The following is a 131,755-nucleotide window of genomic DNA, read 5'->3' as shown; positions in this document are numbered from 1 at the left end:
CACCTCCCTCCGGGAGCAGGTGGAGGCCGGTGGAGGCCGGTGGAGGCCGGCCTGTCCCCGCAGGCGGCCCGAGAGGCTGGCTGTCAGTCCTTCCTCCAGCTGGGCCTGCAGCCGGGCGTCTCAGCCGGGAATGAGCGGCCTCGGCTGGCCGGCTGGGAGCGGGAACTGCTCCGGGAAAGCGGGTTTTTTGAAAGTTGGCGCCATAGACGGCCGCAGGGCGCGAGGGCTCGGCGGGGCGCGCGTCCCCAACGCCCGCCGGCTCGTCGCCGGGATGAAAAGGTGAGAATAATTCAAACACGGACGGCGCGGCGCGCCCGCCATCCCAGGACGCGGGCGGCTGAGACCGGAGGCTCCGGGTTCGAGGTCAGCCTCGGCAACTCCGCGGGCCCCCGTTCCCAAATTTAAAAACACAGATATCTGTAAATGGCTACGTGTAAATAAAGGGGGGGGGGCGTGTGGCTCGGAGGTAAGAACGGCTCTGGGTTCGATCCCCGGTGCCTACAAAAGTTAAATAAAAAAATTTAAAAGCAGGTGGGGGAAACTGTATACAGTAAGGACGGAAAGCGGACACTTTTAAAATCGCCCCCTTACCAGCGCGGCGCACGGCGAGGAGGGAGACCGAGGCGGAGGGACGCGCCGGGACGCGCGCCCAGCGGCTCCGAGCGCCTGGCGTCCGCCGGTCACGCCCCGGCCACGCCCCGCCGCGCCAGGCCACGCCCCCGGCCGTTGCACTGCCGCTTTCAAAGGCCCCGCCGGCCACGCCCCTCACTACGGCGGCCCGCGGGGGACATGGCGCGCCAGATCGCGGTCCTCCGCCCCGCTTCCCAAGGCCAGGAAGAAAACCGCGGGATGGACTGACTTCAGAGCCACCGTCAGCCCTTCGGAGAAACACATCCCGGAGAAACAGAATACGAATATGGTTTATGCAGTTACCTACCCTTTACGTATATGTATTATATCCAATATGTATACGTGAATGTCTTGGAGTGCAACTCCTAGTACCAAAATAATGTTTTAATATAGTAATCATCCCATTTTCTAAATATCTAAGTGTTTCCAATTGGGGGAAAGTTTCAACCTTCAAAAAAACTTCAATTTATATATGTTCAATATATATCTTACAAGTGTACACCACCACGCTTGGCTATTGACCACCTTTTCTATAAGTGTGTAAGAAAAATGATGCTCTTGCATATATCTTCACATACAATTGGGAATTGCAGTTCTTTAAACATGGGGGGAGTTTTTCTGGGTTGATATCTATCTTCCCCTGGATCTGTCAAGAAGAATGATTGATTATACCATGTTCCCTGTGCTAAACTATTAGAGATTGGTCTGGGAAGAAAGAGGCAGCAAGATACGGAAAAGGAGCCTAACCTTTACACACACACATATACATATATACATAATACATATGCATATATATTGGTGGTACTGGGAATAAAACCCAGAGGCGTTCTACCTCTGAGCTACACCCCAGCCCTCCTTTTTGTTTTGCTTTCTTTTCTTTTTCTTTCTTTTTTTTTTTTTTTTTTTTTTTTAGTGCTGGGGATGGAAGCCAGGGGTATTGTACCTCCGAGCTACATGACCAGCCCTATTTTTTAGTCTTTTTATTTTTTTGAAACAGGGTCTCACTGAGTTGTGAAGGGGCTTGCTAAGTAGCTGAGGATGTCCACCAACCGCGATACTCCTGTCTCAGGTTACTGAGACTGGCTTTGAAATTGCAATCTTAGGTTCTCAGCCTCCCAGATACTAGGATTACAGGCGTGCTCCAGAACGCCTCCTTCAAACCTGCCAGCTACGGCGCTGCTAACTCCCCTAAGAAAAGAACACACACATCATACTCAAGAGATGGGCGTTTCCCCAAGACCAGCACATGTGCTGCTAGATGCTCAAAAGAGGGCAATCTCTTCAAGGTTTTGGGGGAATACACACTCTAGATGTAGGAATAAAGGATTGCTGATCTTCCACGCTTTTATCACATGGTGACATGGTACCTGTTCATGTGCTTGTACACACACACACACACACACACACACACACACACACACTTGATATACTTTTCTGGTGAATTCAATTTTAATAATATTACTATTTTATTTCTAAGCTTCAGGAAGTTTCCCCATTTGGGGGAGCATGTTTTATATAAATATTAACTCTGTGTGTGTGTGTGTGTGTGTGTGTGTGTGTGTGTGTGTTACTGGGGATGAGACCCAGGGGCATTCTACCTCTGAGATATATCCTCACCCTATTTTATTTTTTATTTTGAAACAGGGTCTCACAAAGTTGCAGAGGACCACTCTAAATTACTGAGGCTGGCCGTGAACCTGTGGTCCTCCTGTCCCAGCCTCCTAAGTTCTAAAATTACAAGCGTGTGCCACCATGCTCAGCTATTGACCACCTTTTCAATAAGTGTGTAAGAAAAATGATGCTCTTGCATATATCTTCGTGTACAATTGGGAATTGCAATTCTTTAAACACACGGGGAGTTTTTCTGGGTTGATATCTATCTCCCCCTGGATCTGTCAAGAAGAACGTATGGATTATACCGTGTTCCCTGTGCTAAACTATTAGAGATTGGTCTGGGAAGAAAGAGTCAGCAAGATACGGAAAAGGAAGGTAAGCTGGTATCCGAGGCCGTGAGAGGTGGCGCGTTCTGCCTCCGCATCCACTGCAGCTCTTCAAGACGAGTGGAAGTCGTTCAGACTGCTGCTCAGCTTCCAGCCTGCGATGTCAAGTTCGCCTGCACGTATAGCCTTCCTTAGCCCATCTTCCTAGCCCTTCCTCCTGCCCAGAGTGCCCAATCAGTCCTCGGTGCCCCTGAATCCACCTTTTTCCTTCCATGCAGTATCCAAAACACTCCTCTCTCCCAGCTCATTGCCTTCACCGCTTCTAATGACCCTTTGTCCTCAAAAATCTAACAACGGTAACACTAATAGCAAACATGTATGTCGTATTTATTACGTGTCTGGCCTTATTTCACATGTCTTTCATGTATAACTCAGTCCTCGCAACAACTCTATCATGTAGATTATTGCAATTTGTGTGTGTGTGTGTGTGTGTGTGTGTGTGTGTGTGTGTGTGGTACTGGGGTGGAACCCAGGGGCCTTCTACCTTCGGGCTATACTCCCAGCCCTATTTTGTACTTTATTTGAAACAGGGTCTCACTAAGTTGCTGAGAGCCTCACTAAGGCTGGCTTCGAACCTGTGCGATCCTCCCGTCTCAGCCTCCCACGTGTGGGGATTACAAGCGTGCACCACCACACCCGGCTTGGTTATTGCGATTTTAAGCTTCAGTTTTCAAATAAAGAAATGGCAGCACGGAGGGGTTAAGTCATTTGCCTAAGGTATTAGAGTTCATGCTGGCATAGACTTCCTCTTTAACAAATGTGCTCAAAATATCTTCCATCTTTCTTTAAATATTTGTAATATGCTGGGCATGGGAACATGCACCTATATTCAATCCCAGTACTTGGGAAGTTGGGACAGGAGGATCCTAAGTTTTCAGCCAGCCTAAGAAACTTAGTGAGGCTTTTAGCAACTTAGTAAGACTCTATTTAAAAAAAATACAATAAAAAGGGTTGGGAGTATAGCTCAGAGGTAGAATACTCCTGGGTTCAATCCCCGGTACCATACATTCAAAACAAATATCTGTAATGTTCTATATTTTTATTAAGTCTCACATTTTTACAAGCCCTCTATGTTCTTTCTTACTGGTTAATAAAATCCTGCCTGAAGCCAGAGCCCGAACGCTTCTTAATTAGGCATTGCTTATGAAAAGGAACTCCAGGGAGAGGAGATTATTGACACAGGTGTAAGTGGAGGGCAGACGGATGCGTGAGAATCGAGGCCCTAGCATGAAGCTCACAACCATCCTGTGTCCATCCTGTGACCATCAAAGTACTCCAGAGATCGTCCGCAGCAACATCTGAACCTCACAAGCTGAAAGCTATCATCTGTAAAATGCAACCATTGATCTTAAAATCTTGTCCACTAGTCAGCTGTCAAGGGAAACAGCCTCCAACCCGAATCAGTTATTCTTTTCCCCCGCCCCAGTATATAAAGGTCTGAGTTCTGTGACTTCAGAAAAAGAGCTAGCTTGATATTTGCCTCTTTGCTGATCGGGCCCAAAGGAACATCGGTATCATCACCTTTTTATGGTATAAATTCTTACTGCTGCTCCATCGAGGGCCTCCCTTTCTGGACGACCGAGGCCTTTGTTTTGAAGTTATTGTTGTTTTGTTTTGGGTGGTACTGGGATTCCTGGAAACCCTTCTACCTCCAGGCTACACTCCCAGACCTATTTTTATATTTTTTTATCTGGAAACAGGGTCTCTTAAGCCAGCGCGGCTGGCTTCAAACCTGCGCGATCCTCCTGTCTCCGCCTCCCAAGTGCGGGATTACAAGTGTGCGCCATCATGCCTGGCTTATTTTTCTTTTTAATATACTTTTTTTGTTTGTTTGTTTTTTGCAGTTCTGAGGATGGAAACCCAGGTGCATTCTATCTCCGAGCTACACTCCCAGCACTATTTTTTTTATCCTTTATTTTGAAACAGGGCTCTCACTGAGTTGCAGAGGGTCTCACTAAGTAGTTGAGGCTGTCTACAAACTGCAATCCTCCTGTCTCAGCCTCCCAAATGCTGGGATTACAAGCGTGCGCCACCACGCCTGGCTTAATATACTTTTTCTCTTTTTACTACTATTGCGTTCTCACTGTCTTTGCGGCCATGTGGCTGCTGCTGATTGGCGAGGAGAATGGTGGGAACACTTAGAAAAGAAACAAGAGAATTAAAATTTAATATTTCATCTTGTTACATCTGTATATCCCAAATCAACCTGGCATGTCCCTAGGGGGCTGCTGGCGCATCTCACAGCCCGTGGTCCCCAGGTGAGGGCACCTGAGCCTCCTCGTGATGCTCCTCACCCGGCCACTGTCCTGGTCCAAGTCCTCTACTCCTGAGCTATCCCTAGCACCTCCATCCACGTTCTGACCCCTCTTCCTCCTGTATCCCTAAAGTCCCTTCCTTCCTCTCCATCCCCCTTCCTCCGCCTTGGACCAGACACCCTCATGTCTTACTGTTTATGACTCTAACAGCCGCCTAACTGCTTCTCTGCCCCGCCCCTCCTCAGCTCCTAACAATTTCCACCTTGCTGCTGGTTTGACCTCTCTGTAAATCTCACGATGTCACTCTCCTGCCTGAAATTCTTCAGGGCTTCTCATCAACTTTGGAATAAGATCCACGCCCCTGAGGTCCGGACCCCGAGTGTCTCTAGCCTGATCCACCAGCTGAGACTCTGGTCTAGTTAGACGGGACTGATGGTCGTGCCCAGAGCGCTCACGTTTTTCTTGGGTCTGCAGCGTGGACACATGTTCCCCCTCCTGCCAGGAGAGCCCTCCGCGCACCTTCTTCACTGAACCAGCATCACCCCATCCTGCAGTGCGCAGCTCAGGTGTCCACCCTCCTCCTCCCTGGTCTGAGTGGTTTCTCCTCCATGATCCTGTGGTGCCTTCCAATTCTCCTAGCCCAGCCCACCACCAGGAGTATGGAATTCTCTCTTGGCTTCTGTCTTACCGCTATGGTATCAGTCCTAAATCCTTTTCCCATATCCATATCCCAAGGTGAAGGCTCAGAAATAAATGGGTGAGCCAGGCGTGGTGACGCATGCCTGTAATCCCAGTACCGGGGAGGCTGAAACAGGAAGACCACAAATCCAAGGCCAGCCTCCGCAATAACCTTTCTGGCAGTACACACACAACCTTTGACAAGATAAACACTATAGTGAGAACTCAGTTAAAAATCTTAGGATCCGGGCCTGGTGGTCCACACCTGTAGTCCCAGCCAGTCCTTGGAAGGCTGAGACAGGAGGATTACAGGTTGAGGTCAGCCTCACCAATTTAGCGAAACTCTCAGCCTACTTGGCAAGTGCCTTGTTTCCAAATAAAAACTAAAATGGGTTAGGGGTGTAGCTCAGAAGTAGAATGCTCCAGGGTATTCTAAAATAAAGAAATAAAGTGGGTAAAAATAAAGAAATAAAAAGTGGGTGGATGACAAGATGGATCGACGCTGCCCAATATAAAATCCCATCTAGCCTCCAGTGATCTGGGAACAATCACGGAGCTGGAACTGTAATAATGTCTTAGCGATAGTCCCGGAACCAATGTTTGCTGACTGCTGTGGACTGGATCGTTTCCCCCACCCTCCTAAAGCAATTCAGCCTTCTGATCCCTGACTCCGGCTCCGATGGTATGTGGAGAAGAGGCCTCTGGGAAGTAATTAGGCCTTGGATGAGGTCATGAGGGTGGAGCCCTGGTCTGCTGGGATTAATGTCCTTGCACGAAGAGACGCCAGCCAATTTTCTGACACCAGCTGGGTGTCCTGCAATTCAATTCGATTCTGACATTACCCAGCATTCACACCGACCCCTCAGCCCCACAGTGCTGCCCCTCGCATCCGATGTAATCGCAATGGTCCCAGGTTACCCATAAGCTTAGAAATCTGGACTTTCCCCACGCCCTCCACAGGTTCCATAGTGTGCTAGGTCAGCTCGTAGGACCAGGAAAACAGGAAACTGGCTATGATCGATGTATTATGAAGGATATTTTAGCCAGATGAAGAAGTACACGGGGGAAAGGCTGGAAGGGTTCCAAATGCAGAGATTTCTGTTCCCGGGGAGTTAGGGTACACCGCCCTCTGACATGTAACTGCATCCACCAGCCTGCGTGCTCCCCCACACCCTCACAGAGATTTCTGTGGAAGCGTCCTCACATGGGCATAACCAGTAATTCAGTTCCCAGCCTCTCTCCCCTCCCCAAGGCTGGGAGGTGGGCTGAAAGCTCTGTGCTTCTAGCAGTGACTTGGTCCTTCTGGTGACCAGCTCTTGGGCATGGTGATGCATGCCTCTAATCCCAGGACTTGGGAGGCTGAGACAGGAAGACCGCAGGTTCAAGATCAGCTTCAGCGCTTAGTTAGACCCTGTTTCTAAATAAGAATATAGGACTGGGGGTGGAGCTCAGATAGTACGCCCTGGGTTCAATCTCCGGGAGAGGGAGAGGGAGAGGGAGAGGGAGAGGGAGAGGGAGAGGGAGAGGGAGAGGGAGAGAGAGAGAGAGAGAAAGAGTCTTTTTGAGGTGACCCCTACCAGCAAGCAAGTTCCGAGGGATTAGGAGCGGTGGGTCAGGAACCAGGAATCTGGGCCAGAGGCGCCTTGCAGGCCAGGAGCAAAGCGCCAGAGGGCTGGGGAGCCTGGACCCCACCTTTGCTCACCCTCAGAGGATAAAGGTTTCCACTCACAGATTTCTGATTTTTTTTTTTTCTACCAAAGTGAAATTTGCTGGTTCTGGGACTCTGGGGCTTGAAGAACAAGAAGTGCTTTGGAAAATGGGCTGGGGTCGGAGACTCCTGTAATTGATGAGTTCCTGCCTCTCTCGTGGTCCAGTGAACTGAGATGTGACAGGGAACTCAAACCCTCCCTAAGGGAAAAGACGCCCACCGCATGCCTAACGCAGCCGAGGATTTATACTCTGCGATTGTGTAAGACGCTGGGCTGGCCCCGACATCTGGCCGCACTCGGGACCTTGTGTTTTCTTACTGCACGATTGAGCTTTGCTTCCCAACTCAGCCAGAAAAGAGACTGTCTTCTCAGCCTTGTAGGGTGAGTCAACAGCGTGATTAATAGCAATGAATGTGTGGTGGTTTGCGTTTTAGCCACTCAAGACCCACTTGGAATTTAGAGAGTGGCCGGGGGCGTCCGGGGGAGAAGTCGGCCTGCTTACCGGGTGCAGTGTGCAGTCATCCTCCTACCAAGGCGACATGTCTCCACACATTACACGGAAGGAAGGTAATAACACAGAGGTGCTGTTCAGGCTGCGCACACAGGAACCACTCGTTACAATCCACAAAGCAAAGGCATAAAGAAAAGCCCAAGCCGGGCATGGTGGTGCCCGCTTGTAATCCCAGTACTTGGGAGGCAGAGACAGGAGGATCGCAGGTTCCAGGCCAGCCTCCGCAATTTAGCAAGACCCTCAGCAATTTAGTGAGACCTTGTTTCAAAACAAAAAAAATCCAACTGGGCGTGGTGGCGCACGCTTGTCATCCCCGCGTTTGGGAGGCGGAGACAGGAGGATCGCGCAGGAGGTTCGAAGCCAGCCGCGCTGGTTTAAGAGACCCTGTTTCCAAATAAAATATAAAATAGGTCTGGGAGTGTAGCCCGGAGATAGAAGAGCTTCCAGGAACCCCAGTACCACCACACACACACACACACACACACAAAAATCAAAAGGGTTGGGGGTGTAGCCCTTTTTAGCCCAGAGGTAGAGTGCCACTGGATTCAACCCCCAGTACTCCCCCATCACACACACACACACACACACACACACACACACACGCGCGCGGGATTGTAACCACCAGCCCTCCCTTGACAAGAGATCATTCTCCCCAGCAACAGCCACACCAGCGATGTTGAAATGACGACTCCTCAGGCACTGTGGAAGGCTCTACTGTGGTATGAAATGTCCTCGCCTGAATTTCACACTGACTTTTATTTATTTATTTTTTTGGTGGTACTGGGGTTCCTGGAAGCCCTTCTACTTCTGGGCTACACTCCCAGACCTATTTTTACATTTTTATTTGGAAACAGGGTCTCCTAAGCCAGCGCGCGCGGCTGGCTTCGAACCTGCGCGATCCTCCTGTCTCCGCCTCCCAAGCGCGGGGATGACAAGCGTGCGCCACCACGCCCGGCTTACACTGACATTTAATCCCATGGTGAGTAAGAGTGAACACTTAATCTGACTCTAGTGTCAGAGCGTGGGCCTCCGGGAGGTAATCAGGCTTAAAGCGGAGCTCCCTTTACTAAAGACTGATGGCTTTACAGGAAGAGGGAGAGAGACTAGAACACACACACACACACACACACACACACACACACACACACACACTCACATTTACTCAGTCTGTGGTACTGTTTTTAGAACAGAACGTGCAGCAAGAGAGACGAGGTGCGTAGCAGAAGGGAGAGACTCCCCAAGACCCCATACTTGTGCTTCTTCTTGTCCCTATTAATAATCAGCATAAATTCAGTGAGCCTGACATAGAAGTTGCATGTGTGGCTTATCAAATCATTGCTATAGTGAATAGAATTATGTTTTTGGTGAACCTAGGGATGGAACCCAGGGGCATCCTACCTTCCAGTTACACCCCTAGCCCTATTTCTTATTCTTTATTTCGAAACAGGGTCTCACTAAGTTGCAGAAAGCCTCATTAAGTGGCTGAGGCTGGCCGTGAACCTGCGATCCTCCTGTCTCAGCCTCCCAAGTACTAGGATTATAAGCATGCACCACCATGCCCGGCTTGAAATTCTTTGTTTTACTTTTTTGTTTTTTAGATACTAGGGATTGAACCCAGGGGCATTTTACCTCCAAGATGCACCCCAGCCCCCCCCCCTTTTTAAATTTTGAAACAAGGTCTCACTATGTTGCTGAGGGCCTCAATGAATTGCTGAGGCTGGCCTTGAATTTGTGATCCTCCTGTCTCTGTCTCTCAAATACTGAGGTTTTTGACCTTTGCCACCTCACTGAGCTTTGTTTATTTTTGCTGGGACGTAGCTCAGCGGTAAAGCACTGGGTTCATCCCCAGGACCAAAATTGAAAAGACAAGAAAACAAAACAGAAAGGCAGATTGCAAGCCCAAGTTAGGTGGCCATTGATGAGGCTCTTCGCTGTAGGAAGGAGAAGGGACACCAATTTTGAGAAGTGCCTCTAAAAATTCCCAAAGTGGGGGAACTCGTTTGCCCTTTCTGTCAACTCTTATTCATTCACTTAAGCGTTGAATAAGTGATCCTGAGCCAGATGCTAGAGATTTAGGGCCAAAAAAGGTTAAAAACCCTGCCTTCAGAGAGCGTACTGATTGGCTGCACAGCCTGGTAAGTATATACTGGAGAACTCTTCTTGAGAGTGGGGAAGAGTTCATTAAGTTGGATCTTGAAGGCTGAGAATAAGTTTCATGACTGTCCTGATTGGTGGGCAGAAGGGGTGGGGCAGATGGGAAATTTGCATGAGGATCCTGATTGGTGGATGGGGAGGGCTCATTAGGCAGAGGACCAATCAGCACTGGGAAAGCAGGGTGCGACTTGAGCTGGACTTGTGTAACTCTAGAAGCTTGGATTTTGTTTTGTTGGTCTTAACCAGGCATGGGATTTAAGGAGGAGAGGGACTTGATCAAAAACATGTGTTAGATAGAGAAATCGCCTCAGGATGCTTTGGAGGGAGCAGGTGATGGGAAATTGTGATAATCCAGGTGAGAGCTCTAGAGGGAGTACACACCTGGCTGTGGCCAGGCCGGAAGAGCCGTGTTTATGGGGCAGAATTAACTGCAGGGTCTGTGAAGTCACTCAAGGCCTATCACCACAACAAAAGGAGTTTGATCCCTCAAGAAGAGTTTGGGAACATGGTCAAAATAAAAAAGACCCAAAGAAGCCAGGTGCGGTGGTACAAATCTGTAATCGTAGGGCTGGAGAGGCTGAGATGGGAGGATGGCAGGTTGGAGGCCAGACTCAGCAATTTAGCAAGATCCTGTCTTGAAAAATAAAAAGGGCTGGGGTGTAGCTCAGAGGTAGGCTGTCCCTGGGTTCAATCCCCAGGAACACACACACACACTATGGCTGGGTAGTTTGAGGGTGCCCTCCCCACACTTCATGTGCTAGAGATCTGGTCCCCAGCCTAGTGGGAGGTAGCTAGGTCGTGGGGCACCACCCTCAGAAAGGACTAATGTAGGTCTCTTGGGACTGGGTTATTCTCATGAAAATAGGTTGCCATGAGGGAGCCTTGCAAGCCAGGCTCAGGGGGGCATGGCTGCGATTCCAGGACTTGGGAGGCTGAGCCTGGAGGATCACAGGTTCAAGGTTAGCCTTAACACCTTAGTAAGACCCTCAGAAACTTAGTGAAACCCTGTTTCACAAAGTGAAAGGAGCCAGGCGTGCATGCTTGTAATCTCAGTACTTGAGAGGCTGAGACAGGAGGATCACAGGTTCACAGCCAGGCTCAGCCACTTAGTGAGACCCTCTGCAGCTTGGTGAGACCCCGTTTCAAAATAAAGAATAAAAATAGGGCTGGGTTGTAGCTCAGAGGTAGAATGCCCCTGGGTTCCATCCCCCATACTGCAAAAAAGAAAAGAAAGGGCTGGGGTGCAGCTTGGAAGCAGAATGCCTCTTGGTGTAATTCCCAATAACACAAAGGTGCGTGTGTGTACGTGGGGAACCTTGTACTAGCCACTCTTGCCTGAGCTCCAACATTGTGACACCACCTGTCATGAGGCCTTCCCCAGAACCATGTGCTGTAAGTGCAACAATCCTTTTTTCTTTATAAAGCACCCAGCCACAGGTATTTCATTTTAGCAACCAAAAATGGGCCAACACGAGTCCTTTCTTGTTTATGAACCTTGCTATAGACTGGTCACCAAAACAATGCCCAGAACTCTGATTCCCAGGCACTGTTGGTGGTCAGCTCTAAGCTACAACCAGAAACCTCACAGCTGAGTAAGCCAGAATGTGCTGACTTCTAAGCCAGAGAGCCGGGCCTCCTCAAAGTGGAAGAAAACCTCAGGAGAGGACTGCTCTGAACTGTCCATGGAGCATGAAATACCATCAAACTGGATCTCCTTTTGGCTTGGTGGGATCTGCGCTCCATTCTCTAGAGTCCAGATGAGGAGACTTTGCCAGAGTTATGATTTATCTCTAAACCTTTTAGAGTATAAAAGAAGTTCTAGAAGAGACATCAGCATTATTTGTTTTGGAAGACATTTTGCTCTGCTCCATTGAACCTCATGTTCCATATAATTTGTGGCAAGAGTGGATTACTTGATTCCTTTTGTAAAGAGGGAAAAAGGAAGGGCGAGGAATCTTCAAATCCTCTGGAGGAGCGACATGTGGGAAATCAGGCACCCACTGTAGAGTCCACTCCCCTCCAGCGGGCACCGTGCGGGGGACGCTTTGGCCGCAGGACCTGCAAGTCCTGCAGTGAGGCCGACTTTTCTCAAGTGTGACATATTTTCCACAGAGCTCGATTCTGCTCTTTGCCGTGAGTGCCTGTGGTCACTCGTTACTGGAAGCCTTGCGCACCAGTTCTTCGTAAGTGCTTTGGCAAGGCCTGTGCTCGCGTTTAATCGCTGTGAGAAGGCTCCAGAGGCTTTATTAGTTGTATAAAGAATTATAGAGATTAGCTCGAGTTGGACGAAGTCCAGAGCAGCACAGCTGCTCTTCAGAGAAAAGAATTTCTCAGAGAAATATGATGCTAACGGGAACGTATCCTGGGATTTCAACCTTAAATCATATTCACGATGAACATAGGTGTTCCCTCACGTCCCAGAGAGCAGGACTTCTAAAAACTGCTGGGCAAACCCTACTTTCTCACTTTATATATTATGATTTCAAAAGTGCCTAATCTCTACTTAGAGCTGAGTCTCAGTGGGTATATTCTTACCTTTCAGTTCTACTTCTCCACCTTTCTTTGGCATCTACTTAAATACACAGAATACTAGGATAGCTATCTATCCAAACAAACATTAACTGTTTTGATGAAATGAATATTCACTCAGTGTTTTGATTTTTATGTATTACAGGAATTCACTCTGGGCTTCATCCAAGATGGACAATCTGGTTTATTTAACCTTCCAAAGTGTACTTACCTGTAATTAATATGTACTGCCACGAGGTGGCGGTGCTTGGCCACTGGCTGAGATTAGTATGCTCTGAAAGCATGTATAAAAATGTCAGTCAGTTGTGGTGGCACAGGGCGGTAATCCCTGTACTTGGAAGGCTGAGACGGGAGGATAACAGGTTCGAGGCCAGCCTCAGCAAGTAGTGAGACTCATATATCAGCCTAGTGAGACCCTGTTTCCAAACAAGAAATACAGTTGGGCTGGGGGTGTAGCTTGAAGGTTGAATGCCTCTGGGTTCATTCCTCAGTACCACATATGTAAAAAGTCACTGTTAAAATAGATACAATCATATATTTTATATCAATTGTTAAAATATCATTTTCAACTTAAGCTACACCTCAATTTATTTCAATGTTGGTTTAGCTGACATTACCGTGTGTGTGTGTGTGTGTGTGTGTGTGTGTGTGTGTGTGTTTGCTGGGGACTGAATCTAGTGGTGTTCTACCTCTGAGCCACATCCCCGGCCCTATTTTTATTTTAAAACAGGGTCTCACTTGCTTGCCGAGGCTGCCCTCGAACCTGTGATCCTCCTGTCTTAGCCTCCCACGTACCAGGACTCCAGGCTGGCGCCACCACACCGGGCTACATCGATGTTTCTTAAAGTACATTTTGTAGAGCATCACTTTCCTGCACAATAGTTTCCCACACCACACAACAAATCACCACGATCTTAACAGCTAAGAACAACACACACTTGTATTTCCACTCGCCGAGTGGCAGCCTGGGAGCTCCGAAGTCTCCAGCAAAGCAAGCAAAACTGGTAAAAAGAAAAAAAAAGTCTTTTAAACCTTGGAATTTAAAGTTTCTGGAAAAGTCCTAAGGGTATAGAACAAATTAAGATTCATTCAAGAAACTCTAGTAAAACTTGGTTAGAACATCGAGTCTGCGGGCTCTGAAGCATGAGTCCCTCCATCCCGGCTCCCAGGGGCCAAGCCTGGGCACCAGCTCCAGGCCGCGGTGCCTTCTGGGAGGGACAGGCCATGGCGTTTTTCATTGCCCCGGGCCACATGCTGCAGAAGTTAGATTCCAGGTGAGTACAGCTAGGAGGCCTCACGGTCTCTCCTGGCACTGGGCCTCCACTCTTCCGGCAGAGGCTCTATCACGTTCTGGGCTCCAATGGCCTGTTTGTGGGGCGGAGCCTGTGCAATAGGAGAGCCAATCCGTGAAGGCCCCGCCCCTGGGCCCGCCCCCTGCCCCACTGTCTGTCTCAGGGCAGCAGGCCGCTCTGCCCAGCCCCAGCTCCAGGCTGAGATTTTGTTCCGAGGGAGGACGGATGGCTCCAGCCCCAAAACATTCCTCAAAGGAGATCATTTTACTCAAGAGTAGAGGATGTTAAGGCCTCAAGAGCAACGGAGGTTGTGACCAGCAAGGAGAAGAGTCTGGAGCTTCGTGGGAGTAACAAGCTAAACCATAGTCAGCTAGTTACAGAGAGATGCAGGGAAAGAGACAGCAAAGAAAGGTACATCGGTTGCCAGGACAATTCCTTAAACATTGACATCGAAAATCACCCTTGCAGAGGGCTCACGTGTAGGTGGATGGGGCTGTAGAGTTGTTTATGCCCCAGGGCATTTTATTTTTAAATGAGGTGTCACTAAATTGCTGAGGCTGGCCTCAAACCTGCAGTCCTCCTGACTCAGCTTCCCACGTGGTAGAATTACAGGTGTGTACCACCACACCCAGCTTTTAGCTGGTTTTGTTGCTGTTTGTTTTGTTTAGTACTGGGATGGAACCCAGGGCCATTCTACCTCCAAGCTACACTCCCAGCCCTATTTTTTTATTCTTTATATTTGAAACAGGGTCTCACAAACCTGCAATCCTATCTCAGCCTCCTGAGTACTGGGATTACAAGCGTGGTCCACCACGCCTAGCCTAGATGGTTTTTTAAACAAAGCTAAAATGTTGTTTCACATTACATATTTGACTTTAGGTCTTGGATAATGTTATTTTTTCGCTTTGAACGATCTCCCCAGGCAATCTTATCTTTTTCCAGTGGCTTTAATCCTGTCTGTTAACCGGTAAGGATTAACAGCTTCTATTTCTGTACTTCTAGTTCAAGCCTTGAACATCAGATTTTCATTCTGAACTCTACCTGGATGTCTCAGAAATGACTCAAATTCAACACACCTTAAACTGAGCCTGTGTCTCCCTCACTCCTACCAGAACTTCATCCTAGGAGCCCTCCTGCTCTGACATCTTGCTTCTAGAAGCATCGCCTCCCCTTCCCTCTCCAGCCCTCCAACTCGCCTCCGTTCTATCACCCTGATTTGTCTAGATTTCAGTGTTACTGGCCATCTCCAGTGCCACCTCCTTTATCTAGCTCCATCTCTCCTGTGTAGCTATGATTACTGCCCAACTCAGCAACACATTTATTACATTTTGATATACTGTTAACTTTTCACTTGGTGAATTTTTTGTACTGTGACTTAAGCCAAATTTCGAGCTCTTACTAGGGATAAGATACACCTCCCGACTGTTTGTTTTGACATCCTCCGTGTGTGTGTGTGTGTGTGTGTGTGTGTGTGTGTGTGTGTGTGTATTGGGAACTGAGCCCAGGGACATTCTACCTTCAAGCTACTCTCTAGCCCCATTTTATTCTATTCTGAACCGGCGTCTTGATAAGGTTCTGAGAGCCTCACTAAGTTGCTGAAGCTGACCTTGAACCTACAATCCTCCTTTCTCAGCCTCCCAAATTACAGGATTACAGGCATGCACCACCACACGTGGCTCTTTCTCTAATTCTTAATGCTTTTCTTTGTCTTTTTAAGACTTCTTTGATGAGTTCTTTGGATTTTTAGATGTTCATGGTTGAAATGTGCAATGCCACATGCCGCGGAGGGATGAAATCCACATTCTGCGTATGATACAGCCTTTGAAAAGACAGCATCTGTTTTTTGAGCCAGGCCAGCTGGGCTGGCTGCTCACCGCACAGCTCCCCGCCACCATCTTAGAGGCCGTGACGAGAGGCTGCCCTCTGGACTGCATGACACAAGGCTCCATTGGTGTCTTTTGCTGAAGAAGGCTGAAATGGGTAAGATGACATCGTAGGCAGGTCAGACTTATATTTCTGCTTCAAGAGACGATGAGGTCCTTGACCGGCATGAAGTGGGCCATGAAGAATAACACCCCTGGGCCCACGTGGAAGGTGAGACAGCTTTCAATTTCTGTAGGTCATCTTGTTTGGAGTCCATATTTAAAGAAAAGACAAGAGCTAGGTGTGATGGCGCACGCCTGTAATCCCAGTCCTTGGGAGACAGAGACAAGAGTCTCAGGTTCAAGGAAAGCCTCGGCCACCTGTTTCAAAACAAAAAGCAAGAGAGAGTGGGGGTGTAACTCAGAGGTAGAATACCCTTGGGTTCAATCCCCAGTACCAAACAAAAAAGATAAGATTGTAATTGGAAACATGTCAAGAAAACTGTTCTTAAGCCTTGCCAAATGTGAGGATTTCTAAACTCAGATGATTTTTGTCAGATACTTGTTCACTCGACATGTACAACGTGCTACAGTGCGCCAAATCCCAGGCTCTTGTTGAGAAGGCGGAATGTGCTGGAGGCCCCCACTGAGGAGCAGGAAGGTGACTACGCCCCGCGCCCCCACCTCCTCCAGGAGAACGGAGCCCGTGCAGAGGACCCGGCAGCGGGGCAAGGAGGTCTTGAAGCCTCCTTCTTCTGCAGCACTTGTTAATTTCATTTTAGGCTGGGCAGGTTTTGAAGTCATCAAATTCCAGAGGCTGGAAGGGGACGGAGAGATCATCTAATGCAATTCCTTCACCTCACACATAAAGGGAAATTGAATCCCAGAGGGGCTGAAGCGCTTGCCCAAGGACACACGTCCAGTAAAGCGGCAGATTCAGGGAAAGCTCTTATCTTCTGCTTCCTGCTTCGGAGAATTTTCCACTACCCCGTGCCAGATTATACACACGAGTGTCAATTTCTGCATTTCCACGTTCATATAGCTTAACCCTGTCGTTCAAGGGTGATTTTAATGAATTCCATGAGTCAGTGCTTATTTTCCAGATTCTGCCAATTAATTGTGGTTCGGGGGTAAGCCGTTCCAAATCCCTGGATTAGAAAGTGTGGTGTCAGCTTTTTTTTTTTTTTTTTTAAAGGTAATTCATTCCAAAGCTTGGGCTGATTACATCTCACAGAGTTGAGGGTTAGCTGAATTTGTCTCCAAATGTCCTTGAATTAAATATCAATAGTCCTATTTGTTTTCTCCATAGCACGACTAATGGGAGGAATTGTGTCATTGGGAAGGGACTGTCCCTCGTCCCTACAGGACCTGGGGAAGTAGATACTCTGGGGAGCGGTAACAATCAGGCTTGAAGCCCTTCTCTGTCGCCTGGTGGATGACAGGCTGGACAAGTCTGTTTGGGGATTTGCCTTTTCATTGTTATTGCAGCTGGAGATAATAGTGAGAAGGACTGAAGGTTATTTCTAACCTTGACATCCCCCTCCCCATTCCTGACACAATCCAGGTTGGGCTCCTACCATCTGGGAAAACGAATTTCATTTGGAAACCAGGAGCATCTTCTGCTGCGTTTAGGGCTGGTTACTTACCCCACTAGTATCATGTCAAAGACAGAAGAAAAACACATTTTCCATTGTATAGAATAGCCATTTTCAAGTTCCAGATTTTTGGATATGTGATGAGTGTTTGGTAGCCTCTGCCATCCAACCCAGTCCCTCCAGGAGGCAACACAGGTGTGTACTACTCCGCCCAGCCCCCTCTCCCCAGCAAGAGATGTCACCGTTATTTCCTAGAGCTGGAAAGTACTGGGAGGAAAAGATTGTTATGGTTATAACGGTGCTGTAGGCCTTTCCCCTCAATTCAAAGAAGATAAATTGAATCGGGAAATTAAAACTAATAGCTTGGTTACAGCTTCAAACAAATCTTTATTACAAGTTAGCAGGAAATACAAAGGGAAGAGAAAAACAGCAGCGTGCCTGACAGCCATGCTGGAAAGCCCCCAAATGGAACTCTGCTCCCCTCTCTGTCCCCAGCAGGTGGTGCCTCTTACTAAGATCAGGGGTCAATAATCTTGATTTTACCTCTGTTGTATTGGGCTGTGTTGACTGTCCATCAGCTCTGGGTGCTTTGAAGCAGCGCATGGAGTTTACCTTTCTGGGTCTCAAAGAATAAGAGGGAAATAGAGGCACATATTGCAGGCAGTGTAGCTGTGCATAATCTCTAAGAGCAAGGTATAAGGCTCTTGCTATCTTTATGGCTCTGAATTGCACCAGGAAGAGTCACTGTGTGTTGGGGTCCAGCCCTAGCAGGAGTTGAGGGTCGTGTGTTGGTGGGAGAAGAGTCGAGGCGGAGAGAGAAGACTCTGACATACGAGACCAGATGTAAGCTTCCTTAACTTTATTTAACAGCCATTTTTTAACTCTTTCATTAGTTTAAATGGTAATGGCTCCCACCGAGGGACTTCCCCTGTTCTTTCAGAACTTACAACAGGGAAAGTTAAAGAAAAACCCCCTAATCTGCGTCCTTCCGCTATTACTGCCAAAAAACAAGATCGAAACCTTTCAAGGGCAGCCCCTTTTGACTTCTTTTTTGCCCGAGGATATGGTGGTGCAGAGGTTTTTAAATATAAGGCTGCACTGTCTGACCAATCATCATCATCATTATGATAACACGCAGCAGCCTCTTCTAATTCAGCTTCTTCTGAGGGACTCAACTTATTTCCTTTTTCTGTCTCATCTGCAGAAGATGATGAAGAGGAGTCCTTAACAGAACCATAGGAAGAAGCCTTCCTTGTAAGCAAGGGCTTAGCTTCCACATCTGCTACTTTACATGCCATACAGATAGCCTCATGAGTAGGGTCAAGAGTATCTTTGAAGGCATTCCATAAAGAGAAGGCATCGACAGGTACCTTTTCAGGCCCATGATTGGTATAATATAGCTTCATTTCCTGACCTATCTTATTCCATGTTTCTAGATTTAATGTCCCTTCTTCAGGAAACCAAGGAAAACATTCTTGTAGAAAGGATAGAAACTGCCTAAGTTGCTTAGTAGAAACTGAGATACCTTTGATCCTCCTGTCTTGGTCTCCCGACCACTGGGATTACAGGCATATGCCACCATGCCCAGCTCATTCTATACATTTTTAAGGGTCCTGCCTCCTTTCTCTGTTTCCTTTAAATAAAAGAGGTTGAAAGCTGGGGTGGGGTGGTGCACATCTGTGATTTTAATACTTGGGAGGCTAAGACAGGAGATCACAGGTTCAAGGCCAGGTGGTAACTTAGTGAGACCCTGTTTCAAAAAAAAAAAAAGCTGGAGGTATAGCTCAGAGGTAAAATGCTCCCTGGCTCAATCCCCAGTACCACACGCAGGTACTCACACACGCACAAATGTAGAAGACTGATCAGGGTGACTTCGAGCATCCTTTCCACTCCTGACAGTTGATCCTCGGGAGGAGCAGCCTAGAAGCATCACGTGGAAGCAGAATAGGAACGAGGGTCCTGGGCCACGCTCCAGATCTATGGAATAGACTCTGTGTGCGAACCACATCCCTGGGTGATTCGCATAGACCTTGGAATTGGCTTTAGAAATTGCATGGATTTGGGGCCTTAGGCATTTAGTGTTTCCCCCCTAAAGACTTCAGTTCTTTCTCTCCTTTGCCTGCAGATGTCAGCAGAGAACTGACACTGGTCTTGGTCAAGAGCTGCCCCCTTCACTTGATTCCTTTTTGAAAGTTACCTTTAGCTCGTTGGCCTCATACCCAGTGAAACTGCATAGAAGTGGACTGCCACATCTGTCTCTATGTCCACACTGCAGATACTTCTAAAAAGATACAGATACTCTTTTAGAAAAGAGCTGGACAGCCGGGCATGGTGGTGCACACTTGCCCAGCATTTGGGAGGCGGAGACCAGAGGATTGGTTTGCCCACAGCCTCAGCTACTTAGCAAGGCCCTTTGGAGCTCAGTGAGACTGTTTTAAAAACAAAAAGGCTTTAAAAAAAGGTCTGGGTGTGTAGCTCAGAAGTAGAATGCTCTTGGGTTCCATTACAGAGAGAGAGAGAGAGAGAGAGAGAGAGAGAGAGAGAGAGAGAGAGAGAGAGAAAGAAGAAGAAGGAGGAGGAGGAGGAGGAGGAGGAGGAGGAGGAGGAGGAGGAGGACAGACCTGTAATCTCAGTACTTGGGAGGCTGAGAAAAGGAAGCTCACAAGTTTGAGGCCATCCTCAGCAATTTAGTGAGACCAGTAAGACCAATTTAGTGCTTCAGAATAAAAAGTTTAAAAAAGGGCTGGGGTGCAGCTCAGGAGGTGGAATGTCTCTGGGCTTAACCCCCAGAACCAAATTATAATGATAACACAAAGGCCAAAGTCTTTCATGTTATACAGGCAATATTTGTATAGCACTTTTAAGTTGGCAGACACTTTCAGCTTAACTTTCTTTTAATCCTCATAACACAAGATGTATAGGACACTCCCTCTTATTTTGTATTTTATTTGATATTGGGGATTGAATCCAGGGACATTTTACCTCTGAGCTATACCCCCAGCCCTTTTTATTTTTTATTTTGAGACAGAGTTTCACTAAATTGCTGAGGCTGACCTCAAACTTGCAATCTTCCTGTCTCAGCCTCCCAAATACTGGGGTTACAGGCATATACCACCCCCCGCCCAGCAGATACTCCCATTTATAATGAGGATTCTGAAGCCAGAGAGGTTCAGCCAGCAGGTCTTGGACCTGAGACTTGAATATCATGTTTTTGTTGTTGTTGTTGTTTTACTTTTTGGCACTGGGAATTGACCCAGGAGCATTCTACCTTTGAGCTACACCTCAACCCTATTTTATTTTTTATTTGGAAACAGGGTCTACGTTACGGAAAGCCTCACTAAGTTGCTGAGGCTGGCCAGGAACCTGTAATCTTTCTGTCTCAGCTTTCCAAGTACTGAGATAACAAGGTTGCATCATCACACCTGACTGAACCCAGGCTTTCTACTTCTATATTTCTATCAAATAAAATTTTTGATGCCAGGCGTGGTGGCACACGCTTGTAATCCCCGCGCTTGGGAGGCGGAGACAGGAGGATCGTGCAGGTTCGAAGCCAGCCTCGCTGGTTTAAGAGACCCTGTTTCCAAATAAAAATATAAAGAAACACAGGTGTCTGGGAGTGCAGTCCGGATGTAGAAGGGTTTCCAGGAACCCCCAGTACCACCAAAAAAATAAAAATAAAAATAAATAAATAAAAATTTTGTTGGTGCCATTGATTTGAAATAGACTCATGCACGGAGCCCAACAGAGCAAACCAATATGGCATTTAATCACAACAACTGAGCTTTAGTTAATTGTCGAAGGCTCTGGAACCAATGAACCAATTAAGCTGTAACCAGGAAGCGGTCTCTCTACCTGGCTTCTCTTGCCTATAAAACTGTCTACGCAAAATGGTGGTTGGCAGTCTTGCAACCCGCTCTCATTCTGAAAGCTGTGGGAGATTCTTGGATCATTTTTTGTTGTGTTTTGCTCTGCTCAGATACACTCTACTAAATTAAATTGGCTGAAGGAATTTTCCTTTCACCATTTCATAATCTTTCTATTTTACCCAATGGCCTTCACAAATTATGATACAGTTTCCACTCCCAACCAATTTTTTTTCCCCAGCAGTGCAATTCACCAGTAATAACTGATTAGATAGTGCAATTTCAAAAAAACAAAAAACAAAACAAAAAAAAAACCCCTCTGTCTGTGGTTGGGAAGCTACTTCTGGGAAAATGAAAAGTAATATTCATCCATGGATGGGGATATTTCTCCAGAAGGTAAAGTCCATCTCCAGGGCCCCCACTCCACCACCATAACGTTCAAATTCTCTCTAGTACAGAAAGGAAACAGGCTTATTTTTCCCTTCCTATTTTTCTTCTTTTCTCAGATATTAAATACCTACTGTCACAGTCCATTTGGACTGCTATAACAAACTCCCAGATGCTCGGGGCTTACAAACAACAGAAACGTATTCCTCAGCCGGGCCTGGCGGCACATCCGATCAGCCCAGTACTTGGGAGGCCGAGAAGCTGAGACAGGAAGATTGCGGGTTTGCGGCCAGCCCCAGCTACTTATCAAGCCCCTCAGCAACGTGGGGCTTGGGATTAGCTCAGAGCTAGAATGCCCTGGGTTCAATCCCCATCTCTCTCTCTCTCTCATTCTCTCTCTCTCTCTCTCTCTCTCTCTCTCTCTCTCACACACACACACACACCTTACAGTTTTGGCAGTTGGAAAATCCAAGGCCCAAACCCCTTGCACACTTGGCATTTGATGAGGGCCCTCTTCCTGGCTGATACACTCCATCCTCCCACCATGGGTACGGCATAAGTGGTGAAGGGGATGTCTATGGGCTTCTTCTTCTTCTTCTTCTTCTTCTTCTTCTTCTTCTTCTTCTTCTTCTCCTTCTCCTTCTCCTTCTCCTTCTCCTTCTCCTTCTCCTTCTCCTTCTCCTCCTCCTCCTCCTCCTCCTCCTCCTCCTCCTCCTCCTCCTCCTCCTCCTTCTTCTTCTTCTTCTTCTTCTTCTTCTTCTTCTTCTTCTTCGTACTGGGGATGGAACCCAGGGACATTCTACCTCCAAGTTACAACCCCTTGTCCTATTTTTTATTCTTTATTTTGAAACAGGGTCTCACTGAATTGCGAAGGGCCTCGCTAAGTAGCTGAGGCTGTCCGCGAACCATGATCCTCCTGTCTCAGCCTCCCGAATGCTGGGATGACAAGCGTGCGCCCACGCCCGGCTTTGTGGGCCTCTTTTGCGAGGGCACTAACACCCTCTGTGCGGGTCTTACCTCCTGACCTGCTCACCTCCCGCAGGCCCCAGTTCCCAACAGCATCACCTGGGAAGTCAGAATTTCAACATAGGAATTCGGAGAGGTGGGCAAAGCTTCAGACCACAGCTCCCAGCAGTCATCAGGTGCTGATAGCACAGGGGAGAGAGTAAGACTCAGTTCGTGCCCTCAGGGAGTTGAGAGTCTAGTGAGGAAGTCAGACAAGGGGCAAAAAGGAGTGGTAATATGGAGGGGGAGGGCGTGGTACCATGGCAACCAAGGAGGACGGCCTCACCCTAGTGTGGGGACCAGGGAGTCTCCCCTGATCAAGAGCGCCACGTTGAAGCTTAGACCTGACACAAGTGATGGTAAGGGGATGGGGGAATGAGAGGAAGAACTTCCGGGAAAGGAAGTTCCCTGTGCCAGCAGGTGGCATAGGCACTAAGTGAGCCAGGTAGGATGGGACAGAGCAGCGGAGAGTGGGCCAGGTGAAGCTAGAGAGATGGCCAAGCTCCTCCTGGGCCCACAGTGCTCGCCGCTCCAAAACTGTGGGCGATGCGTTCACCTATTTGGATATTTCAATGGCAGCCTTCTGCTCCTATTTATATCTTTCAAGAAGCCTAAAAATTAGTACTTGGATATGATTTTTTTAAATGTCTGAGTTAAGAGTCCATCTAAAAGTGGGGAGACAGGCACATTTACACCTCAGTTGTTCATCTGTGCATTCAATTCTCATCTGTATTCTTTGAGGGTTTTTGTTGTTTGTTTGTTTGGTACTGAGGATTGAACCCAGAGACATTCTACCTCCAAGCTACACTCTCAGCCCTTTTAATTTTTTTTTTTTTCGATACTGGGGATGGAACCCAGGGATATTCTACCTCCGAGCTATAGCCCTTAATTTTTTTTTCAATACTGGGGATGAAACCCAGAGATATTCCACCTCTGAGCTATAGCCCTTGCCCAATTTTTAAATTCTTTATTTGAAACAGGGTCTCACTGAGTTGCAAAGGGCCTCATTAAGTAGCTGATGCTGTCCGCGAAGTCTCAGCCTCCTGTAATGCTGGGATTACAAGTGTGTGCCGCCACACCTGGCGTTTAATTTTTATTTTGAAACAGAGTCTCCCTAAATTGCTAAGGGTCTTGCTAACTTGCTGAGACTGGTCTTGAACCTGCAATCCTCCTGTTTCAGTCTCCCAAGTGCTGTGAATACCGGTGTGTACCAACCACACCTGGCTCCTGATACATACCCTAATAATTTGTCCAGTGATTATTCTGTGTATATGAGCACACCACCTACAAATACTTTGTGCTCATACTTTTTCTTTCTCTTTTCTTACTGTGCACATCAAGATCTCTGGCTCTTTGCTAAAAGTTACCAGAGATAGCTGGCATTTTGGTCTGTTGTTATATGTACATTGCAATATTTACATTTAAGTCTGTTTGTTTCAAGTTGTTGATGGACACTTTTGTGAGAAGTTCCCTCTTGGCCTGAGTTCACAAAGGGTCTTTTTTTTTATCAATGAATATTGAATTTCTACATCTATTTAGTTAACTATATATTTTTCTCCTTTAATGTGATGACTAACATGAACAGATTTTCTAGTGTTAAACCAAGTTAGGATAAATCCGAGTTGGCACGATGTGTGATTTTTAAAAATATTTTTGCTGGATTCTATTTGGGAATGTGATATTTATGGGTTTTGCTTCTAGGTTGATGGGCAAGATGGGCCTATAATCTTTCCATCTTTGCATGTTTCTGTCTTGTTTTATTATGAAGATGATTCGAGTTTCATGACCTGAAGTGGGTGGAGTGTTTTACTCTTTCCTGTTCTCTGGAATCTTTGCGTAAGATTCGATGTGCTGCTCTTTCTCTGGAATCTTTGCGTAAGATTCGATGTGCTGCTCTTCACACGCTTGTTAGAGCACACCTTTCGAATCACCCACGCCCAGCATTTGCTTTGTAGGAAGATCCTAACTACAGATTTTATTTCCTTCAAGTTTATTGCACTATTCAAAGTGTTTTCTTGATTGTTTCGTTACTCAAAAATAATTTTGTATGCGTGTGGCTCTGTATAGAATATGGGACATACCACTACCTCAGGTACTTAGGCAACTTGTTTGGACATGCCAACGTATGGTCCAGAAAACTTCAGAAACTTGAGACAACTTGTCTGGACTTGGCAGCAACTGGCTCAGACCACCACGCCTGGGCTGCGAGTGATACCAGACCCTGGGATCATAAAGTTCCTTCTTGCATCTGATGGTTTTACATCATCAATGTATTTGTGGCTACTCACAAGTGTCTGGTATGGTTCGACAAGCCTGCCAAAGATACTTGCAGCACCTACGTTATCCTCTGAGAGAGCAACTTTTTCGGTGCGCACAGCATGCTGGGCTATTGCTTACGCCATGAGGAGTCTGCCATGCATCGGCTCTGATCCAGCGACATCGCACTGGTCAGCTGTTTTCACTGATGGAGGATTGGTGTGACTCCAGCTCCCTTGGTGCCCCAACCAACATCCAGAATCTCCTCTTCCATTCCAGGACTTGGTCTGTTATCCCCCCGCCCCCTTGCCTGTTTGTAGCTTATTACTTGCTAAGAATTTGAAGTGCTTGCGTGATGGAATTTGTATATTGTCTAGTATACTTGTTCGACATAAATTGTTAGTCCAGTAAACTTATTAGAATTGTTAGTTAGAAGTGTTAGTGTGACGTGTATCATTTCAAGTCCACTTATAAGTAATTGGTTTTGGCAAAGCAACCGCCCAGCATCCGAAACTTAACTTGGCTTAACTTTGCTTAGAGAATTTCCCAATGATTCCCTGCGTGCTATTTGAGGACCTTTGAGGACTGAATGACTTTGTGGAAAGACACAGATCGTGTGTGAGGTGAGTTACTGAGCTTAGAACCATGCAGTCATCGCTCACTGTAGGCTCTATCTAAATGTCCCACCGAAATACATTGACATAAAGCTATTTAGAATAGTGTCTTATTTTCATTTTATTCTATGCTATATCTCTCCTTTGTCCTCATTTATATTCCTAATACTTACTTGTATCTTCTCTTTCTTCTTGATCAGTTTTGCTTCAGGGTCATCAATATTATCTTTTTTTCCTTTTTGTATTGGAGAGTGAACCTAGGGGTATTCATTCTATCACCAAGCTACACCCTTAGCTTTCTTTATTTTACCTTTCTAAAAATGTTTTGTTTTGAAAAGGGGTCTTGCTAGGTTGCTGACAGTCTCACTAATTGCTGAGGCTAACCCTGAACCTGCAATCCTCCTGTCTCAGCCTCCCAAGTAGTGGGATTATAGGTGTGCACCGCCATACCCAGCTCAATATTGTCTATTTTTTATTTTTATTTTTATTTTTTTGCAGTACTGGGGATGGAAGCCAGGGACATTCTACCTCTGAGCTACACCCTCAGCCCTATTTTTCAGTCTTTATTTTAAAACATGGTCTCATTGAGTCACAAAGGGCCTCACTAAGTACCTGAGGCTGTCCTCGAACTGCAATCCTGTCTCAGCCTCCGAAATGCTGGGATTACAACCGTGCACCAATATATCCGGCCTTAATACTGTCTTTTAAAAGTTCTGGATTTCAGGCCGGGCGTAGTGTTGCACACTTGTGATCCCAGTACTTGGGAGGATGGGACAGGAGGATCGCACAGGTTCAACGTCAGCCTCAGCTACTTAGTGAGAGACCCTGTTTCTAAACAAAAATATAAAAATAGGTCTGGGAGTGTAGCTGGGAGGTAGAAATGGGTTCCATCCCCGGTGCAAAAAAAAAAAAAAAAAAAAAAAAAAGTTCTGGACTTCAGTCGGGCACGGTGGCTGAAGCACTAATCCCAGTACTTGGGAGGCTGACACAAAAGAAACACAGGTTCAAGGCCAGCATTCAGCAACTTAGCAGACCTGTCTCAAAATAAGAACCAAACAGGTCTGGGAATATAGATGTAGAAATAGAATGTCCCTGAGTTAAAAAAAAAAAGTTCTAAATTTCAGCTTTGTTCATCCAAAATTTTGTCCATTATATCGATACACCACAGCTGGTGTAAGCATTCATCTGCGGGTGGATATTTAAGCGGTTCCAATTCTTGTCTGTTACAGACAAAGCTACTCTGCATATTTGCACAAGTCTTTGTGTGAACATGTGCTTTCACTTCCCTTGGGTAAATACCTGGCGTTGGAATGGCAGGGTCCCACAGTAGTCTACGGTTCAGCCTTTTAGAAAACTCTGGAGCGCGGTGGTATCGTTTTACATTCCCAGCAGCAGCGTGTGGAGGTTCCAGTTGCTCCCCGTCCTTTCCAGCACATGACATGGTTACTATTTTTGCTTTGAACAATTCATTATTTCTTCATGGAGGTTTAAGTGCCAAGAAAAATATTGGCTGTATTTACTCCTGTGTCTACTCCTGTAGTGACCATTCCAGGCTGTCGATCTTTGGGGAGCTCCGTGTTCCCAACTAGTATCATGATGCTTCTTCATGGAGGACTTCCTTTAGCATCTCCTGCGGCGCAGTCCTGCTGGCGATGAACTCTTTCCGCTTTTCTATATCTGAAAATAATCTGTAGCTCAACTTTGCATTTGTAAGATACATTCACCGGGTTAAGAATTCTAGTCTAATAGTGTCCTTTTTTTTTTCTTTCAGCACCTGAAAGATGCTGCCCTGCTGTCTTTCAGTGTATATTCTTTTCAAAGAGACATCTGCTTTTATTGTTCTTTTTGTCATGGTTTCCCCATCTCTGGTGCATGTGTGTGCATGCGTGTACGTGTGTGTGTGTGTGTTTCTGGGGATTGAACCTGGGGCCTTGCACATGCTAGGCGAGTGCTCTACCACTGAGCCACACTCACAGGCCCCTGGCTGCTTTGGGGTCAACGGTTTTAAGCTGCTGAATTGAGCACGTGACTCTGGTTTCCCACTGGCCTCTGTAGCCTGCCACAGCCCCTTACACCGGGAAGCAGGCAGCTCACGTGGAGCCCATTGGGTTAGCCAGTTGAGCGAGTCTCTTTTCTGAAATGATCTCAGACTTATCTGAATGGAACAGATTTGGCCTTTTGTGACTGATATTGCTACTGCCTCACACAGTACCTGTTGTAGAAACTGAGAAGTTTAAAGGTAGGTCATCATTTAGTTCTGTAATATAAGTTAGCTTTTACTGGATGTGGTGGCAAACACCCGTAATCCCAGTACTTGGAAGGCGGATGCAGGTTCAAAGCCAACCTCAGCAACTTAGCAAAGCTCTCAAGAACTTAGTGAGACTCTGTTTCCAAATTTTAAAAAATTGAAAAAAATAGGTTTGGGCTTGTAGCTCAGAGGTAGAATATGTTCCTGGGTTCAATCTCTAGCACCATCACACACACACAAAAAGCTTAGCCTTAATAGGCACAATATGTCCTGTTTTGTAGTAAAGAGGAAGATGGAGACAAGGGCAAGACTGAATTTTAACTACATGGAAGAAGGCCGAGGTGGCTCAGTCACCTTGAGATGAGCATTCTAACCCAAAGAGCACGGCGATAGCACCTGAGGTCCCGGCAGTGAAGGGAACCCAGACAACCCGGACCCTGGAGGAAGCCCCTCAGGGTCTCAGCTCAGAACCCAGGCCGCGCTGGCGTCTCTGAGAGGACGTGATGCGGCGGGTGCTACATGGTCAGAAAAAACACAACCTGGATCCAGCTGATGCCACAGGAAGGTCCGCAGCTGCCAGGAGGAGGACGTCTTGCTGGGGTGATGCTCACGAAAACTTCAGGCCAACAGGAAGAGGTCACAGAGGAAAATCCTCCTCCCTCCCTGTGGTGCAGACAGGACCAAGCCTTGCGGTCTGCCTTGGGTGCTGCGCACAGTGCATCCTGCCTGGGTGAATGCTCAGATACCCGCCTGGCCTTGGGCACTGCTCCCAGTACTAAGCTACCCAAGATGGACCTCACGCTACTGCCTTTAAGATGTGTTTCTTCAGCGCTAAGGAGAACTGAGAAAGAGCCTGGGAGCCGAGCTCTGAGGGAGGCTGGGGGAGAGGCACGAGGAGGGCCCAGAGAGAATGCTACTCGCCTGCCTGGAGACTCCAGAGCCCGGCTCTGCCAAGTCCTCCTGTGGCCTTTGAATGACAGTGATTCGCCTGGGCTGGAAACTAGCCTCAAGGAGGGCGGCTACTTTCAGATGTGAGAGAGGGCTCTCCAGAGTTACCCTCCCTCTGACATAGCCAGGAATTTGAAAATTGCACAAACTACTCAAAGCCTGTCATTGCAGACCCTGGCCTACCTGAAACACGAGGCTGTGGTCCCTGAAGAAAGTGGAACGAGTAGGGAGCCCTTCCTTCCTTCCTTCCTTCCTTCCTCCTTCCCTTTTCCTTCCTTCCTTTCTCCCTCCCTTCCTTTCTCCTTCCTTCCTTCCTTCCTTCCTTCCTTCCTTTCCCTTCCTTCCCCTTCCTTCCTCCTTCCCTTTTCCTTCCTTCCTCCTTCCCTTTTCCTTCCTTCCCCTTCCTTCCTTCCTTCCTTCCTTCCTCCTTCCCTTTTCCTTCCTTCCTCCTTCCCTTTCCCTTCCTTCCTTCCTTCCTTTCCCTTCCTTCCTTCCTTCCTTCCTCCTTCCCTTTTCCTTCCTTCCTCCCTTCCTTTCTCCTTCTTCCTTCCTTCCTCCTTCCCTTTTCCTTCCTTCCTTCCTTCCTTCCTCCTTCCCTTTTCCTTCCTTCCTCCTTCCCTTTCCCTTCCTTCCTTCCTTCCTTCCTTTCCCTTCCTTCCTTCCTTCCTCCTTCCCTTTTCCTTCCTTCCTCCCTTCCTTTCTCCTTCTTCCTTCCTTCCTTCCTTCCTTCCTTCCTTCCTTCCTTCCTTCCTCCTTCCCTTCTCCTCCCTCCCTCCCTCCCTCCCTCCCTCCCTTCCTTCCCACAATGTCATTACACACACAGTGAGCTTCAACGCAGTACATGAGTACATGCACACATCCCTTGGCGCCCCTCCCTCCCATCGTGCCCCCCTCTCTCCCTACACATGTTGGTGAGGCTGCTCGTGAAACCGTTTGGACGTAACCTTACTTGAATTTCCCCTTCCTGGATTCTTGATTTTCCCCTCCCCTTTCCCTTCCTTCCACTCGTCCACTGCTCTCCCTCCTCACTTGACTGAGGTCCTTCTTTTTGGTTCCCTGTTTTTTCATTCTAGCTTCCATGTCTGAGAAGACATATGGCTCTTAACCTTCGGAGACTGGCTGGTCTCACTGCATCGATTCTCTAGTCCCTCCGTCGGCCTGCGGATGACATGACTTTGTTCTTTATGGCTGAGTAAAGTTCCAGTGTGTTTACATTCCACTTTTTTGTCACCTGTTCATCAGCGGTGGACACCTAAGTCGGTTCCATATTTTGGTGATGGTGAATTGTGCTGCTAGTATTCTGGATCTACACGTATCGCTATAGTATTTTAACTTCAGTTCTTTTGGAAAGATACCAACGAGTGATACGGCTGGATCCTATGTGGTTCCATCCTAGTCTCTCTCTCTCTTTTTTTTTTTTTGGTGGTACTGGGGTTCCTGGAAGCCCTTCGTCCTCCGGGCTACACTCCCAGACCTATTTTATATTTTTGAAACAGGGTCTCTTACGCCAGTGCGGCTGGCTTCGAACCTGCGCGATCCTCCTGTCTCCGCCTCCCAAGTGCAGGGATTACAAGCGTGCGCCACCACGCCCGGCTTCCATCCTAGTCTCTTAAGGAGCCTCCAGCCCAGTCTCCACAGTGGCGGTACTCATTTACAATCCCACCCACGGTGCAGAAGAGTTCCCGTTTCCCCACATCCTGGCCGGCATTCACTATTGTTTGAATTCTTGGTGATTGCCATTCTATCTCGAGTTAGATGGACTCTCAGGGTAGTTTCAGTTTGCATTCCTCCAATTGCTAATGATGCTGAACGTGTTTTCATGGTCTCATCGCTGACCTAAGCTTTCTGCCTCTTCGCAGCACAGGGAGGGCAACTCCAGCAAGCTCACCGAGGTGAGGCAGGAAAGACTGGAGAGAGGGGAAGCCCGGGTGACAGCCATTTGCAGAATGACTCGGTACCTGAAAGGAAGGAACCAGACAGAGAAGGTTCCAGAAAGGTGCATAGGGGTTCCCTGGAGCCTTGGAACACGTGTGTGAACCTCATGGTGTTGGAGAATGACTTCTGAGGTGGGAACCCGGACCAGAACCCACATCACTCATTCAAGGGGGTGTTGATTCTGTTTCCTCCCATCAGCGTGGAAGAGCTGCCTGGGCGATGGGAACTCCTTCCTGGAAGTTCCGTAACTTGCTCCAGTGTGGAGTGGGTGGGGAGAGGAGCAGGTGGAGGGGGATGAACAGCAAGGCCCAGGCAGGCAGAACCCCCGCCCCAGCTCCAAAATGCCAGGGGCAGAGCAGGGCGCCGTGAGTGGCGTGTCTCTGGGAGGTGGAGGGCAAGGCTATTCCGAGAACAGGTGCTGAGTGGCTTGCACATCTGGTCTTTATTCATAGAGATGCCGAACTTTTCTTTTTGTCATCCAAGTCACTGAAGAAACTATGGAGCGCCTGCGGTAGAAAGAGTCGACACTCCTTCCGCGGGTACCTTGTCCACCGGAAGCGGCTGTTAGTGATGGCAGCTGTTCTGCAAAGCAAAGGCTCTCGGGGCCTCGGCGTGAGGGCAGTCACGGCGCCTTTGAGACAAGAATAGAGAACTGGAATCTGCATGGGGAGCTGTACTGTAGTAGGCCTTTCAGAGAAAGGGGGAAGGGGCACTTTCTTTGTAAATTGTCAGAAAACCTACCTTTCTGTTGACTCTTAGTAAACTGTCAGGACCCACAGAAAACTCAAGGCATGAGAGGTTCCCAAACATGCTGGCTTTGAGCCTGGTCTTGTGCTTGGAATTGGAACTGAGATTTAGGTACTTGTCCCAGTTTGCCAAATTGAATAAGTGGGACCCTTGGGAAGAGGGGAGTCTTTTTTATTGATGAGATAGCAGACCAATCGGTGAACATATGTGTAAGAGAAAAAACAAACACCCTGATTCTCCCCAAATCTAGGAAACCCGTCCATTTTAAAAGCTAGCCCTTCAGGGTCATGCAGGTGTGTGCTGACGAGAAAGACACAATTCACGTCCCTGTAGCGCTTGTGTTGACCCTTTTTCAGGCTCCTGGGCCCCGGTTCTTCATTTCTTCAGCCAGTAAACTGGTATGAGCATGTTATTTGTTATGGGGGGGGGACCAAAAGAAGGGAGGAGGGAAAATGTTGGATTTGAAACAGGCCATTTGTTAGCTGCCATAAATGGGCCCCCATCATAGAATTCCTGCTTCTCATAGATGAGGGGATCATCACTTCACAGACCCGGCACCTGCTCTGGGTAACCTGCTTATGTGTGGATGGAACTCTGGAGACGGGAGGAACGAGGTGTTCTTTCCTTTGCTGAATCCAAAGGCGATTCTCTCATGCTATGGGCCCTGAGGACTGTTCTGCCACCAGGGCCCGTTTCCTTTGGCTGCCAAATAAGAGTTGAGACCCTATGTTCTGCTATGGTGTGAGAGTGACCACCCTACCCCAAAGTTCCCGTGTCTGGACCTTAGTTCCTCAATGTGGCAGTACTGAGAGGAGTTCGGGTCGTGGGCAGAGCCCTTATGAATGGATTAGTGCATTTCTCCTGGGAATCCTCCCTCTGGAAGGGCTGGTTTAGTGACCGTGAGGCTAGTTAGTTGTATAGCAAGCCCCCCCATGTTCTGCTTCTTTTGCACGTACCTGCTTCCCTGTTCTCTCTCCACCGTGAATTGAAGCACAAGTCTTCACCAGATGTGGCTGCCCAATCTCCGACTCCCCACTCCCCCAGAACTGTGAGCCAGAATCAACCTTTTTTTTTTTTAAATATTCTGCTACAGCAACAGAAAATAGACAAATAGATGTTTCATCATGTTCTTGGCCTAAATCATGTTGAACAACCCCTGATGCAGTAAGCTGGCTTTTCATAAACAATCCCCACTGGATCTCACCAGTTGTCCACACGCTCCTTAGGTTTTCATAAGAAAGCACCGTATGAACCGCTGTTAGCAACATTTTTTTTTTTTTGCTTTATTGAAATTCTTTCTTACAAAAGGTCGGATGTATTTTAGGCCAGGCCTAATTTCCTGTAGTCCCTGAAATACAGGCCCATGGTCACTTCCATGTCCTCTTAGGTAGGTGTGTAAACTAGTCGACTTTTATTTTTTAAGATTCAAACACTTTTCAACATTCGTTTTATTCGATATAAAACAAGACTTGTGTTTTCCCAAATGAAAAGACCAAGTAAAAAAAGTTATACGGGTTTTCGTTGGAGGGGTAACTGGATTCTATGCCAGAACCGAGTTGGGAAGTTTTTCAAAGTGATATATTTTCACTTTTGTTTTCTTTTCTTAACACAAACTTGGCAATGTGCTGAGCTATGTAGTACAGAGCTATGCTTCTATATGCATACATATATTGGCTCCGGGCAAAGTTGCATGAGTACGTGCATGGTATGTAAACATAGCCACTGGTCAGGAGAGCCTCTGACCACTGGGACATTAGTGAGTAACAAGCATACTGAAGGCAGAGAATGACTGAGAGCACGTGTTGATTGGTTGTCAGCCGGGACCTTCCCTGGACCTCTGCCTATAGGGGCCCAGGTCTCACTTTCCCAAGGCAAGACAGCGCTCACCTGGTAGGACAGGTGATTGCATATCCAAGCCTGACTGTGAGTTTGTGATTTCCCCAAAGGGAGATGGGGAAAGCTATGGCCCCTGAACAGGCATCGGGCCCAGTCCAATCTCTTACTCATGTGACAGCAGAGAATGACCTCTCTATCACTAGGAGGGGCTGCAGATCACAGACCTGCAGAGGTCCACGGCTCCTCATTCCCCCAGAAGTTATACATCCTCGCTTCTTTCCACCCCTATGGGACCCATCAGGACTCGTGTCCCCCTGACCAGGATCACACCTGAAGAGGCGTGGAAGGTGCAGTGTCTCCACCTCCCATCAGCTCTGAGACGGTCAACTTGCCTTGAACCCCGACTCCCCAGAGACTGCGCCTTGGACTCAGGGTAACCCGGGGAGCCCCTGTGTCACCCCCGGCCCCAGCTTCTAGCTCAAGCTGGACAAAGATACCCTAAGGTATAGTCTCAGTCATTCTCAGACTTCCGACTTGGAGACCGGGCGAGTGGTACCTGGAGGTAGGGCCTTATCTGGACTGACATGACTTGTACCGATGTAGTAACATGGATACATGCATTTATTTAGCACCCAGTACTGTTGAGCATACCACGGTAGTCCTTTAGTAAATGCTGGGTTTGCGCCCTCCCCGCTTCTCCAACTCCAGCTGGGTTTCTACAGGTATTCTGCATTTCCCTCTCGCTCCCACAACTGGCTTCCCCTCTATGCCCCCTCCCCGAACTAACATATAGGTGCAGAGGCAAAGGAAAGAGGGGGAACCAAGCCGTCCAGGGTTCCCGCTCGCTGGGGGAGGCCGACGTTGAAAGTCTTGGCCTATGTGAGGTTTGGGAAGGATACGGAGTGTAAATGATCTGAAAGCTGCTGCACTGGATTCCCATCTCTTCTCAGAATCCTGCGTAACCAAGAGACGGAGGGGAACATGGATGCTGCGGACTGGTGGACGGTGCCCAGACGGTCCGCCCCGTCCACAGGGACAGGCAGGTCCCGCAGAGCACCCTGGAAGGAGAGTGACAACTGGCCACCATGGTCCTGGGAGAGGAATATGGGGGCTGGGGATGCTGGAGTGGGTGGGGCAGGGGCGTGGCCAGCGAAGCCCCACACGAAGCCCTTGCCCCAGAAATGCAGGAAGGAGGCTCTGCGAGGGGCCTGACCTCCCGCTGTGCCTGTTTTTAGTGTCGATAACACGTCACCCCAGCATCCTCAGCGTGCCCACAGTTTGTCACCCCCCATTTGGAGAAGCTGCAGCGGAAGATGGTGTCCTCTGTGCCCTTGCAGGCGATGTCGTCCATCCAAATCCTCCCTGTGCCTGCGGAGACAGGTTCACGTAGCTTCTTAGCAGGGTTGCGGGGAGAAGGAAGAGGGAGCATGATCCAGCTGCCCTTGACCAGGCTGCCCCGGCCCCGCAGGCACCTCACAAACCCGGGACCTGCACCCACCCTCTCCACCCCACCAAGGACTCACACTTATTTCTAGGCTCAATTTTTTTTTTGTGAACAGAATAATATGCCGGGCGTGGTTGCGCACACTTGTAGTCCCAGCATTCGGGAGGCTGAGACAGGAGGATCACGGTTTGTAGCCAGCCTCAGCTACTTAGTGAAGCCCTTTGCAACTCATGAGACCCTGTTTCAAAATAAAGAATAAAAAATAGTCTGCGGGTGTAGCTCGGAGGTAGAATGCCCCTGGCTTCCATCCCCAGTACCACACACACACACACACACACACACACACACACACACACACACACACAAAGAATAATAATAGTTGATGGTAATAGACGCTATTCAGGTGTGTTCCTCTGTCCTATTCCGGTGCTCTGAGGGAAAGATTAATAAAGTTTATTTTTCCCCCAAGTACTGGGGATGGAAGCCAGGACCTCAAACATGCAAGGCAGACATGCTGTGACTGTGTTACACCCCAGCTTTTTTAAATGTTATTTCATTATTTATTTATTATATGGTACTGGGGCTTAATTTTATTTTGTTTTATTTTAGACAGGATCTCGCTACCTTACTCAGGTTGGCCTCGAACTTCTCACCTTCCTGTCTCAGCCACCAACGATGCTGGGATTACAGAAGTTAGAAACTCGTTTTATAGGGGAAGAGCTTAAAACTCATTGTATACACCCAGGTTGGGAGAGCCTTTGGTGCAAGGATGCTCAGCTCATAAGAGACAGACTCTGAACCCAGACTCGAGCCTTGCTGCCTCCCAGGCTTACACTTCATCAGAGACACTGCCTGGCTTTGGGGAAATGGTATCTTGAAGCCGTTGCTGACGACTACTGAGGCAGGGCCTAGAGGGAGAACGGGAGATGGAACCCGGGTTGTCCCGGTCCCCAGAGCTGAGTTTGTCTGTACCAACATCACTGGTCACAGACTGGGGTCCAGCATTACTGACTGTCACCCTGAGCTGCGGAAAGGGCTTCAGGGTCTAGGAAAGCCTATAAAAAAGGTAGCTCAGGACCGGTGCAGTGGTGCACACTTGGAATCTCAACTACTCATGAGGCTGAAGCAGGAGGATTGCACGTTGAAGGCCAGCCTGGGGAACTTGGCAAGATCCCATCTCAAAATAAAATAAAAAGGCAGCCAAGAGTGTGGCATACAACTGTAATCCTGGTACTTGGGAGGCAGAGACAGCAAAACCTCAGGTTCAAGGCCACCCTCAGCAATTTAGCGAGAACTTCAGCAACTTAGCAAGACCCTATTTCAAAATTAAAAAACAATACAATACAATACAATACAATATAAAGGGCTGGGGATGTAGCTCAGGGTTAGCACATTTGCACAGTAGGTGTGAAATTCTGGGTTCAATCTCCAGTACTGCGAAAAAATGCAAAAAAAAAAAAAAAAAACAACAAAGAAAGAAAGAAAGAAAAAAAGGAAATAATTTGGGGATTACTGCTCACAATGTCACCTCCCCATTTGGTCTCCAGGGGCCAGAAAACCTCTCTCTCCTTTTTAGTGGGATTGTCAGGGCTGACTATTAAAAGACAAATGTCCTTCATTCCCTTGTGAGCTGCCTGGTAAAATCCCACATGGCTGCTCACCGAATCTACCACGCGAACTAAAGGCTTAGACATATTTTTGTTACTCGGGATTTTCAGCATCTGCTGTCATGGGGATCCCAGCTCAGTGAGTGGGGGTATAGAACTGGGAGGGGCGGCCTCCTTCCACAGGCCTCCTGGACCCCGCCTCTTCACCAGAGCCTCCTCCCAGCCGGGAGAGCCTCTGTGGCGCTTACACAATACGCCCTGGGAGGCACAGCAATAACTCACGGATTAAACATCTCCGGGAAAACACAGCAGTTTACAAATTACCCAGGAGAAGGCCGCAGGCCCAGAGTTCTCTGGGATTAGTCACACCCAAAGCAAATAAAGGAGACTAACAAATAAAGAACAGGCCCAAGGTTACCGGGCCCAGATGCCTATTGGATCAAGATTCCAAACCCTTGCTGGGGTTTAGCCAGGGAGTTGTGGCCAGGGCCCAGATAAAAGGCCAATAAAATGTGAAGAGGGTCGTTACAGGAGCGGATCTCAGTATCTTCGGTTTGGACAACTCTGCGGGGCCTCACTGTAAAGAAGCAGCACACCACGTCTGGTCCTGACGCCACGGCACAGAAGCGAGCACCGGGACGTCCTCGGTGCCCATCGGTCCCTGCCTCAGCTGTCACCCCGACACGGATCCCGCAGGTGTCGCCCGGCCTGTTAGGAGTCACGGGGCTTCCTAAACTCAATCTGGACTGGACCCAGAGCCCCGCCTAGGCCAGGCTGCGCCTCCACCCTGGCTAGCTCTGTTAAGCTGCGCAATAGGTTCCCACCAGGTAAGTCGATTAGGGTACTATGATTCCCATTTTACAGATAAAAAAACAGAGCAACAAGCCGGGCGTGGTGGCGCACGCTTGTAATCCCTGCACTTGGGAGGCTGAGACAGGAGGATCGCGTACTTTCGAAGCCAGCCTCAGCTACTTAGTGATGCTCTCAGCAACTTAGTGCGACCCTGTTTCCAAATTTAAAAAATATATTAAAAAAATGGGTCTGGGAGTATATCCTGGAAGTAGAAAGCCTCTGGGTTCCACCCCCAGTACCACCACCAAAAAAAAAGAAAACAGAGCAACTGAGGCCTCCTTTTTAGAAATAAATTATACCTGATCTTACAGACTTCTATCTGAGCCTCATACACAGAGGTAAGCAGGATGGCTATCTGACAGGTACTGAAGGGACCTGTCCATGGTCCGTAGCAGTTAAGGGATGTGAGTCAGCCTCTGACGCTCAGCCAGTCCAGGCCTTGCTCCTTCCCACAGAACCGTAATACCGAACCAGGGGTGGCGGCCGGCGGCCGAATGCGCCCCACTGCCTGTTTTTATAAATAAAGTTTTATTGGAACACGCCCCACCTGTTTGATTACACATGGCTTATGGTGTTTTCCTACTGCCACTGCAGGACTGAGTAGTTGTGACAAAGACCATCTGGCCCACAAAGCTTAAGACATGTACTATGCATCTCTGTAGAAAAACAGTGGGCTGACTCTCGCACTAAACGATGTCCCCGGTATTCACACCTCATCTTAGAAAAAAAGGGCAAAAAGTGGTAAGAAGGCTATAATTAGAAGCAAACACTCCCCACTGCACCCACCCACTCTACCCACAGACCTGTCCCCTTGGTGCCCGACCTCACCTCCCTGCCTGTCTCCCGGGCCATGTTCCCCGCTGCTCCGTGGCCATTCCCAGCTGTGCTCCGTCCCGTCCCCCCCACCGCCCCCAGACCTCCCTCCCCAAGGCCGCCTGGGAAAATTTAAAATAACACCTCACCTGGGTCTTTCTATGCTTTTTCTCAGGGAAACAGATAATATGATTACTAAGCCCTGCCTGGAAAAAAAATTTATGATGCTGGACCACTGGGAGAACTGCCAGGGATTGGAAATGTTGCATATTACACTAGAGAGGGTTCAGGCTGGAAGGACACTCAGCCAGCCTGCCTGCCTGCCTGCCTGCCTGCCTTTCACCCCGTTTCCTTTCTTCATTCTTCCCTCCTACATCCTGTACTGATTACGTCCCAATTCTGGGGTCTGGGGACTCTAAAGGTAAGGCTCAAGATGTTCATATTTCTCTCCTAGGGGAGCATGTGAGATGCAGTGCCAGAGACCTGCACACAAACACCGCGGGCAGAGCAGGGCTATTTCCACCATGCACTGAAGGATGAAAGGAGCCAGAAAAGCTTCCCTCAGGAGCCCACGACTGAGCTCACTTTAAAAGCCAAGAAAGGATTCGCTAGTGGAAGGTGGAAGGGCTTGCAGACAGGAGAAACAGCACATTTGCCACCACCCTTCAAAAGTTGAAAGAGAGAGCGGGCGTGGTGGCGCACACTTGTAATTCCAGCATTTGGGAGGCTGAGACAGGACAGAGCAGGTGCGAAGACAGCCTCAGCTACTTAGTGAGGCCCTTTGCAACTCAGTGAGACCCTGTTTCAAAATAAAGAATAAAAAATAGGGCTGGGGTATAGCTCGGAGGTAGAATGCCCCTGGGTTCCATCCCTAGTACTGAAAAAAAAAAAAAAAACAAAATAAAGAAAGAAAGAAAGAAGGAAGGAAGGAAGGAAGGAAGAAAGAAAGGAAAAAAAAGGAAAGAAAATAAACTCCCACTGCCCCATCTATGGTATTTGCTACCGCAGCCCTGGCAGAGGGGCACAGCGTCAGCCGGGAAGACACATGACAGAAGGATGGAGACGAGCTGGGTTGTGGCCTCCTCCTCTCAGCAGGCCAGGGACGGGTGGTCAAAACCAGCCGTCCACCTGGGAGCGGCTGTACCCTTGCCTCCCAGTCTCTCGGGCCATCTGTAAGGAGGTAGACATGCTCGGGCTGGCCAAAGGAGAGCGACCATAATAGCATAGGCTTTCAAGGTTTCGCCATAGGAGGACAAGATGGAACATCTGGGGCTATTCATCTGGGATAGGAAAGACTTGGAGAGGCAGAGACAGCCCAGCAGCGTGGGTAAGGACACGGGTCTGAACAGGCTCGGCCATTTGCTAGCTGTGGGACCTGGGGCAAGTTCCCCATCCTCTCTGCCTCTGTTCTTTCGCTTGCAAAAGGGGACGCTATCTGTGTTGACTTCACAAACAGGATGTGCACTATTAAACACGGGACTATTTGCAAAGTGTTCAGAACACACCTGGTCCACAGTGAGGGCTATATAGGTGGCAATAACAAAAGGTATTGGAAATCAGTGGAAGCAGGGGACCAAATCGCCAAGACCTGGTGAGCGAGAAGGACTAATTATGTGCCTGAGCCACAGGACTGAGACTGAGGGCCAGCAGTGGACCCTGGCAGTAGACCAGAGGAGCGTTCTGACAATCAGAACTGCCTAAAGACAGCCAGCTTGCCTGGGGGACAGTGGGTTTCTGCTGCAGGTGTCCAGACACTCGGCAGTCAAGGGATAAGGGCCTTGAAACAGAGACCAGTCCCAGAATCTGCAGGCCTTCCCTCCAGTCCCCTCCACCTACAGGCCTTACCTTGCCCAAAGCGAGCCGTCCGGTACACCTCCTCGGCGCCACGGAAGCCCAGCATGCGGCACACCACATCCCCGTCCTTCTTGTCCCAGCCGTCGTCACACACCGTTCCCCAGCGCCGGTCGTGGTACACCTCCACGCGACCCTCGTGTGGGCCCGAGCCGTTCACCAGCCGGATCATTGTGAAATCCACGCCACCTGCCGGGAGCAGCACCATCACCATCACCACTGGGCTCTGGACCCTGGGCCTCCATCCAGGCATCTTGGACTCTCCTCCCTCCAGGCAGCAGGTTGGAGAGGGCTGGGGCTGCAGCCACGGAATCCGGGCATGCCACCTCCGCCCTCGGTCAGCCTCCGTCCCGCTTTAATTATGGTGGTCCTGGGGATGGAACCCAGAAGCATTCTACCTCTATGCTGCACCCTCAGCCCTATGTTATTTTTGTTTTGAAACAGCGTCTTGCTAGGTTGCTGAAATGCCAAGTCTTGCTACTTGCTGAGGCTGTCCTCCAACCTGCCACCCTCCTGTAATCCCAGCCTTCTAGTACTAGAAGTATCCCAGTACTAGAAGGCTGGGATTACAGGAGTGCGTCACCACACCCAGCTCAGATTTATTTGCTAGGTTTTATTTCACAGCAAAATTGACCGGCAGGTACAAAGATGAACATCCCCCACAAGAACGAGGCACCGGTTGCAATGTGTCATCGACACATCGTTATCCTCTAACGCCCAACGTTCCCAAGAGGTTCATTCTTGGTTTGGTACATTCTGTGCATTTGAAGAAATATCTAATGACAGGCGCCCACCACTGCAGCGTCATACAGGTGGTCTCACTGCCCTAAAGCCTGCTGTGCCCACTTACTTACCCTTCTCCCCCTGTGCCCTCATTCACTGCTCTTACCAACCCCATAATTTTGCCTTTTCAAGAACATCGTATATTGGAGTGAATCATACAGTGTGGAGCCTTTTGAGCCTGGCTTCTTTCACTTAGCAATATGCAGTCCATGTCTTTCCTGTCTCCTCACAGCTGTACCCCCCTCCCCACCTCCCAACCTCTCTCTCTCCTGCCACAATGCCCTGAACCCTGCAGCTACAACCTGGCCTAACATGGACTGAAATCTCCAGAACTGTGAGCAAATACAATCCTTCTCCCTCTAAGTTGTTCGTGTCAAGTGTTTGGGCCACAGCAGTAAAAATGCTGACGGAAACCAGCACCGCCTGACACTCTGTGGGTTCTTCTTTGGAAGTCTACGCTCTCTAAGCGCAATTCCCCAAGTGTGAGTTGGGGACAACCCCTGCTTCACAGGACTGCTGTGCAGACCACTGACATGTGCACTCACAACTTGGAGCACAGTGCTCGCATGTGGTGGACATCCCTAGTGCTGGCTGGTGGGCATTCCCATATTTTGGTCTAATGGCTGATAGACATCCTGGAGCCTTCATCTCTAAACTTAGTGTTCAGCATAGAACCCAGCTGGAAGAAATAAAAGGTCAATGTTTGCTGAATGAAAAATTCATTTTTTTGCATTATAAAGCATTGCCTTCATCTTCCAAGGGGACATTTTGGGGACTCCAAGAACACAGAAGCAACTGGAAGACGCCATCTCACCATCTCACAGCCAGGATTTGGCTGGGAGGCATAGTCTCAGAGAGACACAGTTGGTGCCAGGGCTGGGATTGCAACTCGGGTGTCTGAATATGTCTTCTGACATCTTTGTTACACTCCTGCCTGTCTTACGACTTATGGGGGGGCTACTCACCTTAGGGGACCTGAACCTCCTCACTCGATAACACACTGGAGTGACCAGTGAGTCTTGAGTCTGACTGTAGGTCAAACACCTGTTAAGATGCAGATCCCTGCATCAAACCAGACCTACCCATCAAAATCTTAGTGGCAGGAGTGAGAGGTCTGTATTTTTCCCAAGTATCCTAAATGATTCAGCGGTTCTTGGTGACAGGCTGAGATGATCGGTAAGGTTCCTACCAGCTCTAATCTTCAGCAATTCCAAGGCCAGGAAAGAAGTCAAAGCCATCCTTTTTGCAGTCAGAAACCACCTGGGACATGTAGAGGAGGGCCAGGGGAGCTTTGACAGGGTGGCAGGAAGGTAACAAAACACAGGAAAACTCTACATAAAATGCTGGAGAAAACGGCAACTGTTCTCAGTAAGTACTGCTCCCTTGAGCTTTCCCATTCTTATTCTTATTCTATTCTTATTCTTCTCCTCCCCCTTCCTTCCTCCTCCTCCTCCTCCTCTTCCTTCTCCTCCTCCTCCTCCTCAACATGCAGGCAGGGGGAAATCCCTTTTCTCATGCCTGCACCATGGGAAAGACCTTCTCAGGCTCCGAAAGGTGGTAGTGGAGAGGACAAATGGTACTTGTGTGCCACAGGAGAAAAAAAAGGAACTCGGCATTGGCCATATCTCAGTTATACGCTGCCCAGACTGGGGACACCCAAAGGTTCCCTATCCTGCACAGAGGAACCACAGAAGCCACCAGAAAAGCACAGCATCCCCGAGGTGTCAGAAGATCACAGTGGGACCACTTCAAAAGGCGCCCCTCCATCCTCAGTGCTGTGCCATGCATCCTTCATCCCTGACCAGGCGACCACCCACCCCCAAAGGAGTTACAGAAGCCCATCTCTTGCGGCTGCTCCAAGAGAGGCTGAGGAGCAGCAAGAGAACACAGAAGCCTGGGCAAGGACACTGTGGACGGAGGCTGGGGTCCAGAGGCCAGGAGGGACACAGACTCCCCTGGGGCCATAGTGAGGATCTAGCCTGGAGCCAGCTGCAGCCAAGGAGGCCTCCAGGCTTGGGGACTCGGCCTCTGGCTGGTGCATGGGGAGGTGTCGGCCCTGCTTTCTCACAGACCTGTCTCACCTCGGTCAGCACCGGTCACATGGCAGTGCGCCTCACCACAGCAGGACGCTGAGGGTAGAAACCTGAGTGTGGGGTCAGTAAGTAGGGTGAGGGGTGGCAGGAGGATGCAGGTCAGGGAGCTTGCAGGGTGCCGGGTCCCAGGAAGAGAGAGGCGGAATGTGACATAGGCAGCCAGGGTTGACGTCCAGAGAGTCCCTGACGTCCTTCTGCTCTGGCCAGCCTGACCTCACTCTATCCTCTAGCTCAGCCAAGTAAGTGACGAGAGTGTGCTAGGAAGGGGCGGACACGTCCCTGCATGAAGACCCCTCTCCTGGAGTCAGCGCTCTAGTGGGGAGACTGGCAAAAAAGCCAATAAACTAGTAGTGATGTGTGCATAGGAGGAACATGGGATGTGAAGAGTGATGGGCCGCGCCACGGTGCCATCTTGGAAGTGTGGACGGCGCCATCTTGGAAGTGTAGATAAGGAGAAGAATGGCTAATGGGGAGAGGTGAGGTAGGACAAGGATTCCCTCACCTTAGAAAAAGCCCATTCTCTACGCTGGCCTAAACTTTTCTTTTAAATCTCAGGTTAGATGTCCTTTTTCCCAGAAAGCCTTCCCTGGTCCCCACACCTGGCCAGAGCCCGTTCTCTGGACATCCTTATTCCTAAAATATCAGAATTGCCTTTTACCCTTAGAGCACCAGGAGCGTTCTGAGGACTGTGGGGTCTGGTACTGTGCCTGGCACACTGAAATGCCCACTCTGTGTAGAATGCAGACCTGCAGGAGTGGAGGGAGTCGCTCGAGGAGACAGAACCAGGCGGGAGGTGCTGTCTGGTGGACACAGCCCTGGTGGAGAGCACACACCCTGCAGCCCCAGCACCCTCTTCATTACCTCCCGGCCCCTTCTGGTTGCTCATGGCTTCTCTTCATGAGAGGGTTCTGGGCTCTAGACCCAGCGCCCAGGTATTGGTACCGCTACTCTTCATTCCAAATGAGAAAACAGGGATGTGGTCTACCGTATGATTTTGTTGGGGAGTGGAGGAGGCCTGGAAAACATCATTCGGATGTTGAAATACCGAAATTCCCCAGAGGTTTCAATGTATATAGAAGTGGCAGGAGAACGTTTGGAAGCTGGACAACTTTGAAAAAACAGGAAACATGTGGCAGCCATAGTCCTTTCAGAAACTAGATGAAGAAGAAAAACTAGAAATACTAGATGAAGGAAAACTAGATGAAGAAGGAGAAACCATAGATGAGCAGATAAGGCAACCTCACTGAGGGGGACGGGAAGGGAGAAGAGGGAACTTCCCTAATACATGCTGTACATTCACACACATATCAAAGCCAATCACGAAGCCAAACATGAGAAGAAGGGAGGGGGAGGGAGGGGAACTGGGGAAGGGCTACATGGGTGATGTGCGCACGTACGCCTCTTCCACCTTGTACCCCATTAAGATGTCTGACTACAATGCACCAATAAATAAATAAATAAACAAATAAATAAATAAAGGATTTCCCAGCCCTACCTGCCCCGAAGGCTGAAGATGATTCTGAAAGCCCGTTACCTCCCTAGCACTCATCCAAACCAGATAGCGTATTTTATTCTTGCTTCATCTTACAGAATATAGCCCTCAGCTAAGCTTGCTTTCTCTCTCTCCTTCCTTCCTTCCTTCCTTCCTTCCTTCCTTCCTTCCTTCCTTCCTTCCCTTTTCCCCTAACAGAATCTCAGCTCTGTCACCCTGGGAAACCATAGGCTGAGGTCTGATTTGCTTATGTTGCAGACTGCCCCTATCCAGGGACTTGGGAGAGTCCACGGGACCAGAGATACTGGACAATGTCTCTAGCTCCTTGGCCCCTAAGAAGGTGTAGGGAGGCCAGTGTGCAGAAGGGCGGTGCCTTTGCCAGCCCTGAGTTGCCAGGCCACCTCCAGCCGTGCACTTGGGCAGTCACCAAACGCCAGCGGTGACCCCCGCTCCAGCCTGAGGAGCCCATCATGACTTGCTAAGAGCTTTGGGTTTCTGTGGGCAGAGGGCCGCAACTCTGGCTTATTCCCAGCAGTTCCTGCCCCAGGACACAGTTTCCCCACTAAGCAACCCACTACAGCCCGGAAATGCTCTCACCCCACACGTAATGCGTCAGCCCCCACTTAACGAGCCGTGGAGCCCGAGCGGCGGCTTCAGCCCGCTGCGCGCCCTCCCAGGACAGTTCTTGTTAGTCCCGCGAGCTTCTTCCTCAGGTCCTGGTCCCTGCAGGGCTACTTGCAGGGTTCTTTGGGGTCAAGGAGGTGCCTCTGTGTGCACATGTCAGTGGAGGAGAACAGAAGCCAGACCAGGAAAAGTGCTTCCCCAGACTTGGGGTGGGGACAGTTCATTGGGTTGGAAGAGTCTCTGTTGTCGTTCATGTTTGGGGTGACGAACAGCTCCTGGCACATCCAGGAGCTTGGGTTTTCCAATCAAGGGTGCAAAGTTGACAGTGTTATTCCTACAGAGAGCTGGAATATCTGATGGTTTGAAACCCAGGCGGGGTGGTCCAGTTGGAAGGGGACAAAGGGCAACAATGTCCCCGATGACCAGCGGGGTTCCCGGCTCTGAAGACTCCAGACACTTCCCTCAATAACCGCTCCCCACGCACTGAGAGCCCCCTTACCTCCTCCTGGGTGTTCCTCCCCAGTGAGCTCCGGAAAATACTTCCTGAACAAAACGAGAATCGGCAACCCCAAGCCCTGTCCCACCATCCTTATGGAGATTTCTTTTCTTTTTATTTTTTTCTTTGGGCACTAAAGAGTAAACTTACGGGCATTCTACCTCCAAGCTGCACCCCCAATCCTATTTATTTATTTTGGTACTAGGGATGGAACTCAGGAGCTTCCTACCTCTAAGCTACACCCCCTGCCCTATTTTATTTATTTCTTTTATTTTGAAATAGGGTCTCAGTAAGTTGCTGCGGGTCTTCCTAAGTTGTTGAGGCTGGCCTCAAATCTGCGATCCTGTCTCAGCCTCCCAAGTACTGGGATTGCGAGTGTGTGTCCCCACACCTGGCTTCCTATGTGGCTATCTGATCTGGATTCATGGAGTGAGCTTCCTGGGTAAGGAGATTATCACACGCTTCTTCTTGCTCTGGCAAGAAGCTTAGAGATCACCTCTCCATCTGTTTACAGCCTGCAGTGGACAGTACTGACCACAAGGCTAGGCCTCCTGTCCAGCTCTGTGCAGGAAGAACACTGTCAACCTTTCATCCTTGGCTGTTCTTCACCCAAACATGGAGGGCAACAGAGACTGTTCCAACCTGTGGACTGTCTCAATCCCCAGACCCCAAGTCTTGGGAAGAGCTTTACCTTGTCAGCTCTACTCCACCCTACCCCATCCTTAGCAGAGATGCTCATGTCCACAGGGCCGGTCTCTGCTATTCTTTCCCTGATGCCCTGTGTTGGAGACCAGGGCACCTCCACCCTGGGGCAGAGGCTCCCCACTATATTGGAGCAGACAGAGATTCAGAGGCTCCCCACCATATTGGAGCAGACAGAGAAGCACGGTCTCACATCAAAGCTCAGCCCAGAAGCATCATTGCTTGGACCTGCTGTGCAACTCTAGAAGAGAGAACCCATGAGGGAGGAGAAGCAGGCCAGGGGCCGGGCCCTTCCAGCTGGTCAGCCTCCTCATCTTCAGAGCCAAGAGCTCACCGTCCCCTTACCCCCACACACAAGTTTTCAGGAGTATCGCTGGTCATACTCTTTGCCTGGGGCTTTCTGCCTCTCTGTAGCTCCAGTCCATAAAACCAGCCTCCTGTTCCCCAGCCTGATAAACTGACTCTACCCATTTCCCAGGCTGCTCCTGGGACCAACTCTGAGGCCCTCACCCACCTCCTGCAGCCAGACTCAGGCCTCCGATCTCCCACAAACTGCCCTGGCTCCCCAGTAAAGAGAGGGTGAGAGAGGATGAGACACATGGGGTCAGATTATGAGAAGAACAGGTCCGTACAAGGGAGGCGTGGCTGGTAGTGACTTGTGGGAGCTCAGCTGTAGTCACAGAGGCCCCGCTGGGAGGGCCTGGAGCCACTGTCCTTCCTCGTGATACAACCTTTGGGCTTTTCCCGTCATCACAAATGACAAAGGAACACAGAATATGCCAGGTAGCAGAGTGTTGGAGATGACGTGGTCCAAAGTCTTCCTGTGGCAGAGGAGGAGCCAGAGGCCCAGAGAGGCGATGTGCTTACCACGGTCACCCTGCAGCGAGCAGACAAGCCGGGGCCTGAACTTCCTAGACCACCCTCCTTTCATGGCCATCCTACCAAGGGGAGTGAGCCCAGGGCAGACTCCCCAGACCAGCGGGCTCTGCCGGGAGCCCCACCGAAGCTCTCCCCTTTGAGGGCTGTGCCCCCGTATCCTGCTTGCCCTCGGGAGGAGTCAACATCTTATTAGTCCACAGCCCTCAGTACTTATCATGGCGCCTGGCTGGGGAAGCTTGGACAGGCTTGATGGCCAGGTGGGCTGAGGCAGCTGGGCGGAGGGCTGCCTGCCTTTGTTGCGGCCTCCATCAGATTGCCCTTCTGAGGGCTCTCCTTCCTGCCCCTCCCTGTTCCGGTCTTAACCTTCAGTGCCTGGCTGAGCTGGCTATGGGAACACGGGAACTATGAGCCTGACTTTTCTCTGGGCATGGAACGCTGGCGGGCCACCCTGCTCAGCACTGCAGGTGTGCATCCGAGGTGGAGAGGCGCCATGGCACGCAGGCTTTCGTCACTGTGATCCCCTGTTCCCACTGGCCAGCAGGCCGCCTAGCAGTGCATGGGTCAGCTCTGAGGAGTCTCCCTGCACGCTGAGAACAGTCTGGAAACCAGTGGCCCAGATGGGATGGGGATCGGATCCCTGGCAGCCTCTGTGCAGAGCAGCAGTGCTCCTCCTCCAACTGGACCGGGCTCCTCCCCACTTCCCCTCATCTCCCAGGACGCAGGTCCTGGCTCCTCCGCATACCCGGGGAGGGAAGGGGGACAAGGGCATCCGGCAGAAGCCTGGCTCCTGCTGTCAGCAACTTTCTGCACACTAATGCAAACTGGATGTGATTCGTTAAGCAAGGCAGCTCGGGAATGGCCCAGGAATTCCGCACGAGGCCTGGGCTACCCTTGAGCTCCCAGCACAGACCGTAGGAGTCTCCTACCATGTGGGATTCCGCCTCAACGTAAGCTCTTCATTGCTCTTGCTGCTTTGTGAATACATAGGAAAAGCGGGGTCCTGGACATGCAGGTCCTAGCCCAGACCCTCCTGCCCCATATCCCTGAGAGCCAGAGCGGGAAGGGGCCTTGGGTGTTGGCCCCGAGCCCCTTCCCCGCTTTCATCACAGGCACCCTCTCCTCTGTATGCCCATGCCTGCCAGCTGCTCCTCCTGCCTCTGGGAATGGAAGGGGGCTCGTGGTATCTCTAGGGAACCCATTTCGGGATTTTAAAACACGCATCTGGTTCCACTTACTGGGCCCTGGCATCTCTGAATGTCTCCGGTGTTTCCTCATCCACTTACTCGTACCTTATTTACACTCCATGCAGCTACTCTTGGGGGCTGAGACTACAATGTAGAATATCTTTCTCTTTTGGCACAACCGAGCAAGTGGCTTCAGTACCCAGCCCTCTGCGGATCCAGGGTGACCAGTTAGTAGCTCGCAGCTCTCAGATCTGGCTGGGCAAGCCTTGGAACTACCGACTGGCAGCAGATCTTGACCAGGCTTGTCCCTGAGCTGTCCCAAGCCCAACTACAGCAAAGCCAAGCCCTAGGCGCTCCCAGGAGAGGTTGCTAGTCCAACGTGGACGGGGAAGGGAATTAGTCTGTCTGCTGGCTGCTCTCGCCTGGCAAGCTCTGCGCAAAGTGCGTATAAGTTAATTACTATGGCTCTCATTTTATAGAAGAGAAAAAGGGCCTGGAAGAGTCTAGTGATGTCCGGAGGGCCCCACAGCTGCTACAGGGTTGAGTCTGAGCAGAGCAGAGGCTTCTCATTTTCCAGCTTCAGTGACAGCTCCCTGGCTGCCCACTTCAGGCGAATACAAGCACTTCTCTCCTATCTCGCAAAGGCCCGACAGTCCACAGTATTTCCTGTCCTTGGGCTCACGGAGCGAATCCTGAACTTGAAGCTGTGATTCTCAGCCCTGACTGCAGAGGAGAGTCACGGGGGTGAGGGGGTTTGAAAACTACCAGGGTTGGGGACGGTTCTTAAGAGTCGGGGTACTGTGGGACAGTTGCAGGTGGTCTTCAGGCACAGACAGGGCACTGTCTGAGAGGAGGGATCTGGGGTCAAGCTGGGGCCCTATGACTCAGCGGTTGTCCACACGGGCGTCGCCTCCTCTGGAAAGGCCATCAGAACGGTTACAGTGCCGCTCCTGTCCTGTGCTTCTATGCACTTCTGATGTCACCTTCCATATGCCAGGGTGACAGCCACTGTGCACCCAGTCCTGTCTCCACTTGCACACAGGTGCCCGCACACGGCAGATGGTGCTGAGTGAATGAACTAGTGGGTGAATGAATGGGGCTCACGCTCCGTGAGAGGGTAACGGGTCACCGAGTAGCCTGGAACCTTGAGAGAGTAACGGGTCTCTGAGTGGCGTGACTGTGCACTCGAAGGCCCCAGAGCCCAGGAGTAGAGCGAAGCCCACGCCGGCCTGGACCTGGACGTGTAGGGCTCCTTGAAGTTTGTTATTCTGCCTTCCAATCCCCCTGCCAAAGCAAAACAAGACCAAAGAAAGGAGGTTGTGGAGAATAGAAATAAACATAGGGTTGGGAAAACAGGCTCTGCGTTTCTGCAGCTGCGGAGCAGGGCCCCAGGGATAATTTGGACCATCTGCCCATTAAGGAAGTTGAACTTTCATTCTCTTATAAAGAAAGAACTCCCCATGCCCCCAGCCGCCTGCAGCACAGGGCGCTGCAGCCCCACCTCCCCGGGCTGGGGTGACACTTCTCAACAGGAAATGTGATCCATATGGGCGGACAGGAGCCATCCCCAAAGTAAAAAGAAGGCTTTTCTGGTCATTTCTGCTCTCCTGGAGGGTACTGCTTTCAAAATGTGGCCTGGGCTGTGGGTGTGCATTATAACATGCCATTTCCTGGGGTAAGCCGCGCTGAACTCAGCGTGGGACTTGGGGACCCTTCAACGCATTTTTATTAGGCATCTTGTCTAAGATGGGTGGTATTTTCCCCTTTTACAGGTGAGAAAGGTGAGGCTCAGAGAAGGGGACTTTCTCCAAATCCTGGTACTAGTGACCACATCACTGCGCTGACCACCCTGGACCTTCTCACCTGTGTGTCCCCAACCCTATGACGTGTTATTTGGAAACTGGGAGCTTCTCTCTTGGAGGTTGCGATTTCCCGCTGCCTAGCTTCTGGTGGGTGTTCAAAATGCCTCTGATCAAATAATAAACAGAGAGCCAGCCCAGCCCAGAACCAGGGACTTATCCAACGGCAGTGGGAGGGCGTCATCTGGGCCTGGCGACACTGGATTTGTGGGGCTTTCCTGGGCAGGTGAGATCTCTGGCTGGGATGTTTCTAACTCCTTATTGCAAACCCTCAAAGGCAGGGGCACTTGGAGAGGCAGGCCTTCCAGTGCCGTGCCCCCGGGCAAGGGTGCTACTGCTCCGGAGGAGGTGAGGCTGGCCACCCAGTTATCCTGAGGCTGGCAGGAGCTCAGGGCCTGGGGGGTCGGATCTCAGCAGTGCTGAGCTCAACCTAAGTCTGCCGGAGGACGGTGGTGGGGATGGGGGACGGTGGTGGGGAGGAAGGCGTTGTGGCCAGCGGCCCTCTCAGCCCGAGTCAGCCAGGAAGCCAGCCGGGAACCCCTCCTACCACGGTGCCCACAAGACCTCCCCAGGAGGGCCACAGCCTCGCCTGTCTCTCATTTCTCTTTCTCCCATCACAATTCCACAAACAGCTCCCTGAAGAAAAGAGGCTAAAATCCAGCTCCGGGGGAGGTAATTCCATCTAAAGCGGGTCCCAGGGCCTGTTCTCAGAGTGTTTCTGCGTCAAAGCAGAGGTGGCCGTCCGGGCTCCCAGCAGGCTTCAGTGCCCAACATCACGGCCAGGAAAGCTGGGGGTCATGGGGATTAAGAACGATTCTTAAGTTTGTTTGAAATGTTCTCTAAATAAACCGTTCAACCATTCCTGGGTTTGTGTATATCTTCACCTCACCTCAACTTAAAACTTTCTGCGTACAGAACCCACAAAGACCCAAACTGCAGTCTTTCAGTGGTTTTTGGGCGCTGTTTATGTAGACAATCCCGTGTTCCCCTTCAGTCCCCTTCAGTCTGAGGTCTGTATTATTACTAAAAGAGTTTTCTTGCAGGGCAAATCCCAGAAGCCACTGCCCCTCTGCCAGGAAAGTGGGCTGGTCAACTTGCTAACCACGGAAGGTACAGGGACCCTGTTCGCGGAACTAGCAAGCTGGTTAGCCCTCTTTCCCACTCCCGTAGCCTTCAGAGCACCCGACCCCACTCAGGTCCACTTACACACCTGGCTGCCAAACCCCCCAAAACTCCAAGCATTGCCTTCTGTGTTTACTTATTGTTTGCTTTTGTTCTTTTTTTTGTGTGTGTGGGTCAGGGGTGGAACCCAGGGGCATTTGACCTCCAAGCTATAGCCCCTGCCCTATTTTTTTATTCTTTATTTTCAAACAGGGTCTCACTGAGTTGCCAAGAGCCTCACTGAGTAGCTGAGGCTGTCCGCGAACCCTGATCCTCCGGTCTCAGCCTCCCGAATGCTGGGGTTTCAAGCCTGCGCCACCACCCCCGGCTTTACTTATTGTTTTCCAACTAGCAGTTCTTCCCTGGCCTTGGCCCTTGGCTCCTCCTTTCCTTTCTTTTCTTTTCCATACTGGAGATTGAACCCAGGCACTTTACCTCCAAGCTATACCCCAAACCCAGCCCTATTTTACTTGTTTTGAAATAACATCTCACAAAGTTGCTAAGAGTCTTGCTAAGTTGCTGCGGCTGTCCTCGAACCTGCTATCTTCCTGTCTCAGCCTCCCAAGTACTAGGATTACAGGCGTGTGTCACTGCACCTGGCCTGGTTCCTGCTTTCACTGAGTATGTATGTATGTATGCATTGCAGTACTGGGGATGGAACCCAGGGGCATTCTATCTCCGAGCTATATCCCCCAGCCCTATTTTTTATTATTATTATTATTATTATTCTTTATTCTGAAACAGGGTCTCACTGAGTTGCAAAGGGCCTCACTAAGTGGCGGAGTCTGTCTGCAAACCGTGACCCTCCTGTCTCAGCCTCCCGAATGCTGGGATTACAAGCGTGCTGAGTATGTATTTAGAATACAAACATTAGTGGTCCTGTCAGTGAACTTCTAATGCTACTCCCTTCCCAAGGGCGCATCATCACTCCTGGCCTTGGCCTTTGGTGCCCCAGCTCTGGCCTCTCCCACTCTGCCCAAGGATGCTAAAAATATCACTTATAAGAGATGGATGTAGATGGGTAATATGGGCAGCTCAGGGGTTCCTGCCTCTCAGGCAGCTCCCCTGTATCCCCATGCCCCCCATTGGTTCACCTGGATTTTTTCTTTTCTTTTTTAACTTTTCATTGGTGCATTGTAGTTCACCTGGATTCTTAAAGGAGCCAGGCCTTTAATGCTTCTAGACCTGTGTGTGTGTGTGTGTGTGTGTGTGTGTGTGTGTGATGCTGGTGACTGAACTCAGAGGTATTCTGCCTCCAAGCTACATCCCTTTAGCTTTTGGAAACAGATCTCTAAGTTGCTGAGGAGCCTGGCTAAGTTGCTGAGGCTGGCCTTGAACCTGTGATCCCCCTGTCTTAGCCTCCCGAGTCCTGAGATTACAGGTGTGCACCATCACACCTAGCAGGCCCTCTTGAATTTATAAGGCTACCGAATCAAGTACAGCACAGATTAATTAGGATTACCATCTGAAGCTGTCCTGGAAAGGGGTGCTAGACGCTTTTAGGAAGTCACTGGATTTATTTTGGGAAAGCTTAAGCCAGGATCTTGGCAAACCAGAACAGCTAGAAGGCCGGAGCCCATCTCTGTACAGAATAAGAGGAAAAAAGGAAATTATGGCCAGGGCGTCTAAGGTAAGGCTGCCCGCCCGCCCAGCCAGCGGGTTGGAACAGGTCTCAGAGTTCAGGTTTGCTATTGTGAAATTGTGGTGTAATACGAAACACATATTTGGTCCTCATCCCTGGCTTCTGTTCAGAGGTCCTAAGACTCTTGTGACTCCTAGGTGATATAAGAGATAAGAGCATCTTGCATTATAATAATTAGCTTTTGTCCCTGACTCCTGAAACAGCATCTAAGCAGCTTTCTTATTTTTATTTATTCATTTTCTTAGTACTGGGGATTGAGCCCAGGGATAGTCTACTTCCAAGCTATACCCACAGCCCGATTTTTTTTCTTATTTGGAAATGGGGGTCTCACTAAGTTGCAGAGGGCCTCGCTGAGTTGCCGAGGCTGGATTTGAACCTGTGATCCCCCTGTCTCGGCCTCCCAAGTACCAGGATTACAAGTGTGCACTACCATGCCCAGCTTTCTTATTTATGGTAAGTCCCTTTCAACTGCACCTGAGTGTATTTTAAAATGATGACTTTTGGAAAAACTTCTGAGGATGGGGGGTGTTTTCCAGTAGAACCAGCCATGTAATAGGAACGTTGGCACTTTCAGCCTCCTGCCGCCCCCTCCCCCGGTCCCCTAACCTCCGGGAAGGAAAGAGGCACTAAGGGCTGAGTTCAAGCACCAATGGCCAATGATTTTATCAATGATGCTGATGTAGTGAGCCTCCATAAAGCCCAAAGAACAAGATTCCAAGAGCTTCCGGGTCACAGAACACACGGCGGCGACTTAGGAGAAGGCCCCTCCCACACCGCACCCTGGGTGCTCCTTCCCTCCAGCTGTTCCTCAATTGTACCCTTTATAAGAACCTGGCAAATGCAGCTATTTCCTTGAGTTCTGGGAGCTGTTCTAGCAATTGATTGAGCCCAAGGAGAGGGCTCACAGGGTTAGAGAGCTAGCTAGACATTAGGAGCTGGGGTTGGCTGGATTAAACTGGACATTCACCTGCAACGCCTTCCTCACTTTGACCCCCTCCTGCGTGGGAAGGGGACAGAGAAACATCGCAGGGACACCAAGGTGCAACGGGCAAGGGGCAGTCAACCAGCCCACGTGTACTATGTATAAAGAAGGTGTCCAGAGGGACCGCAAAACCCCTCACATGGAACACTCCATGCCATCCCCTGCCAGACCCGTCTTTGGAGCGCCACCACGTGGCTGGGCTGTGCCTCCATCCCTAGGAGTGGCCCTTCTCCATCCCCTCCGCTTCCCCCTCTCCTCCTGGCTTTTCTCATAGGTGCCTTTGCTTCTCCAAATAAACCTTCTGTAAACCCCATTTATGCTTTCTGCTTGAATACTTTCCAAGCAGATAAGCAAAGCCTGGTGTTGTGCGAAATACTTTAAAAATCTCCCACCAAAATAAAATAAAAAGTAGGGCTGGGGGTATGGCTTGAAGGAAGAATGCCCCCTGGGTTCCATTCCCAGTACCACACACACAGCTGGCTGATCAGGAGTTCCGAGGCTCAGCCTGGCAGCCTGATGGGACCCAGCATTCAACCCGGAGGGCGTGCACGGACTCCAGGTAGACAGTGCCAGGACTTGACTGACTCACAGGACCCCTGGCCGGCAGTGGGCAGCCACACTTGGCACTGGCAGCAGGTGAAGGAGCTCGGGATAAGTGGGCGCTGATCCTCTGCACCCTGTGCTGCTCCCACAGGGCTCCGTGGGGTTTGGGTCTCATCAATTCTGGAAATATGTTTCCAACAAACAGGACTTGCTGGGGCAGGGGGCAGCTGAGCTTGGAGAAGAAGCCGGAGCAGGAGCAACATGGCCCGCAGGAGGGACTGTCTCTGGGGAGGGAAGGCCCATCTTGCAGCGCCCCAGGCCTTGGTGGGCGTTGAGGGCCAGGGGGATGGTGGGGTCCCTGTCTGGCTCTCTCTCGAGTCACCTCCCAGTGTCTGCTCCCTGCCTGCAGCCCGCTGATGGATTCCCGGGGCCCAGAGGGCCAAGCCCAACCCCGTGGGGTCCCCACACACCCCTTGGCCCAGGTCTAGTCTCTTACATCTCAAACACCTGCTATGCCAAACCAGCAGGGATTATCAGAAAACACTTGCTGTTTCCTGCGCAGTTCTCTGTACCTGGGATACTTTCATCTTCCACGTCTGTCGGTTACATACCAGTTTCCCTTCTGGGCTGGGGTCAAAGACCCCTCGCTAACTGTCCTACCTCCCCCATCGCCCTTCCCACACTCCATGGCGATCGCAGACGACCCCCCATACCTCTAGGCTCCGTCCCCAGCTCTTAGTGAGAAGCCCGGGATACAGCACATGCTTGATGAAGCCTGCCAAAGAAACGAGCAAGGCAAACTTTCGCTTCGCATCCACACGTCTAGCTGGCCTTTGTGACAGAAGCACGGAAGGCCGGTGCCCTTCCTCAGCGTCCCCCTCAACTTCTCTTCCTTCTGCTCCTTGCCAAACCAGCCCTGCCTGGCCGGGGGGTCCTGAGCCCCCTCTCTGGGCTCCCTCCTCTCGGTTTTATCACTTCCCAACCTTCCCGCGTCGGAGGCTTCCTGGGCTCCTTTTTCTCTGACATTTCCCTTCCGTTTTAGTGTGTGTGTGTGTGTGTGTGTGTGTGTGTGTGTGTGTGTGTGTTGGAACTGGGGGTGGAACCCAGGGGCTTTTCTACCTCCGGGCTATCCTCCCAGACCTATTTTATACTTTATTTGGAAGCAGGGTCTCCCTGAGTTGCTGAGAGCCTCACTAAGTAGCTGAGGCTGGCTTTGAACCTGCGCGATCCTCCTGACTCAGCCTCCCAGCGCGGGGATCACTAGCGTGCGCCACCACACCCGGCCCGTTTTAGTTTTTAACCTTAACTTTTCTACACGAATTGTACGTCCCCGTGCATTTGCAGTTATTAGACATCAACTCTAAAGAGAAACTATTTGAAGAAAAATAAAAACCGTTTCCATTTCCACAGATACGTTTGTGTTTGCCCTGCTGAGCAACACTCCAAGGATAAGAAGAGGGAAGGAATGATGGGCTGAATGGAGACTGAACGAGTGAATGAGGGAGCGGAGAGACGCACCAGTGCACAGACGCTCCTCGGCAAGGTGCCTCCTACGTAGCCAGGAAGCCGCCCGCCCTGCGAGAATCTCCTTGGGCTGAGCTCAGAGCCGCGGCTGCAGCAGGCTGGGCCAGCCATAGCTCAGTGGAGAAGAGGGAGCTGACCCAGAGAAGGAGCCTTAAAAGTAACTGAGAATGGCTGCGGAAGAAATGAGCACCTTCAGCCGGGCGTGGGGGCGCACGCTTGTAATCCCAGCATTCGGGAGGCTGAGACCTGGAGGATCGCGGTTCGCAGACAGCCTCAGCTACTTACTGAGGCCCTCTGCAACTCAGTGAGACCCGGTTTCAAAATAAAGAATAAAAAGTAGGGCAGGGGGTGTAGCTCGGAGGTCGAATACCCCTGAGTTCCATCCCCAGACCTGCAAAAAAAAAAAAAAAGAAAGAAAGAAAGAAAGAAAAAAACGAGCACCTTCATGCCAAACCCCTCGGACAGAGTGGCCGCCAGGATGCGCAGCTGGACAGTAATCAAAGATGGCGGCAGAGGGTGGACAGCACAGACTCCAGTCAGACAGAGAACGACTGTCCTGGCTCTGTCCCTGATGAACCCGGGGCCCCTGCAGTTTCTCCTGTCCACTCCAGCCTCGTCTCTCCACCGTGGAGGTGGTCGTACCTCCTGCACACTGTGTTACTCTGAGCGCTGGGACATGGCGTGTGCGGAAGCCGGTTCTTATGCAGCAGGTACAAGTGTACATTATTAGTATTGTAGGAGTGGCTAATTTTTCTTTGAAAGCTGGTTCACTCTTTTTTTTTTTTTAATTGAATTCAGGGGCATGCTACCTCCAAGCTATGCTCCCAGCCCTTTTTATTTTGAAACAGAATCTCATAGAGTTGCTGAGAACCTTGCTAAGCTGCTGGGGCTGGCCTCAAGCCCGCAGTCCTCCTGTCTCGGCTTCCCAAATACTGGGGTTACAAGTGTAGTGGTTTATATGCACATGGTTCACCCTTAAATCACATCGTTGCTGGGATATTCAAGTTATTTAAGAAATTAAGGTTGTATGTGTGGTTAATATGAAAATATTATTTGTACATAAAGGGTGTAGCAGCTCTGTCTCTGTAGACCTGAGAAAAGGCCAATGTTTGGTGGGACACCATCCTAAATAGATTCTCCAGGGCTTAGGGATGGGACAAAGGAAGTTCCCAGATTTGAAGGAGTCTCTTTACCTCCCTTCTGCTTCTTCCTCTTCTCCTTCTCTCTCCTCCTCCTCCTCCCTTCTCCCTCCTCTTCCTCTTCCTCCTCCTCCTCCTCCTCCTCCTCCTCCTCTTCCTTCTTCCTCTTCTTCCTCAAGATTGAACCCAGGGGCATTCTACCTCTGAGCTACATACCCAGCCGTTTTTATTTATTGTTTTATTTCAAAACAGGGCCTCACGAAGTTGCTGACAATCTTGCTAAGTTGCCGAGGCTGGCCTCAGATCTGCCCTCTCCTGTCTCAGCCTCCCACGTACTGGGATTACAGGCATGCACCACCATGCCAGGATTTGCCTCTTTTATCCTAAAACAGGGATAGAAATATCTTAGCAGTTATGGGGAAAACTATCTGGAGACACCCCCCGTCACTCATTTTGAACTTAGACTGCATGCTGGGGTGCCCACTGGGATCCTGCCCCCAAAGTTCACTCAGTAGTGAAAACACACAGTGTTAAACGGTCTTCACGTTTTCCAAGCTTCCAGTGATAACTATTAACCAACGCTGGCTCGGATTCACCCCTGCGTCTGGCTGAATTTCTTTTTCCCATGTGAAACCAAATTGAGAAAAGATTTTAAAACAATCCAAACTTATATCCTGCTCTAAATTCATGCCATGGGACTTAAACAAAACTGAAACCTTTACCTACTCCCTCTCTCTCTACAAAAACACGATTTTTCCTGCAAATGGACCATACACAAGGGCAAAACAAATGTTCTCTTTTGAGATGTGTATATGAACTTTATTATTTTCTTTCCTGGCCAAACTTCCAAAAGCCAAACATTGAATGGAATGGCTGATACTGCCATTGCCTAGGAAAAAAATATATTTATTTCTCATCAAGCCACATCAAGAGATCTGGAGGCTAGGTCCAGTCTGGCCATGATCTAAGTGGGTAGCCGTGGGATCCATGCGCCTCTCTGTTCTTGGTCTCTTTTCAGTGAACTGCTGGGGTGGGGTGGGGTTGGGAGAGGACAAGGACATGATCTGAAATAAATCCAAACCCTAGAATTCTATGACTCCAGGTCAAAATGCAAGTAAACAACGGCAAGACTTTTGTCCTAAAAAGTATTTCAGTATTGACTCAAAACACAGCTCCTACAGAACATCCTGGTACGTGCCTGTCATCCCAACAGTTGGGAGGTGGAGACAGGAGAGTCGCAGGTTTGAGTCCAGCCTCAGCGACTTAGCAAGACTCTGCTTCACAATAAGTACCAAAATAGGGCTTGGGGTGTGGCTTGGAGGTAGAATGCCCCTGGGTTCAACCCCAGTAACACACACACACACACAGCACCATTTCCCACCTGGGGCATGGGGGTCTGTCTTGTTTGGGCACCAAAGCCTTTAATATGGTAACATCCCCACCTGCTGGAACTTGAGGTTTCTGCGCTACAGGTAGACAAGAGATAACTGCTGAAGGTTCCCAGCCCGGGAAGGCAGGGGGGGTGGGGGGGCAGGTTTCCAGAGACAGCCAGGGGGCGCTGCGCTGGTCTTTGGAAGAGGAGAGCTGTCTGGCTGAAGAATTCCTCCTTCCCACCCTTACGGTGGGGCTGCCCACGGTTCCAGCCAGCCCGCCGAATGACTAAGAGAGCCGCAGAAGTGGGCACTGTGCTGGTCAGAATTTCCACATTTCTTTGAAAGATGAGCCTGGAGCTGCCTCTCAGAGCTGGGTCTCAGGGATAGAGCTGTCACCTCTGGGAAGGGAGTACCTTGGAAACACAGCAGGGGTGTGAACAGAGTGTGCACAGTGTGGCCGGAGGCAGGCTGGGCAGTGGAGGCGGCCGTGGGAAGGTGACCCAAACTGGTCCAGGCACAGAACAGCTGGCCTCAACAGTCCCCCAGCTTGAGGCCCTTTCCCCCAGGCATCTAGAGCCAGGGGAGCGGGAGGGAGTCACTAGGGGTTTAAAGAGCTCGGCTCTGCTCTCCAAGACCCCACTGTCCAAGGCCGGCCTGAGCTCTCTCTGAGCCTCTGAACACGGGGGATATGGGTGAAGGCCTCCTGGCTCCGTGACTCCTGTGCTTCTCCCAGCTTCCTCCCGGGAGCTGACTGGCTGACCCTCACCTTCTGGTTCCATTGCCCAGGGAGGCCATTTGGGGGACTTGGAGGGGAGCACTGGGGTCCGGTCAGAATGCTGTCTCTTCAGGGCAGGAAAGCGTCCTAGTCCCTTGGGGAGGGGCCCAGAGCTGACATCAGCCCTGGCTGCATAGTTAGCAAGCTCAGGGGCCAAATAGATGGGGCGCCTTCCTCAAGCCCCCACCACCCATCCCAGGCCCCACACCCCTGGACTCTGGCTGTGCCCCACCTCACAGCCCAGCCAGCTCGGCCCACAGAGAATCATGACCAGAGAGAGCATCCTTCGTACCCAGGGTACTCTGACAGCCGCCAGAGAGTCCCTGACTAGACCCTCCGGCATGTGGGCAAGCGTTTCCCATCTCCCTCTCAAAGGTCATCTGTCCGCACCGCTCCTCCCTTCCTGCCCAAGCTGTCAGGGTTGTTTACTTCTCAGAGCTAAAGGCCGCCACCCTGTGAGCCACCTTGGCAGGCTGCTGTCAGAATCAGTCAACTAACAGGGCGGGCGGGAGGGAGCAACACTCCAGAGACCGCAGTCAGTGCCCAGGCCTCCAGGGAGGCCCGGCCAGCCTCCAGCTTGCGAGGCCGCAGGACTTCGCGTCGCTGGGGGTCCGTAGACCAAGAGCACGGGCGCCCTTCCCGGCCCAGGCCCCGGTCAGGCAAGACCACAGATGCCCAGAACGTGACCACTCTCCTGCCAATAGCCCCATTGCTAGTTGTTTTTGCTCTTTTCTTTTTTTAAGGCTTGGCTAGGAGACTCTGCTCACTCTTCTCTGGCAACCCTTCCAAGATTCTACAAAAATACACCCTATAAAAGAGAGTCACAACTAGATAAGCAGGCACCCCTCAAACCCATTCTAAAAAGATCCCCCCCCCCCCCCGTTCCTCTTTCTACCCTGGGTGTAGCTGGATAACCGGGTCTCCAGCCTCATCGCCCACCAGTGGGAAGGAGGAACGCAGGAGAGATTTCCCTTGGCTTCTGCACCCTTCCTCGTGCCACGCCCAGGGAGGGCGTCACTGAATTTTAATGAGCATCTTGGATGATTCGAGGAAGTGTGTCTGAAGTGGCTCATTATGCAGAGTAATCATAATCCATGCATCCCGAGTCCTACCCAGGTGTAGAGTCCCTCTTTCAAGCACGTGCCTGGATCAGCCCCTTTATTTCTCATTCTGACCCTGGAGGTGAGGACTCTATTGTGCCCGTTTTATAGATTAGCAAAATCTGAGGCACTGAGCTTGGACACAGCCAGCTGTGGAGGCCGCTGGGATTGATACCACCTCCAGAATCATAGCCTGTGCCCCTGAGCTCCGTCGGTGCCTCCTGCTGAAAAAGGGAGGAAGGGTCTTTGCCCCTCCAGCCCCTGGACCCTGAGCTTTGTAGAGTGCACAAGTGTCCCCGTGTGAGGACACGGCACCCAGGGGTCCGCAGAACTTCCCTACTTACTGGCCTCTCCCGCTCTGTCTCCTCGCTCCCCTTTCTCCCCTTTCGGGCCTCGGTCACCTAAAGCAAGAAGAAAACTGACATTAGGAACAGAAGCAATCCTAACTGTTCATAAAACGTTATCCGCAAACTTTTTTCTGTGTGTGGTACTGGGGATGGAACCCAGGGGCATTCTACCTCCAAGCTACACCCCAGCCCTATTTTTTATTCTTTATTTTGAAATAGGGTCTCACTGAGTTGCAAAGGGCCACACTAAGTAGTAGCTGGGGCTGTCGGTGAACCACGATCCTCCTGTCTCAGCCTCCCAAATGCTGGGATCTCAAGCGTGCGCCACCACGCCCGGCTATTTGCATACTTTTTAACTCAAGAGCAGAGGAATCCTTAGGAAGGAGCCACCAGCAACCAGAGGACACAGCAGGGAAGACAGGCGCTCAGCCAATTAGGTCATCCCAGGAAGGAGGAAGGGCCCGGCCAAGGAATCTCATCACCTCCTACTTAGAGCACAAACCAGGCGCGGTGGTGCACGCCTGTAATCCCAGTACGCGGGAGGCTGAGATAGGAGAGTTGCAGGTTTGAGGCCAGTCTCAGCAACTTAGCAAGACCTTGTTTCAAAATTAAAATATAGGCCGGGCTTGGTGGCGCACGCTTGTAATCCCAGCGTTTGGGAGGCTGAGACAGGAGGATCAAGGTTCACCGACAGCCTCAGCTACTTAGTGAGGCCCTTTGCAGCTCAGTGAGACCCTGTTTCAAAATAAAGAATTAAAAAATAGGGCTGGGGTGTAGTTCAGAGGCAGCATGTCCCTGGGTTCCATCCGAAGTACCGCAAAAAAAAAAAAAAATTAAAATATGATAAAGCTTGGGGTGCAGCTTGGAAGTAGAGTGCACCTGGGTTGAGGCCCCTGTATCAAAACAAAACACAGAAGAGCAACACCTATAACCTAAACGGAAAGAATACATGGTATTATTAAGCAGGAAGACGGCAAAACAAAGATAGTATTCCTATTAAATGGTCCAGGTTTTAGAAGCCCACATTCAAGTGGTTTTTCTAATGGGCACAGAGGGGAGGTAGAAAGGGGGAACTTGAGTTCTATAGGGAGGAGACAGGTTCCGTGGCAGGCAGATTTTCTGGTGGGGGAGACTATAAAACAGGACCAAGAGTTTCCAGGGAATTGTGAAATTTCCTTCCCAGGATATGGCTGAAAGAGCAGAGCTCTTTTCCCAGCTGGCATCTCACGCTACAAAGAAGTAGAGAAGTCCTGGCACAATTCAACAGGCATTGAAATAGCCAGGATTTCCATCCCAAGGACCTCCAGAAAGACATTTGCAAATGAAAAAAAAAAAGAAAAGCCCATGGCATTGGGTTTTTGCCTGGTGAAAAGAGCAAGTCAGAAAGTTCTAAGACTAGCATAGTCCCAGGTTTGAAAGAAACAAAGGCAGCTACGTATATGCAAATGCTCAGAGAAAGGTCTGGCTGGATGTGTTCCGAAGGGCCTACGTGGTCATCTAAAGGGGAAGGCGTGAAGGGACCACGTGGGTGTGTACTCACTCTGGGTCACATCCAAACTTGTGTCTATTTTTTCCCAGCAAGCATAAGCATATATATATATATATATATATATATATATATATATATATATAGCTTTTATAATCTGTTTTAAATTTAATTTTCTTAAGTGAGGATTATAAAGGAAAAGCCTCAACCTGTTTCATCACCAACCAGAAAGTAGAACAAGACTTCCCAACGACCCAAGATTAAGAAACCTTCCCGGACAGGGTGGAGATGAGTAGCAAGACTTTGTTTTTCCTGGGTTAATATAACAAGTAGGAGGCCTGAGAAAAAGCACTAGATGTCTCATCTTTTGCAGCGATGACAGGAAGTCGACAACTTCTAAATGAAATGGAAAGACAGATACTGACTCTGAAGTAGGTTCCCCTAAAAGTCACAACACCGCTGGCGATGTAAATCTGAGAACTGAATTAAATTTGTAAATGCTGGGGGAAACACGGGCACTGCAAAAGGCGAGGCGTCTGGCTGCAGCCTCCGGTCTCACCCGGACGCCCTCGGCGGTTCCGCTCTCCGCGGCACCTGTAGCACTGCCTCCCCCCCCACCACCACCAGGACGTTGGAGTTTGCGTAGTATTTTTACACATATATATCTGCTCATGTCCCATGATGGAACTGTGGACACAGCAGTAGGAGGAGGTCCAGTTTACAGATGAAAACTGAAGCTTAATGAGATGGAGGCCCTTGCCCAAGGGCGCTCGGCTGAGATGAGACCCTGGTTCACCAGCTCCGGTGCTTGTGCTGCCCGTGGTTATTACCTTTGAACCCGCGCAGGCCCATTGGGCCCGTGGCCCCCAGCTTCCCGTCGTCACCCTTGGGGCCAGGCAGTCCTGGGGTTCCTCTCTCTCCTGGCAGACCTGGGGAGAGAAGAGACAGTGGGGGCTTCAGACTCGGGACTGGAAGGTCCCTTAGAAGTCACGGTCTCCATTAGTGATTGCAAGCACGCGTCCTTCACAGCTGCTGTTTCCTGCGTCTTCTCCAAGATGCGGCGTAAACAGGTCAGCACGGACTTTAACCACCAGCTCGGACCCTCCCCACCAAAAGGCCCCGATCTGTAGTGAAGGCTGCTGCTGCGGACTCCACTCGGAAGCTGGAGGACCTGGAGACATGCTGGAGGCTTAAACTCAGTAAAAGTTTTTGGAACACTTCTGTGTACCAGGCATAAAGTTTCTGGTTTAATTCTCACAACCGGCAGGGAGGTTTTCCTTCACCTGTTCTATGAATGAGTAAACTAAGACCCAGAGAAGTCAAGCTACCACGCAGCAAGGCGTACCGGAGGCAGGCTCTGAGCCCTGCTCTTCCTGAACGGAAAGCTCAAAATTGGACAGCTTCATCGCGGGCTGGATCAGAGGGGTTTCCTGGTACTTAGAGCAGGCACGGGGATGCCTGTTAGTGAGCAGGAGGAAGTGGGGGCCTGTCCCATCCTATTTAAAGAAAGAGCGACAGGCCTTTTCCTTTCCACAAACACAGGAGCTATCTAGCAGAGGGCGCTAGAGGCGACACACTGAAGTGAGGGAGGTCAGGAGTGAGGTGCAGGACCGGCCGCCTGGCCAGGCCCTGGGCTCCCGGCCACGAGGGTCCTCGGCCCCAGCCTGCATCGAGCCAGAATCAACAAACGCCTCCACCGAGCAAGAGCCGGGGGCCCCAGAGGCCTGACCTAAGCCCACAGTTATCTCTGTAAAGCAGAGCACCAATCATTAACTGACTAACTATCCTTTTCTGCTTGGAAGGCTAGTGGGGTTTCTTTGGGCTTTTTTCCCCAGGCGACACGAGAAACCTGTCTCCCAGCAATTACTCCTCCAGTGCTAACGTCAAAGGGCTGGAAAGACCAACGGCCTCCAGGGGGTGGGAGGACCTCGGAGAGGGCGGATGGAATTTCCTTCTTTCCCTTCCTAAGGCGATGTATCTGTTCCCAGAGCCCGGTGGCCACAGACCTTACATCCAGAGCAGGATGTGCCTGAAGCTCCCACCCCATGATTCATTAGGCAGAAAAGGGGCTCCACGGCTCTGAGAGCCCGCAGAGAGGGAAAAGAGAATGGAGGCCGGGCTGGGGCCTCCTCCACTTGTGCCAGCTCTCTGTCCTCTGCCAGCCTGTGCCTCCTCTTTTCTGTTGGCAGCGTGCTTGGATTTGGGAGGTTTCATTCCTGAAATATCTCTGTATCTCTGTATCTCCTTTGCATCAGCGGCTTTGAAGCCTCCACAGGCAGCGCAGGCTCAGGAAGGGGGAGACGCAGGCGCAAAGTTGGCTAAAGAGGCGGCAGGAATCTGAGACTCTGAGTCTAGAAACATAGTTTTTCTGGGGGGCCCCACAGTGCCCTTCCCAGTGGCCACCGCACCTGCAAGGCTGTCGCGGCGTGTAGCAGGATGGGGGACAGGTATTCTGGACTCCTTCTGGGTGCTGGGCCTGGTGGGAACACTGGCAGGGTGCAGCAGGCTCCAGGGTCGGTCTGGATTGTGAAATACCCCCAGCCCTTTGTGGAGGCCCTGCTGTGCGCACCCTGCCTCCTGGGGGTGGGGAGCGGCTTGAGGGGCTCCAGGGCTCTCATGCACCCTCTCCCTTCAGATCTGAGAACAGATGGCTCCATCCTGAGGTGCACCAGCCCCCAGTCTCTTAAGGAACAGAGCCTCTGGGAGCCTCGCTGAGGGGAGCCCCATCATCTACAGCACGGAGAAAGGACAGGGTTGGGTCTGCCGTGCAGGTCTCCCCCAGGTCCCCCTGGGCCCCTGTTACCTCGAAGTCCTGGTAGTCCAGGGATGCCAGGCCTGCCTTCCTTGCCCTCGCTGCCCTGGTCGCCTTTGGGTCCTGGTGGCCCTGAAAGGTGACAAGGCTCTAGGTCAGAGGGTTGCTTTCAGAGGTCAGCAGTGCACACTGGGAGTGCCCAGGATGCCATCAGGGAAGGTTTCCTGGAAACAGTGGCATCCCACGTGAAATCTCAAGGAGCTGGCCAGGTGAAAAGAGGGTGGGGTGTTCAGGACCAAATACTCTGCCCCCCAAACCCATACATTAACGTCCTCCACCATTGCGGTGGTTCTATTTTTTTTCTGTGGTATTGGGGTGGAGAGTCAGTCTACCTCCGAGCTATACCCCAGCCCTATTTTTTATTCTTTAGTTTGAAACAGGGTCTCACTGAGTTGCAAAGGGCCTAAGTAGCTGAGGCTGTCCTGGAACCGTGATTGTCCCGTCTCCACCTCTCAAAAAAAAAAAAAAGCGTGCACACCACCACGCCCAGCTCCCCACTGCAGTGGTTTTAGGAGGGGATTTGGGGAGGGGGTTGGGTTAGATGAGGTCATGAGGGTGGGGCCCCCATGATGGGATTAATGGCTCTATAAGAGAAGACCCCAGAGAGTTTGAACACTAGCAAGCAAAATGCTTTTTTTCTCTCTTCTCTCCTCTTCCTCCCTTTTTTCTTTCCTCCTCCTCCTCCTTCTTTTCTCCCCCTCCCTCTGTCCCTATCTCCTCTCTCTCTCCTCTCTCCCCTCCCACCCACAACCAGGTGAGAGTACAGTGGGAAGCTAGCTGCTTGCAAACCAGGAAGGGAGACCTCACCTAAGCCTACCAGGAAGGGAGACCTCACCTAAGCCTACCAGGAAGGGAGACCTCACCTAAGCCTACCATGCCGGCTCCTGGTCTGTCCTGTCGGGACTGGCAGCCCGGGGTGGAGAGGCAGCTGGGTGAGAGGGTAGAGGGAGCATCTTCCCCTGGGTGCTCAACCCAGAGCAGAAGCACCTCCCATAGTGCTTAACCCATTTTATCCCAGAGACCCAGATATCATATTTGCCCAGTGTCTTATGTATAAGACAGCGTGTATGTTTAAAAAGATACTATACTGTCCCAGTGTCCTGTGAAAGCCCAATCCATTTTCTTTCTTAATGATAATAAAGGATATCTATAGTCTTAATTTTGATTTGCAACCTGCTTTAATGCATCTGTGTCAATTTTGCTCAGACAGTCACAGAAGTGGACATTTGGAACTCAGAAGGAGCTATGCACTGGGACACAGTGGGGTAGAAAAATGGGGGTCTCGAAGGCCTGGCTTAAGGGCTGGACTTGACCCTGCCCCCTGCACCAGAAGCCACAGGAGGGGCCCCAAGAGCAGAACTCATCAGATCTGCACCCAAGAAAGCGGGCTCCACCGCCCATGGGTGGAGGCAGAAGGCAGGAGGTGGAGGTGGAGGCTGAGGCTGGCTGTGCTCCAACCAGGTGAGAGGGATGGAGCCCTGGGGCAGGGAAGAGGGCCTGAGACAGTCTGAGACTGGCAGACCAGTCCAGGCATGGTGGCACAGGCTTGTGATCCCAGTACTTGGGAGGCTGAGACAGGAGGATTGCAGGTTCGTGGCCAGCCTCAGCTAATTAGTGAGGCCCTCCCCAACTTAGTGAGACCCTGTTTCAAAATAAAGAATGAAAAATCGGGCTGGGGGTATAGTTCAGAGATAGAATGCCTCTGGATTCAATCCCCAGCACCACAAAAAAAAAAAAAAAAAAAAAAAAAAGAAGAGACAGACCTTGGCTCAGCGTTGGTACAGTGTACCCCACAACCACGCCCTGTGCTGAAGCCACTCATCTGAGGCCACACAGCCAGCTACTGGGTGAAGGAGCGTGTTTTAATCCAGGTCTGTGGTACTCATCCCTCTGCCGAACCCATGGGGACAGATGGTTCACCCTCCCAGAACGTCCAGGCCACCATCCACACCTGCCATTCCCAGGTCGGCAAGCCCAGGGCCCTCCGGTTGGCCCCTAGGGCTACGGGCCCAGGAGGCTGCTCACTGTCACCTCTTGGTGAAGCTGACCCACCCATCATTCCTGCTGAAGGCGGGCACACCATGTGGACGCAGTGCCGAGTGCCATCCAGCCTTGTCCCCTAGTCATTTGAATACGCTCTCTCCTCCATCCTTCCCTCTTCCTTCCTTCCTTCCTTCCTTCCTTCCTTCCTTCCTTCCATTTTTTCTTTTTCTTGGTACTGGGGATTGAACTCAGGGGCATTCTACCTCTGAGCTACATCCCCAGCCCTATCTTCATTTTGAAACAGGGTCTCACTAGGTTAATGAGAGTCTCACTGCTTGCTGAGGCCATTCTTGAACCTATGATCCTCCTGTCTCAGCTTCCCAAGTACTGGGATTACAAGTGTGCAACATCATACCCGGCTTCTCTTTCTTTTTTGATATAATTTTTTTACACTTTTATTGGTGCAATGTAATTGGGCATCAAATGAGATTCAAAGCATTATACACACACATGCACACATCGCCTGGCGTACTTCCCTCCGTCCTCCCTCCCTCCCCATACAAGTTAGTGTATGGATGCAACCTTATCTGAACTTTCCCTTCCTTGGTCCTGGTTTCCCCTCCCCATCTCCCTCCTCCAATCTCCTTCCACTATTTTACTGTTCTCTCTCCTCATCTGGCTGAAGTCCCTTTTGCTTCCTATTTCTGTTCTAGTCTCCACATATAAGAGAAAACACACAACCCCTGGCTTTCTGAGATCGGCAGGACTACGTCATCCACAGCCCTGACCCTGCTGCGAAAGCCCAGATTGTAGGGTCTCTCCTCCCACTGCCTGAGGAGAGGAACGGGGGGCCACGAAAGATGCCCAACCCTACTCTACTGGGTTGGGTAGCGCCTCCCCATCCGTGTCCACCCAGAACCTCCCCACCCTCGTTAGGAAGAGGTACTGTGCAGACGCAGGTAGTTAGGGTGACTCGCTGCATGGGGAGGGCTCACCCGATGACTGGTCTCTTCACAGGGACGAAAATAGACACAGAGGCACGAGCCCCGCCAGGTGGTAACAGGCGAGACCACAGAGACGTCCGCAAGGCAAGGAACCGGGGACTGCCCGCCACCCCCAGGAGCTGGGAAGAGCAGGAAGGACCCTCCCTCACAGCTTTCAGGGGCCACAGCCCTGTGGACACCCCAATTTCAGACTTTCAGCTTCTAGAACCATAGGAGAATACATTTTGAGTGTGTGTGCATATGTGTGTGTGCGTGTGTGTCTATGTGTCCGGGTGTGTAGCACTGGGGATTGAACCAAGGGGCTTTCTACCTCCAAGCTATACCCCCGTCCTTTTTTATTTCTTGTTTTGAAAGCAGCTTGCTAAGTGGCTGAGGCTGGCCTTGAACCTGTGATCCTCCTGTCTCAGCCTCCCAAGCACAGCCTCCACTATTTGAAGCCCCCGCCGCGTCCGTGGTGCTTTGCTACAGCAGCCCTAGGAAACCAAGACACGAATGCGCACAGTGTAGCAGTGAGGTCTTGCGCAATACATATTTGATGAATGAAGGAGTCTATGAGATCAGAGGGTGTTAATACGCTCAAAACAACCAGGCCGCCAGGACCGAGATGTACTGATACATTCCGAAAGCTGGCACTGTCCTCAGACCCTAACCAAAGCTGACAGCTGTTTAATAGCTCAATGGCAGAGGCACAGGGAAAAAGTAATCAACTTTTTTTTTTAAATTCATGAGTTACACGAAGCATTCAAAGAGGGCTGGGTCTGGTAGCCATCGCCCCGAGGGCTGGGTCTGGTAGCCATCGCCCCCCATGCTGTGCGGAAGAGCCAAGTAAGACTGGCCATGTGGATTCCAGTTTTCAGACCACAGGATCGAGAGGCAGAACCTATTTGGAATAGCTCTACGATCAAGCCCATGAGAGCTGAGCTAAGAGGCAAAGGAGAGCCACAGCCCACCCCGCTGGCCCCCTGAGCCGCCGCTCAGGACCCACACCCTGTCCACAGGCCCGCGAGGAGGAGGGTCCCTCCCATGTCTCCACCTCCTTCCTCAAGGCAGTGCCCTCCTCAGCCTCTTAGGTGTCCCTTCCACCCTCTTGGGTTGTTTGGGTTGGGTTTGGTTACTGGGGATTAACCCCAGGGGTATTCTAGTACTGAGTACACCCCCAGCTCTCTCTTATTTTTAATTTTGAAACAGTCTTGCTAAGTTACTGGGGCTGGCCTCAAACCTGCGATTCTGCCTTCTCAGCCTCCCAAGTAATGGCATTAGACTCGTGTGCCATCATGCCCAATTCCCTTCCATCTTTGTGTGTGTGTGTGTGTGTGTGTGTGTGTGTGTGTGTGGTACTGGGGATGGAACCCAGGGCCTTTCTACCTCCGGGCTATACTCCCAGACCTATTTTATATTGTTATTTGGAAACAGGGTCTCACTAAGTTGCTGAGGCTGGCTTTGAACCTGTGCAATCCTCCTGTCTCAGCCTCCCAAATGTGGGGATTACAAGCGTGCGCCACCATGCTCAGCCCCTTCCATCTTTTTAAAGGCCCCCTTCCTGAAAGTCCAGTCCCTCTGAGCATACCCACTCCTCTCATCTCTTAGGGAACGGCGGGCAGAACCCCGAGTCTCAGAGCTGGGAGGATCCTGGAAGCCGGCTTTGCCAGGCCCTCTTTGGAGCACCCTGGCAGCCCCTGCTCACTCACCATGCATCGATCGACATGCACCTTGCACTGTGGTCCCCAATGAGAACAGGCCTCTCTGTAGGCCAGAGCCCCTCTCTGTGACCCCCTGCCTCCCATGGCCCTGGCTTGCTGTTGGGGCTGGGCTAGCACCTTCTGTGCAGGAATTGGCCACTCTCCATGGTGCCTATGCAGGACTTACTCCTCCACTCTACACAGTGTGTGTCTTGCCCATCAGGTGGGCAGGGCAGAGCAGAGCAGAGGGTCCTAGGTCCCCTCTCAGGGCTTGTCCACAAGCCTGGCCCAAACATGGCCGCTGCAGGCCTGCCCGGCTGCAAGACTGTAGATGGACGCGTCTTCCAGCAGAGTGAGGACCGGAGACCAAGGCTCCAGAGAAGCACAGGGTTGTCCTGGGACCAGGGTTGTCCTGGTTGTCAACAGAGAGGAAGCCGTCCCTTCTCCCTCCCGGGATCCTAAAACAGGAGGCAGGGCAGGAGACCTGTGAATGCTAAAACCAGGGGGAGCGACCTGCCCAGAACAAGGATCAGGACAGCTGAGGACCTGAGCCCAAAGCCAGCAGGACACCCCAACGCAAACACCACCCCAGAACCATGCTGTGAACCACCAACAGAGGGGCCCTGGCGTTGACCCCTGTCACACCTAACACTCCCTTCACTGCCACCACGAAGGACCCTCCTCATGGCCTGAGACCTGGACGGGGCAGGGACTGTCACCCCATTTCAAAGCCAGGGAGACTTGAGCCCCAGAAGGTGCAGGGTAGCCCAGCCACAGTCCTCTGGGCCTCAAGGGCAAAGGGGTGGGGACAGGCAGGTGCAGCTGGTCTCGCACCGCCCACCCTCCACCCCCTAGGCAGCAGAGTCAGATGTGGAAGGAGAGAAGACAGAGGACACACAACCGGTCCAGGCATCTCTGTCCGCGTGCCCCAGTCCTTTGTAGAGTAGAAATGTTTTACACGCGGTAACAGAGATGCTTAGCACCTTGAACCTGACCGTGTGGACTGTCAGCCAAAGTCCCAGGGCATCAGCCTGGGATCCAAGACCCTGCTCCATTAGGCCCTCTCCTTACAAATGTATGTTGAGCCAGACTTCCTGTTCTACCACAGGGTGCATTTTCTCAAAAAAGCAGCTCCCAAATAAACCTGCTTTGGAAACTTGTACACACTTGCAATCCTAGGACTTGGGAGGCTGAGACAGAAGGATTGCAGGTTTGAGGCCAACCTCAGCAATGTAGGGAGACCCTGCTGAAAGATAAGAGCAGGGGTGTAGTTCAGAAGTAAGAATGCTCCTGGGGTCCATCCCTGGTACCAAACAAAAAAACAACAAAGAAACAAAAAACAAGACTTGGCACGGGCTCGACATTTGACTTGGGCAAATAATTTCCCCTCTTGGAGCCTCCGAGTGTTCAACTGCAAAATAAGAGAATTTCAGAGATCCAATCCCACTCTGAAGTTCTGCAATTCTAGGAAGCCTGGATCCTAGCAAACAGCCATCCGCAGAAGGCCAGGAGGTCCGCCCCCCAGGCTTTGCGGGAACCTTCCTTCCCTCCTGGCATGGCTCCCGTCCCTGCTTCTCTTTTTTCCTTCCTGGCTTGCCGCCCTCTCTGGTTATTCTTCTCCTTCCTGGCATAGCTCTCGTCTCTGATAATCTAAGTTCTCTGCTCCTTTGAAACCCACAGGCAGACTTCAACAGACCTGGTGGATGCTGAAAATGTAAAGCAGAAAACATAAAGTCCACCGCGAATGTGCACAGACCACAAACCGGAGATGAAACTCAGAAGGAAACTGCGTAACAAAGCACAAGAATGAAGACCATTTGGGCCAAGTGCAGGAAAAATGTAAATACACTCGGATCTGAAAAGTAAACAGAGGAGAACTTGTGCATTCTGAACCAGGAGAGGGCAAATGGTAGGAACATGTCTGGGGTGTGTGTGTGTGTGTGCGTGTATGTGTGAGATGGATGTATGCACACCCGTCTGTGGGTGTGCATGTATGTGTGTGCAGGTATAGTAGGTACATGTGTGCATGCCTGTGGCGATGTGTGCATGTGTGTTTAGAGACTCTAAGAAGGGAACTGGACCAAGCGAGGGCAGCATGGCCACTCCAGGCAGCAGCATGGAAATGCACAGAAGCTCCTGTTGAAGCCAGGGCGGAGTTGAAAGGCAATCACATGCAGATAGACTCAGCCGAGGTCTTTTAATAAACACTGGGGAAGCGAGGTGGGAGAGGGAGGAGACACCAGACGCGGGTGGCTGGCACTCAGAGCCGTGGTGGTGTTCAGCTGTGAAGAGCCAGGAGCCCCAGCGCTAGGGCCCCAGCGCTAAGGCCTAGTGTTGCGTGCCCTCCCCAAATCCATACGTTGAACCCAGCAACCAAGGCGAGGGTTAGGAGGTAGGGCCTTTAGGAGGTGACAGGCCCAGGAGGGTGCAGCCCTTCAGAGTGGTTAGACCCTCTAAAGGAGGCTCCAGAGAGCTACCACGGGGAATTTGGTGAGAGAGTGCCATTGCTACTCACAGCTGGGAAGCCGAGGTTGATGACAGCAATGTAGAGTTCTTAGCCAAGAGACGCAAGGTTAGACCTCGGCTTTGCCACACAACACAGAGGAAGCAGTGGGATCCTTATTCAGTTTTCTCACCTACAAAGTGGAGAAGACTATATTCCTTTCTGCAGGATGAGTACCAGTGGTCTTCAGCATCTGCCTGGGGATGGGGAATCAGTGGCTATTAATGTCAAGCTCACCAGAAGTTAGGATCCAGTGCAGCTGCTTTTATTAGTAAGGGCCAGAGCAGACATCTAGAGACAGGGGAAGTCAAGGGAAAGAGAAGAGAGGAGAAGCACAGATCCAGTGGTATGCGTTAGGAAAAAGAAATTCTACCACCTACCCTCTTTGGACTCCTGAGACGTGAAAGCTCCAAGTGACCAGCAGCAGACAGAAAACAGTCTGGGAAGGGATGTCTCTGATTGGCTGGCTGAGCAGGGGATGCCTCTGATTGGCTAGCATCAAGATTCTGAACAGGGGACACCTCTGATTGGCTGGCATCAAGATTCTAGGCAGAGGATGCCTCTGATTGGCTGGCAATAAGATTTCCCCATGTTCCACGGCACTCATTGAGTCTCAGATCTGTGTATGCACCATTACTGGGGGTGCAGGTGCAGAACTGTGGCTGCGGGCAGCAGAAGGGGCACTCGTGTTGGGGTTAAATGTCCTGGTCTGGTCACTGAATTGCTCCCTTACTTACCAGGTACACATCTTATAGCATGTACATTATACTGTTAAAGCCATGGAAAATAAAAAAGTCCTGAGCTGGGCCATTCCCAGCCACGTGACCTTGTGAAATCAAGTACTTCTCCCCGAATCTCACTTCTTTTCTGCTGAAACCCTACCCCTCCCTCAATCTCGACACTACCTGAAACCAACCTCACAGCTCTTCCTGAGGGCATATTTATTTATTTATTTATTTATTTATCTCTCAGTACTGGGGACTGAGTCCTGGGGGACCTGAGCTGCACCCCCAGTCCTTTTTTGTGGGTTTTTTTTTTGGCAGGTCTGGGGATGGAACCCAGGGGTATTCGACCTCCAAGCTACACCCCCTGCCCTATTTTTTATTCTTTATTTTGAAACCGGGTCTCACTGTTGCAGAGGGCCTCAGTAAGTAGCTGAGGCTGTCCGCGAACTGCGATCCTCCAGGTCTGGTCTCAGCCTCCCAAATGCTGGGATTACAAGCATGCGCCACCACACCCGGCTTTGTGGGGTGTGTGTGTGTGTGTGTGTGTGTGTGTGTGTGTGTGTGTGTGTGTGTTTAAATAGGGTCTTGTTCAGTTGCTGAGGGCCTCACTAAGTTGCCTGGGCTGTTCTTAAACCTGGAATCTTCCTGTCTCAGCCTCCCAAGTACTGGGATTACAGGGTGTGCCACCACGCCTGGCCTGAGAACTCTCACACTAGAGAACTCTGGAAGCTGGAAGGGATTATGCAAATGGAAGGTGCCAGGCTGAAGACTTCTCACTGTGATCAGAGTAGAAGCTCAGAGGGAGTTTCAGGGCACTGGCCAGCTGGCCAGGCAGCCCTTGGGGGAGGTGTTGAGTGAGGAGCACCCCACCCCGTGCCTGCAGACAGTTCTGATTGTGCTTCTTGTGTGGAGTGGAAGGCAGGCAGGGCTAATGGGAATGTGACTTCAGCACTGGAATCTGGAGGATGGGGTGGGAATGCCGCCCCATCCCCTTCTCCAGCCTGGGCAAGCGATTTAAGCTTCCTGGAGCTCAGTGCACTCCAGTGCAATGAGGACAATGCCGCTTCCTCAGAGAAGTGCTGCCTTTGAAAGATGCCCCGTGAGATGCCCTTGGCACAGCACCCACCTCACAGCAGGTGCTCAGAATGGCACCATTAGCGTAGACTGGTCGGCTGTTCGGTTTGGGTCTGGAATATCCCCCAAAGTCTCACTTTGAGGGACGTGATTGGTTCACAAAGGCTCTGGCTTCATAGACAGATTAATCTATTGATGGTCAAATGGACTACCAAGGTTTCAGGGTGTAGACTGCTGGGGGTGCGCCGAGGAAGGGTTTATCTTCTCCCTGGCTGTCTCCCTCACGCTCTCTCCCTCTCCTTCCTGGCTGCCGTGAGCTGAGCAACTTTCTTCCACTTGATGTTCTGCCTGACCTCAGGTCCAAAGCAATAGAGCCAGCCCACTGTGGACTGGCCTCGGAAACCATGAGCCAAAGTAAACCATTGTTCCCTTAAGTAGTTCATGTTGGGTATTTCTGTCACAAGGATGCAAAGCTCATTAACAAACAGGCTAAGAGGAGGCTCTTTTGGTTTTGTTTTCATTGTTTTTTAGTCTTTGTGGTGCTGGGAATTGAATCCAGGGCCTTGCGCATGCTAGGCAAGCGCTCCACCCATGAGCTACACTCCAGCCCTCAAGGAGGTTCTGATGAATTTGACGGCCCTTGGCGAGCGGTGCAGGGGTTTGAGCACCAAGTGATTTCATGAAAGGTGCCTCTGACACTGTGTGTACCTAGAAGCAATGGAGAGGGAAGGGGGCCAGGGAGGGACCTTTAGCCGGAAGTGAAGAGCAGACGCTGGGACCCTAGACGGACATTCCCAGCCACAGCAGGAGTACACGCAGGGCCCCACGCTTCGCCATTATACTTCATAGTTACACACACACACACACACACACACACACGCACGCTGTTCCATGGCCTATGCTCTTCTGCCTGGATGAACACATCTCCCATCTGCCTAGGACGCTAGGCTCAATTTTGGAATTCCTCACTGCTCGGGCTCCTCCCACGCCATCCCTCTGGCTCCTGAGCCGGCTCCTGGACCCCTTCGGGCACAGCAGCCCCAAGCTCTTGGAGGCTCCAGGCAGCACTTCCAAGGCCTGGCTACCACCACCCCATTGGCCAGCGTGGCCATTCTTCTGCCTCTGTGTGTGAACGCTGGGCTCACTCTCTACCTGGGGACGTTTACCCAGAGGAGAGACCTGGGCAGGTCCGGGAAGTGGGGTAGTGGGTGTCATTTGAGAAGAAAATTCCAGGGTACTGTGGGCAAGATTTAAAAGCAGGGGGTGGGCTTGGATTGACCTAGTCCACTTTGAGGGCGGGGCCTCCTGGGCTTTGGGGAGGAGTGCGCCCCGGAGGGGATCAGTCCCCTAGGAGACGCTGTGGGCGGGGCGCGCAGACGGTGGTACCTTTGGCCAGGGAGATGTTCCTCAGCGCGATGGAATGCTCCCAGTCCTTGAGGCGCAGGTCCTCGGTCACCGTGTTGAGCGCGGCCAGCTCCTGCTTGAGCTGCAGCTCCATGTCCATGTGCGCCAGCTGCATGCGGCGCGTGTCCTCGCTGGCGTTGCTCACCAGCACCTGCAGGTCCTGCAGCCGCGTGCTGTGCAGGGCCACGTCGTAGGACAGGCTGTGGTTGAGGCCGCGCAGCGCGCCGCCCACGTCGGCCAGCTCCTCGCCCAGGACGCCCACCCTGCGCGCCAGCCCGTCCAGCAGGCCCGCGTGGCGCCGCAGCAGCAGCTGGCTGCGGTTGCCCTCCACCTGCAGCTGGTAGAGCTCCAGCTGCGCCGCGTCGTTCTGCTGGCCCGAGCGCTCCCGCAGCTGGGCCACCGCCTGCTCGGCCTGCGCCGCCTGCGCGTGCAGCCCCCACAGCGCGCCCTCCAGCCGCTGCACCGCGCCCGCCAGCGCCAGCAGCGAGTCCGACTGGTTCTGCAGCGCGTCCTGCACCTTCCACACCTGCTCCGTCAGGTCCGCCTGCAGCGGAGCCTGCAGCAGCCGCAGCTGCAAGTCTCGGAAGCTCTCGTTCAGCCGGTTCACGTTGCGGGTCAGCGCCTTCAGGTCATCGGGGGAGCTGCGGGGCCTGGACACTGCGGAGGAGGAGGAGGAGGAGAAGAGGAGAGGAGAGGTGAGCACAGCTGGGGAGGGAGGCCTGCAAGCCTGCATGCAGTAGGTGCTCAGTAAGTGGTGAGTGGAAGGCAGACACCGGGCTAAGTAAGCCCCATGGTCCCTCGAGAGGTCCACACAGCAGAATGACCTGACCAGCGTCCCACCTGCGGAAACTGTGATGGAGTTAGTCTGGGTGTGACCTGCACTTGGCGACTTTTAAAAGATCCTCTGAGGTGCAGACAGGTTTGTGAGCTGCTCTGGTGATCCAATCAGCGGGCGTTGGTTTGATACCCAAGAAAGTGCCATTTTGTACCTCAAAAGTAGTTGGAAGCCGGCCATGGGGGCCCATCCCGGTAATCCCAGCATTGGGAGGCTGAGACAGGAGGATCCAGGTTGGTGGACGGCCTCAGATACTTAGCGAGGCCCTTTGCAACGGAATGAGACCCTATTTCAAAATAAAGAATACAAAATAGGGCTGGGGGTGTAACTCGGAGGTAGAATGTCCCTGGGTTCCATCCCCAGTACCGCAAAAACTTTTTTCTGGTTTAAGATCTGTAGTTCCTAGCCGGGCGTGGTGGTGATGTACGTCTGTAATCCCAGAACTTGGGAGGCTGAGACAGGAGGATCTCAGGGGTGAGGACAGCCTCAGCAACCTAGTGAGACCCTGTTTCAAAACAAAAAAATAAAAAAGACCTGAAAGTGTAGCTCAGAGATAGAGTGAACCTGGGTTCAACTGCAAGTACCACTAAACAAACAAACAAACAAACAAACAAACAAACAAACAATCTGTAGTTTCTTCATGTATGTTCTCAAGCCCAGATTCTACCTCCAAACATTCTGGCTGCCTCCCCGTTTGTACACACTGCAGTCTGTCCAGATGCCCCAGAGGTGCTGCTGGCTCAGAAGCTGGTTTTCCAAGCTGGTTTTCTCGGGTGTAGACAGGCCGGCGGAGGGTGGCGGAAGGTTCATCTCCTTGGCCTTGGGCTGAGACCTCTAGTGAGATGGCCACCTTGGCCCTGTGGGCTTCATCAGGGCTTGGCACAGCTTAGCCACTGAGTTGGGTCTGGGCAGCATCCAGTGAGCAGTGACCCACAAGCAGGAACCCAGGCCCGCAGGGCACCTCCCCGAGGGCGTGCCCTCATGCCACTGCCCCGCCCTGGGAGGGTAACCGAGAGAGCCGCCAATACAAAGAAAGCTTCCAGGAAAAAGGAGCCTGCGACCCCACCCCAGCCCAGGTGACCACGGGACGGTCTGCTGAGGCCCCCTTAGGGCCAAGGGCAGAGTCTGCAACCCGCGTGTCCGCACCTCTTTGCACACTGCGTGGCGGCGTGGGGCGGGCAGATGGAGAACAGAAAGCCTATAGCTTCCGGGCCCTCTGCTCAGGACGCAAAGGACAGAGGGCAAAGATGGAGCTCAGGGTTCGGCCCAGGAGACGCCGAGCTGCGCAGGCACCGCTGCTGACCCTGGGCTGTGAGCGTCCCCCAAAGACAGAAGCCACAGCTGGTGAGGCCACCCTCGCCTGGGGGCCAGCCCAGGACGTGGCCCTGCCTGCTCTGTCTCCCCAGCCCTCTCTGGCTCCTCCATGTCCCTGCAGGCGCCCTGTGCGCCCTCGGAGCCGGGCCTGAGCCTCAGCCGCCTCCTCTCCGCACCTGCCGCTCCAGGGCCCTGTCTCTGTCCAGGAGACCGCACTGAACCGGCCACGTGGGGACAGCTACGGTCAGCTCCCCTGCCAGGGGGCCTGGGGGCCTTCACTGGTGTCCCTGGCACAACCAGAATTAACATAAACCCAAATAAAAGGGAGGAGAGGTCTTCCACAAGCCCGCGACCTCCAACAGAGCCGGCCTGCTTGGTTTTCAAGTTCTCTCTGTTTGCACACCCAGGCTTTAGAGTTTAATTTCGGGTTTTTTCCCCCACCTAATGTTATGATTATTTCATAAGCCTTTTCCCATCCTTCTCCCTGTCTTCTATAATTATAATTTTGATGACACCATAAGTCCCTTGAAGGGGACACTATAATTTACCCATTCTCTTTCTGCGGAATCTTATTTTCAGTCATGGTAAATAAACGCGGAAATATTTCTCTTTTTTTTTCTGAAGCTTTTTCTAACAACAAATTCCCAGGAGTTGGACTAGTAGGTCAAGACACATCAACATTTTTATGACTCTTAGAAGTCCCAGCCAAATTATTCTCCCAAATTAGACCAACTTATATTTACATTTTGGACCTTTAAGTGTGCCAATTTCAACCGACCTTGCCGCGCCATTATGATTTTCATACTGTTCATCTCATAGATGTAAAATACTACCTTCTTATTAGCATAATTACATTTTATCAGTGGCTCCTGCCTTCCTGCCTTCCTTTCTTTCTTGTATGTGGTATTGGGGATGGAAAGCAGAGGCACGGTACCTCTGAGCTATACCTCCAGCCCTTTTTTTTTTTTAATTTGGAAACAGGGTCTCACTAAGTTGCTGGGAGCCTCACTAAACTGCTGAGGCTGTTCTCAAACCTGCAATCCTCCTGTCTCAGCCTCCTGAGTACTGGGAATACAAGTGGGAGCCACCACACTCAGCTGAAGTGGCCTTGTCAAGGCGATGCAGTCACTCACAGCAAGGACATAGCCAGCTTAAGTACCTGGGCTACTCAGCTTAGTGTAAGAGGTAAGAGTCTTTGGGCATCCAATCACACTGTCCAGGCCTGGAGCGGCCCTTCCTTTGGGATCATTGCACACTCCAGAGTGAATTATCTCCTTCCAACAGTCACCAAGTGTTTGCGGCTCACACTCCCTCCACCCCCCTTCTCGCCTTTAATTCCTTCCAGATGTTTGCTCTCCTCAACAGAGAACAATTCTTGAGTGTGACGCTCTCAATTCATGTTTATGCAAACAGTTCATTTATCTCCCAGCCTGGCATATCTCCTTTTAATGTGTTTTAATTATTCCTCAACTCTTAGACTTTCGCAAATAGGAAAATAAATCATGGAATATCTAGAACAGCTGGCATTTCCCGAGTACACACTGGGTGCCAAACACCATCCTAAGCGCTTTCCACATCAATACTCCAAGTCACAAAACAAGCTGAGCTAAGTGTTAACCCGGGAGCACTCTTAGCATCCCCCATCCCAAACAAGGAAACTGAGGCACGAGAGGTTAAGCAACTCACCACGTGGCACAACCGGGAGACCAGGAGACTGACTTTCAGTCCTGAACAACTTGGCCCAATCACTGACGACACGGGAGGCGGAGAATAAGCTTGGTAAGGGCCCGACCCTCGTATGAATACCAGCGGACGGCACTAAGCTACCGGCACAGACCGGGCAGGAGTCAGGCTGCTCAGTGGGCATCGTGTAGCGATCCGCTTTCACACCCTGACTCAGCCTTGACTGCTGGATCCCGCTGGCGTGTTCCCGCGTGCTTCGTAAGGGTGTATGATGAGTGTGATGGTGCCTCCTCGGGCCTGCGCCTGCGCATGGCCCTGCCTTCCCATCCACACTCGGGCTCTCAGCCTGTGGCTCTCAGCATTTTATTTATTTATTTATTTATCTATTTATTTATGGAGTACTGAGGACTGAACTCAGGGGCATTCTACCTCTGAGCTACAACCCCAGCCCTGTTTTATTTATTTATTTATTTATTTATTTACTTATTTATTGCAGTACCAGGGATGGAACCCAGGGGCATTCTACCCCTGAGCTACAACCCCAATCCTGTTTTTTTATTCTTTATTTTATTTATTTATTTATTTACTTGTTTGTTTGTTTGTTTATTGAAGTACCAGGGATGGAACCCAGGGGCATTCTATTTCTGAGCTACACACCCAGCCCTATTTTTTATTCTTTATTTTGAAACAGGGTCTCACTGAGTTGCAAAGGGCCTCATAAAGTAGCTGAGGCTGGCTGCAAACCTCCTGTCTTAGTCTCCTGAATGCTGGAATTACAAGCATGCGCCACCACACGCGGCTTTTTACTCTTTATTTTAAAACGGGGTCTCATTAAGTTTCAGAGGGCCTCACTAAGTAGTTGAGGCTGGCCACGAACCTGCAATCCTCTTGTCTCAGCCTCCCAAGTACTGGGATCACAAGCGTGCGCCACCAGCCTGGCTTTACAATCATCCTTTCTGTTCAGAAAAAAAAAAAAAAAATTGTCGGCAGGTCAAGTTGGGCTGCTCCAGATGTGTGCTGACCAGCCAGCTGTTTCCTCCAAAAACATCAGGTGAACCTGTAATTCCAGCTGGGTGTGTATGTGTGTGGCAGGGAAGGAGATGGCTACAGATCTTGTTTGGTGTCTAGAGACCTAAACCTTGGGTGTTGGTGGTAATGACCCTGGGCCCTTGTCTAGAATTCCACATCCCACTGCTGCCTTCAATTTCCAGCCCAAGTACTCTTAGGAGGGAGAGAAGACAAGTTCTCCTAATCTAATTTAAGGATGGGAGAACGAAGGCTTGGAGCAGATCACCTGAAGCATAAATAAGGATAGGTTTGGGCTGCTGTCTCTTCTTCTAGTACTCTGCCCTCAAAGCCTGCTGCTGGGCTAGTTGGTCACATGGCAAACTCTAAGCAGGGAAACAAGAAAGGAGATGACATTTATTAAATGTCTACTATCTGCCAAGCACAGTTCTAGCGTCTCTCTCTTTCCCTCCTCTCTCAAGATTAAACCCAGAGGCATTCTGCCTCTGAGCTGTGCCCTTTGCCCTCATTTTCTATTTATTATTTCAAAACAGGATCCCTCTAAGTTGCTGAGGTTGGCCTCAAGCCTGCAATCCTCCTGTCTCAGCCTCCCAAGCATTGGGATCCTAGGCGTGCGCCACCACACCCGGCCAGTCCTAGTTTCTTAGTAGAAGTGGCTTCCTTTACCCTTCCTGACAACCTTGGGAGTAAAAGTCATCTGATGAAGCAGGTCAGGAGATCAGCAAAGCACTGGACCCGATCCAGGTCAGGAGATCAGTGGCTGGACCCGAGGCCCTGCCCAAGCTTCCGGGCAGAGAGCAGCGTGGGGCGTCTCCCCTCCATCTCTCTAGGGGAGCCCTGGCAGAGTACGTGCTGCCAAAAGCCCTCTGTCCCCCAGGGTCCTCCCAACGCTGGGGCAGATAGTGTCATTGTTCTATAGAGAGAAAAACCAAAGCGAGCGGGATCTGGCCGCTCAGTCAAGGCCACCCCCTGAGTAGGAGGTGGCTCTAAGCTCACACTCCTTCCAAGGCCCCAGCACAGTCCTGCCTTATCTTCAGGCTACACAGCAGGACGGAAGGCTGATCTCAAAATCCATGGAACATCATACAGGGCAGAGTGTGGGAAAAGATGCCAACCAATATTGTGAGGCATCCGACGCCTCACAAACAAAATTTTGTGTGTGTGTGTGTGGTACTGGGGTTCCTGGAAGCCCTTCTCCCTCCCTCCGGGCTACACTCCCAGACCTTTTTTTATTTATTTGGAAACAGGGTCTCTTAAGCTAGCGAGGCTCACTACAAACCTGCGCGATCCTCCTGTCTCCGCCTCCTCCTGTCTCCGCCTCCCAAGCGCAGGGATTACAAGCGTGCGCCACCACGCCCGGCTCTCACAAACAAATTTAAGTCGGGCATGGTGGCGCACGCTTGTAATCCCAGCACTCGGGAGGCGAAAACTGGGGTATCAGGGTTTGTGACAGCCTCAGCCTCTTAGGCCCTTCGCAACTCAGATCCTGTTTCAATAATAATAAAAAAGACTAAAACTAGGCCTGGGAGTGTAGCTAGGGGGTACAATGCCCCTGGGTTTCATCCCCAGTAAAATAGAAAAAAAAGATAGAGATGCCCACGTCATTGAGGCTGGCACTGATGCCAAGATGTAGGAAGAAACCCAGGCCCGCCCTCTGGGTGCAGTCCCGGGGTCCCTGCTCGGGGTTCAGTGTTCCACAGCCCCCCCCCCCAACCTGGAACTGGTGAGGAATTTTTGCGTTTGTGTTTCTCAGTGAAGTCCCAGCGGATGATGGAGCCTCTGTACATGGACAGCTCCCTCCCTTCCCACTATCCGCTCAGACCCGGGACTGGATCTCGACCTGCCACCTGGACTCTGTCCTGTATGGACAGTCAGGGTGGACCCAATCCGTGTGACGAGTAACAGGCCAGCCGCAGGGGCCTGTGAGGGTTCACACGGGCCCCCAAGCACCCCCGGACCTGCACAAAATAGTGAATGGCACATGAGACCCCTACCATGGTCAAGAGAGAGACCACCAAGCAAAGATCCACGGTGTATAGATACCATGGGAGGGGGAGGGGAGCCCTGGTGAAGGAAACGATCCGATGATCCGACCTGCACTCTGAAGGCACCAACACCAACCTCGGGTCTATGAATGGGGAGGGAGGGCGCGGGCGGGATCCAGGGCAACGCGCCGTGCTCCACGCGTGTGCTCCTGGCACACTGGATCTCAGGATGGTGTATGGCTAGGAGGCAGCAATAAAAGGAGGGAGGGAGGGAGGGAGGGAGAGAGAGAGAGGGAGGGAGGGAGGGAGGGAGGGAGGGAGGGGGAGGGGAGGGGAGGAGAGGGAGGAGAGGAGAGGAGAGGAGAGGAGAGGAGAGGGAGGAGAGGGAGAGAGACTGAAGCAAGCTGAGATGGGACAGAAGACAAGGAGAAGTAGAAAGGGGATGTAGGGGGAACAAAGAAAAAGTGGCCATGATTTCAAGTCCGATCTCAAGTCCACTTCCACATACACTGATCACAAACAACACTATGTGTGTGTGTGTGTGTGTGTGTGTGTGTGTGTGTGTGTGGGTCTGGGGATGGAACCCAGGGGCATTCCACCTCTGAGCTACACTCTCAGCCTTGTTTTTTATTCTTTATTTTGAAACAGGGCCTCACTGAGTTGCAAAGGGCCTCACTAAGTTGCTGAGGCTGGCCTCAAACTAAGAGCCTCCTGTCTCAGCCTCCTGGATGCTGGGATTCCAAACCGGTGCCACCATGTCCGGCTGAAGGAGACGTTCTTGTTGTGCCCTTACGTGGTCTTTTCTCTTGGTGTCTCTTCCACTTCTCAAAGGACGAATGTCCCTGTTATATAGCTACTGTTACACTGGTCCTACTGTATTGCTTTATTTAACCTTTACTCTCTCCCTACAGGACCTGAAGTCAAATATAACCGTGTTGGGTTAGGGCTTGAACACCTGAACTGCAGGGAGGGGAATAACATTCCTTACATCACAGGTCTCTTACCCTCCACAGTCAGGCGGAGGCTCACGGCATGGAGGACGGGCCTCTGCTGCCCTCTCAAGAGACAGGGAACGAGCTTTCTAACCAGCAGCTGCAACCTACTCTTCCAAGACGCCAGGAGCTGAGAAGTGGGCAGAGCAGGGCGGAGTGCTGAGTGGAGCGTGGGGAACATTAAAAAACCTGTGATGCAAATATAAATTAACATAACGCTGAGAAGCAATTTGGCTGGACTTTCTGAGAGTCATGAGAATGTCCCCACCTTTTGGCCTACTAATCCCACTTCTAGGAACTTATTGTTAGGAGAAAACTCCAAAGGACGGGGAAAGCTTTGTGTTACTTATTTACCATGGTTGGAAAAGAATGTACCAGTGCAAGAATGGGTCGGTTATAATGTGCCCCGGTGGTACCCTGACATATATTTGGTCCAAATCTGCTTCCTGGCATAATCTCCCTGGCATCTTCAGGGTGAGAAGAGTTTTCTGGATGCGTGGTGTCTTTCCATATGATTGGTAGCTGGCATCAGCAGGGGACCAAGACAGGATACAGGGCTGGGACTTCCAACTCCAACCCCAACCTCCTCACTGATGACCAAGTAAGAGCTGATTTAATTAATTATGCCTGTATATAAAAGCTTCCTCACGAATCCCAAGAGGCTGTTTTCGGGGTGCCTCTGGATAGCTGGACATGTGGAGGTTTCTGGAGGCGCGTGCAGCAAAGGCGAGGAAGCTATCTTTTTCTGTCATAATATTCTCTTTTTTTTTGTTTGTTTGTTTGTTTTTTTTGGTGGTACTGGGGTTCCTGGAAGCCCTTCTTCCTCCGGGCTACACTCCCAGACCTATTTTATATTTTTGAAACAGGGTCTCTTACGCCAGCACGGCTGGCTTCGAACCTGCACGATCCTCCTGTCTCCGCCTCCCAAGCGCGGGGATTATAAGCGTGCGCCACCACGCCCGGCCTCATAATATTCTTTATAATACACCAAGTGCTGAATACCTGTATGAATGTGTGATACTTTGAATCTCACGTGGATGTATAGATATAATGCACCAATAAAGTATAAAAAAGATACGAATATCTTTGAAAAACACTAGTAAACATAAGTGTTTTCCTGGATCTGTGAGTGGCTGAAGCAAATTAATTGAAGCCAGCCAGGAGGTTCGTGGGAACCCTGACTTAAAACTGATCAGTCAGAAACACAGGTAAAACTGATAGGGGACGGCGCCTGGCGACGGAAGCGGGAAGTCTTGGGGATGAGCCCTCCACCTGTGGGATCCTGTCTCTAACTTCATGTAGCGTCAGAGTTGAGCCAGAGGTCACATGAGTGGTGCCCACAGCAAAATGGATAGCCCGCGTGATGCGTGCGGGACCCCCAACCCTGTCTTGTGGCACACAAAAACAGAAAAAACTGCTTTTCTCAGAGTTCCTTCCAGGGACTCTTATTTCAAAATTATAATTATAGAAGACAGGGAGAAGGATCGGAAAAGGTTATGAAATAATCATACATAACATTAGGTGGGGAAGAAAACCTCGAAACCAAATTCTAAAGGCTGAGTGTGCAAACAGACGGCATCAGAAAGAGAGCTTGTAAAGAGCCAGCCGGCTCCATTGCAGGCTGCGGGCTTGTGGAAGAACTCTCCTCCCTTTTATTTAGATTTATGTTAATTCTGGGTGTGCCAGGGACACCATTGAAGGCCCCCCAGCACCCTGGCAGGGGAGCTGACCGTAGCTGTCCCCACGTGGCCGGATCAGTGTGGTCTCCTGGACAGAAACAGGGCCCTCGAGCAGCAGGTGGGGCGAGGAGGCGGCTGAGGCGCAGGCCCGGGACTCCAAGGGCTCAGAGGACCAGGGGCCCCAGGGCCCCAGGTGGCCATCTCACTAGAGGTCTCAGCCCAGAGCAAAGGCGATGAACTTCCGACCACCCCGCCAGCCTGTCTACACCCAGGAAAACCAGCTTCTGAGCCAGCAGCACCTATGGGCATCTGGACAGACTGCAGTGTGTACCTAGAGATTGCAGGCATCCCCTCCCCCCACCGGAGACCAATACAGGGACCCAGGGCTTAGAAGTATCTCTGGGCATCAGGGCACAGGCCTAGGCAGGAGAATGGTGTCATTAAAGCAGGGGAAGGCACAGCACCTTAACCAGACGGCTCAGAGGTGATGGAGAAAAGGTCAAGAAGAGGTTTACTAAGAGAAAAGGATGTGGGTCTCCGTGGGTGGCCTGGCACAACAGCAGTGCCCACGATCACTCCAGGAGGAAGGCAGAAGATGAGTCCTTTTCTGGTAAGCCTACTATTGTTATTATCTTAAATGCTACGCACCCTGTTTCTAGCTCAGTAGAATGTACAGCATAAATATTTACAGGCTGGAGGGTGAATTCTCCTTCATGCCTGTGGCTCCCTGGCCCCCGTATGATGGGAGTGTGGAGCTTTTTGGCTGCAGCTCGGAGCAATAACAGCCCCTTGGACCAAAAGCCAAACAGGTGTCCCCTGCCATTTTACACAATTGTGTCTGGACACTCATGGTCCCAGGGCTCCAGGGCCCAGGTGCTGTCTGTGTAGGTAAAGGGGTCCTGCCTCCAACGGGGCTGGCCTTCGTCAGCTCAGAGATTGACAGTGCTCTGAGTGAGCAACGAAAGGTGGCCAATTCTTTATTTTTTAGTGTGTGGAACTAGGGATGAACACAGAAGCATTCTACCTGAGAGCTACACCCCTAGCCCTATTTTATTTATTTATTTATTTATTTATTGGTACTAGAGATGGAGCCCAGGGGCATTCTACCTCAAAGCTACGCCCCTAGCCCTATTTTTTATTTTTTATTTTGAAACAGAGTCTCACTGAGTTGCAAAGGCCTCATTAAGTAGCTGAGGCTGTCCACAAACCTCGATCCTCTTTGTCTCAGCCTCCCAAATGCTGGGATTACAAGCATGCACCACTATGCCCAGCCTTAATTTTTTTTATTTGGAAACAGGGTCTTGCTTGATTGATAAAAGTCTCACTACTTGTGGAGGCTGTCCTTGAACCTGTGATCCTCCTGTCTCAGTCTTCCAAGTACTGGGATTACAAGCGTGTGCCACCACACCCGGCTCTAAAGTGGCCGATTTTAAGTCCAAGGAATGAGCATAAGATGGGGACGCCTTTCCCCTGGATGGTGGGTTGGCCACGTACCAGATACCCATCATCTACAAATAGATACTGTCCCTGGCACGTTGGTGAGCGCAAGCCGTGATCAGAGCATGCCCAACACACGCTACACAGCAGCCAGCTGGCTGTCACAGACACCCATGCTCGGATGACCCCTCAGAACTTCAAAGGAGAGAACCCGGCCGTGTGTTTATTACTGTCCCCAAGGGTGGGGCTGGATACTCTGTGTCCTGGCACAGAGGTTCCCTATTGGTGGTCCAGGCACATGGAGTCTCTGATAACTTACTGCTGATGCTTGGGAAAATGGGATCTGAGATGAATTATAAATCAAAACCCTTCGACTGAAGAGATTATCTCTGGATTCCCAACTGGAAGGCTCGAGTGCCTCCTCTCAGAACCAGCAATGACAGGAAACCCAGAGTTTTGATGGAGCACGCGGACCCGATAGGAAAGCGACCGATTCCTCGCGAATCCACAAGTGCAAGTCGGTACTTACTATTGAGACTAACGGGGGCCGGATGCAGAACCCTGAATCTCACAGGAGATGTGTAAACCGTTGTCAAACGTGTGAGTGATTGGAAATGGGAAGTGTCACAAAGCACAGCAGTGCCCTGGGCTCTTCCTGGAAAAAGAGGCGTGGGCTGGAGGAGACATGTTGGCAGGTGCTGGGCTGTGCCTTGCACACGCTCGGCCACCTGTACTCCAGCCAAGGCCACAACTACCAAGTCCTGGTTGTGCGACTTTGCAGCACCGCACCCAGCTATGCCGCCATCTCTGGCTCTCTGCATCCAGCACGTCTGACTTCTCAGAATCATGGATGGCTTGAGACTCGTGGGTGACCTTAGCGCTTGGGAGAGTCCTGGCCCCTGGAGGCGGGAGCTGGAGGATAATGCCCTCACTGAGGCTTTAACAACCAGATCTCTAGTGGGGCAGGGATGGAGCCCCAGTTGCCAATTCAAGGCCATATCCTTGTCCCGGTTTCCCCTCCTTCCTGACTTTACCCTCGTGATCTCCAACTTGAGTGTCTCCTATTGGGAGACTCCCCAGGATCATGTCTCACAATCAGCTACCGAGCCCCCAACTCTGACTTTGATTGCCAGACATTCCGGTGGAGTCATGAAGCACCCTTCCCACCACAGCAGAGCCTGGCTAGCTGCCTTCCCAGGTCCCTCCTGGTTCTCGGCCATGTCCCGTCTGGATGTCCTGTTGTCCCAAGAGACCAGAGAAGTTTGCATGTCGCCCCGCATTTGTTCACATGTGCATGAAGTCATCCTATCTGTGTTTATGAGCTACTGATGGGTTTGAATATGGGAGTTTAAAATACAGACCCTCCTGTCATTGTAGTTTTTTTTTTTTTTTTTTTTTTGTGTGTGTGTGTGTGTGTGCACATGCTTACAATCCCAGCATTTGGGAGACAGGAGGATCACGGTTCGCAGACAGCCTCAGCTATTTAATGAGACACTCTGCAACTCTAGGAGACCCTGTTTCAAAATAAAGACTAAAAAAAATAGGACTGGGGGTGTAGCTCGGAGGTAGAACGCCCTTGGGTTTCATCCCCAGTACCACACACAAAAAACTTCTGTTCTAATGTGTTTTTAAAATGTTCATTGGGGAAAAGGAGCAAAGTCCAACATTAAGGTGATCCCAAGGAGCTGAACATTTCCCGTGGAATTTGGGGATGATCTCATCGTCCATGGGAATGGGGAGGCTTGTTTGGCATTCTCATAAGATGCCTCTGTCAGCAGTGTGCAGAATGTACCGGAAAGTAAGAGAGGCTTGGATGAGAACGTGAAGATGGAAAATGGCTGAGGAGCCCATGTCCCCTTGAAAGAGCCCCCTGGCCTGCGGCCATGCCGGTTAGGACCCAGGGACCTGAAGACGAGAGGGGGCTAACACGGACAGGACCCGGTGGTCTCTTGGGATGAGAGGCTGAAGAGAGGAAGACTTTAGTACTGCTGAGTGACCCTGTGCTCCGTAAAAAGCCATCCTGAGCGCTGAGGGTCAGAGGGCTTATAGATGATCCACAGAAGCTGCAAAGCTGGCAGAGGGACATTGGAGGTGACAAAACCAAGATTCAAGTGACCTTAGCAGATATGGAGTCCCAGCCAAAGGTCAGAGGCTTTCTTATTTTTTTATTTTATTTTATTTATTTATTTTTTTTTTGCGGGTTTGGGGATGGAACCCCGAGGCATTTGACCTCCGAGCTACTCCCCCTGCCCAATTTTTTATTTTGAAACAGGGTCTCGCTGAGTTGCAGAGGGCCTCACTAAGTAGCTGAGGCTGTCCGCGAACCGCGATCCTCCGGTTTCAGCCTCCCGAATGCTGGGATTACAAGCGTGCGCCACCACGCCCAGCGAGGTGAACAGACGCAGTCTTTTGCACTTATAATCAGACTGAAAGAGATTGGTGGGCGTCAGGACAAAGCCCTATCGCAGTAAGTCTCCACTTCCTTGCTCTCGGGAGTTCCCCGTGGAGGTTTTGCCTGTTCTTACAGATGCCAAGCGGCACTACAGACCACTCCCTAATGCACAGTCTTGCAGGACTCTGCTGGGTTTGCAGACCCCCCCCCCCCCCGTGCACAAACAGCACTTCACCCAGTCTCTCAGTTCTGATGGTACTCTTGGTATCAGCCGTCGGCTTGCAGATGTTGGGATACATTTTGTCCTTACCCCATCCTTTTTCGACCCAGTTCCTGTTGGCCTCGACCTAACCAACGCTGGGCTCATCCTCAGCCAGCTCCCATTGGTAAACGCCCATCTGTTCCTCAGATACTCTGCACCCCTCATGCCCTGGGATCCTCCATGACACCTGGGGCATTACTATCTGTCTTAAGAGGTGGAGAAAGAAAGATCAGGGAAATTAAGCCAATTTTCTGAGATTTTACAGCTAGGAAGGGTCAAAATGTGCCCTGGATCGGGAGCCAGGAGCCTTGGTGTGGCTTCAGAGCCTCCCCACACCCTTCCGTACGGCTTCACATCGTAGACGCGGGGGAGACCAAAATCACACTGTGACAACACAGTGATGTGATGTCACAATCAGACGCTGCCCTCAGATGACTGTTTAGACAATCCCGTAGCACACTTGAGATCACCTTGAGGCAGCCAGCAAGCAAGTGTGCAAACATTTTACACAGCCAGGCGCCCTGAGCACGCCTGTATTCCCAGTATTCGGGAAGCTGAGGAGAATCCCAGGTTTGAGGGCAGCCTCTACAACTTAGCAAGGCCTTCAGCAACCTCATGAGACCTTGTTTTAAATTAAAAAGATAAGCCGGGCGTGGTGGCGCACGCTTGTACTCCCAGCATTTGGGAGGCTGAGACAGGAGGATCGCACAGATTTTAAGCCAGCCTCAGCTACTTAGTGAGGCTCTCAGCAACTTAGTGAGACCCTGTTTCCAAATAAAAAAATATAAAAAAGGTCTGGGAGTATAGCCCGGAGGTAGAAAGCCTCTGGGTTCCACCCCCAGTACTACCAAAAAAATAAAAAATAAAAATAAATAATAAAAGCCGGGTGTGGTAGTGCACACTTGTAATCCCTGCACTTGGGAGGCGGAGACAGGAGGATAGTGCTGCTTCAAAACCAGCCGTGCTGGCTTAAAGAGACCCTGTTTCCAAATAAAAAATATAATATAGGTCTGGGAGTGTAGCCCAGAGGTAGAAGGGTTTCCAGCAACCCCAGTACCACCAGAAAGAAAGAAAGAAAGAAAGAAAGAAAGAAAGAAAGAAAGAAAGAAAGAAAGAAAGAAAGAAAGAGTAGGGCTGGGGGTATAGCTCAGAGGTTGAATGCCCCTGGGTTCCATCCCCAGTACCGCAAAAAATAAAATAAAAGAATAGGACTGGGAGTGTAATTTGGAGGTAGAATGCCCCTGGACTCAATCTCCAGTAACACACACACACACACACACACACACACACACACACACACACACAGAGTACATGGACTGTCTGACACATACTCAGATCTGTTAATTTTCACAGCAGTGCTCAGTTCTACATGCTGTGGGGAGCTGAGAGTTTGAGATATCAGGCAAGATAGTGAATCATTGTGAGAATTAGATTAGATGTGGTAGAAGAAGGAGTCTTTGTGCTCCACTGTTTCAAATTCCATAAACCCCCTCCCTGTCCTGGGAAGGCACGGGGGAAGGGGGAGCCACGTGGGTGCTAAGTGACCCTCAGCGCCAGTGGTGCATCCACTTGACTGAACGGAAGAAGAAACGGAGCTAAGATTAATGGGTGTCTATTTGGTGCCAGGCAAGGATGGGGGCTGCATGCCGTTTTTATTTTTTATTTTGGTACTGGAGGTTGAACCAGGGGCATTATGCCTCTGAGTTACACCCTAGCCCTTTTCTATTCTGAAACAGGGTCTCATTAAGTTGCTAAGGGCCTCGCTGAGTTGCTGAGGCTGACCTCGAACCTGCACTCTTCCTGTCTCAGCCTCCCGAATCCTGGAATTGCAGGCGTGCGCCATCATGCTTGGCTGGCACGTCTCTTATCTCATGTGATTCTCTGAGATCATTGTTCAAATGTGAAGATCAGAGATGAATCTTAGATTGAGGGGGTCGTTCAAGACAGCACTACCTGTGAGTGGCAAATGCAGAATTTAAGCCCAGATTACGCATCTCATTTGCTCCACCCGTGCATAATTTTGCCTTCACTCTCTAGCTGGAGCCCACCGAGCTGGGCAGAAGCCCCTCCTGAATCCCCAGGCTGCCTCCTGGCCACAGTCCCCCGAGCTGGAATCTGAAGTCGGTGAGGGCGGCCAACGTGTTTCTCTGTTTCTATCTTTCTGGACAATTTGTTCTGTAAGTGTTTGTTTTCAAACAGCTCGACATTGCTCCCCTAGGGCTCCACGGGGCTTTGGGTTGGCGGGATGTTGGCTGGTTTTCTCAGATCCGTCTTTCTTCACTTGTTGAGTCTGTCATAAAGTATTTTAAGGAGGTTGGAAATCTTTCTCACTAATAAGCATGTCAGGAATCTGGACCAGACTGGCCAGGATCTCGGCATTTATTGGATTTTCTCTCTCAGAACATGAGGTTTGGAGCCTTCAAATGTCGCACATCACTGTTCTCCAAAGGGCAGCTGTCATCATACAGGAAGATGACAAACACTTGGAGCTGAAAGGGACCTCAGGATTCATTTACTTCCTTTCAGATGAGGAAACGGAGACTGGGAAGGTTGATACGCAGTGTCCCAGGTTACCCAGATAATCTAGTCAGGACAGGGCTAGTATTTATAGTGGCTGCAACCTAGTCTACATTCTATGATACCACACTGCTGTCAAGGAATCTAGAATTAGGTCCATCCCTCTATCCCTCTATCCATCATCCACCCACCCATCCCCCATCCTCCCACTCGCCCGTCCATCCATCTATCCATCCATCCACCCACTCATCCACCAATGCGTCCATCCGCCCATGCGGATCATCACTGACAATAATGCAAAAGTTACTTCTCCCAAAATAGGCAGAATTTTTACAATTAAAAACTTATTAGCTCTAAGGGTAGGCGTTCCTTGGAAGGACTAATTGGTCCCCCGAGTATTCTGCAATATTAGGTTGGTTGTGTAGCTCCACGATGATTAAAAAAAAAAATGTAGCATTGCATAAGAGTTATGTGAAATCGTGCCAGTGAGTCATCAATCACGATATGGCATCAGATAGATTCACAGCCTCTGCCGCCAAAGAGAGAAAGCTTGTTGACAACACTGAACATCTTGTAATAAAAAAAGAACTCCACTATGTGCATCTCAACTTTGCAATATTTCAAAGAACTAGCAGCTGCGTGTAAAGCGCAGAAGGTTATGTAGAACAAGAAGATTTTAGGATTTCATACACTCCGCGAACTGGAGGGGTCGTTAGACACAGTTGGATTAGGAAGGCAGAAAGAGCTCACCTGGGATCAAGAGGCCCGAGTTCAGGCCCGGCCACCACTAACCTGCTACGCGATCCTCCACGAGGGGACGCGTCTTTCTGAGTCTCTCGCTTTTTGTCTGAATATGGAACTAAGAACATCTCCCGCAGGGGTGGCGCGCTGATGAACTGAGTGAGCTCTAGAGGGACACGTGGCACGGATGGGCGCTGTGCTTTGGGTTCTGAGCAGACTTCACTCAGTTCAGGCGAGGAGTTCAAATAGAGGGTCTAGTTCCAGCCACAGCGGCGCCGCTGTGCGGTTCTCCTTGTGGAGAGCACAGGTGCCTGGAAACAGGCATCACAATCTGCGTTCAGAGGCCTCAGGAAGCTCATGTGCTCTTCAGCGATGATCCCTGGGCTCCTGTGGCCATCTCCTCTCCCTGCTCTAACTCCCGGGCCACATATACTGCTGACAAGTTGTGCAGACTGGTCCTTCCTCCAGCTGTTTGAACATATATGGAGTTGTTGAGCTGGAATGATGTCCCCGAACCTAATTCATGTCCCTTAATGCTGTCTCATTCTTACTTAGAAACTCGGTCCCCACCTTCAGAAAGCCATTTGGGGTGGACTCCATCTCCATGGCACCCCTCAGCATCTCTGCATCCACACTGCTCCCATGAGGAGCAGGGGAAGAAGCAGCCATTTCTCTCGGTGACCAGTACCCTCTCTGTGCCGCTCTGGCTCCCTTTTAGCAACCCCGCCCAGAGGGAGTGGTTGGAGATGCACAGTCCTGAGGTTTCTTCAAGGACTCCATGTATAAGGCTTATGTGGTGGCCGGGCACGGTCACCTGTACATGACTGGTACATGGATTACACACCTGTAATCCCACTACTTGGGAGGCTGAGACAGGAGAATCACGATTTTTTTTTTTTTTTTTGCACTACTAGGACTGGAACCCAGGGGCATTCTACCTCTGAGCTACACCACCAGCCCTATTTTTATTCTTTATTTGAACAGGGTCTTACTGAGTAGCAAGAGTCCTCACTAAGGAGCTGAGGCTGTCCGTGAACCACGATCCTCCTGTCTCAGCCTCTCGAATGCTGGGATCACAAGCGTGCGTCATGACGCCTGGCTTAGGAGCATCACGTATTCGAGGCCAAATGCAGTCACTTAGTAAGACTGTCAGTAACTTAGTGGGATCCTTTTTTAAAATAAAAAATAAAAGCCGGGCGTGATGGCACATGCTTGGTATTCCCGCACTTTGGAGGTGGAGACAGGAGGGTCGCACAGGTTCGAAGTCAGCCTCGCTGGCTTAAGAGACCCTCTTTCCAAATAAAAATAATATAAAATAGGTCTGGGAGTGTAGCCTGGAGGTAGAAGGGTTCCATCCCCAGTACCGCCCAGTAAATAAATAAATAATAAAAATGGACATTCAGGGTTTGTAAAGTTACTCTGGGTTCAATCCCCAGGAAGAAAGAAAAGGAAGGAAGGAAGGAAGGAAGGAAGGAGAAAGAAAAGAAGAAAGGGAGAAAGAAAGAGAAAGAAGAGGAGGGAAAGAGAAAGAAAAGAAGAGAGAGAGAGGGAGAGAGAGAGAGAGAAATATAAATGAATTTCATGTTTAGGCTTGAGTTCTCTGCCTAAGACATCTGATTATGTAGATGCAAATACTCCATATTTCAAAATAAAACCGAAGTGCCCTTAGTTCCAAGCATCTGGGGTAAGGGATATTGAGCCTATGACTAATTCAGGCAAGAATTATCAATAGATGCTCAAAATCACTGAACAAAGGATTACAGGGAAGCAGTGCATCTACACAGCATCCGAGCGTTCTCCACAATCACTTCCTAGGTACAGAGAGAATGAGCGAGCAGCGTCTTTACAAGTAGCTAATTCTGGAGGGATCCACTTTAAACACGTGATCAGATTTATCATCGCTGATAAGACACAAATGGACACGTCTACTTCGTGAGCAGGACCTCTAGTGCTACTGCCAAGAATGTTGCAGCTCGGTCATGGGGAAGCAGGCCCAAGTTGAGGGGCGGACCAAGCAACTGGCCCACGTTCTTCAATGATATCAGTGCCTTGAGATGCAGTGACGGCTAGGAGCCATTGTAGAGATAGAAGACTAAAGAGACAGGACAGTCGTAGGTGTGAGCCTGGACTGTGTCCTGCATCTAGGTAAAAATAATGCTGTATGCTGGGTGAAATAGGAGGAGCACAGGTTCAAAGCCAGCCTCAGCAACCTAGTGAGACCTTGTTTCAAAATATAAAATAGGATAGGTCTTGGAGGTGTAGCACAGGGAACATTCCTGGGTTCAATCCCCAGTACCACACACCGAAAAATTTTTCAAAATGATGCCATAAAGGTCATTATTGGAGCATTTGGAGAAAGTAAAAAAATGGACTATTGTATTTGCAGTCAAATGGTAATGAGGTTAAATTTCCTGAATTCAATAATTACCTGTTAGGGAACATGTTTGTTCTTGTAAATAGATGCTAAAGTATTTAGGGATGAAGTTCGCACCTTTCTTTCAAATGGTTTTGCAAAAATAAAAAAATAAAATGGTAATGACAATTAGGGGAGAGAGAGAAAGAGAAGGGGAGGTGCAGCGCGGTGTTTGCACTAATGGACCAAACTGAGGGCTAGGTGGATGCTCATTATCGTTTCCAACTTCTCTGTAGGTTCAGAGAGTTTTCAAATTAGAAAAAAAAATTTAAAAAGAAGTGGGGAAAAAAAGACAAACGCTAAGCTCTGCCTCACCCTTGTGGAGCTGGACAGGACGGTCGCTCCCTGAGTCCTCACACTGCGTCCGTATTAATGTGACTTCGACGCAATCGCCTTTGGCGGGCAGCGGTGTCACCCATAGCCCGCACACCGCCAACCTCAACCCTAAACCTTGCTTAAAAATGGTCAAACATGACTTAAAAGTTTGCACAGTACCCTATAAATCGTACCATTATTATGTGTTGGTTAAAGATTTAGAATAAATTGATGTTGGGCCTCGTCTTCCCTATCTCTCTAGGACTCTACTCCACGCTCATCCTGTCTCTCTGGGTTTCAGGCTCAGGTTGGATTCCATTTCTACATCCCTGAGAACTCTGTGCAGATCCCTGTGAACCGCAAAGCAGATAAACATGCCACCGGGGTTGATCCATGTGTAACAAAAATGTATAGAGTGCACGCAAGTGTACAAAGCAGTGGACTGGGTACAAAGACATCAATGACAAGTAAGAAGGTGCGCGTGCGTAGGACAGACTTCCAGAAGATGAAAACCAGACCCACAGCACCTTCGTCACCTCGAGCGCCATGCCGGCGAGCCTGTAGTAGACACTGACCCCGACTTGACGTTTCATAGTCCACAGGCAAGAGGCTCAAAGAGTCTGTTCGCTTAAGAGACAATTCCATTAGTTATAAGTAAGTCAAGTGTGATGGGACACACCTGCGATTCCAGTGCTTGGGAGGCTGAGGCAGGAGGCCTGAAGGTTTGAGACCGGCCTCAGTAACTTAGCGAGGCCCTCAGCAACTTAGACCCTATTTCCAAGTAAAGAAATCAAATCGGGCTGGGAGTATAGCCCCTCCCAGAAGTAGAATGCTCCTCGGTTCCATCCCCAACACCACACACACACACACACACACACACACACACACACACACTAATAATCAAATGGGTGAAAAACTTTATGAGATATTTACTGTCAGAAAAACGTAAGAAAAGGAAAAACAAAGCTTTTGGAAATAATTGCGCACTGCTACGTCACGCTGGCGAGACCCCAGTGAGCACGAGTGTTTGTGCACTGCTGATGACTGTGCAGAATTCCTCTGGAAAGCAATCTGGCAACGCGTATCCAGAGCCATAAAAATGCTCACATCTTTGTAAAATGATCCCACGACTGGGAATTTACCCTAAGGAATAAATTCAAAAGAAGGGCAATGCTATAGTGTGAAGACATTCATCTCACTCTTGTTTGCAGCTGTGGAAACCCGGAGAAGTCATGAATGAGAAACGAGGAAGAAGCCAATCGCGGCACGTCAGCTAGGCAGGCTTTGCGGAAGCCCGGGAGATGACAGCGAGGACACCTGTCAAGAAACAGCACAGGGCGTGGGCCGCCCGCTTGTACCCCCCGCATGTGGGGAGGCTGAGGCAGGAGCATGGCGGTTTGAGGACAACCTCAGCTACTAGTAGGTGCTCATGCGTGCACAAGCATAAGGAGTCAAAGAAAATGGCATGATTGAAAATCACTGGCTTTGGAACAGTGAAATTACTGAGGCAGCTAGAGGAGCCGGGGGAAGGAAGGGTTAAAAGAGCCCATCTGTATACAAAACAAAACCAGGGATAGTTAGTAAGGTAGATGGTAAGATGACCAGACAAGGACTATGGGAATCAAGACAAAACTCTGGTCCCTCTGTGGGCTGCCTGCGGAGGACGACCTGTAAACGGGGATAGGGATGGGCAGACAAGTGGTGTCCACCAGCCCACAAAATAACAGCTCAACTTAAGGACTCAAACTGGGCAAAAGACATTGGGTCCCCAAGACCTAATTTTTTTTATCCATATTGGGCATTGAACCCAGGGGCATTCTACCTCTGAGCTACACCCCCAGCCCTATTTTATTTTTTATTTTGAAACAGGGTTTCTACTAAGTTGTGGAAGGCCTCATTAAGTAGCTGAGGCTGGCCGCGAACCTGCAATCCTCCTGTCTCAGCCTCTCGAGTACTGGGATGACAAGCGTGTGCCACCACGCCTGGCCCCAAAGCTCAATTCTGATCACTCACAAAAGAGTTTGGAGAATCTCAGTAAGGTACAAAGAGCTCAACTTCCCAGGACTTCAAAAATTACTCTCTTTCAGGGGCCCTTCCCCACCGTGTGGGGAAAGCTATTTTGTTTTCTATGTTTCTTTGTCTTACACATAAACTTTCATATTTCTATACCCTTCATTAGTCAAAATCCACCACACAAGAACCCAATAAAAGACACCCCATATCATTATGCACAATTTTTATGTATGCTGATGGTATTGTTCTGTTTGGGTGGTATAAAGAATTTGAAATAATCATCTATTGACTAAAGGAAGAAAGCAGTGTAGCAGTGCTGGGCTAGTGTTTCCCCCAAATTCCCATGTAGAAATCTCAACTCCAGCATCTCAACACGTAATTATAGTTGGAAAGAAGATCCTTAAAGAAGCAATTAAAGCAAACCAAGGCTGGGAGATGGCAATGTGACCAGCATGCTTCTAAGAAGAGCAGACGCCAGGGCCTTGTGCTTATGCGGAGGGAGGGACAATGGCGTGAAGACACAGGGAGAAGGTGCCATCTGCAACCCACAGAGAGAGGCCTCAGAAGAAGCCAGTCCTGGCGACACCTTGATCTTGGGCTTTCAGCCCCCAGGACTGTGAGACAATAAATGTCTGTGCTATTTTGTCATAACAGCTCTAGCATACTAATACAGACCATAGTGGACAACCCAGCCAGGCATGGCTGACTTGGCTTATCAGAAGACTGGGCATGGTGGGTATTGGTCATTATTGATACCCCTATATGTACTGAGAGCCAGAGAATCTGATGAGGCCCCTTTTACCATCTTCGGTCTAGAGAGTAGAATACCCAGTTTTCTAATTCAGGATTGGGATGGAATCTACATTTCTAATAACAATCCCTCCCACCCTATTTAGTGACCAGGGTGGACTGGAATTCTGTAGGATGATTAAAATTCATTATTCTCAATAGCTCTTGTTTTTTGTTTGTTTGTTTTTTTCCCCTATCATCCTTCAACTTTCTCTGTCTCCTCCAGCAGACAAAGGTCTACGGAGGCCAGAATATCCCACTGGAATTTCAACTGCATCCTGGCTGAAAAATCCAAAGGGCTCTGGGTGCAGTGGTGCCCTCCTGTGAGCCCAGGACTTGGGAGGCTGGGACAGGAAGATGAAAGGTTTGAAGCCAGCCTCAGCAACTTGATGAGACCTTGTTTCAAAATTTTAAAATCGGGTAGGGGGTATAGCAGAGAGGTAGAGCACCCCTGGGTTCAATCCCTAGTATGAAAGGAGGAGGGGGAGGAGGAGGGGGAGGGGGAGGGGGAGGAGGAAGGGGAGGAGGAGGAGGAGGAGGAGGAGGAGGAGGAGGGGGAGGGGGAGGGGGAGGAGGAAGAAGGAAATAATCCAAAGGACAAGCAGTTCCACTCCTGGGCATATACAGAAAAGAACAGAGCATTTTTCAGCAGGGGTTTTTATTCACAATAACCAGAAGGTGGAAGCCACCCAGTGTTCACTGACAGATGAATGGGTAAACAGAATGTGGTCTACAAAAGGAAGACATTTCTGACGCATGCTACAACAGAGACACACCTCGAAGACATTATTCTAAGGGAAACCAACCAGTCACAAGATGACAAGTTGATCCCAATTGTCATATTTCTCAAGAAAACTAGTAGAGCAGGGCTTGCCAGGGGCTGGGGACTTTGGTTTCAGTGAATACAGAGCTTCACCGTGGTGAAGGAGAAAGCGTGCTGGACAGAGCATGCGAAGGCCACATCACAGTGTGAATGTACTTAATGCCCGTCGCACTGGACACTTAGAAATGGTGAAGGGGGCACATTTTCCTGTTGTGCATTTGACCACAATCAAACAGATACAAAGGGTAGTCTAAGAGAGGTGCAGTATGGGGTTGAGAAGATGCGCTTAGCTCGGGCTGGGTCTCAGGATTCACCCCAGGGGGGATGCGGCGACTTAGGGGAGGGTCTGTCTGGATCCAAGCAAGGGCTCCAGGCAGGCAACTACTCAGTCCCACCCAAGCCTCCTCAAGGAGGACGGATGCTTGGACTGGGAGGGGCTCCGCAGAGCCCCGCTCAGCTTTCACAATGGAAGTTTCAGGACCTGGCCTGGAGCCCATGGCTGGATTCTTCTTTCTCCCCCCAACCCCAGTCTTCTCTAAATAAATTAAATTAAAAGGTGGAGTGGACTGTGTCAGGCTTGCCCTGTGGGCAGGCCTTGGCTAGCCTCTACCCACTGGGAGACCGGGCGCAGCTGGAGCCCCATGCAGTGGGGTCTGTGTGGTTGGGGGCTTAGGAGCGCCTCAGATTGGCCATTCCCCTGGGGTGTGGTGGGTCCATTCCCAAGTCCCTCCCCCAGGAAGAAAAACAAACAGCTGAGAGCAGGAGGCTCCAGCTGCAGGGAACACGCCAAGACCGAAAGGGGAAAGGAATGATTCCAGCCCCAGACGCCTAGTTAAATGAAAAGCCAGGGTCTACAGGAGGGAACGGGAACTTTTCCATAAAGCCGTTTTATCAAGGAAATTTAAAAAATCCATCCTTGAGACTTCATGCATTTAGCTTCATTGCTTGCAATGGGGTGTCACGGCCCTTTTTACACATCTGCCTGCGTAGCGTGAGCCATTAAAGTAGACCTCATAAAAGCCCCCGTCAGCCAGGCTGCAGGAGCTCAGCCAAAATGGGTGAGCCAGAGAACTGGTTTGGTGCTGGCCTCCTCGTGGAAAATCATCCTCTGTGCCCTTCTCTTCTGGGTGCCTCAGTTTCCCTACCTACTTCTTGCTAAGAGGCCAGTCAGGTCATGATAAAACAGCAAAGGCGGAGGACCCGAGGCCCAGGCCGCTGTGATCATGTGCGGAGCGTCCTGCCCGGCCCGGCCCTGGGTTCAGCCGATGTATATTTCCTGACAAGTATAAGTCATGCCGGGCCGATAGGGTTGGTGGGATGAGAAACTCGACCAGGAAAACCATGCGAGCCCAGCCTGGCCCTAAGCACAGGTGCTACTTAAACTTAATGAGCACCTGCGTATCATCTCCTAGAGCACGCGGAACCTCAGTCTTGTCACCTGTAAACAGGGAAAGCGACATCTCGCTCACCACATTGGGAGGGTCCAGGACATGTCGAATGGGGAAAATGGCGCTGCAGTCTGCGCTGGCTGGCTGGGAAGTGGGTGTGTTTGTGGGGCTGCAACCTGGGCGGCTTGGGAACCTGGCCACTCTGTGGCCACTGGACTTTTTAAAGGAAAGTAGACCAGTATAGCGTGTCACTCATCACCCCAACCTCCTCCGACGTGACCAGAAAGGGCACTGCCCACTCACGCTGAGGACCATGGTGACCAGAGCCAGGAGGGGAGACTCTGACAGGGCTTCAGGTCGAGGTCCCCTCTACAGTCCTACAGCTCCCAAAAAGGACCTCGGGGCTGCGGTAGGGTGGGCCACAGGAGCCTAGATACAGGAAGAAGAGCCATTGCAGACAGCTGGCGCCAGCACGCACTGGCTGGGTGCACGGCGCTGCCCGGCGTGAGGGAACGGGCTGGTGTGGGGCTGGTGCCACATGCCCCAAGCAGAGGTGTAGTAAATGTGAATCCACAACTTCATTCCCCACGCTGGGAACTGGGCTGAGAGCCCGAAGCAGCCCGGAAAATATCACTGGCCGGCCACCTCGGAGCTGAGTCCTGTGGTCAAGACAGACCCCGTGAGGAAAGCCTCTGCCTCTGCCCCCGTGCAGACCTGCAGGATGGCCCCTGCACGCATGCTCGGGGACACCCCGGCCTGCACCTCCAAGCTCTGTACCCCGACGCTGCAAACAGCTCCCCCTTCCCCACCCTGCAGCCAGCAATGGGGTCTGCCCTGGTGCATTTTGATCCGGGGTCCCTGGAAGCATGGCCCAGAAGGAGGGAACTTGGGCTCCAGCAAGCCTGTTCTCCTAGCCTTGGGGACTTCTTGCCCTGTGGGCCGGGATGTGGCCAGATGAAAGAGAGTGGGCCCTTTAATTTGCGGGGGGCCAGGTCTCCAGCCCAGGTGTCTGGGTTGCGGGGTGACCCTGACCGCCAGGAACCCAGAGCTGGTGTTTTCCCTTGAGTACGTGTTGACAGACACCGTGTAATGCCCCATTCAGTCAATCAGAATACGGTCAGTCATAAACCTTCAGCTTCATGAGGAAAAACAGTCAGTGTGAACTAAGGTGGGTGCTTAAACACACCATCTCAGTAGGGTCACCATATGACGCCAAGGATGGCATACAACCCCACTTTAGAGTAAGAAAAACAGAATTCGGAGTTCGGTAATTTGCCCAAAGTCATAGCAAAATCCAAAAACCAAATAAGGATTAAAAATGGGATCAGAATGCAGGTCTCTGTAATTCTAAGACCAAGTTCTGGGAGGTGCAGAGGCCTTCCGGGGACAGTGCTCTAGGAGGCCCCAGGTAGCAGGGGTCGGTCATGGAGACACTGGCTTCTGTACAGGTGCAGGGCGTGACGTGTGCTGATGGACGCAGAGGGGATGCTCCGGGAATGTGAGCCTCAGGTCCTTCCAAGGACCCAGGATTTTTTAGAGCTAATGGGCCTTTGAAGGTCTGACAAAAATGTGTCAACCTGCAGTCCCCAGACAGAACATCTAAAGAACCTCAAAGTCGAAACGGGTTTTCTTGGTGACCAATAACTAGTGATTGTTGGTGTGTCTGATAATCAGGTCCCCGAGGCTCTCAGGACCAAGACCTCCTGCCCAACATCACACAGCCAGTGGCAGTAGTGGAGAGGAAAGGCAAACTGGTCAGTGCCCAAGGCAGAGCCCAGTCTAGAACATCAGGGGGGTCCACCAGACCTCCCAGAGGGCTGGGCCAGTCTGCAGAGCTGGGGGTCAGTGTCCAACAGCCCCTCAAGGAAGCCGATCCTTCTTCCTTATTGGGGTGGGGTTCTCCAAGATTCAGCTGGAGAAGAGGAAGCCCAGACATGCTTTCTTCCTTTCAACTCCTCACCAACACTGACTTCAAGTGAACTCCCATGCCCTGGCACACTGTATCACACAGTTTCCTCACAATGAACGCCCGGCCAGAACCCATGAATGCCACCTTATTTGGAAATAGGGTCTTTGCAGATGTAACCGAGTTAGGATGAGATCATCTTGCACGAGGGTGGACCCCAAATCCAAAATGACTGATGTCCTTTCAGAAAGGGAGCAACTTGGCAGAGAGAGACGCAGCCACCCCGAGGATGGGGCCCACGAAGACCGGGGCCCAGAAGATGATGAGGCCTTCACAAGCCGGGGCACACCAGGGTCGTCCAGTCCCACCGGAAGTTGGAAAAGGCAAAGACGGACTCTTCCTGGAGTCTGGGGGCCCGTGGGGAGTCACGCAGATAAACAGTTCAAGCAGAAATGTGGAGGGCTCGAATCGTGCTTTTACTCCCAAAGAAGGGGGTAGAAGTTACTTATAAAAATGAGCAAGGTATAGATTTTGAGAATCAAGGGAGGCCCTGAAAAGTGTGTCCGCAAGACAGCTGGGACCCCCCGAGGATGGAGTCAGGCTTCCGGGGTCCCTGGAGCCTGGATGCCAGTCCCCACGCCGCCATCCTAAGTTGATGCTTCCTCATCTTGGCTGGTCCCATTTACAGAGCTGAGGCTGGGACTAATGCTCCCAGTCCAGATTTGATTTATAATTCTGCCTCTCCCCTTCTGGCACCCTCAGGGAACTTGCTGGGATATGGGCGTGGCTTTTCACGCCAGGGACCCCTCCTGGCAAAGACCCTCAGCCAGAGGGACCACACCTGGACTGGGGCTAGAAGAAGTCTCCCGCCCACCTGCTGGGAAGCCCCCCCACCCCACCACCAGGGCAGTGGAATCTCCACTGAGCCCTGTGTTCTCAGGGCTGGAGGAGGATTCTTGTGGCTTTTTAAAAGGGCAGTTTTATTAACAGCGCCAACAACATTAGAGGAAATTAAAAGAGAAAAATGTGTAACCGCAAGCCTCTTACACACCAGGCTAGAGTTGTTTTCATTTCTCCAAGTCCTTTTCTATGCTTTATCCTTTTACATATATATTTGCATAATGATACCGGGGTTGCTTTTCCTCTTCACGCGAGTTCATACATACTATCCTATGTCACTTCCTATTTATGATTTGCAACGGCTGTGTAATATTCCTTTGTGTTGAGTTACCATAATTTAGCTAAACAACCCCCAAAGACTGAACATTTAGATTGTGTCCAGTTCTGAGGGATTATGAATAATGTTGTAAGGGGTTTTGTCCAATGCCTTCTTTATAATCGTTTCCTTGAGATAAAATAGATTGGGATTTCAAAGACAAAGGGAATAAACTGCTTCTGTAGAGTCTGAGAGGACGTTGGCTTCCTGAAGGAAGTCCACCTGCTTCTCCGTACTAACTGGTCACGGCCAGCAGTCCAAGACAGGCGTTAATGGGTAAATAAGAATGCCTTTCCCCCACCCCTCCTGAAAAGATACAGTCTTTCCAAAACTCTTGTGCTCAGTATACTGGAAAGGCTTCACAGAGGATAAAAGCCAGACCTCATTGTTTCTGACCACAGCAAGAAGGAGGAAGGTGCTCTGCTGCAGGACGTCCTCTGGGTGGTGGCCTGGCCCGGGCCTGCAGCAGGCTCCTGCCCCCCCTCAGAGGCCACACCCTTGCCTCCCGGAAGCCACTGCAAACACTCGTAAATGCCGCCCACGTTCATCCAGGGGCTAAGTTGGGGAATCCCTGCTAAGTGGGGGCCCTGGTGACCCCACTAGGGACCGATGAGTTCAGGGCGGTGCTTTCACCAGAGAGAAACGTGGCAGGGAACTGTTGGGAGAGGTTCCCCCATGACCTCGGAGCCGGAGCACAATCTGGGCCTTTCTCTCTTCCGAGGTTTCCTGAGGCAGACCCCTGGTAGCGGGCCACACCAGCAGGAGGATGGGAACGCAGGAAGGGCCAGCTACTCCCAGTGCCTCACCTCTTGGACTGCTCCAGAGATGACCTCAGGGAATGTCAGGCTCTAAGGAAGAAGTGTGGAGAAGGGCAGGAGCTCAGGGAGGCCGGCCAGCCTCCAGGTCCTGCTGGCTGCCTGCTGGGCGGGGAGAGGGTGAAGGGGAGTCTGGCTTCCTGTCTCTGAGGGTAGTTTTGGAGATGGAAGGCACTAGGGTGAATCTGAACATTATCCTATCAGAACCAAACACACCATCTGTCTGGAGGCCACAGGTATGGGCCACCAGGCTCTTCTGGATCCCAAGAGAGACTAGGAAGGACTACTTCCCATAATCACAACCAACACCAACACCACCACTGCCATCATTACTACCACCACCTCCACCAGCAGCAGCAGCAGCATGGAAAACACTAACACCAACATCACCACTATCACCAATACCACCATCGACAACACCATGAATACCACCACCACCAGTACCATCAACACCAACATCATCTCCATCACCACCACCACCATCAACACCATGAACATCACCAAAATGATACCACCACTACCACCACCATTGACAACACCATGAACACCACCAACAACATCACCATCACTGATTCCACCACCATTGCCATCAATAACACCACAAATACCACCACCACCACTGTCAACAACACATCACCAACAACTCTACCAATACCACCATCACCACCAACCTCATAAACAATACCATGAACACCAACATCACCAACACCATGAATACCAATATTACCACCAATACCAATACCAATATTACCACCAATACCAATACCCCTATCACCACCACCAACACCATGAATAGCACTATTACCACCATTACTATCACCATCACCAACACCAACAACACCCTAAACACCAACAACAATCACCCAGTACCAACAATACCACAAACAACAACCACAAATCACCAACACCAATACCATCAACACCAACATCACTGCTACTGCCACCATCAGCAACAATACCACAAATAACAACCACCCATCACCAATACCATCAATACCAACAGCACCAATATCACCATCACCAATACCACCAACACCGACATCACCACCATCACCATCACCGTCAACACCATGAACACCACTAACAACATCACCACCACCAATACCAACACCACAAACACCACCACCACCGTCAACAACCCATTGCCAACAACTCAAACAATACCACCAACGTCAATACCAAAAGCAACCCTGCAGGTTTGAGACTGGCCTCTGCCTGCCTTTCCTTTCTCCTAGGGCCTTCCATGAAATATTTGAGATATTATTATACTAGAAAATTATACATCGTTTGTTCAAAATTTAAATGTAACTTGGCTGCCTGTCTTTCCTATGCTAATTCTGACAGTTTTCTGTGGGAAACGACTGGGTCCGCCCAAGGGAGAGACAGTGAGGGCCCGTCAGGGCTTGTGACAGAGTGAACTTGGGAAGAGGGCGAGATAAACCTAGAAGCATCCCTTGGTCTGGGGTTCATACCACTGGGTTGATCTTTCGTGAGATGGAAGATACTGGAGGAGAAACTGGTTTGAGGGGGAAAATCAAGAGTTCTGTTGAGTTTGGAGTCCTTGATAAACAACCAGGGGGGATGTCACGGGGAGGTAGGGGAGTGTGTTAGTCTTGGATCCAGGGCCAAGGTTACAAGAGAAGACAGAGGGAGTCTGATGAGACTCAACAATGTCACCAGGAGGAGAGAGCACAGCAGGAGACTTTGAGAAGAGGGTCCAGGACGAGGGGAGCTCCTAGTCACCCCAAGGTGTCAGAAGAGGTGGGTGGCATGCAGGGGAGAGGAGTTCTCTTCTCAGATACCTGGGGCTAGGGGACCCCACAGCATCCCCAGGACACAAAGGGTAGAGCGCACCCATGGGCTGTGAGCCATTAGCCACGTCCTCCTGGGACTGCACACGTGGCCTCAGGCTACGCAGTGGGGTTTGGGATGAGACGCTGGCTCAAACATGATTGATGGCAGAAGCTGAAAGGGAAAGCTAAGGGACAGATGTCCGCATCCAGAGCCACATTGATCCAGCAGGCTTAATACTTGGCAAGAATACTGGGATTCCTGACAACATCTACATTTAAATAGAAGCAACGACAAAACCAGCAAAGCCAGCTGTACTATCTGGGGAGCCCTCACAGGGCGGTGTGCCCTGGGAAAGAGACCTAGGGCTGGGAGTGGAGGTGGACGTGCTCATTCAGGGCTGCGTAGTGTTCCATCATTCGATGCAATGTCCTGCACTACTAGAGCCATTGCTAGAGTCATGTAAGTTTAGGCGATATCAGCATACAGGTGCCAGATCACAGTAGGCCACAGCCCAGCGCACCCTGCCCTAGCCAGACCACTCAAGCCTGGAGATCACTGGTGGGTGGGGCAGGATGGCCACTATGCTTAAGTCATCCAATCATCATACCCTATACACAGGGCATCATGCTGGGCTTTGGGAGTATAAAGGTGAACAGGATAAGCCGGGCGTGGTGGCGCACGCTTGTCATCCCGGCATTCGGGAGACTGAGACCGGAGGATCGCGGTTCGCGGACAGCCTCAGCTATTTAGTGAGGCCCTCTGCAACTCAGTGAGACCAGGTTTCAAAATAAAGAATAAAAAATAGGGCAGGGGGTGTAGCTGAGGTGTAGCAGGGGGTGTAGAGGTCGAATGCCCCTGGGTTCTGTCCCCAGATCCACAAAAAATAAAAATAAAAAAAGATGAACAAGATAGTTGAGGCATAGTGGTGCACACCTGTAATCCCAGGACTTGGGAGGCTGAGACAGGAGGATCATAAGTATGAGGTCAGCCTTAGCAAATTAGTAAGACCCTGTTTCAAGATTTTATTTATATTTATTTATTTATTTATTTATTTATTTATTTATTTATTTATTTTGGTGGTACTGAGGGTGGAACCCAGAGGCTTTCTACCTCCGGGCTATACTCCCAGACATATATATATATATATATATATATATATATATATATATATATATATATATATATTTTTTTTTTTTTTTTTTTTTTTTTTTTTAAATTTGGAAACAGGGTCTCACTAAGTAGCTGAGGCTGGCTTCGAACCCGTGCGATCCTCCTGTCTCAGCCTCCCAAGCGCGGGGATTACAAGCGTGCGCCACCACGCCTGGCCTGTTTCAAGATTTTTTTAAAAATTGAAAGAGGTGGGGGGTGTAGCTCAGAGGAAGAACTCCCCACCAAGCTCAATCTCCAGTGACACACACACACACACACACACACACACACACACACACACACAGTGAAGAGGACTCCACACCTTGCCATGCAAAAGGTCTCGTAGATGGGAAGGGGAGCGGACACGAGCTGGTGATTACAATGGGGTGTGGCCAGCGAGGCCTGCGTGCACGGCGGCCTCCAAACCAGGCCAAGGAGCTACTACTGCTGGAAGACACAGAAGGCTGTCTGGGGTGCTGAGCTCCCGAGAGTCGTGAGCATGAGGAGAGAGCCTTGTTGAGTGTCCCCAAGAGAGGATCTGCAGCCTGAGGGACCGGAGGGGACACGGGGAGCTCGTGCCGCTGTGGCTGCCCTTCGGTAGCAGCTCCATACTTCTGCCTGGACGTCTTGCGGGACGTTCTTGCCTTGGGACTCGGATCCAGCGTCCTGTGAGGTCCCTCCCGGGGCTGAGTGCCACGCACGGCTGACTCGAGCCGTCTCTGCCCCCTGTGCCATCGGTGAAGGCCCAGGAGCCCTCGGCCGACGCGCGACGTTTCCCGGAGTGTTTATTAGGAGAGGTGAGATGCGGGAATGGACTACACTGAGCCCAGTTCTCTGTTTACAAAAGCCACAGATACTCTGGCTAAACAAGCAGATCGGATCCCTTGCTATTCTGAAAGCACGATCCCTCTGATTGTGTTAATAATATTACCTAATACTTACTGAGTTCTTTTTATGTGCCAGGCATTAGAGGTTTTCACATATTAATTAGTTGAGTCTTCATACCAATCCTATGGGGTGCGTGCCATTTTATAAACAAAGAAACAAGGATCTTAGCCATGACCCGACTCACCGCAAGACAACACAGCCCTTCAGTGACATGGCCTCTGGGTTTGAACTCAGATGTTTGGCCCCACAGCCCATATCCTGAAGGGAATATTGCTCTTCTCTTAGAATGTTTGAAAAACTCAAAGGAAAATAAGACGATCATTTAGCCTGTTATTTTTCAGACTACAGCTTGGGTCCCATTAGTGGATTATGAAATAAGTGGATGGGTTGAGTCCATTAAAAAATAAATAGAATAGTTTGAAGCCATCAGAACTCATCACTGAAGCATGATGTGAGTTATGCTTACGTGCGTGCGCTGGTTGTTATGCAAAATGTGTCCGGCTCACGGTCAAAAAGGCCCTCTGAGCTGGTCGGATCTGTTTCTTTTACCAACGAGTGCACTAATGTTCAGACGGCAAAGCGATGCTCCCAAGATTGCAAAACATTAGCAGATGAGCTGGGGCTGAATTTCAGTTTATGTTATCAGGCTCAACTGACCACAGGGAAACCAAGAAAAAGAAAGAGGAAGGATACCAGTAATAATGGTAGTGCAAATGCTAATGCTAGGGATAGCAGCACTCCTAACAGCTCCTACCTCTGCGTGCCGACCACTTAGACATGGTAACTTATTTAGTCCCCAGAACAACCCAACGAGGCAGATGGGAACAAATTCCCTCTCTCTTCAGATGGGAGAACTCAGGTCCAGCGAGGTCAGGAAACGCGGCCACTGTCGCCCAGCTCTTAATGCAGAGGCCCGGTGGAAACCCAGAAAGGCTGGCTTCGAAGCCCAGGGTCGCACCAGTGTGAGTTACTACACTATCCTCCCTGTCTCAATCGCCTTTCCCAATGTTGCGATGCCAGGACAGCGTATACTATAATGAGCTGCATTAATATAGCTCCACACCTCCTTTTCCTAGCCAAATGTCCTGGCATAGCAATTCAGTGTTTACTTCCTTTAGATACTTAGTTAAGCTGAAACAATCATCTTTTTTTCCACAACTCTTTTTCCAAGCTGCCTGTGTCTGTCATTCATCCATTTATATATTAAAAGTATCAGCCAGGCGTGGTGGCACACGCGTGTAATCCCAGCATTTGGGAGGCTGAGACAGGAGGATCGCGGTTCGTGGACAGCCTCAGCTACTTAGTGATGCCCTCTGCAACTCAGTGAGACCTTGTTTCAAAATAAATCATAAAAAATAGGGCTGGGGGTGTCACTCAGAGGTAGAATGGGTTCCATCCCCAGTACCACAAAAAAAATGTATATGTGTATATCATGTATTTGAAGAATCAAGTAAAATAAGGCTTTTGTGTTTTGTTTTTTAATTTGGGGATGGAGCCCAGGGACATTCTATCTCTGAGCTACACCCCCATCCCTATTTTATTTTTTAAATTTGAAACAGGTCTCTCAAGATTGTTGAGGCTCTTGCTAAATTGCTCAGGCTGGCCTCAAACCTGTGATCCTCCTGTCTCAGCCTCCCAAGTACTAGGATTACAGGCATGCTAAGATTTATAAAATTAAAAAATACAAAATGCATAACACCCTTCCTTGTTCCAAAAGGAACTAAGGCACTTTACAAAGATGGATAAGACATAAGATAGAAGTCGGTAAGAACAGGGAAAGGAAGAACGAATCCAGAGGCCCCCAAATGGAGCCAGGAGTGAATCCCAAGCCAAAATGCTTTTCCTGTGGTCTACGCTCTTGCTACAGGTGGACCAGAGCTCTGTCTCTGGCTTTTATCTTAATTACCTTTGAATTCCCACTTGGCCCAGCAGGATGACAGCTCACTCTCGGGATGTGTTAACTGCCTCTTTGAAAGTGATTTTTTTTTTTTTTGTACTGGTGATGGAACCCGGAACCCAGGGACATTCTACTTCCAAGCTACATCCTAGCCCCATTTTTTATTCTTTATTTTGAAACAGGGTCTCACTGAGCTGCAAAGGGCCTCACTAAGTAGTAGCTGAGGCTGTCCTCCAACTGCAATCCTCCTGTCTCAGCCTCCCAGTTGCTGGGATTACAAGCATGCGTCACCATGCTTGGCTTTGAAAGTGATTTTTAATGATTTTGAAACTCACAGACTCCTCAAGGTGAAAACAACCTAATTGCTCAAGGAACGCATCCTTCCTTCTGTAACTGAGATGGAAAGTAGCTTTACCCGCGTCCACCCTCTGAGGTCAGCACTCGGCAGGGAGGTGCGCTCTGCTCTCAACAGCACCTTCCTATGAGCACAGGGATGAACTGTCATGGGGTCTCATCTGACAAGCAGCCTAATAAAGACTGCGGGAGTGGTGCTCTGACTTCTACGATGTGCGATAGAATCAGAGTTCACAGTATAAATGGCTGTGGGCTTGCACACACGTGTTCTCTGACTGTGGAGTCCAGGGACCAACCTGCTCAAATAAGGTGGAGCTAAGGGACACTTAGTTCAGATGGTACTTGGACCAGTCTCTCCCAGGCTGAGGCCTTCCCCAACATGGCCACCCTCAGAATCAGGTTCTCCTTTGCAAATATAGAACATAGCATAAGCTACGTCATGTTGCTTGTGTGTGTGTGTGTGTGTGTGTGTGTGTGTGTGTGTGTGTGTGTGTGGACTTGTTTAGCCTTCCAAACCCATCCAGTGCAGCCTCCACATCCCATGACCCTTACTCCTAGGTCTTGTCCCCTGCTCTGTGTCCTCCAAAGGCCCGAGCAGAAGTCCAGGTCCTGTTGACAATGACGACGACAGGGGCCGACTATTGCTGCCAAGAAGGCATTAAGGCGTGCGAAGAACTCTCCTGGTCCAGTTATCTCTCTGTTGTTATGATGCTAAAACATCCTCTTAAATTAGATCCCCAGATGTTTGTACTTCACCTTTTTGCAGCTGCAAGTTTGTTGATGGAGTTATCAGAGCAAATGGGAGGAAGAAGTCATTCCGGAGGACCACGCTTCGTCACCGCAGTGGCGCCCAGCACAGGCGTGGCAAGACAGAGCCAGCCCTAACCCTTAACTCCAACGTGGAGAATATCTTGGCTGAGGTGCTCATTGCGGGCCTCCTAGCCACATGACCACCAATCTCAATTCTCTGGTTCATGAACTTAAACCCGATGGTGTATACTGTCTGCAGTGAGTCTTGTGCAGAGCAAAAACATAATAGGAAGTTATCAGCCCCAGTAATTGAAAAAAAAAATGTGTTTCAGAAACAAGAGGAATTTGGGGGTAGAAGGGGTCAACGGTGGCAGCCTCCTCAAAGGCAATGGGGGCTGAGAGCTAAGGGGATGAACCCAGAGACGGCGTGGAGTATCAGAGGACGGGCCCTGGGAGGATGCTGGCTAGGAACGGATGGTCAGCTGGAGGCAGAGAGTCCAAGTGAGGATAATTTGGGTGGTGGCTGAATTCATCTCTGACAGGGGAAATTGGGGCAATGCATAAATACAGGGTAGAGCATTTGCCTTTTATTTTGAATATTTGGGTAAGGAGATGACTCATGAGAAGTCTCATGGGGGGTTATAAGAGTAATGTTTTGACATAATGAGGTTATAATTTTGCAACATTTGAAGTGGTGGGAATAAGTATCTGTACTCCAATGAGAGGCTGCCAATCAGGTATTCCGCTGTGGTACCTTCTGTGGTGTAATTCTGTCAACCAGTGTTTGAGACGGTGTTGACATGAAGGTTTTGACATTCAAGAGTAGTTCAAACAGGTCTCCTGTGCAAGCATGGAGAACAAATCCTATCCCAAAGAGGAAGCTCCCGCAGCAGACCCAGCCACAGGCCCGGCTAGCTCCTGTTCACACTGAACTATGGCTCTGTCTGCCATCTTGGTATTTGCAGAAAGGGAACATCCTGGGAGACCTTCAATCAAGTCATCTAAAGAAACCTCCCAAGCCGGACGTGGTGGCACACATCCCAGTACTTGGGAGGCTGCAACAGGAGGACTGCAGGTTTGCGGCCAGCCTCAGCTACTTAGAGAGATCCTCTGCAAATTGGTGAGACCTTGTTTTGAATAAATAATAAAAAAAAATAGGGCTGGGGTGTAGCTCAGGGGTAGAATGCCTCTGGGTTCAATCCCAAGTACCACAAAAAATAAATAAACAAATAAAGAAACCTCCCTAAGATCAGGCAGAGGCTCCTTAAGGAACCCCGCCTTGCCCACCACATCCTCTCCCCAGAGCAGAGGCAGCTGCTGACTGTACCCATCCATGGGCTGCCATCTCCACCAAGCCTCTCCCAGAGTCTAGCACAATCTTCCAGACAAGAGCCTTGGAAGGTAACGGTGGCCACCCACTCAGATCCAAGAGGTCACACTCTGTTTCCTCAGATGGGTTCCAACCCACTCAAAAATTTCCTTCCATTCAGACAATGTTGTGACCCCAAACTTCAGGTTCAAAGGTGATCACGATGACCAAAAAATCCTCCCCAGGTTTCTGCCTGGAACAACCGAGGAAGCGTGGCAACGTTGTCATGGGGTTGGGAAACCTTCCTGAAGCTTCCAAGATCTCATCAGAAATCCCACTGGACTTCTAGGCCAGGGGGAAGCCTTTCTGTGTCATGCTGGACGGCACAGCTGGTTAGAAACTCTCCTCTGTTTTGAATGGAAATTGTCTCTTCACAACATCCACCCAATGGTCCTAGGTCTGCCCTCGGGTCACACGGAACATGTCCACCCATTTCCACGTGGCGGCTCTTCAAACACCAGAAGAGAACCCTCCCCCTCCTGCAAGTCTCCTCTGGTCCATGATACCCTCATAGACTCTCCAGTCTCCAGAGACCTGTCCCAACACACTCAGATCTAGGGGTCTGTCACCTAAAAGTTCCTGCTCCACAGAGCAGTGGTAACACCATAGTCTGACTTTCCTGCTGGGTTGAAACGCTTTCCAAACATTCCAGAAATTTGTTATGGTCCTGGCAGCCAAACCCACAAAACCCGGATCCCAAGGTCTCACTGACCAGCCCAAGAACATGTTCAAATCGTCCTCCGGCTGGCTTGGCCCACGATAGATCTTGTTGGACACCGTTCTTCGTCCCGGGGATGAATCATGAGTTTCTCTTGTTGCCCTTGGCTCCCCGGCCCCAGGTCACTGGGTGGTGAGGCAGACATCACCCCTGATGCCCTGAACATGGAAACTTGAAGCGCAGGCAGCAACGAGCACCCCATTTCAATGCCCACGTGGCTAGCCCCACTCCATGGGGAGCAAGTCAAGACCACAGAGGTCCTCGGCATCTGCCTCAGGATTTCCAGCAAAGGGTGACCTATGAGCTGAACCTCCAGATTCCTTCCCCAGAGTTCACTTGAGAACCCCACCCTCGGTGCTTCAAGTCAGCTCCGCCTGGCCAGCAGCCTTGTTCCAACCGACCCCACCCTCCTCCTTGCCGTGGCCTCACTTCCTGAGTACATCCCTCCCCGGCCCCTTGCCACCATTTACACCCCATCACATGTTCCCCCAGAGACAGAGCTCCACCTGCATGGCTCTGCCTCAGACTCCAGATGAAAGCTTCTTTAAAGAGAGAAGCCCCGGGGCCTTAGCTGGGTCCACAGGTCTGGAACTAGGTAGGTTCTCATGAGGGCCATATTGTGTTGACCGCTTGGTTCTACTTCACCAAGATTTTCCAACAAGCAAGATGGGAAGTGAGCAGCTCCTCTCTGGGAGGCAGCCTGGGGGAGGTCACCCAGCCCCCCGTGCTGTCTCCATCCTGGTGGAATGACCCGGAAGTAATGTGCTGGGCTGCTCCGAGCGCAGGTCAGAAGCCCCTCCCTCCTTTATCTCTTTCCAAGTGCATGAGCTTTGCTTCTCCCTGGCTGGAGAATGGCTCTGAACCCCAGTCCAACCCCTGACCATCTTGCAGACAGAAAATGGAGAAGAGAGCTTGGCTGAATCAAAGCAAACTCATCCCACCCCCAGTAATTGCAAAGGACAGCAGGTGTACCCTGCTTAGCCTCAGGATTATTTTCATGACACTGCAGGATGCGTATCTAAGATGGTGCCCAGCATGTTCAGTGCAAACCTCAGTCCAGAGTCCAGGAAAGCTCAGTGTAATGCAGTGTCCCACGCTGCTGCTGCGGGAAGTCAGAAGCCATGCCAAGCAGCTGGATCCCTCCAGTGGCTGGGCTCAGAGACCCCACAAGCTCATGGAGCCCCTGCCCATTCATCTGACATGAAACAACGCTACTGAAAAGAACCTGCCCAACTAGAGGGACCAGCCAGTTCCTTCTTCTGTGGTTCCCATGGTGACAGGGGCAGTGTTCAGGGTCATGACAGTAGGATGGAGTGCAGAGGCCTGGGGTCTCCCTTTCTCATTGAAAAGGGATGCTCTTACCTGCTAAGATGAAGATGCCCACGAGAATCAGGAAGACCAGCAGGTAGAGACCCAGGACAGCATGCTTCAGGGCTGACAGAGAGCCCAGCTGGGTACAGCAGCCACCGGCCCGCCGTTTGTGGCACGGACCTGGAGAATAAGGGTCAGAGGAGAGAGGGAAAAGACACTTAAAAATCCCACGAGCTCTTTTGCGCTTTGGGGCTCGCCTCTCACTGATGCACAGAGACGTTTGTGTAGCAGCTCTCCCAACCTGCAACACCGCCATTTTAGTGGGGAGCTTTCCAGAACCAGTTTCTAGAGTTCCTCCTACTCTCCGTGCTCACAGATGGGAAGCCCACTGCGCACACAAACCCACCTCCCTCGAGTCAGCGCAAGCAGCGGGAGAGTGCAAACCCAGCTGACTCTGTGCCCTTCGCACTGTCACTGGCTCGTTTGACCCAGGCCACCGGAGCGCTTTACTACAGGCCTCGCACGCTCAGACTCCCAGAGTGTCCGGAAATGGATGGGAATGAGCAAGGCGGGCCAGGTGGGACCCCGGGCCAGCACGTCTGCTCTGGAAAAGGTCACCATGCAGGAACAGGGGCTCTGGTAGTCAGATCCAGGATTTCCAAGACACGCCAGAAGTGACTAGGAGACAGCTCCCTATTTGTAAGTGTTGGCAGCTAATTAAAAACTAATGGCACCGCAGAGTATAAATAAAACACATTTGCGAGTCAGATCTGAACGCCAGCTTGCAACCTTGGTTCAGATTTGCTGGCTGGAAAACATGGTACCCTCCCCCTTCCCCCCGACCCCCGCCTCCTCCAACAGTGAAGTCGCACTGCTGCAGTGGACCTTGTGGCTGTTGGTCCAAGCCCTTTGGCTTATAGATAGAGAAGGTGAAATGCTTGTTACTGGGTCACCCTGCATCAGGACCTGGCTGATCTTCCCGCTGAATTCGCCTTTCAAGGTGACCTTCTCAGGAGGCTGCAGGCCAGGAAATGGGCTGGCATTCACCTGCTCTGTCCACAGCAACCCTGTGCTCAACTGGGCTTCTAAGATCCCCGTAGGATGCTTTCCCAATGTATGCACGCCCCTGCTGTGCTTACACCTCCCTCCCCTGTGGAGTCTTCTCCAAGGGGACGTCCCCCACTCTGAGAGTGTCACTAACTGAGGTGCACTGCATGTGAAAAGTATTCATCTGAGAGTTCGAAATCACTGATGTTTAGAAAATGTCCTAAGACTGGGTGTGGCGGCGCACGCTTGTCATCCAGCATTCAGGAGGCAGAGACAGGAGAGTCGCGGTTCGCGGACAGCCTCAGCTACTCCGCGAGGCCCTTTGCATCGCAGTGAGACCCTGCTTCAGAAGTGAAAAGACTAAAAAACAGGGCTGAGAGTGTAGCTCAGAGGTAGAATGCCCATGCGTTCAATCCTTAGCACCACAAAAAGAAAGAGAGATACGTTCTAGCATGAAGAGGTGGGATCATTAAGAGGTGGTGGGCCTCGTAGGGGGTCTCGAGGTGAAAATCCTGAATGGGATTGTGGGACCCTGTCTCTTCACTATCCTTTGCTCCCTGCCCATGAGGCAGGTAGCTCTGCTCTGCCCCACACTCTCTGCCATGATGTTTCCTGCCCCCACCCCAAAGCCATGGGGTCAGTCCATCATGGTTCGGAACCTTCAAGACTGGGGGCAGGCCACAGTAACCTTTTCTCTTTATAAGTGGATTAACTCAGATATTTGTCATAAAGGTGTGATTTGAGGACGTTTCCCCCACCTATTTACATCATTTTGTTGCAAATATTGCTGTTGAAACAGTTCAGCAGAACGATTGCATCATAAGCCCACAAACCTTTGGGTGTAATGAGAAGCAAACCATCTGCAAACAAATTCAATGGCCATTTTCAGTAAGCCTTAAACGCTGACAAGTTTCAGAGCATCAACAATTAAGGCTTAAACAGAGCACGTCTCTCCAACGCATTCTACGTCTCCTTTTTTCGTACTTTTCTCCCCCTTTCCCTACACTAGGATCCAGGGCTGCCTTTCTCCTAAATATGCAGGCTTTTGTTTCTTTGCTTATTTGTTGGTGACAGCCCCTGGCGGTCTGGTTGCAACTTAGCAGAGAAAAGTCTGTCTCCCTCAAGAGCCAGAATGATGGGCACCGCACGGTCTAATATCATACAAGTCTTAGTTCTCCTTGTCCCAGTGGTAGTTCCAGGCTCCTGCCATGGGTCCTGCTTCTCTGCCTCATGGTAGAGTAGGAGGAAAATCATACAGCCGGCAATATTACTGACTTGAGTTTGACCTTTGTCGCCGGCCTGTGTGTCGCTGGCTCACTGTGGGAGGGTACGGAACTGCAAAGCTATTGCTCTATTTTTTCCCCTATAAAAAAAGAGTTGTTTCCTTGCCCTCCAGCTGGAGTTTTTAATTGATAGTAAGCACCCACCTGTGACAGATTCTTTTGTCAACCAAGGCATAGAACATAGATCTTCCTCTGAGGGAGCTTAGTTCTTTCAGCAAGACTTGATTATTTTGCACGTTAAGCAGAATTTTTATTTATTTATTTATTTATTTATTTTTGTGGTTCTAAGATTGAGCCCAGGGGCATTCTACCTCCCACCTATATCCCCAGCCCTATTTTTTATTTTTTTTGTGGTACTGGGGATGGCACCCAGGGGCTTTTCTACCTCCAGGCTATACTCCCAGACCTATTTTATATTTTATTTGGAAACAGGGTCTCACTAAGTTGCTGAGAGCTTCACTAACTAGGTAGCTGAGGCTGGCTTCGAACCTGTGCTATCCTCCTGTCTCAGCCTCCCAAGCGTGGGGATTACAAGTGTGTGCCACCACGCCCGGTTTGAATTTATTATTTTAATACTTAGGTATTCATTTTCACGTGTAACAGGAAGATACTCATTTTCCACTTGTGCTGATGATATAAGTTTTCCTTCTAAAATGAGTTTAACTTAAAAAATAATAACAGTGGTGTGATGTCAAGAAAATAGTAGCCCAGGAGGTCCACTGTGCTTAGACAGTCCAGGCTGTGTGCTAATTTGAATGCCGAGATTGAAAGCCACGGGTCAGGCACAGTGGTGGTGCACACCTGTGAGCCCAGTACTTGGGAGGCTGAGACAAGAGGAGCCCAGGTTCGAGGACAGCCTTGGCAAATAAATGAGACTCCCACCAACCTAGCGAAACCCTGTTTCAAAATAAAAATTAAAAAAAAATTAAGGGCTGGGATGTGGCTCAGAGCTAGAATGCCCCTGGGTTCAATCCCCAGTACCCCTCCCCCAGAAAAAAATGATGGGATGATTCCATCCATCTGCCTCCACAGTCATCAGGAAGCCACTGGCTCCACGCAGATACAAACAGCTTCTCCCACCTGGCGATCGGGACTCTGTCTTTAAGTGATTTAGCATTTATTTTCTGGTTTCTGTTTGCTCACTGAGAGCCAATGGCCTCGTCTCTCCTGGACCTCTCTTTTTTTTTTTAGGGTGGGCACCGTGGGTGGAACCCAGGGCCTCACCCATGCCAGGCAGGCGCTCGACCACTGAGCTGCACCCCAGGGCTTCTTCAGAGGGCTTCCCTTGGGTTCCCTTCCCTCGGCCTCCCGAGTGCCCCGGAGACAGAAGCTGCCACAAGATGGGAAGACCTTTCCTGGTACCCTCCTAGAGTACGGAAGGGTTTTCGCTGGGATGGTGGTGGTTTTTCACGATTTTCTCCATCGTTCTCCAGCGTGCCCAAGTTTGCAAACAACAACAACGTTTAATAGCTAACAGCTTCGGCAGGGACTTCCTTTGGGACAGTTCTCACATGGAGAAAGGAAAGGAACTTTTCCTCTTAAAGCCACAGTTTCCACATTTATAATAGTTCTACATAGCCAGGTGTGGTGGTGTATGCCTGGAGCCAACCCCAGCACTTGGGAGGCTGAGACAGGAGGTTCGCAGGTCTGGGGCCAGCCTCAGCAATATAGTGAGACACGCGACAACTTAGCAAGATCCTGTTTCAAAGTAAAAATTGAAAAGGGCTGGGGGATGCAGCTCAGAGGTGGAATGCCCCTAGGCTCACCCCCCCCCCAACACACACTAAAAAAAAAAAGTTATACCTACGGCCAAAGAGAAGGAGGCTGGACTTGAACGCTCTAGGAAGGCCTGTGCTTCTGCCTGCGGGGCCGTGGCCTCCTCCCCAGGGCCCGGCTGCTCTCAGCTTCCTCTCCACGGGAGCTCCCCGAGGGGAGGGCAGCGGCCTATCTTCCTCTCCTCAACAAATATTTGCTGAGTGCCTGATTGTTTCATTTTGGAATGGTTTTAATCTTTCACTAAATTTAAATAATTTGAATAGTTTACCCAGCCAACATGTTGCTGCCATGTGAAAGGAAAAAAAAAAATAAACAAACAAAAAGGCCCAGCATTCGGAGCAGAACAGTGACTCCTGTCTTCTGCCCTTTCCCCTGACTCATCTGCTCTAAGCATCTCGCCAGCCCATTTCTGTTCCTTGTCTCCCCATTTGTGCACACTCCAAAGCCAGCCTCAGCTACGTAGTGAGGCTCTTAGCAAACCGGATGTGGTGGCGCACGCTTGTCATCCCAGCACTTGGGAGGCTGAGACAGGAGGATCGCACAGGTTCGAAGCCAGCCTCAGCTACTTAGTGAGGCTCTCAGCAACTTAGTGAGGCCCTGTTTCCAAATAAAGTATAAAATAGGTCTGGGAGTATAACCCGGAAGTAGAAAGCCCCCCGGGTTCCACCCCCCAGTACCACCAAAATAATAATAATAATAATAAATTTGCACCTATGCATAGCTCAAAGCCATCGTCTTAAGCACCACTGTATTCATATGGTCACATTCTGGGAAACACTGACTTCAGAAAAAGTAATTAAATCACAGCTCAATGACAAGCCGCAAGAACAGCGTTGATGCGCACCGGGGAGATTCCAATTATACAGAAGCAAAGCTGAACATTTTAGATGTTCGCGATGGAGAATGTTCTGGGGGTAATACACAAAGGGTCGCTAAGTACCACCAGCAGCACCACGTCAGAGCCTGGCATGCGTCTCTAGCACCGTCGGCATCGTGTGACCGTCTGCTCTCCTCTCGCCCCGCCGGCCCACTGGTCCATCTACACAGGATGTAGCTCTCTGTCATCCAGCCTGGCGCCCAACAAACCCCAGAGCCTTACGAGGTCCTCTGCAAAAACAAACTAATGTGCACGACATTTACTTCTGCTGCAAAGGCCGTCTCTCACGACTGCCGCATGCAACTCATGGACAAACTCTAGTTGACCACATAAACATCATTCGGTGCAAACTTTTTGTTCCGAAGAGAGAAACAAAAGCTCAGCTATCCGCAGTTGCATCTCTGGGACTTCCGACTGCCACGTGGTTCCCAGGCAGGTGAGTTGTGTGAGCGATTCCCCGGACTGAACCTGCACCTCAGTCCCGGCACCGTCGGATCATACGTGGAGTTCCACAGACATTCTGAGGCCCGAGCCCTGGCCCTGGATGCACTCGTTCTGACTCAGTGAAGAAAGCTCAGAGCCAGGGCACAGAGACCCACGGCTCTCGAGCAAAGCATTTGTCATATCAGAAGAGAATGTGAAGACACATTCTTGGAAAGTGAGTGAAAAGTCCTACATTGAAAGAGCTCGATTTATTGGGGGGAAAAATAAACCCTTTGATTTCTTTTCTTTAATAGGACACATTCAAAATGAAGTTTTATTAAACTATTTTATTATTCCCAGTGGATAGATTCGTGAAGGGTTTCCTTGTAATAACGGGAATAAGAATACGCCCAAAGAGCTTTTGCTAAAATACTGTATGCGAAGGGGTGGGGTGCTTATTAGTAGAGATGAAAGAAAATGAACAGAAAAATTATTAAAAAAAAAAACCCTCAGCCCCAGAGAGTTGAGCTGAGGATGAGGAGGGAGTTCACACTGTGGTGGGGCCTGAGAGCCAGGGGGCCCTGGCCTCTCTGTACTGGGCAGGTCGGCATTCCTAACACCTCCTGGGGGCAGGCATGGGTTTGGGGCTCTACATTCAAAGCCTTCCTCTGTCACACAGGGACTGGGAGACCAAGAGACAACATTCTCCATCCCCTTTATCAATAACACCTTTGCTTGCAAACATAACTCTTCTTAAAAAATAATGTTTTGACCTCTAAATCCTAAATGTAGAGCATTTTAGGAACCGTCGGTTAGAATTTATTTTCCTCCCACTAACAAGAATACTCGCCGATTAGACCTGATAAAAGTGGGTATTTATTTATTCCCAAAGGAACTGGATCTAAACAACATAAAAATAAAAACCGGGATGATGATTCAGTCATCACCCACTTAGGTTTTAACACCAAGCACTCAGTCATTTTCTTCTTATTGTCTTTGGTCCTGCAGTTCATAAAGGGCAGGTAGAGATAGGCTTGGTTGCTGGGCAGGACCCGGGCTCAGCCCTTCCAAGGAACCAAGAACCCGCCCAAGGCTGACTTCATTAGGATAAGCCTTGTCATTCGTCATTCTCGGGTGGGTTACTCATCACTCTAATTGCTTTCATTGTACAATCTGCATCAGAAGAGGTGGCCCCGGATGACCTCGGTCTTGAAAGCTGTCTCCACTATCTGGCTTTCATGGGGACCTCTGTTCACCTTCCCTCAGCAGAGAGAAGAAAGTCATGAGGCAGGGCCACCCATCAGCTAGGAGAAAGGCCACCCATCAGCTAGGAGAGCAGACCCCATAACAAGTCTCCCCTGGACCTGGGTAGGTCTCAAACAACTGCAATGTGCTGATATATATTAATCGTGCGTGTGCGTGTGTGTGTGTGTGTGTGTGTGTGTGTGTGTGTGTGTGTGTGTATTACTAGGATTGAATCCAGGAGCATTCCACCTCGGAGCTACACCCCCAGCCATATTTTAAAAATTTTGCAACAGGGTCTCACTAAGTTGCAGAGAGCCTCACTTAGTTGCTGGGGCTAGCCTTGAATCTGTGCTCCTTCTCTCTGAGCCTCCCAATTCCTGGGATTACAGGCCTGTGCCACCATGCCCGGCTTCTAATTAATCTTTATTCTACATCCTAGCAGAAAAACTCCCCAAACCCTTAGGGCCCCAGGAAAACCCGGGAGTGTCTGCTAAGGAGATGGCTGGTGGCTGAGGGCACCAGAAAGATCAAGGCATGATTCCAACGTTGGGGCTCTCGGCCGTACCCCTCAAGCTGGGGAGGGGAGAGGGGCGCCTGTTGAGTTGATGACCCGTGGCCATGATATACGCCATCATACCTACGCAACGAGGCTTCTGCAAGACTCCAAAAGGATTGGGCTCAGGGGGCTTCCAGGGGCTGAGCCCATCGGGGTTTCTTGAGAGCCCCAAAGGGCACGGGAGCCCCCTTCTTCTCCTATGCCTTATGCATCTCTTCTGTCTGGCTGTTCATTGGTGAACAACTGACATCTTCACTTTCCAAATGACATCTTCACTTTCGGGCTTGGCCAATCAATATGTAGGAGCGCAGGTGTAAACCAAGGTGTTTCTAGCAAATTGGGAGGTGTTTCGACTGTCAGGGGGCCAGCTTGTCTTCAGTGTCCTCTTGCCCTTGTTAATGTTCTTCAACCCTTCCCTCTTAGCTGATTGCGACCATTTTCCACCCCCCCATTCCCCCACTGCAATGACAAGGCCCCACACACACTGTGATCACTGGGCTGGTCTCTTTTTTGTGGATACTGGGGATGGAACCCAGGGGCATTCTACCTCCGAGCTACACCCCAGCTCTATTTTTTATTCTTTATTTGGAAACAGGGTCTCACTGAGTTGCAAAGAGCCTCACTGGGTAGCTGAGGCTGTCCGAGAACTGCCATCCTCCCGGATCAGCCTCCTGAATGCTGGGATTATAAGCGTGCCACGCCCAGCTAACACAAGCGGTCTTGATTGAACTGAACCTCAATTCAGAGAGCAGAAAAAGGGGGCAAGCCTGCCAAAGAGGTGTAGGGGCAGGTAGGCCTCAGCAAGGTAGAACAGGAGAAATAAATAAATAGGTAGAAAGGAGACAAACAGGGAAGAAAAAGGAGACCGTAGCTTGAAAACTTAAAAAAATAAAGTTCCATGGTGGCCCTCACCTTCACCCTAAAGGTCTGCTTTCTGGAATTCTTAAAAGGTCCAGTAAATCTTATAAGCCCTAGAAGTCCAGTTAATTGGTACCTATTTATTTTTTAGCCTACAGAATGTATTTTAGGTTGATAAACAAAGTCTAGGAAAAGATATGGTGAAAAGCCCCGTGATGTTGGCACAGCCCAAGTGCCATCCATCAACCAGATGACGTCAGCCTGAAGAACCCAAGCTCCACCCCGAGCTCCATCCCCCAGAGGACCCGCTTCTCCCATCTGGGGTGCCCTGAGTGTGTGTTTCTTACTCTCCTATGTAAACTTCTGTCTGTGTCTCTGACCGGTGCGTGCTGAAATTCTTTTCTCTTGTGTAAGCCAAGGACCCCGCCAGTCCTGAGTTGAGGAGTCCACCCTCCTCCCATGACGTCAGGACACTGAAGTCGCTCGAGCGAGCGCCAGGCAGCAAGGTGGCCAGGCTTCAGGACTGAGGCCAGGAGGCAGGGGTGGGGCGAGGGGGAAGGGCGAGGGGGAGGCCCCCTGACTTGCACACAGTTGGCGTCCCAGGCTCTCCTCTGAGGCCACTTAGGACCCTACCGTGTGCTCACATCCCAATTCACTTTGCTTTCTGTTTCCCACCAGCAGCACCTCCTAGGATAATTCATTCCATCTGCCCCCCCACCCCCCGTGTCTGCTTGGCCACTGATTCCCATGGCCCGCCCTAGCCCATCAGGGCCCAGAGGGCTCCACTGCAGAACCCTTTGGCCTCAAGACTGCGCTCTGGCTGCCACGGAGGATCCTCCCAGCCTCCGCCCTCTGCTGGCCCTCCAGCTGCAACGGGCTCCCAGGCCTGACGCATCCTGGGAGACAGTGGCCAGCCGTGATGGGGGTGGGCCTGAAGGACCGGCCATGGGTGGGATCCAGGCTCAGCCTCCGACGAGCTGGGTGACCCTGGGTGATCCCCCTTACCTTAGGCTCCCTCTCATCAACAGAGTAACAAGATCTACTGATGCTTAGTGAACACAGGCCCCGGACACAGCTCCTGTCTACGCTGTGCTGGGTCAAGGGAGCCATTGTTTGATGATCTACAGATTCAATGCAATCCCCATTAAAATACCAATACTATTCTTCACAGAGCTAGAAAAAAACTGTCCTAAAATTCATATGGAAAAACAAAGGCCCAGAATATCCAAAGCAATTCTCAACAGTAAGAACCAACTGGAGGCATCATAATACCTGATTTCAAATTATAATACAGAGCTATAATAATAACAACAGCATAGTACTGCCACAAAGACAGACATGTAGACAATATTATGATCATTTCTTCCCTTTTTTTGTGGTACTCAGGATTGAACCCAGGGGCATTCAACCTCTGAACTACACCCCCAGCCCTATTTTATTGTATTTATTTATTTATTTTCCTGGTGGTACTAGGGGTGGAACCCAGGGGCTTTTCTACCTCCGGGCTATATTCCTAGACCCATTTTATATTTTATTTGGAAACAGGGTCTCACTAAGTAGCTGAGAGCCTCACTAAGTAGCTGAGGCTGGCTTCGAACCTGCATGATCCTCCTGTCTCAGCCTCCCAAGAGCGGGGATTACAAGCGTGCGCCACCATGCCCGACCTTATTATATTTATTTTGAAACAGGGTCTCACTAAGTTGTGGAGGGTCTCACTAAGTAGCTGAGGGTGGCTACGAACCTGCGACGATCCTCCTGTCTCAGCCTCCCAAGTACTGGGGGTTACAAGTGTTAGCCACCACGCCCCGCTACATTGTGATCGTTCCTAATGGATCCCTGCACCCTTCTCTCAGACTTCTCCAGCCTCCCCTGGCCTCTCCCAGCCACCACATGAGACAAAATGAACTCCTCTTCCAGTGCTCCAAGACAAGGCCACCTTTCCCTGGGCCCACAGGCCACTGTGGCAGGGCGGGATGGGGTGCCTTAGAACTTGGGGTGCTCCTGGCAAGACCCTCCCTGCAGAACTCCTGCCTCACCTTCAGCTTTTGCCCCAAGACCCGCTGGCAGCATCATCACCCACATGGAGCCCAGTCCTGACTCACCCCCATGTCAGCTGGGCTGCTGTAAGGGCAGACAGCAGAGTGAGCGGGCCACTTACCACTTAGAAACATTTTTCGCAGTTCTAGCAGCTGGGAGTCCAGGAGCCGGCCAGGTTCTGGCGAGAACCCTCTTCCTGGTTGCAGAGCGCTGCCTTCCCATGGACGGAAGAGAGCCAGGGGTTCTTTGGGCTCCCTTTATTAAGGGAGCTAATCCCATTCATGAGGGCCCCCTTCTGTGATCCAGCCACCTCCGCCAGTCCCTGCTCCCCATCACACTGGGGTCAGGACAGTGTGTGAATGATCCAGGGCCTCTCCTGGCACCCACCTACGCCCGGCTCCATGCTCCCCTGGGGTCTCCTCCACGCATGCCCACTGCAGAGCACACCAAGCTGTGCGTTCTCCTGACCGGCCTCTCGGTCCCGCTCCCCAGAGCAATGCCACCGGGATCATCTGAATATAGAATGTCCCCTGGAAGACATACTGACTGCAAAAATGTCTAGAGGTGAAGTGGCTGACCCCTGAGCGCCGGACGGCAGTGCCAGAAACTGGGCGGAGAAGCCCACGTGGAGAAGACACCTGAGGCCGCCCTGCTGGGCAGGAGCAGCTGCACTTGAGTTCTCTGTTCCCCTCCCTACGCCTCCTGCCAGGCCCCCCCAGTGGCCGCACCCACGGAGACAGAGAGGAGGCTGCAGAATGGTGGGCGGAGGACGGGGACCGCGACTCGGCGCCCAAGGCCTCCCTGGCCGCGCATGCGTGGCCTTTGACTCCAGCCCTGGCCTGACCAACCGCAACACCCGGGCTCTGCCGAAGCTGCTCCCATCTCTTGAAGGGCGAGAGAGGCCGAGGCCGGGAGGCCACCTGGCCACCCGCTGCCCCGTGCCAAGTTCTCTCTTTGGTCCTGGGGATTGAACACAGGGGCCTCTACCTCCCAGCTGCATCCCCAGAGTATTTATTTATTTATTTATTTATTTATTTATTTATTTTTTAAACAAAGTCTCCCTAGATTGCTGAGAGCCTCACATTGCTAAGGCTGTTCTCAAACCTGCAACTTTCCCGTCTCAGTCTCCCAAGTACTAGGGTTACAAGCATGCACCACTAAGCCCAGCTTTATTTTATTTATTATTTCGAAACAGGGTCTCACTAGGTTGCTGAGGGCGTCGCTAAACTGCCAGGGCTGGCCTTAAAATTGCAATCCTTCTATCTCAGCCTCCCAAGTACTGGGATTATAGGTGTGCACCACCACGCCAGCTCCCAGGACCAAATTCTCTGAGGTCAGTTCTTGGCTCTCAGCTCTTGTTTAGGAGGACAAGTTCCCGGGTGTGCTGCAGCACCGAAGGAGTTAATATCCCTACTCTTCCCAGGCCCCAGGGCCCCAATTCTCGTCCAACCTGTAGAGGGTGGTGAGCCCAGCCAGATCCTCCCGGGAAATCCTCTCTCACCCTGAGCAGCCGCCCAGGCAGCCCTCAGCTACGCCAAAGGAAGCAGGACAATTGATGGGTGAGAGGTAGATGTGGGAGTCTCCCTCGGAGAACAGTTTAATTTTATGGGGAAGGAACACAGGAACGGGGAGCCCCTGGACCCAGCAAGCAGCCTCGCTCAGGCATCCAGCTGCCAGGAGCATGTGTAAGTCATTACCTCCCCAAGCAAGCTTCTCTTTGGCGGCCACAGATGACACCAGAACTGTGGCGGAGGGGGCCGAGGCCCAGGGCCAGCAGGACTGCAATATTTTTCTGACACTCACACCTCTCTCTGGCCCTTGGAAAGGGCTGAGGAGGAGCCAGGCCCAGCCCGGCACCGCCCATTCCCAGGCCTCCTCTGCCCAGGAATACAGTTATAGGGAAAAACAGGGGCAAAGGGAAGAGGTGAGATGGGGAGGGGAGGAAGGAAGAGAGGAGGAGGTTCCTGCTGGCCTCCTTGAGGTCTCCTGTGGCTCAACAACCTTCAAGGTCTCCTCTGGGATTGGCCCTTCCAGGCAGTCCAGCAGCCTCTGCTGTGGCCTGGGAGATGCCAGGTAAGAGGGCCACCCCTACCCTTTGGGATTTTCCCATCAGCCTCCAGGAGGATGCTGAGGGATGAGGTGCATGGAAGGAAGCAGGGTGGCCTGTCCAAGGGACGTGGAGGAAGGAGCCCCCCCAAGCATCACGGGGGGGCACCTTGAAGGATGTGGGTGACGTGAAGGCCCAGGTTAGGCAAGGCGACATTCTGGAGGTATGAGATAGGTCACAGCCCCTCCTCCTTTCTTTTCTGGTAAGTGAAGAATGAGAATGAATAAAGATGAAGGCTGAGGGATGGAGGAAGAGGGAGGAGGGCAGGAGAGAAGGGAGGAGGAGAGGGAAGATCCGCAGTAGTGTGAGGGAGCAGGAGGGGGCAGCAGGACCCACTCAGCAGGGAAGGGTTCCTTCCTTAGCACTGAGGAAGCTCCCTGGGCACTGAGCCAGACCCTGGGTCTCTGGGACCCCTCTGTCACTTTTGGTCCCTGCCGCTGGTTGCTGTAGGGATTTTCTGGAGTTCTGTCCCAGCTCCTAACCTGGGAACTTGTCCGAGCTCCAACCTTCCCAGGAAGCACCACCTCCCTCCCCTGGCCCATCCTCTGGTGGCCCCGGTGACCGGGTGCAGGCGCTCAGCCTTGCTGGCAGGCATGTCATCCATGAACTCCTGCCCAGGACTCCACTGGGCCGGTGGTGGGAGCCAGCTGCAGGTCCCAGCCACACCCCGAGCTTAGCTATACCAGGCAAAGGCACACTTTAATTCCCACCTGGCTACTGGCCTATCCTTCTGGTTCTGAATCCAGATCATCAACCCACAACCCTCAAATTCCTGTCCTAGAAACCAGGTGTGGTGGCACATGACTGCAATCCCCATACGTGGGAGGCTGAGACAGGAGGATCACAGGTTTGAAGACAGTAATATAGCAACAGGAGGATTGAGGTTCACAGCCTCAGCTACTTAGTGAGGCCCTTTGCAACTCAGTGAGACCCTGTTTCAAAAAAAATAGGGCTGGGGGTGTAGCTCGAGGGTAGAATGCCCCTGGGTTTCATCCCCAGTACCCCCCCCACACACACACACAAACACTTTGTGGTCACCTGCTACCTGTCAGGCCCTGGACACATCAGTAAACAAGACAAAGATGTCCTCTCCAGCCTACACCCCTGCCCACGATGGACAGGACACAAGCATAAACACGATAAGCAAAGAAACAAGCAGAGAACTTGATGGTCCCTGTGACAGTCCAGATGCCAGGCCTGTGGCCCCCAGGCACCCCAGGCTGGCCTAGTAATCCCCTGCAATCACCCCGCTGTGCTCCACCCCAATTCCCTCTGGCTAACCCAGGCCTCTGGGGACAGATGGATGGAGAACGTGGACCAGTGTCACCTTTGCCGACGCCCCGGGCAGGACCAGCCCTGGAGGGCCTTTCCTCTCTCTTCCCAAGTGGCAGGAACCTAATGCAAAAATGCCAGTCTGGCCTAGCAAACAGGCTGGCAGTACTATCCTCGCCTCTCCTCTGATAAATCTTTTTCAGTCTCCAAGGCCTTTTCTGGAAAGCCATCTCCCCGCTGGACCTCACTAGCCACGCCTATTCTAACCTAGTTTACACTTTGGGGGGGGGTTGTTTCCGTACCAGTTCCCCCCCCTTGGAGGGCAAAGAACTGGTCCCGTTTCTTTGGAAACACCCCTAGCACCTGATATATACCCCAACATCGTGCAGGAATGTTTGTGGACAGGAACCCAGAGGAAGAGCTAAATAGTGGGCAGCTTGCAAGAGTTGCTGAGAAATGGCCGCTGAAGCCCATATCTCCTGTCTCCTCCCCGGCATCCTGGAGCCGCCCCCGCTTCCCTCCCCACATGGGCACCTCGTGGGAGGACAGAAGAGACTGCAGCCAGAGGGCTCGGTTGCTTCTGAGTGATCTCAGGACAGAGGCAGCCGGCAGAGCGCTCCACTGAGACAGGCCCCTTGATTAAGCAAGCTCCTGCTCAGTGTCCAGCTCTGAGCGGGTGCACGGACCAGGTGCAGGAAAGTGCTCTGGGCTCCCTCGGAGGAAGCCGCACTGGCTGGAGGCTGGACACCAGAGTTTCAGCAAATACGCAGCCCCCAAGATACAGCACCTTCGGGACCCCTGTCGACTCCGGACACCTCCCTTCTCAAACGCGCCTCTCACCTGGAGCGGCTGGGCTGACTGGTTCAGGTAGCTCGGCCTGGCCCAGCCTTACTGCCTTTGAGGAAGGAGGGGCCGTGCTGAGGGCCCAGGAGGGGGGCTGCCTTGATGGTGCCCTCTGCTCAACTAGCCCGTCTCTAAAATGGGCACTGGCTTTACTGAGCGCTCAGTTTCATGAGATGAGATGGATCATGCAAAAAAGACCTCTCAAGGCGACTTGAAGACCACACATGCAGTGTTAGACTGAGGCCGTCCGTGCCCTGGGGCACTGCCAAGGCCCGGAGAGGGGCAGGGCTCCTTCTCCAAGCCCGGGCGGGTCTTGTCCCCAACACAGAGCCAGGGACACTCACCGTCCTCACATAGGCTCAGCTTGGACAGGCTCCTGCCGTCGAAGGGTTCCTCGAAGATAGAGCCAGTGTCCCGGTCGCTCACAGTGTGCAGATACATGGCTTTGTTATCCATCGTGTCCTACAGAGACAGAGGCGGCAGGTAGAGCGGGTTCCAGGGAGAGAGAGGATGACCACAGGTAGAAACAGAACTGGAACAAGGTGCCCACACACGTGACCTGAGAGCCTTTTCATCAGTGGGTGCCAGGCCTCACCCCCAGGTCCTGGGGACTCCACCTCCTCAGCGCGGGGCTGAGGGGGGCCCTGGGTCTTCCTGACCATGGGATCTGCCTGCGCTGGAGGCAGTGTGTCCACACTGGGGAGCCCTGAGGAGGTCGGCCCCAACACCCAAAGGGTGAGAGCAGGGCGCAGCTCTGCTCTGTTCCACTTTGAAAATGAGGGACACTAGACCCCCAGGGGGAAAGAGGGGGTCCCAAGGCCATCAGCCAACACACTAAGAAGGCCAGAATGACTCCCAAATACCATGGGGGATCACGGCAGGGGTGCATCTCCCAGGGAGCCCAAGGGACAGGCAGCCTCAGCAGGGGCCAAATGCTTAGCGGAGATGGAGCAGCCCTGGGCCAGGAGAGGGCTCTGTCTGGAATGTCTGAGGCCGACCAGCCAGACCTGGGGGTCCAGCCCCCCAGATCCCCAGGTATGTACTCACTGCCCTGGGGCATCCTGGGTCACAGGAAGTAAACCAGTCGTGTAGGACCCCATCCCCATCCCATCTCGGCTCGTGTACGCACTATCAGAGGGGCTGTGCCCAGGGCCTGCCCGCGTGGCTCTGGATAAGACAGTCCTTGAGGAACTCTGGCAGGAAGTGACTGTGGGCACTTTGTAGCAATCTTTTACGTGCAGATTTTCTGAGTTCTTCTGTGATTCATTTGCATTCTTTGTTAATGAGAAAAAAATCCTTTTCTCTGAAAGCCAAATTGCCAAGTATTTGTTTACATAAAATACTTAATCTTTTTCTCACGTGTCTGCTGAGTGATCTTGATTACTCTCTGTTGTCATCAAAGTTCTAGCCTGCTATAAGTTTCTGTCAACCTTCCTTTCTGATGCGCTTGAAATTCTGGGTATTTAAAAAGTCTTTTTTTTTTTTTTTTTGGTACTGAAGGTTGAACTCAGAGGCATTCTACCTCTGAGCTACACCCCCAGCCCTTTTTTATTTTGAAACAGGATCTCACTAAGTTGCTGAGGCTAGCCTTGAAACTTCTATCCTCTTGTCTCAGCCTCCCAAGTACTGGGATTATAGATGTGAGCCATTAAGCTTGGTGAAAAAAATCTATTTTGTGTGTGTGTGTGTGTGTGTGTGTGTGTGTGTGTGTTTTACTGGGAATGGAACCCAGGGGCATTCTACCGCTCAGCTATGCCCCCAGCCCTATTTTATCCTTTTATTTTGAAACAGGATCTCACTAAGTTGTGGCGGGGGAACCCATAACTCTACTCTCTCTGCCTGTAACTCTCCAGTCTCTGCCTCCCAAGTTCTGGGAATACAAGCGTGCACCATCATGTTTGGCTAAATCTTTTTTTGTTTTCAATAAAAACTTCAGCAGATGAAAGCTTCTGGGAGGATGGGACCCAGGCCCAGTATGGAGCAAACTCAATCCAGAGACCAGAGATGCTGAGCAGAGGTATGCCCTGGGAGGAGATGTGGGTGCCCAGGAGGCACAGGTGGGGTGATGCCTGTCAATCACGGGGTCAGTCAGCAAATCTTCAGAGGCAGAGGTAAAGGGCGCAACCTCACTGTTCTTCCAACAGGGATGAGGGGGAGGCTGCCCGGGGCAGGCATGTTCTCCATAGACCTCTGGCTTTGCAGCTGAGGAGAGGCAGGCACTGACCGTGTAGCTGTTCAACTGTCCTTCCAATGGCCCGGCAAGGAAGGGGAATTCTGGCCTACCTCTTCAAGTGATGTGACTGCACACCCCTGCACGTGGGCCACCCAGCCACACGCGTGTGCATACACAATCCCGGTGCGCCTGGCCCTGTGGCCTTGCTTCCAAGCCACAGGAGGGACAGAGAGGTGGTCCAGGGCCCTCACCCAGCTTCCTCTCCGTGCCTCCACTCTCCTCGCCTCTGTCCAGGCCTCCACCACCGAGGGCCTCTAGGTAGGGCCCGGGCTCCCACGGCTGCGCAGCTCGGGGACCCTCCCTTATTTCTCCGTCTCCATCTGCAGCACCCCTCCCCTGGCCTGGCTCTTGGACAGCTGGAGGCAGGGAGCTCACGTCTCCCATGACAACCTGGCTCTGCTAAAGGCAACCGCATCTGCAGCCTGGGGCGGGGCCTCTCCACCCCACCTTCCTCCTCTGCTGCTCAGCGCCTGAGCCAGCGCAGGCCTGCTCTCTGGAATGTGTCCTGCAGCCGCCCCTCCACACCCCTCAGCTGGTCCAGCCCAGGGGACCTGTCTGGGAGAGGGGCAGGGGCCAGATGTGAGTGAGATGCGTTGGGAAACGCTCAGCTGCTTGTTACTCTAAGCACGTCCTGCCTGCCCCGGTTTAATTTGGGGTCTGCCTTCTTTCTTGGGTTGTGGGGGCAGGTGTTTGGACCCTCTGCTCCAGGGTCTGGTCACCTTTGGACCTAGACTGTGTTCTCAGGCAAGTGTCATGACTGCCCTGCGCAGGCCCCACAGGGGCCTGGAGGGCACTGGGAGGGGCAGGCACGGCCCCTTCATCCCATCCTTCCCATGTTGCATGGAGTGCGGCACCTGGGAGGACCAGCCCTCGGAGCCTGGACTTAAAGTGAGGCCACCCGGGAGGGATGCTCTGCTGATCTCTGGGGGGCGTGGGGTGATGACTCACTCCCAGGGAGTTTCACCCAGGGCGATGGAGCCACCCCAGCGTTGGCATCTGAGAGCCTCTGCGCCCACTCTGCGCAGGCCTGTGGGGTGGGGAGCAGCACACAGGGCTTCCCTGACTCCTCACCCATGAGCTGGGGACTAGGACCCCAGGTGGTGACCTCCCACAGCCTCCTCCGGTGCAGCAAGTCTGCCCTAGGGGGCTGAGACCCCATCTAGGCGGGCACCTGGAAGGGCAGCTGGTGGCAGAGCCACTGAGAACAAGCACCCGCCAGCCAGGTAGTGGGTCTCGGGCTCCTGAGGCCGCCCCTGCCTGCCCCACCAGTCCCAGGACAGCCCAGTGAGTTTCCTTTTGCAACAAATAATTATGGATGTTGTGTAAGATGGGGACCAGGACCCTGGCTCTTGGAGTCCCTCTCTGGGCACCTGAAGGACCGTCTGAACCTTCCTACTGAGAAAGCGGCGGGAGCCTCGCTTGCCGCCCTGGAGACAGT

The 131,755-nt window shown here is 51.0% G+C and overlaps 1 protein-coding gene across 2 annotated transcripts; it reads right to left on the bottom strand.

Moving 5' to 3' along the window:
- Positions 1-34,285: 34,285 nt before the first annotated feature.
- On the bottom strand, positions 34,286-128,540 carry SCARA5 (scavenger receptor class A member 5; the record flags this gene model as incomplete). 2 transcript variants are annotated; one of them, XM_080709682.1, is made up of 8 exons in its annotated part: positions 34,286-34,422; positions 39,616-39,810; positions 60,317-60,373; positions 62,636-62,734; positions 64,609-64,689; positions 74,972-75,646; positions 113,812-113,940; positions 128,429-128,540. In XM_080709682.1, the coding sequence occupies 8 exons, from the start codon at positions 128,538-128,540 to the stop codon at positions 34,286-34,288; spliced, it is 1,485 nt and encodes a 494-aa protein (XP_080565808.1). The 2 variants fall into 2 exon arrangements, with proteins under 2 accessions (XP_080565808.1, XP_080565809.1); XM_080709683.1 differs by lacking the exon at positions 113,812-113,940.
- Positions 128,541-131,755: the final 3,215 nt, after the last annotated feature.

The sequence above is a fragment of the Muscardinus avellanarius genome (genome assembly GCF_963383645.1).
Source record: "Muscardinus avellanarius genome assembly, chromosome: 14".
In the NCBI taxonomy this organism is placed as follows: domain Eukaryota; kingdom Metazoa; phylum Chordata; class Mammalia; order Rodentia; family Gliridae; genus Muscardinus; species Muscardinus avellanarius.
Note: the sequence above shows the minus strand (reverse complement) of the source record. Positions and strands in the feature narration are given on the sequence as shown.